General features: G+C 36.7%; 1 protein-coding gene across 3 annotated transcripts; it reads left to right on the top strand.

The window, feature by feature from the left end:
* Positions 1-2,771: 2,771 nt before the first annotated feature.
* Positions 2,772-82,253, top strand: BRDT (bromodomain testis associated). Of its 3 annotated transcripts, none has more exons than XM_059137733.1 (19): positions 2,772-3,091; positions 15,397-15,538; positions 15,699-15,938; positions 17,091-17,228; positions 18,632-18,746; positions 27,409-27,581; positions 28,109-28,462; positions 32,188-32,316; positions 33,784-33,972; positions 34,570-34,739; positions 34,816-35,108; positions 35,402-35,515; positions 35,649-35,792; positions 44,394-44,452; positions 47,526-47,697; positions 54,292-54,392; positions 71,679-71,884; positions 72,489-72,663; positions 81,747-82,253. In XM_059137733.1, exons 3-19 carry the CDS (start codon positions 15,750-15,752, stop codon positions 81,813-81,815), a joined length of 2,790 nt encoding a protein of 929 aa, XP_058993716.1. In that variant the 5' UTR covers positions 2,772-3,091; positions 15,397-15,538; positions 15,699-15,749; the 3' UTR covers positions 81,816-82,253. The 3 variants fall into 3 exon arrangements, with proteins under 3 accessions (XP_058993716.1, XP_058993718.1, XP_058993717.1); XM_059137735.1 differs by lacking the exon at positions 2,772-3,091 and adding an exon at positions 3,104-3,318; XM_059137734.1 differs by lacking the exon at positions 2,772-3,091 and adding an exon at positions 5,015-5,105.
* Positions 82,254-105,786: the final 23,533 nt, after the last annotated feature.

Below are 105,786 nucleotides of genomic sequence, written 5' to 3' on the forward strand. Positions count from 1 at the left end.
TTTCAAATGTCTCATGAAGACATTTCCCCAGATTTTCCTCCTGTTCTCTGTAAGAATTATTTGAAACTAATTTCACTCTTCTAACTTCCTTCCTGCCCTTCTCTCCCATCTTCAGCTTAGACCGAATTTGGAGCTGTATAATAAACTCCCTATTCAAAATCACTAACCAGATATTTTAAAGGCACCCTGAATTCATTATGTTCAAAACTGAAGTCATGATCTTCCCCCTCCCTCAAACTTGCTCCCCTCCAATTTCCTTTCCAGTAAATGGTGCCTTCCTCCAAATACTCAACCCAGAAACACCTTATCATCTTTACATCCAATCTAACAGCAAATCTTCAGGAGTCTACTTTCCAAATAAACTCATTCTCCATATTCTCCATTTTAGAATTTTTTTTTAAGATTTTATTTATTTATTTGACAGAGAGAGATCACAAGCAGGCAGAGAGGCAGGCAGAGAGAGAGAGGGGGGGAAGCAGGCTCCCCGCTGAGCAGAGAGCCCGATGCGGGGCTCAATCCCAGGACCCTGGGATCATGACCTGAGCCGAAGGCAGCGGCTTAACCCACTGAACCACCCAGGTGCCCCATATTCTCCATTTTATAACCATTCTATTAAATTCTTTAAAAGCTCAAGTCTATTTTTGTCACTCTCCCCCTCCCTAACCACCCATGCCCTTAATTCAAATTTGATTTGCCAATCTTTAAAACCTGGCAGGATCAAAGGATAATGTTCTCAATGACAATACACTTTGAAGGTTTTTGATACTTCCTTCCCATTCACGATTCTTATAGTGTAGTGGGGAAAATAGACATGAAATATGTGCCTGGCTATATAATTGCAGTTGTAATAGGTGTTATGTAATTATAACAGGAGTGTAGGATAAGGAAGACCAATCTAGTGGAGGCCGCCTTGATGGAAAGACTTTGAAAAGGTGAGACCTTGTGTGTGAGAAGGGGGTATAGAGAAGAGGTGGTTATAGGAGCCCTGAAGGGCAGAGAGAGGAAGGGAGGGTAGGTGTGGGGTGGAATGATGGGGTTATCAGAAGAGGTAAAAGGACAGTGTGGCGGGAGATGTGGGCACTATTGGAGGAATGGTTGGAGCTGAATATAGATAATCCAAGTAGAACCTTGTAGCTCAACTTAAGGGGTTTGATCTTTATCTTAAGAACAACAGAAAGTAATTGAAAGGTTTTAAGGGTGTTAACATGATGAGATTTAGCTTTCTAAAAGATCACCAGAGCTTCTCTGTGGAGTATGCAGTTCTCCCTAACATTGGTTCTCAGGACTAGGACAGCCAAAAAGTTGACAGCTGAACAAGATTTGCACTGAGTCATTCCTGGCTTTTATTTTCTTTGACTTCCCTTGAGCCTTTCACAGTGTGAGTGTCACACCCTATGTCTGTAACTAGATCACACCCTAGTTCCTTTCTTTTTCCTGCCTAATAAGATTTTAAACAAAAACAGGAACACAAACATCAAATCTAACCAACCTGTACACTATGGCATTGCCTCTTCCATACAGTCCTTGATTATTTGGTTACCTGGAAGTAAAGGCCTTCTAGTCCTTCCTCTGACAAACTAAGCCATTTTCTGGGTTTTAAGTAAGGAGAGTCTTTCCAATGCAAACCTGCCTGCCGCTCCATTTATTTGTATGACCTGTAGCAGCACTGCTTGGTGAGCTCTCCAACTCTCACATAAAAGCGACAAAATAAAGACATGCCAAATTGTTCATGGCCCCCAGATTTTTGCTTCAAGAAACTGTAGATTTTTTTTTTGTCTTTTTAAAAAAGATTTTATTCATTTATTTGATAGAGATCGCAAGTAGGCAGAGAGGCAGGCAGAAAGGGAGGGGGGAAGCAGGGTCCCCACCGAGGAGAGAGCACCATGCGGGGCTCCATCCCAGGACCCTGGGATCATGACCTGAGCCGAAGTCCCAGGCTTTAACCCACTGAGTCAGTCACCCAGGTGCCCCGACAGGTTGGTTTTTAATGGGTTTCCCAGAGCAGTTCCCCCACCTATCCTTCCTCCCATTCATCCATCTAGGAATGACTTTTTAGAAACATTGTTTGCTACTGGATCCAAAAGGCGACTTTAGTGCTAAATACATTCTTCTAATACATACCCACTAATAAAGAGGCAGTCGCCAAGACTCTCAAAAATCCTAAATCACTCTCCACGCAGCTGTGAAAATGCTGTTAAGTGCCATTTTAAACCAAGTGGGGTCCAACCTCAGCTGCTATCTAACACTGAGCATTCACTACATCAAGAAATGGGAGCTTTGGGGCGAACTGGAGATGAAGGATGAGAACGGTGCAAGCCCAAACTTACGAACCCCCTCAAACAACATAAGGCTAATTCATTTCATCGTTTTAAAAAAAATTATTTATTTATTTATTTATTTGACAGACAGAGATCACAAGTAGGCAGAGAGAGAGAGGAGGAAGCAGGCTCCCTGTCGAGCAGAGAGCCTGATGCGAGGCTCGATCCCAGGACCCTGAGATCATGACCGGAGCCGAAGGCAGAGGCTTAACCCACTGAGCCACCCAGGCGCCCCCATTTCATCGTTTTAATGGTAAACTCCTTGTGGGTGGCGTTCCCACCGCTAAACCCCAAGCTCTCCGCATCGTACCTGGACTTCTGCAAAGGCTCAACAACAGGGAACTCCCCCGGGGAAAGACCTTCCCGCCCGCCCAGGCTTGCGCACGCCGCTCGCCGGTGGCCGGCTCACGGCATGGCCACGTGACACGCTCAGGCCAATGGGCGGGCTGCCCGCCGCGGGGCTCGCATAAAGGCGCCTGTGGCTGCCCGCTAGCGGCTGCCGCCATTAGGACGAGAGCTGCCTGCGACGGTCGGTGAACGACTGCTGCCTCAACCCCCTTCATCTGGTGCAAGCTGGCGGGGACGATCAGATAAGGCCCTTTTCACCCAACGCGACACAGCGTCTGCGTGGACTACTGCTGTAGGATCGGGGCCCTCGGTGCGACGCTGAGCGAGGAGGAACCGTTTTTTCCCTCTTCTCCCCTCCCCCATCAACACCGTGCGACCGGCGAGGCCGTTGGGGAGGCCATCCCCGTGCGAGCGTTGCTGCCCAGGTGAGCTGCCCGTTCCTTTCCCTTGGCTGAAAACTGCGAGCTTGTTGCCCCAATGGATGCTTTTGAAATTTTTGCTCTTTTCTCTTAAATGCTTGGGATTTTTTTTGCAAGGAGAGTGGGGCGAGGACATGAGGTTCCAGTGATACAACTGCCTACTCCCCATCTTGGAAAACGCTCGTCGTTTTTGTGGTTCTCTTGGTCTTAGGATTGGTGGATGTGTATGTACGGTATGTTTGGGGAATGCAAGAGAAAGTACGGGGCTTTAGCTGTAGCTGGCATTTTTGTTTTTTTCTTGGTATCCTGATTTGGGACAGGGACATTCCCACCCTTGATTTATTTCTTTCTTTAGCTAACATTATTAAGCTCTTGGAACATGCCTAACTTTCTGCTGGGTGCTGCAGAACCTGGGCCTGTACTCAAGCTAGTGGTTTACATTAAGAATTCAGATGAAGTTTTGGGGCGCCTGATTGGCTTAGTGGGTTAAGGCCTCTGCCTTCGGCTCGGGTCATGATCCCAGGGTCCTGGGTTCAAGCCCCACATCAGGCTCTCTGCCAGGTAGGGAGCCTGCTTCCTCTTCTCTCTCTCTCTCTCTCTCTCTCTCTCTCTCTCTGCCTGCCTCTCTGCCTACTCGCGATCTCTGTCTGTCAAGTAGCTGAATAAAATCTTAAAAAAAAAAAATTCAGATGAAGTTTCTACATGGTGCTTTGGGACCCATGGGAAGGACCTAGGTGGGGTGGAAGGCGGTGAGGGAGGCTTCTGGGGTGGAGGCGATAACTGAGCTGGGTCTAGAAAGACAAATAGAAGTTAGTCTGGGGGCACGGGGGTGGCTCAGTGGGTTAAAGCCTCTGCCTTCGGCTCAGGTCATGATCTCAGGGTCTTGGGATCTAGCCCCGCATAGGGCTCTCTGCTCAGCGGGGAGCCTGCTTCTCTCTCTCTCTGCCTGCCTCTCTGCCTACTTGTGATCTCTGTCTGTCAAATTGATAAATAAAATCTTAAAAAAAAAAAAAAAAAGAAGTTAGTCTGAAGAGTGTTGGGAGGAGCCCTGGTAATCAAGAGAAAATTTTAAAAAGCACAGACATGTGTAAGCACAAAGTAGGGTGGGATAGTGAAGAACTGCAAATTTTTTAGTGTGGCTGGCAGAATGTTGGAAATTGGAATAGTAGCTACCTTTAAGTCTAATGAGAGGGAAGAGGTTTATATGTGTGTGTATCGTGAACAGAAGTGGGTTGAACAGTGCCATTGTAATTAGTAAACAAAAATCAAAATGTCACCATTGTATCAGTTGAGGCGGGAGTAACAAGTGATTGAACTACAAAAAAAAGTGGTTTGGGGGTTAGAAAATAGGAATACACTAAGTATTCAGAAAATGTAAATTAAAAAAAAAAGATTTTATGTATTTATTTGACAGACGGAGGTCACAAGTAGGCAGAGAGGCAGGCAGATAGGCACATAGAGAGGAGGAAGCAGGTTCTCTGTGGAGCAGAGAGCCCGATGTGGGGCTCGATCCCAGAACCCTGGGATCATGACCTGAGCTGAAGGCAGAGGCTTAACCCACTGAGCCACCCAGGCGCCCCCAGAAAATGTAAATTTATACTCCATAGTCAGAGAGTCTGTTGATGGAGTTAAAGAAAAAAGCAAGGGAAGACCCCTGAGAGATATTAATGGATTAGCAGATGAGATTATGACGGCACTATCTTCTGGATTTCCAATCTGATTCTCTTCCCTTAGCACCCTGTTCCTATCTCTGTCAAAGCAGTAACTATATGCATCCTCTTGTAATTACCTATTAGTCTATATAAAGAGATTGTACCCCCCCAACTCCTAGTTCAGTGCTTGGCACCATTGTAGGTGCTTTATCAGTATGTAATAAATGAACAAATAGAATCTGGGGGAAAAAGCGGTATCCTGGAAACCAGAAAAGAGTTTCAAGAGAGTCTTGATGGTCTAATGATAGATGTTGCTGAGAGGTCAAGTGAAATAAGACTCAAAAGAATCCATTTAACAGCTAAATATGGTAAGTATTAGCCTTAGTGTACGGGGACTTTCAGAGGAATGGCAGGGGAAAAGTTGAGTGTGAGGTGGGATGTAAAGACAGTGTCATTTTTTGGCATGCTCCGGCGTGAGGTACAGAAGAGAGAAGATTGAGGCTACAAGGAGACAAGAGGATCAAGAGAAATTTTTAAGGAGCCTTGAGAAAGTGTATATGGAGGGTAAGCTAGTATGAAATGTTGACAATATAGGCAGGAGATATGAAGGACTTTTGTTATCTCCTTATCTAGAATACCTAGGAGAAGAGTTTTACACAGTGAGGGCCTCCCATTCTTAGACTGAAGGGAGGAGTAGACGAGAAGTTTGAATCACTGTGAAGAATATACATTTTCAAAAAATTATCTGTTTGACTTTAAGTGAGGCCTGATTTTATTTTGAAGAAACCATTTTCTCCCTTGAATTGGATGGACATAGCTAATTTGATGATGCAGGATTTGGAGTCAGTATTTGAGCTCACATCCTGTGGATTGCTTTTTTAACCTTTCTGAGCACTAAAACAATCTGGTGTTCAGAATCCATACTTTTTTTTTTTAAGATTTTATTTATTTACTTGAGAGAGAGACAGTGAGAGAGAGCATGAACGAGGAGAAGGTCAGAGAGAGAAGCAGACTCCCCGTGGAGTTGGGAGCCCGATGCGGGACTCGATCCCAGGACTCCAGGATCATGACCTGAGCCGAAGGCAGTCTTCCAACCAACTGAGCCACCCAGGCGTCCCACTTTTTTTTTTTTTTTTAAGATTTTATATATTTATTGGGAGGGGGATAGGGGCAAAGGGGAAAGCAGACTCCCTACTGAGCAGGGAGTCTAGAGGAGGGCTTGGTCCCAGGACCCTGAGATCACGACCTAAGCCAAAGTCAGAGCCTAAGTCAGATGCTTAACCAACTGAGCTGCGCAGGTGCCCCCAGAATCCAAACTCTTTGTGTAATATCTACTTAAATTGAGCCAGAGTGTCACCATATAGCAGAATAACTCATTCTCTCCCATTTATTAAAATCATGGAAAGTATTTTTAAACAATCTTCATTCAAAACCTCAAAATTCAACTCTATTTAAATTCACCTCTATCTAAAAGGAACTTCTAGGTTCTAGATATGTTAATTTATATTTTTGGTTCTTTATCAACTCAAGTTTCCTTGAGACCTCAGAATATGGGGCAACACAATTTAATACTTGCACCAATGAGTTAATAATAATTAAGGAATTATGTAAACTTTCTTCTTTTTTTTTTTTTGCGAACTCAAGAAATTGGTTGGTCCTGGTGTTTTTGGAAGGGTGAAATTTTGCCAAAGAGATCAGACTTCCTGATATGTCTTCATGTGCGTTGAATTAAAGATGAAAAGTGTTTTTGCTTGTTGTGTACATTTTAGGAAACCTTTGGTTTATAAGTATTTGTCAGGGATGACTGGAATATTCACAACCATTTCAAAGACTTTTTCTTTCTTAGACGTTTAAATTTTTACTCTTGTACACTGTTGGTAGGGCTGTAAATTAGAATAACCTATGGACAGCAATTACACATGTACTGACATTTAAAAGCATTGTCCCAGAAATTGTTGTGTGTTTTTTTTGACCCAGAAATTGTTAAGAAAAATTTATCCAATAGGCCTGCCCCCCCCCCATATATATATATATATATATATATATATATGGGGGGGGCAGGCCCCTCCATGTGTGTGTGTATATATATACACACACATATATATGCACACAATAGATATTGGCTATATGCAATGATGTATTTATGAGGATAGTCTTAGCAACATTGTATTAATATCTGTATGTCCACATTCAAATGATGACATACTAGTCAGCCATTAAAAATAGAGGGGGCTGCCCTGGGACAATTTCTAATATGAATTAAGTGTAAAAAACACTAAAAGATACACAAGAAATTGCTAACAAAAAAGAGGGGTCCTAGTTGGCTAGGGGAAAAGAATGGGAAAGGAAGGGTGCCTGGGTGGCTCAGTCAGTTAAGCATTCCACTCTTGGTTTTAGCTCAGGTCGTGCTCTCAGGGCCATGGGATCCAGGCACATGTTAGGCTCCAAACTGGGCGTGGAGCCTGCTTAAAATTTTCTCTGTCTCCTTTTCCCTTGCATCTCTATTTAAAAAAATAAATAAAATCTTAAAAAAAAAAGAATGAGAAAGGAAACTTTCCTTATTGTATACCATTCATACTACATGGATATTAAAATTCAAATATACTTAATTTTTATTGTCTTTAAATAACAACTTTAAGAACTTGTCAGCTTTAAGAAGACAACTTCAAGAATTTTTCCAGAAATCAAAATATTATTTTATAATGAACTATTTAGTGGGCAAAACACGTTTGATTTTTAGTCACTTTGCTCATGGAACCATAGAATGATGACATGGTGATGCTAATTATGTGATTATTTTATTCAAGGTAAACCAGAACTTTTCCTAATTTATGGTACATTGTCTTTGAGCAATTGTAAGTGGTGGTTATATAATATTGAATTCTTATCGACATTAGACTTATTTCATCTTCCCATGCTATTTTTCTTTGTAGAAATGTACCCACGGGCAAAAAGTACATGAAAGCAAAAGTAACAATAAAATGATGACTCACCATAAACATTGAAAACAACAGTGGGCTTTCATAGAGACAGAATAGGCTACAAGTTATGTATATTTGTCTGTATACTTGTAACTCCATAGTTTAATCATGGAGTGTAAGTCAATGAAGTAACCACTCCACTTAAATAAATGACAAAGTGTGGCACCTTTGAGCTGATTATGACCCACCATTATGTCAACTAAGGAGAAAATCTTTTGAGGGGTGTGTTACTGAACTACTATGCTGGCATTTTCAGTTTTCTATTATTAACATTTTCTAATAAATAAGATCAAGAGTTAAGATTAATGGAAGAAAGGCTTTAGAGAAAGTAAAATAGTGGCAACTAATGTAGAAATTTGCCAAGTATAAAAAGCCACATAAACTGCTTTTTAAAAAATTCTTTAAATAAGAAACAGAAAATTTCACTGAACAGAAAGACTGGGGTAATTACACAGAATATTTTTTAAAGGGGACAATTCCTAGTCCTCTTGCTGAACTAGAGAGCTTCACCTTGCACTAGAAGCCAGGGCCTCTAGCCAAAGAATGCAGGGCATACTCCTTATATCATTACCAGATTATCAAATATTAACTTTTTTTTTTTGCCCAATGATAATTATCATTGTTAAAAAGTTAAAAAATTAACTTTTTCCATTTTTGCTCTTATTCATGGTTAAGTCTATCTACAGCTCTCAATAACAATGTGCCGTAAGTTTATTGCTTAAAATTCTTAACATACAGAAAAAAATACAAAGAAGACCTATATATCTACCAACAGTTGTCAGTATTTTGCCATGTTTGCTTTTTTGTATATAGGCTTTTCTCCTAAACCATTTGAAACTTGTTTTATAGGTGTCGCTATTGACATCCAATTTTTTGAGCATCCATTTAAACATCTTTTTCTTGCATAACCACCATACTATTCTCAGACCTATCATAATGTATTCTTACACCTGTCAAGGTGAACAATTCCCTAAATTTCCCTGGTTGTCCAAAAACGTCTTTATTTTTTTTAAAGATTTTATTTATTTATTTGACAGAGATCACAAGTAGGCAGAGAGGCAAGCAGAGAGAGAGAGAGGGAAGCAGGCTCCCTGCTGAGCAGAGAGCCCGATATGGGACTCCATCCCAGGACCCTGAGATCATGACCTGAGCTGAAGGCAGCAGCTTAACCCATTGAGCCACCCAGGCACCCCCAAAAACGTCTTTAATAGCTGATCTCAAACCAAGATTTGATCCAGGATGATAAATTGAGTTCAGTTATATCTTAATTCAGAGCAGTTATTCCACAGTTTCTTTGACAGTCTTTTTATAAAAGATAAACCATTTGTCTTGTTTTATCTTTTTTTTTTTTTTTACTTGTTTTAGGTCATTTGTCTTCTAGGCTATTATATATTCTACATTTGTCTGTTTTCTTATGCTTTTGTTTAATTTTTCCTAGCACTGTCCCACAGAACTGCATCACTACAGTGATGGCAGTGTCCCATGCCAGTATTCAATAGCTATTGAGCATCTGAAATATGGATGAGTTTTTGATTTTGGTAATTTTGGTTAGTTTAAATAGTTCTGTGTGGCTATAGCTTGTCTCTTTTTGGACAGTGAAGCTCTAGCCCTTTAATTTTCTGTTATATGAAAGTTAAATGTAACCACTTGTTACATATTTTTGGCCAAAAGCCTTTATGGGTTCTGTGTATATTGCATTTTGTTTTATCAGGAGACATATAGTCTTTCACCCCAATATATGCTATTTTATTTTATTTTTTTCAAAGGTTTTATGTATTTGAGAGAACAAGAGAGTGAGAGCGTGCATGCATGGGGTGGGAACAGAAGGAACAGGAACAAGCAGACTGTGCTGAGCACAGAGCCTGTCTAGGGCCTCAGATCATGACCAGAACCTAAATCAAGAATCAGATGCTGAACTGACTGAGCCATCCAGGCTTCCTTTTATTTATTTATTTTCTTAGATTTTTAAAAAAATTTGTTATTTGAGAGAAAGGAAGGGTGTGAGCATAAGCAGGGGGTGGGGCAGAGGGAGAGGCAGACTCTGCTAGGCAGAGAGCCTGATGCGCAGGGCTCGATCCCAGGACCCTGAGATCATGACCTGAGCTGAACGCAGACCCTTAACGGACTGAGCCACCCAAGCACACCGTTCTATTTTATTTTTAAATAATCTTGACCCATCTTGAGGCTTGAACTCACAACACTTGTTACTCCACTAACTGAGCCAACCAAGCACTTCCCAATACGTACTGTTTTAAGTTTTTACTAGTTAGTATTATCTTATAGGTACTACAAAAATCTAATTTTGGGATTTGACTAATTTTGTGCAGGTGTTTGATCAAAGTACCAAAGCAAGAAAACAATGACAAGTGGGGTTGAAATATAAGGGGCATATGAGGAAGTTATATGAATAGCTAAGGATATAATGGGTATAAAGGAGGAGAACAACCTTAAGAGTTGTTAGCCATTTTAAATACTACAGAGAAGTCTGGGAAGATAATTGAGGAAGACAGTGAGGGCTTTGGAATATTTCAGAGTGTTCGTTATCTTTAGAAAAGCAGTTTCAGAAGGGAGTTAGAGAAACCAGATGGATGTATTTGACCTTTAAAAAATTTTTTTGCACCCAGTGGTTGGTTAGTGGTTTTTTATATTAATAAGCATGTAGCGGGAAAGGTGTTTTAGAATCTTAAGCAGACCTTTGTGCTGAGCACAGAACCTGACACAGGGCTCTATCTTATGACCTGAGATCATGACCTGAGTGGAAAACAAGAGTCAGATGTCAACTACACCAGCCAGGCACCCCTAAGTACTTATTTTTTTTTTAGAGCAATTTTAGGTTCACTGCAAAATTGGGAGAAAGATACAAATTTCCCATATACCTACCGACTCCCATACATGCTACCTCTCCCCCATCATCAACAGCTCCCACCAGCGTGGTACATTTGTTACAGCAGAGGAACCAACAGTGATACCTCATTATCACCCAAAGACCTTAGTTTGCATTAGGGTTCATTCTTGGTGTTGTACGTACTAAAGGTTTGGGCAAATATTAATGGTATGTGTCCGTCATTATGATATAACACAATCTTTTCACTCCCCTAAAAATCCTCTGTGCTCCATCTTTTTATTCCTTCTCCCTACCTCTTGGCAACCATTGACCTTTTTACAGTCTCCTTATAGTTTTGCCTTTTCCAGAATGTCATATGGTTAGAATTATACGGTATGTAGATTTTTCAGATTGGCTTCTTTTGCCTAGTATGCATTTAAGATTCCTCCATGTCTTTTCATGGCTTGATGGTTGATTTCTTTTTAGCGCTGAATAATACTCAATGTTGTTCCAGTTTATCCATCCCACTACTGAAAGACATCTTGGTTGTTTCCAAGTGTTGGCAGTGTTTGAATAAAGCTGCTATAAATATCTGTGTGCAGGTTTTTTTGTGGAAAAGTGTTTTTAAGGAAAAAACTTAAGACACTGACTAGAGCATATCTGTGGATAGAGATATCTGCATAAATTAATTACAAAAAATTTAAGTGTAGAAAATGTGGTCTTAAGAGCAGGAAATATAATTATGGATTGTATAATCTTTAGAGGAAAGCCTTCCTAATACAGAAACCTACAATAATGGAAATAAAGGCATAACTAATAAAATAATAAGATTCTGGAAAAGGGGAAAGATATTCATGGAAAAGAAAGAAGGCACTTAAATATAGAATAGGAAATAAGCTAATGGAAGTTAATTTTTAAATGGTTTCTGTTGTAAACTGAGATCCTCTGCAAAAAGGGTATAGTGGAATTGAGGTTTTGATGAGGTTTGGAAATGCATTTTTTTAAATTGATAGACATTAAGTCATTCATTCATTTCTTTTAAGGCAAATTCCTGAGCAATGGGACCTAATTTAAAAGTAAAAAATTCTTTTTTAAAAGATCTTATTTATTTGTCAGAGAAAGAGAGCACAAGCAGTTGGAACCATAGGCAGAATCAGAGGCAGGCTCCCTGCTGAGCAAGGAGCCTGATGTGTGACTCCATCCCAGAACCCTGGAATTATGACCTGAGCTGAAGGCAGACACTTAATCAACTGAGCCACACAGGTGTCCCTACAAGTAAAACATTCTTGATTGCTCTCCCGGTTTCTCCCTATATAAAAAATAGTCACATCTGCTGGATCTCTAACATAAAACTGAATTTGAACACTTTAATTCAGCTTATGTAGGCTCTGTCCTAAGCATTAGTCAGACAAGACCTCAATCTGTTGTAGGTCAGTACCCACAAGGTCCCTGCTGACATTGAGTTTACATTCTGGGAACTGGGGGAGGGAGGGTTGGGAGACAGTAAATAAGTAGACAAACATGGTAGTGGTGAAGCAGAGTAATAGCAGATGGATTAGCATTGGGGAGGAGGGGAAAGAATGCTTACTTAAAAGGAGGTTGTGAAGGAAAAGCATGGAGAAGATACTTGAAACACACAACAAAGGTTTTGTATTCAGACTATATGAAGAGCTAGAAATAAGGTAATAGCAGACAACACAATAGAAAAATGGGTAGGACCATTCAACAGGTGATTGGCAAAGAAGATATTCATGGGGCCAATAGACATTAAAAGGTGTTTCATATCATGAATCCTCAGAGAAATACAAATAAAATCTTGAGATCACATTTTACATTCACCAGAATGGCTGAAATGGAACACACTGATAATACCAAATATTGACAAGGACGTGGAGTAAGTAGGATTCTCCAAGCTCTGTTGTGTATATAAATTGATATATTTTGGAAAACTGGTATCTACCAAAGTTGGACATACATATAAGTTATATGATCCAACAGTTTCACTTCTGGGTTTATATTCAACATAATGCATGCACATATTCACTGCAAGCATGTTCATGGCAGCATTATTGGTCAAACACTGGAAATAACCCCAAAGTCCCAAGAGGAATGGATAGATTGTGATATAATTCAACCATAGAATAAAATACAGCAGTGAAGCTGAACAAAACATAGTTAAATCTCACAAACATAATACTGGTACAAGGCCAGTGTAATACATAGTAAAAACAGTGTAGTACTAAGTAAAAACTATTTATGTAAAGGTCAAAAACCGGCACAGTTGAAAGGGGTAGAATTCATCATAGTGGTTATCTTTGTGAAGGAGGGAGGGTATAGTGATTAGGACACTCCAAAGATAGGCTAAATAAATACAGAACAGAACCAGTTTTAGTTGCAACACTAGAGTATCTCCTTTGTTCTTGATGACGTTAAGAGTTCTAGTTCATGTTTGAATAACATGAGAAGAGGGTAAGGAAGTACAATAAATTATAATATTGATAATCACCTCCAAGTTAATTCATTTTAGTGTGGTTCTTAATCCTGGCTACACATCACAAGCACCAGGAGAATTTAAAAAGCAGATTTGTAAGCCTTATCACCAAGAATTGGGGCCTGGGCTTGGTATTTTTTAAATGATCCACAGTACCTCACACCATTAGTGTGCTTACTGTTAAACAACAACAAAAAAAGTGTGAAGATGTGGTGAGACTGGAACTCTGTTGATGGGAATGTAAAATGTTGCAGGTGCTATGGCAAACAGTACTGGGATTCTAAAAAAAATTACTGTATAATCCACCAGTTCTCAGTTCTGCACTTCTGGGGTATATCTATAAGAGTTGTAGGTAGGGTCTTGAAGAGATATTTATACATCCATGTTTATAGCACTGTTCACAATAGCGAGAGAGGTGGAAGTTAACCAAGTGTCCATTGATGAAAAAGTACGGTATATTTGTATAGTGAAATATTAAACCTTACAAAATGAAGGAAATTTTGACATATGTTACAATATAGATTAATTTTGAGGACATTATGCTATGATAAACCAGGCACAAAAATACAACTGTATGATCCTACTATTATACCCAAAGTAGTTAAATTCATAGAAATGGGATAGAATGGTGGTTGTCAGGAGCTTGGAGGAGGCAAGAATGAGGAGGAGGTTTTCTGTTTCTTTTAGAATTTTAATTATTTGACAGAGATCACAAGTAGGCAGTGGGGGGTGGGGAGTAGGCTTCTTGCTGAGCAGAAAGACTGACGGGGGGCTCGATCCCAGGACCCTGAGATCATGACCTGAGCCAAAGGCAGTGGCTTAACCCACTGAGCCACCCAGGTGCCCCAAGAATGAGGAGTTATTTAGCAGGTATAAAGTTTCAGTTTTACAAGATGAAAAAGTTATAGATTAGTTGCTCAAAAATGATTATATTAATCATTTATATTTATAAATATATAAATATAAAATATTTATATTATATTTATATATAATAAATGATTATATATTGAATGACACACGTAAAAATGGTTAAGATGATAGGGGCACCTGGGTGGCTTGGCTGATTGTGTCTGACTCTATCTCAGCTCAGGTCTTGATCTCAGGCTTGTGAGTTCAAGCCTGGAGTTGGGCTCCATGTTGGGTATTCAGCCTACTGAAAAAAAAAAAAGTTACGATGGTAAATTTTGTGTATTTTACCATAATTTATAAATTTTTTTTTTTAGATTTTATTTATTTATTTGACAGAGAGAGATCACAAGTAGGCAGAGAGGCAGGCAGAGAGAGAGAGAGGAGGAAGCAGGCTCCCTGCTGAGCAGAGAGCCCGATGTGGGACTCGATCCCAGGACCCTGAGATCATGACCTGAGCCGAAGGCAGCGGCTTAACCCACTGAGCCACCCAGGCGCCCCAATTTTACCATAATTTAAAAAAAAAAGATTTTATTTATTTGAGAGAGAGTATGAGGGAGTGGGAGAAGCAGACTCCCCACTGAGCAGAGACACCCCCCGCCAATGCGGGGATTGATCCCATGATCCTGAGATCCGTGACCTGAGCCGAGGTAACCACTTAACCAACTGAGCCACCCATGTGCCCCTACCATAATTTTTAAAGAAAGATTCAAAACTGTCTAATATGCAGTTGAGAACTAACGCTGCTTTAATGGAAACAAAGATCACACTGGCTGAATATAATACTGTTCTAAAAAAATGGACAGCTTAAAAAAAAAAAAGGACAATTTGGGGGCTCCTGGGTGGCTCAGTGGGTTAAAGCCTCTGCCTTCGGCTCAGGTCATGATCCCAGGGTACTGGGATTGAGCCCCACATCGGGCTCTCTGCTCAGCAGGGAGCCTGCTTCCTCCTCTCTCTGCCTGCCTCTCCGCCTACTTGTGATCTGTGTCTGTCAAATAAATAAAAAAATGGACAATTTGTTTAGTAATTGCCCTTTTCATTTTGCTGAGATACTTGGTGTAGTACCTTTGCTGCTCTTTTGTCCTTTAATGCTGTTTAGGAATGTTAGATACCATCTTTCCAAAATACAGTTTTATTATTTTTTTTAATTTTAGATGTAGTAATATGTACATAATAGTAACATTTTAATATGTGTCGTGTTTCTAGTATTAGGTTTTAAAGTAAATCACTTTAGGGGTGCCTGCCTGGCTCAGTCAGTAGAGCATGTGACTCTCGATCTCAGGGTCGAGAGTTCAAGCCCTACATTTTGGGTAAAGCCTCCTAAGTAAACAAATAAATCCCTTTATTTAAATTATACAGAAAAATCCTCTATTTTGCATTTCTTTTTTCATTGAATTAATGTAATACATACATACCACGGTTATGTTTAACATTTCCTGTTACTTCTTTTTTACCAGAAACTTACAGCATTTTCCTGCTAAGACCTCAATTTGTGTTTTGGAAAGCCAGAAGAAATACCATGAAAGTTTGAAATACCTTAAATCATCCAGAACTAAGGCATACATAATGAAACAACTCTTAGTACTTATACAGAAAGAGGTTCGTATTTGTTTACAAATGTATTCATGACTTGGCTTTTTTGTTGTCTTAATCATAATGTGATATAAAACATAATATTACTCATTAACACTTTTTAGTTCCTATAGAAACAATTTTAAATGTTGTTTGAATGTAACTCAGTTTTACTTTTGTGTTTAAGGACATGTATTTATAGGCAACATTGTAATATCAGGATTTGATCCCATTGACAATGTCTCTGTCAAGTCGACAAACAGCTCTAGTTAACCCTCCACCACCAGAATATATAAATACTAAAAAAAATGGGCGATTGACAAATCAACTTCAGTATCTACAAAAAGTTGTCTTGAAGGCTTTATGGAAGCACAGTTTTTCCTGGCCTTTTCAGCAGCCTGTGGATGCTGTGAAACTAAAGTTGCCAGTAAGTATATCTTATGATTATGTTGCTTATAAAAGAGAAAAACACTGTGAATCTCTGAAAGAAAGAAAGAAACTAGTCTTTTTTTTAAAAAAATATTTATTTATTTATTTGACAGAGAAAGAGATCACAAGTAGGCATAGAAGCAGGCAGAGAGAGAGGGGGAAGCTGGTTCCCCACTGAGTAGAGAACCTGATGCGGGGCTCAATCCCAGGACCCTGGGATCATGACCTGAGCCGAAGGCAGAGGTTTTAACCCACTGAGCCACCCAGGCGCCCCATAAACTAGTCTTTAATATTATAAAATATATTTAATTTAATGATATATTCTGTACCACTGAAGAATTTTCCAGTGAGTAATTTTCCTAAACAACAAAGCTCATTTTTCGGAGCATTGAAATTCTTATTTTAACAGTTTGGTAAATTATAGTACGTGTTTTCTTGTTAGAGAATGTGTTACCTGACTTTTTTTTTCTTTAAGTTTTATCTATTTACTTTAGAGGGAATGTGTGTATGTGAGCAGGAGAAGAGGGCGAGGCTCCAGCAGGCTCTGTCCTGAGCCTGGAGTCTGGTATGGGGCTCCATCCCCTGACCCCAAGGTCATGACCTGAGCCAAAACCAAGAGTCAAATGCCCAACCAGCTGAACCATCCAGGCACCCCTCACTTGTCTTTTTGGTAGAAGGTTGTCATGAATATCAGCTTCTTCATGAAGTTTTTCTTGACACTTACTTCTTGGTAGACTTAGGTTCATCAAATACAGAATTCAACTTTAAGCCTTCTCTTTGGTATTTTCAGCCATCTGATAACAGAATAGTTAAGTAATTTGTTGCATGGTAAACCATGGCACTGGGATTATATTATGGATCTGTCAGATTCCATAAATTCTAGGTTTTTCTTCATGCCCTTCACTTTTTATTTTCCAGGATAATTTTATTCTTACATTCTTGTTTTTGTGATTCTTTGTTATTTTTTTCTCTGGAAAAAAAAATGCCCTGGCAGTCAGCTGTCTCAGTATAAAATTTTTTGTTTCTAAATTATGGATTTTTAAAGGTAATCTAGTTACAAGTGTATAACCTCTTAAATCTACTTGTGTACCAGTAGTTGTAGTGAATTTGTTCTTACTACTAACATTTAGAATTTCTTCTTAAAAACTAGGATTATTACACCATTATAAAGACCCCAATGGATTTAAATACAATTAAGAAGCGCTTAGAACATAAATATTATGTGAAGGCTTCAGAATGTATAGCAGACTTCAACATAATGTTCTCAAATTGTTATTTATACAACAAGGTATGTTGTATAAATTTATGTTATACTTGGTAATTCTTTGCTTTTATAGAAGATGTGTATAGAATGTGTGCTGATTTCAGATTTCAGGTCTTGATTTGGGATATTTTACAGACTTTTTAAGGATAATGTTTATTATCCTTAAATAATAAAGAATAGTGTTTAAGGATAATGTTTATTTTTTACTGGATTTCATAATTTTCATGTATCTATTTATTTAGACTATTTCCCATAATTTTGCCTAAATAACTGTAATGGTTCATTATGTTTTAAAAAATGAAATACCAATGATAGTTTGTTTCTCTAAGTATCATTTCAAAATGTTCTCTACCATACTTCTGCCATTTTAATTATAAATGGTAAACTTTACTATATACTAATCTTGGTTAAATGTTCATGGTATGAATGCAGACAAATTACATATATCTAAACTTCATGACAAGTTAAAGATGAGACCCATTCTCTGTTACATACCAGTAGTAGTATTTGCATTTGTGTTAATGAACTGACTTGTCTGATAATATATGTGGGCATTTGACCTTAGTCCCCACTTTAGCTCTCATCCTATAAAACTGGATTTGTGTATTCATTTTTTTCTCTCTAGAGTATTCCTGTTTCCCAGAGTACTGCATTCTTTTTAAGCTGTTCTGTATCTAAAAATTTTAAAACTTAAATCCCATTTATTCAAAATCACTGGTAATGCTATAGTGTAATAGAAATTTTGGTTCCCAAACTCTCAGTGCCATCTTAAATCTAAGAATCTTAACCAACATGATTTTTTAAAAAGTAACAATTTCAAGTGTCCTTTTACATTTAATATTTTAAAACGAAGTTCAGTAATTTTCCTTAAGTGCCTAACTTCAAAGTAAGTGTTCAAAGTAAGAACCTGCTTTAGGCTTTTGCTTTGTAATCTAACTTAGTTTTTTTTAAATCAGTAGCAAATAAAGCAAGCCAAAGACTTCTATGTGGAGAGTTAAGATTTAAAAATTGGGAAAAAAAAGATTTAAAAACTTAATTAGCTCTACAGTGTCGTTTTATCACTTAATTAATTGAAAACTGCATCACATCAAGTCAAATAATGTACTTTTCATAGCCATGAACATGTTTTGTTTTAACTTATATGTGAGGTAGAAATTTTAATTTCTAAAACCTTTTTGTATTAGTAGGATTGGGTTAGATTGTAACACTCTAGTACTCAGAAAGGCTACCTTGGTTATTTTTAGAAGTTAAAAGGGTAGAATGTTAGAATTTAAAATATGAGCTGATACACCATTTTCTGCACTTAATTTAGAAGCAATAAATAATATTTAATAATATCTGAGAGTACTGTGTCACTGCCTTCTCTAAGGTAGGCTGAATTGTTGAAATTTGGTACAGTGACCATATTGTGTTTATATATTTTCTAGCCTGGAGATGACATTGTTCTTATGGCACAAGCTCTAGAGAAGTTGTTTAGGCAGAAATTATCTCAGATGCCACAAGAAGAACAAGTTGTGGGTGGTAAGGAAAGAATAAAGAAAGGTAAGGCAGAAGAGGTTTATGTTTTCTTACTTTCTCTGTCTTTTGTATTAAATATGAATGTGTGTGTGTGTGTGTGTGTGTGTGTGTGTAAATATAATGACTAGAACTAAATAATAAATCCCCTAAAGGGGATAGATGTTCAGAAGTCCTTCCATATCCTGGGGTACCTGTGTGGCACAGTCAGTTAAGGATCTTATTCTTGGTTTTGTGTCAGGTGGTGATCTTTGGGTCATGGAAATGAGCCCTGCACCAGGCTCTGCATGGAATCTGCTTGGGACTGTCTTTCCCTCTCCTCTGCTCCCTGCCCTGTATGCATGTGTGCTTTCTCTCTTTCTCTCTCAAAATAAATGAATCTTTAAAAGAAAAAAAAAAGAAGTCCTTCTAAATCCTATTGTATTGGTATAAAATGTCTATTTAAACAGTAAGGCAGACTTTGAAAGCAAAGATGTATCATGCAAGGTTAGGGAATATTGTTTTGATTATGGCCTTGGAGCCCGAGATTTCCTGTAGTATAGTGCCATTCACATAGTAGGCATCCAGTAAATTTATTAGTATTTTTAGTGACTCTTGTATCTGTGCTGTGATAATAAGATAGTGAAAATTGTCAATGTTTTCTTGTATGAAAAGATCCCATAGCTAAGAATGAAATGTTAATGTTGGGTCTGAATGTTCTCCTTTTTTCTAACTCTTAATTAAAAACAAAACAAAACAAAAAAAACTTTAGAGAGGAACATTTTACAGCTAATAATTATAGTATTTAAATACAGAGTTAAAAAATTAATCTTTTTTTTTTTTTATTAAATCTTTTTTTTTTTTTTTTTTTAAAGATTTTATTTATTTATTTATCAGAGAGAGAGCGAGCGAAAGCGAGCACAGGCAGACAGAGTGGAAGGCAGAGTCAGAGGGAGAAGCAGGCTCCCTGCGGAGCAAGGAGCCCGATGCGGGACTCGATCCCAGGACCCTGAGATCATGACCTGAGCCGAAGGCAGCGGCTTAACCAACTGAGCCACCCAGGCGTCCCTAAAAAATTAATCTTAAGTAATCAAATGGATATATTGTAGAGGTTAACCAAGGTTGTCATAGATGAAATGTTGGTTTATGTTTGGATCGCTGATGGTGTACATTTTAGATAAATTCCTTAATTATTCCATGTTAGTTTCCTAATGTATAATGTTAGGAAAATATTTCACTTTTGTGGTTGTAAATGTTTATAAAGTAAACATTGTTCACTTTATAAATTACTTTATAAAATTGTTAAGTGGTTGGAATATAAAAGACTTACACACTATAAAGGTAGTTTGTATCAGTAATTTGTGCTTTTTTTTTCCTTGTTGGTAGGTATTTAAGATGGGTCATGACTTTTTTTTTTATTTAAAGATTTTATTTATTTATTTGACAGAGAGAGATCACAAGTAGGCAGAGAGGCAGGCAGAGAGGGAGGAAGGGAAGCAGGCTCCCCGCTGAGCAGAGAGCCCGATGTGGAACTTGATCCCACGACCCTGAGATCATGACCCGAGCCGAAGGCAGCGGCTCAACCCACTGAGCCACCCAGGCGCCCAAGATGGGCCATGACTTAAAGCTTTACTCAATCATGCGAGATATTCACTGTCTTATTAGAGTTCTTATTTTATTTTTACCTTTGGAAAAGCTTGATCTTAGGTCTGACAATATAAGGCCTAGTGTTTTGAAAGAAGATTAAAATAAGCCCTTACTAGGTAGATAATGAAAAGATCAGTTTGCTATTTAAATTGTTAAAGCAAAGATTATTGCTGACCTAAAATAGTATCTCTAGCTAGGTAAAAATTACCTTTTAGAATGCTTCCCTTAAAAAAAGAAACACTTTAATATATTCTTAATGTTTAAGTTGTAGCTACTTGTTTCAGATGCTCAAATTACTGTTAAGAGCTTAAATTTCCCTCAGACAAAAATTCTTTGACTTTTCCTCTCAATATGTATTTGGATGTTTGTTACTTATAATGCATATATTATGGGGTTACGAGATGTGTAACCACTCTACCTCTCAAGTTCAATTTACATTTTAGTTAGAAATAAAACTTAAGGGGCTGCTGGGTGGCTCATTTGGTTGAGTGGCTGACTTTTAATTTGGGCTCGAATCATGCTCTCAGAGTCCTGGGATTGAGCCCGTGTCAGGGTTTGTGCTTGGTGGAGAGTCTGCCTCAGTTTTTCCTGTCTCCACCCCCTGCTTTCTTGCTCTATCTCTCTCTCTAAAATGAATGGATAGATCTTCAAAAAATAAATAAATGAAACTTTTAAAAAACAATAAGATAATGCATTATAATAAATGTCAGATGATATTACACATAGTACATGCTATGGTTCAAGAAAGTAAGAAGTTGATTCAGGCTGGTAAAGCTGGGTAAGGCTTTAGTGGTGATAGAACTTGAGTTTGGCCTTGAAGGATTGATAGGATTTAGCTTTGGAGTAAAGATCTAGGTTTCCAAATAACTTTCTGGGAATGTTCTACTGCCAGTGTCATGGCATTTTTATGCACAGTGGTAGGGAAACTCATATAACAGTAGCTAGTCTAAATAATGGCAAAGAAAAACTTTAAATTTAGTACATTAAATTGAATTGGTGTTGATTTATTGATTGACGAAATTAGTTGAGTAACTTTGAGGTGCTACAATACAGTTCTAGTTCTTGGGATATATCAATAAATGAAACAAACATTTGCCATCTTGGAGTTTACGTTCTAGTAGAAATAGAGGCAAACAACATGAGGGGTTCTGAGTGGGCCTCATTGAGAACTCAAGATATGGACAAAAAAGAACCTTCCAGGAAGAGGGATCAGCTAGAGCAAAGGTCTATAACAGGATCCTTTACTCTTATGTCACTTTGGGCCATGCCTTCAAGACCTGGATCTTTCCTCTTCATCTTGTCAAGGATTTTATTCTTTTGGTTTTCCTCTTTGTTTTGTACATCATTAATCTCTCCTTTGTAGAGTTAGTCTCATTACTCTATAAATATGCTCTAGTGTCTTATTTTTAAAGTTTATCTTTTACATGTCATTTTCCCACTACTGTCCCATTTTTTTGTTTTTCTCTTATATATTCATGAAATTCACTTCAGTGTAGGTTCTAGCCTCACTGAATCACCAAGAAGATTCTTACCACACTACTTAAGAAATTCTTGTCATTTGGGATCTCTTACAGATCTGAATGTGGCAAAATTTAAGTAATATTTTTCTATTCTCACTTTACTTCACCTCTGTCAGTATTTGCCTTAGAAGGCTGTTATCCCTTTTCTTTTTTTTCATTGATTAAAGAATATACATTTTATTATTCATAAATCCAAAAATAGAATATTTGTTACCTTATTACAGTTTGGAATTTTTTTCTCACCAAATCAAATTTTATTTGGTCAAGGCAGGCACTGGTAAGTAGATATTTATCATAATGGTGGCAATTACTGTGTTCACCCTTTTAAAATTTAAATTCAATTAATTAGCATATGGTATATTATTAGTTTTAGAGGTAGAGTTCAGTGATTGATAAGAATACCCGGTGCTCCATTACATCACATGCCCTCCCCAGTGTCCATCACACAGTTACCCCACCGACCCCTACTCCTAGCAACCCTAAATTTGTTTCCTGTGATTAGGAGTCTCATGGTTGTCTCCCTCTCCGATTTTGTCTTGTTTTATTTTTTCCTCTCTTCCTCTATGATCCTCTGCATTCTCAAATTCCACATAGGAGTGGAGGTTGTATGATAATTGTCTTTCTCTGATTGACTTATTTTGCTTAGCATAATACCCTCTAGTTCCAACCACACTGTTGCAAATTGCAAGATTTCATATTTTTTTTTTTGGATGGTTGTGTATATTCCATGGCATACGTATTCCACATCTTCTCTAGCCATTCATCTATTGATAGACATCTGGGCTCTTTCCATAGTTTGGCTATTGTGGACATTGCTGCTATCTACATTGGGGTGTAGGTGCCCCTTTGAATTACCACATTTGTGTATTTGGGGTAAATACCCGGTAGGCTACCCGATAGGGTAGCTCTATTTTCAACTTTTTGAGGAACCTCCATACTATTCTAGAGCGCCAGCTTGCATTCCCACCAACAGTGTAAGAGGGTTCCCCTTTTTACATATCCTCGCCAACATCTGTCATTTCCTGACTTGTTAATTTTAGCCATTCTGCCTGGTGTGAGGTGGTATCTCATTGTGGGTTTTTTTTTTAAATTTTTAAATTTTTTATAAACATATAATATATTTTTATCCCTAGAGGTACAGGTCTGTGAATCGCCAGGTTTACACACTTCACAGCACTCACCAAAGCACATACCCTCCCCAATGTCAATAACCCCACCCCCCTTCTCCCAACCCCCCTTCCCCCAACAACCCTCCGTTTGTTTTGTGAGATTAAGGGTCACTTATGGTTTGTCTCCCTCCCAATCCCATCTTGTTTCATTTATTCTTCTCCTACCCACTTAAGCCCCCATGTTGCATCACCACTTCCTCATATCAGGGAGATCATATGATAGTTGTCTTTCTCCGCTTGACTTACTTCGCTAAGCATGATACGCTCTAGTTCCATCCACGTTGTCGCAAATGGCAAGATTTCATTTCTTTTGATGGCTGCATAGTATTCCATTGTGTATATATACCACATCTTCTTTATCCATTCATCTGTAGATGGACATCTAGGTTCTTTCCATAGTTTGGCTATTGTGGACATTGTTGCTATAAACCTTCGGGTGCACGTGCCCCTTCGGATCACTACGTTTGTATCTTTAGGGTAAATACCCAGTAGTGCAATTGCCGGGTCATAGGGCAGTTGTATTTTCAACATTTTGAGGGACCTCCATGCTGCTTTCCAGAGTGGTTGCACCAGCTTGCATTCCCACCAATAGTGTAGGAGGGTTCCCCTTTCTCCGCATCCTCAGCAGTATCTGTCATATCCTGACTTGTTAATTTTAGCCTTTCTGTCTCATTGTGGTTTTAATTTGTATTTCCCTGATGCTGAATGATGTTGACATTTTTTCATGTGTCTGTTGGTTATTTGTATATCTTTAGAGAAATGCCTGTTCATGTTTTCTGCCCATTTCTTGATTGGATTATTTTTTGGGTGTTATTTGGGTATAGATTTTTGGATACTAGCCCTTTCTCTGATATGTCATTTATAAATATCTTCTCCCATTCTGTTGGTTGTCTTTGGGTTTGCCATCTGTTTTCTATGCCAAAGATTGTATCTTGATGAAGTCCCAATAGTTCATTTTTGTTTTTGTTTCCCTTGCTGCCTCTGGAGATGTGTCTAGCAAGAAATTGCTGCAGCTGAGATCGAAGAGGTTGCTGCCTCTGTTCTCGTCTAGGATTTTGATGGATTCCTATCTCACATTTAGGTCTTTCATCCATTTTGAGTTTACTTTTTGTGTATGGTGTAAGAAATTGGTCCAGTTTCATTCTTCTGCATGTGACTGTCCAATTTTCCCAACTCCATTGGTTGAAGAGACTCTTTTTTCCAGTGGACATTCTTTCCTGCTTTGTCAAAGATTAGTTGACCATAGAGTCGAGGGCCACTTCTGGGTTCTCAATTCTGTTCCATTGATCTGTGTTTTTGTGCCAGCATAATACCATCTTGATGATTACAGTTTGTAATAGAGCTTGAAGTCTAGAATTATGATGCCACCAGCTTTGGTTTTCTTTTTTACATTCCTTTGGCTATTCAGGGTCTTTTCTGATTCCATACAAATATTAGGATATTTGTTCCAGTGCTGTGAAAAATGTTGGTAGTATTTTGGTACAGATTGCATTGAATATATAGATCACTCTACATAGTGTAGACATTTTAACAATACTTGTTCTTCCAATCCATAAGCATGGAAGTTTTTCCCTTTCTTTGTGTCTCCCTCAATTTTCTTTGATGAGTGTTCTATAGTTTCTATAGTTCAGATCCTTTACCTCTTTTGGTTAGATTTATTCCTAGGTATCTTACGATTTTTGGTGCAATTGTAAATGGGATTGACTCCTTTATTTTTCTTTCTTCTGTTTCATTGTTAGTGATAGAAATGCAACTGATTTCTGTGTATTGATTTTATATCCTGCCACTTTGCTGAATGCCTGTGTGAGTTCTAACAATTTTGGGGTGCAGTATTTTTAGTTTTCCACATAGAGTATCATTTCATCTGTGAAGAGTGAGAGTTTGACTGCTTATTTGCTAATTTGGATGCCTTTTATTTGTGTTGGCTGATTGTTGAGGTTAGGACTTCTAGTACTGTGTTGAACAACAGTGGTGATAGTGGACATTCCTGCTGTGTTCCTGACCTTGGGTAAAGAGAACAGTATTTACCGTGGGCTCTTTATATATGACTTTTATGGTATTAAGGTATGTTCCCTCTATACCCCCTATCCCTACACTGAGAATAGTTTTAATCGAGAAAGGATGTTGTACTTTGTTAAATGCTTTTTCTCATATTGAGAGGATAGTGTGTTTTTTGTTTTTGTTTTTGTTTTAGATTTTATTTATGTATTTGACAGAGAGATCGATAGCACAAGTAGGCAGAGCAGCAGACAGAGGGATTGGGAGAAGCAGGCTCCACTGAGCAGGGAGCCTGATGTGGGGCTTGATCCCAGGACCCTGGGATCATGACCTGAGCCAAAGGCAGATGTTTAACTGACTGAGCCACCCAGGCGCCCAGGATCATGTGGTTCTTGTCCTTTCTTTTGTTAATGTAGTTAGTGTATCACAATTATTGATTGATTTGCAGATTTTGAACCACCCTTGCAGCCTGTGAATAAATCCCATTTGGTCAAGGTGAATAATCCTTGTAATGTACTCTTCCTTGAAATGCCTTTATTCTTGGTGCACACTCTAATTTTGTGAGTTTACTTCCCACTGTGTAGTCCTCTTAGCATTATACTTTTCTATTAAACCTCTAAAATATTGGAGGTTTTTTTTCAAGGCTTGATATTAGATAATTCTTTTTCTAAATTCCATCTGTGTGCTGTTAATTCCCCAATTATATCTCTAATACAGCCACTGAACAGTTCCACTTAGATGTCTTATACAGATGTTAACATTAACTGGCTCACAGTTAAACACTGATGTTCCTCAGATTATTCTGTGTAGCTGAAATGGTACTAATACACAGTTATTCAAGCTAGAATAGTAGAAGTTGTCCTTTATTCCTTCCTTTTTCTCTCACTCTTTTTCACATTCTGTTCATTAATAAGTCATTTGTATTCAACCCTCAATTTGTTTTTGCAATTATCCTTGTTCACACTACCATCGTCTTATTCCCTGTGATCCTGATTCTTCTATGTGGTCTATTGTCTACACAATAACAAAGGCGGTATTTTAAAAATAAACTAGAATACATCATTAGCTTGCATAAAGCCTCTCTTTAGTTTCTCATGTTAAAATGAAGTCTGAATTCCTACTGTGGCCCTTTGTGATCTGGTATTTGCCAATTCTCCATTCTCATCTTGAGCAGCTTTCTCCTCAGTCACTGAAGTTTTCCCTACTGATTGTCTTGAAATACATTTTTACTGCCATCCCATTCTCTGACTGGTTATTTCTTAAATTCACAGTAAAATCTTAATTGGTTCCTCTTCAGAGAGGCCTGCTGGCTTATCTTCTTCATAGTAGGTCTCTGTCTTAATTTAGTCAGCACCCCATTTATTTCCATTTTGGCGCTCAACATCACTTGTAATCAATTTGATTTTTTTTCTGTTTCTTACACTAGAGAATGTGCTCACCAAGGACAGAAACTGTGTCTGTCTTGTTCATTGTTGTGCCCTAGCACCTAGAAAGGTGGCCTGATACATAGTGGCATGCAATATATGTTCATGGGGTCCTTTTAAGTTCTAAATACTGTATTATGTCCAAGATATATTGTAGAGATTGAAACAAAGTTCCCTTCCCCTCACAGAGCTTTTTGTTCTAGTTCACAAATTTGGTAAAATTTAGTAAATGTACGTATTCCTCATTATACTTAGCTGTTTAGCTCCTGAGCTCAAAGAGCCACAGTTGGGATATCAAAAGATATGAGGTTATCTCAGTTTATTTGGTTCCTAAGTTTTAATTTGTGGATAATGAGAACTCAGTGATTGAGGAATACAAGTCCTGTCTTAAAATATATTGTAACCTTTTTGGTTCCTGAGTTTGTTAAGAATTCGAAGAGTCAAGGATACCTATATGTTGTACATCAAATGTGATAATATCAGGGAAAAAGTAAGAATAAGAGAACAAGAAAGTAGTGGGGTTCAGAAGAGAGTTGTTTTACATAGGATGGCCTGAGAATGTAACATTTCTGTAAAGACATAAAGGGAATTTGGAATGAGCCATGAGGCTATCTCCTTCCTGGCAGAGAGAATAGTCTGCTTATGCTTACCAGATTTGAGGCTTTGTGGCAGACCAGTAGGCTGAAGTGATAGGAAGTGAGGTTGGGAGGGGGGAGTGCATGTAGGTAGAGAGATCATGCGGGTCCTTACAAAGCATTGTAGGTTTGAGGTCTCCAATATTATATCTAAATTGCTCTGACAGGTGTTAGCAAGTATGTGGGGGAGAGTTTCAAAGGGGAATTGGGAGTGTATTGTGTTTATATTGCTAAAAAGCTGAACTACATGAATTAGAATACAAAGAAAAATAGTTTATGTTTTACTCACATATTGACTCTTGTTCACACTTTACTAGGCATTCAACATAATGTGACAGTTCCTTCTGTTAAAGAAAAACAATCCCCCACAGCACTAGAACAAGTATTTAAGCCACAAGTGATTCCCTCTGTATTTCCTGAGACATCAGTTTCTCCTTCAAACATGGCACAAGGTACTCCATTCAACTCGACCTCACAAACAGTGGCCCAAGTAAGTTCACTATAGCTTTAAAATGTTTCCATGTAAGGAGTTGTGATGACTAAACCTTTTAAGTTGATGTGAAAATCTGTCTTCAGCTTACTGCAGCCAGTTTTTTTGTCTGTTACATTTTATAACAAGAGACCTAGGATGTGAACCAAATTTTAGAGATTTCTTGTAGGATTTGTACTGGTTTACTATATTTTTAGTGTTACTATCAGTTGCCCACCTATCCATTCTGTGTGTTATGTAATTTCTTTTGGGTTGATAATTTAAAATTGTATACCATAGCTGATTTCAGGTATTCAGAAACTTGTTTTTTGTATAACCATGACTTATTTTTCCATATATCTTTCATTTAGGTTTACACAAGACAATTCTTTGAATATTAGGAAGAAAATACTTGAACTATTTGCTTATAAAAGAGAAATTAAGCTTCACTAATATTTAACATAGGGAAGACTTGGTGCTCTTAATTTTGAAAACTTGCTCTGAATGCCCACTTAATTGTAATTTTTGTTGTTGTTGAACTGTTCCAGGTTACAAGGGGTGTGAAGAGGAAAGCAGATACCACAACTCCTACAGCTTCAGTAGTTAAAGCAAGTGGTGAATCTTCCCCAACACTTGCAGAAAAGAAATCATTGAAAATGCCACCTATAAAAGAGAATGTGCTGAAGACTGTTTTGCCAGATTCTCAGCAACAGTGTAAAGTTGTAAAGAATGTTAAAGTGACCGAACAGTTAAGGCACTGTAGTGAGATTCTTAAAGAAATGCTTGCAAAGAAACACTTGTCCTATGCATGGCCCTTTTATAACCCTGTTGATGTTAATGCTTTGGGGCTCCATAACTACTATGATATTGTGAAAAATCCAATGGATCTTGGAACTATTAAGGTAAATGTTGTCTTAGTAGAAGAAACTTCTTTTCTTGATCATAAAAGTACTCTTGTTCAGTGTAAAAAATTGTTTTAATTCAGGAAAAGATAAAGAAGAAAATTAAAATCATTAGTAGGTCATATCACCTGGAATGAATCATGGGAAAAATCTTAAACATCTTTCTTTTTCTTGTTTTATTCTATTGTTCTTGCCACAATGTTTGAGTTGCAGTATGTAATATTACTTTGTACCCTGAATTTTCACATACTGTGTTGTAGACATTTTCTCATTATATATTCAAGGTTATATTTTTAATAATTGCATGATTCTGATGTAATTTTGGGGAGGGGAATAAGGCACTGATATAGTTTCCAATCCCTCTCTGCATTTTTGGGGGCGATGTCTACTGCCTTTGTCAGGTTTTTTTAATTACTATTTTTTAAAATTTGATTTTTAAGTAAAGTCTACCCCCAGCATGGGGCGCAAACTCATGAACCCAAGATGAAGAGTCACACGCTTTACCAACTGAATCAGCCAGGCACCCCTTAATTTTTAATTGAGGTATAGTTGACATACAATTTTATGTGATTAAGGTGTACAGCACAATGATTTGACAGTTCTATACTTTGTTTAGTACTCACCTTGAAAGTGTAGTTACCATCCATTACTGTAACAATGTTATTACAATATTGTTGATTATATTCCCTATTCTATACTATTCATCCCCATGGCTTATTTTGTGAGTAGAAGTTTTGTACCTCTTAATCCCCTTTGCCTATTTCATTCATCCCCTCTTTCCACCTTGCAATCATCAGTTTGTTCTCAGTACTTATGAGACTGTTTCTGTATATGTGTGTGTTGCTTTGTTTTTTAGATTCCACATACAAGTGTGATGATAATGGTATTTGTCTTCCTCTGTCTTATTTCACTTAGCATAAATATCCTCTGGGTCAATCCACATTATTGCAGATAACAAGATCTTATACCATTTTTTATGGCTGAGTAATATTTTGTGTGTGTGTGTGTGTGTGTGTGTGTGTGTGTGATCTTCTTTATCCATTCATCTATTGGACTCTGAGGTTGCTTCAATACCTTGGCTATTTTAAATAATACTGCAATAAACAGAGGTACATATATATTTTTGTTGAATTAGTGTTTTTGTTTTCTTAAATGAATTATTTATATATCTTGGATATTAACCCCATATCAGGTACATAATTCACATATCTCTTCTGTTCAGTTGTTTGCCTTTTTGTTTTATGATATTCTTCACTGTGCAAAAGCTTTTTTGTCTGATAGACTTTATTTTTGCTTTTGTTTCCCTGGCCTGAGTAGACATCCAGAAAAATGTTACTAAAACTAAAAATGTTGCCCATGTTCAAGAGATTACTACTTATATTTTCTTCTAGTTTTATGGCTTTTATGTTTTATTTAGGTCTTTAATCCATTTTGAATTTATTTTTATGTATAGTATAGGAAGGTGTTTCAGTTTTCATTCTTCTGCACTTAACTCTAGTTTTTGCAGCAACATTTGAAGAGACTTGTCTGTTCTCCATTGTACATTCTTGCCTCCTTTGTCAGAGGTTAATTGACCATATAAGTGTTGGTTTATTTCTTTCTGTCCTGTTCTGCTGATACGTGAGTCTGGTTTTGTGCCAGTACCTCCCTGTTTTGATTACTGTAGATTTGTAATATATCTTGAAATCTGGGATTGCAATACCTCTAGTTAAGTTTTTCTTTTTAGATTTTTAAATTTTTTTTATAAACATACAATGTATTATTATCCCCAAATCTAGTTATGTTCTTAAGGTTGCTTTGGCAATTCACGCTCTTTGTGGTTCCTTAAAATTTTTAGGATTATTTATTCTAGGTCTGTGAGTACTTCTGTTGGCATTTTCATAGGGATTGCATGAAATCTGTAGATTGCTTTGGGTGGTATGACGTTTTAACTATTCTTCCAGTTCATAAGCATAGTTTGTCTTTCCATTTATGTCTTCACTTTCTTTCATGAGTGTCTTATAATTTTCAGAGTACAGGTCTTGTACCCTTTGGTTAGATTCATTTCTAGGTTTGTTTGTGTTTTTGCTTTTTGATGCAATTATAAATGGGATTGTTTTTCTTAATTATTTTTTCTACTACTTTCTTATTAGTATGTAGATGTGGCATATTTCTATATATTAATTTCACATCCTGCAACTTTACTGAATTCATTTATTCTAACAGCTGTTTGGTAGAGTTTTTTGGTTTTTCTATATACAGTGTCATCTCATCTATAAATAGTGACAGTTTTACTTTTCCCCACCACTTTGGGTGCCTTTTACTTATTTTTCTTGTCTGATTGCTGCAGCTAGGATTTTTAGTACTATGTTGAGTAAAAGTGATGAGAGTGGACATCCCTGGTCTTGGTCTTAGAAGAAAAGCTTTCAGTTTTTCACCATTGAATATTGTATTAGCTGTGGTTTTTCATATATGGCCTTTATTATATTGAGGTATGTTTGATTTAAACCCACACTGTTGAGAGTTTTATCACGAACAGATTTGAGTTTTGTCATATTTTTTCTACATTTATTGAGATGACCATATGGCTTTTACCCTTCATTTTATTCATGTATTATATCCCATTGATTGATTTGTAGATATTGAATCATCCTTGCATTCCTGGGATAAATCCCACTTGTTTATAATGGAAGAGTTTTGCTAATATTTTGTGAGGATTTTTGCATCTATGTTCATCAGGGGTATTGGCCTGTAATTTATTTTTAATAGTGTCTTTATTGTTTTATCATCAGGGTGATGCTGGCCTCATAGAAGGAATTTGGAACTTTTTATTCCATTTCTATTTTTTTGAATATTTTGAGGAAGTTAGGTGTTAACTCTTTAAATGTTTGGTAGGATTCCCTTGTGAAGCCATGTGGTCCCAACTTCTGTTTCTTGGGAGTTTTTGATTACTGATTCAATTCCATTATGAGTAATTGGTCTGTTCAGATTTTCTATTTCAGCATGACTTAGTCTCAGAAGATTGTGTGTTTCCGGGAATTTATCCATTTCTTCTAGGTTATCTTAATTTGTTCTCTCTCTTTTTTTTTTTTTTGTAATAGTCTTTTATCCTTTGTATTTCTTAGGATTGGTTGTTTCTTCTCTTTCATTTCTGAGTCCTCTTTTTTTGATGTGTCTGGGTAAAGGTTTATCAGTTTTGTCTTATTTTTTTCAAAGGATTGGCTCTTACTTTCATTTGTCTTTGTTGTTGTTTTTTTAGTCTCTTCATTTCTGTTCTGATGTTAGTATTTCTTTCCTTTTACCAATTTTGTTCATTTTAAATGTCTTTCATTTTGAGGAAATTTTTAATAAAAATCTTTCATTTAAATGTTCAAGGTTGGTTTGAGGAATTTATCTTTTCATTGCTTTCCTAGGATCATATTTGTCTAAGATTGTCTAGAAATGCACTATTTTCCTGCTTTTGTGATTATGTTTGTCTTCTTTTCTTTTTTTTTTAATACTTGGAATAGCAATCTTCCTTACCTCTACTTGTCAAAATTCATTGGATATTTTCAAGGTCAAAAAGACAAAGCAAATACAGCAGGATTTTAACATTTGTCAAATTTGGAGGGTGGGTGTCTGTTTTGGGTATTACCTGTGTTGTTCTGTATGTTTCAACTATTTCATAATATAAATAATTAATGTAAACGCTCAAATGATTATTGGACTGTGTTGTTTATGAATCCTGTAATTTTTCCTTAATTTAGGGGAAAATGGACAACCAAGAATATAAAGATGCATATGAATTTGCTGCAGATGTTAGATTAATGTTCATGAATTGCTACAGATACAATCCTCCAGATCATGAAGTAGTAACAATGGCAAGAATGCTCCAGGTAAGTTGATGGGTGTGCTCTGAAAGTGAGTTTTCTCTGAACATAGTTTGGAAATTTTATTTTGGGATTTCTTTAAAAGATTTTATTTACTTGAGAAAGCAAAAGTGAGAGAGATCACAGAAGGAGAGGGAGAAGCAGACCCTCTACCAAGTAGAGAGCTCGTTGCAGGGCTTGATCCCAGGACCCTGAGATCATGACCTGAGCCGAAGGCAGACACTTTAACTGGCTGAGCCACCCAGGTGCCCCTCGTTTAGAAATTTAAGAGAACCATAAGTCAATAAAGCATGCCCCACTTCCCAAATATAAAGCACAATTTATTAAGTAAATTGACTCTTAAAATGGGGTTGTTTTTTAAGGTGTAGTACCCATTAGTAATAAATCTTTTAAGGAGACTGCATTATACATAGAGGGTATGGGGGAAATATTAGTGAAGAGGGGATGGTAGATAGCTTGAGATAGGATTGACTAGAACCCATGTTCCCCTGAAGGTAAAGCTCTAGGACTTTGGGTGGAATGCAGTGGAGTTGGAGTTAGTGGAATGATGAATCAACCATAGGACAGGAGCTCCTTGAAAGAAGGTCCTCTCTACAGCTTAAGAGGTCTATCTTATGTAGTGAAAAAAGTACCATCTGTACCCCAATGTTTATAGCAGCAATGGCCACGGTTGCCAAACTGTGTTAAGAACCAAGATGCCCTTCAATGGACGAATAGATAAGGAAGATGTGGTCCATATACACTATGGAGTATTATGCCTCCATCAGAAAGGATGAATACCCAACTTTTGTAGCAACATGGACGGGACTGGAAGAGATTATGCTGAGTGAAATAAGTCAAGCAGAGAGAGTCAATTATCACATGGTTTCACTTATTTGTGGAGCATAACAAATAGCATGGAGGACATGGGGAGTTAGAGAGAAGAAGGGAGTTGGGGGAAATTGGAAGAGGAGGTGAACCAGGAGAGACTGTGGACTCTGAAAAACAATCTGAGGTGTTTGAAGTGGTGGGGGGTGGGTGTGGGAGGTTGGGGGAACCAGGTGGTGGGTATTAGAGAGGGCATGGAGCACTGGGTGTGGTGCAAAAATAATGAATACTGTTGGGCTGGAAATAAATAAAAAATTTAAAAAAGATGTCTATCTTATATGGGAGAGAGGAGAAAAGTTTCAAGGTTCGCAGGCAAGGAAGCATGAGTCTTATGTTACTTCTTTGGCTAACTGTCCCCCCCCCCCCGAACGTTTTACAGAGATAAAATGGAAATATAACACTGTATACATTTAAAGTATATAATAGAATGATTTTATGTATATACTATGCAATGATTATTCGAAGGAAAAATAGAATTATCATCAAAATACGACATTTGCTGAAGGGTGTTACTGCTGTATTACGTTGGAAATACAGAAAATATAGTCTAAATATAGTGTAATTATAAGTATAAATATAAAAATATAGTTTAATTTTTTATTATAGGATGTTTTTGAAATGCATTTTGCAAAAATCCCAGATGAACCTGTGGGGAGTATGCCTGTCTGCTACATAAGAACAGACACCACAAAAATCCTTGGTAGAGAAAGCAGTAGTGAAGCTTCCTCTGAAGGTAACTCTTCTGGGGATTCTGAAGATGAACGAGTTCAGCGTCTTGCAAAGCTTCAGGAGCAGGTAGTTGATTGTATTGATGAAAGTTTTTGTATTTTTATGAGCTGTTGTTGCAGATCTATTATAACATCTTTTTTGTAGATTAAAAGCTGTTACATTTAGATCACTTAGGAGCTATGACTGTTTACTTCCTGCCACGTTTGTAATGTTTAGTAGTCTTACACAAAGATCTATGTATCTTAAAATTCTGTTACCTTTCTAACCACAAGGAATTTATACTCATTGAAATAATTTACATTACATAATCCAAGATATTTGATGGAGTAGTTTTTGTTCAGTATTGCTACCTTTTGTGATACAATGTTAACCTCCTAGCTCAAGCCTGAAAGAAAACAAAGTTGAGATTACCTAGAAATGTTCATTTTCATGGTCTGTTTTTAGTTGAATATCTTAGTTTATGGGTTGAGCACGGAATAGTATTTCTGATTTAATGTATACCCTTCAAAATGATGAATTTGTGGAATGAAATTAGAGCTTGAAGGAAATCTAGTATGAAATGAATTTCAAAAGGATAGGGTAGGGTTGACTTTTGAGTGCCTTCATTTTTTTTCCTAATGTGTTTAGAGCCATGAATGTTGAAAGAATTTTTTTCTTTATTAGCTGAAAGCTGTTCATCAACAGCTACAGGTTCTCTCCCAAGTACCTTTCCGTAAGCTAAAGAAAAGGAATAAGTCTAAAAGGGAAAAGAAGAAAGAAAAGGCTAATAACAGAGATGAAAATCCAAGAAAAAAGTTTAATCAAGTGAAATTAAAGGAGAAGTCCAAAAGCAAGTAAGTATCTTTTATAATGCCTTATTCATATAGTAGTATTATTTAACATATTTGACTAAATTTAGTTTTTGTTTAGTCAGCCAAAGAAGAGGAAACAACAGGTGTTTGCTCTGAAACCTGAAGATGAGGATAATGCTAAGCCTATGAACTATGATGAGAAAAGGCAGTTAAGCTTGGATATAAACAAACTCCCTGGAGATAAACTTGGGCGAGTAGTTCACATAATACAATCAAGAGAGCCTTCTCTGAGAAATTCCAACCCTGATGAGATAGAGATAGACTTTGAAACACTGAAAGCATCAACACTGAGAGAACTGGAAAAGTACGTTGTGGCATGTCTAAGAAGAAAAAGACTGATAAAACCTCAGGGTATGTATTTCTATCAGTAGAAAGCCGACTGGTATTTGTGTTAGTTTTTTTTTTTTTTAATTTTATTTATTTGACAGAGAGAGATCACAAGTAGGCAGAGAGGCAGGCAGAGAGAGAGAGAGAGAGAGAGGAGGAAGCAGGCTCCCTGCTGAGCAGAGAGCCCGATGCGGGACTCGATCCCAGGACCCTGAGATCATGACCTGAGCGAAGGCAGCGGCTTAACCCACTGAGAGCCATCCAGGCACCCTGTGTTAGTTTTTGATAAGACGTTTTTTCCCTCTTAAATCACATAGGTAAGAAAATAACGAAGTCCAAAGAAGAATTTCATTCACAGAAAAAACAGGAGTTGGAAAAGCGGTTACTAGATGTCAACAATCAGTTAAATTCAAGAAAATGTCAAGCAAAACGTAGGTGGCAGTTTTTTATGTATTTGTTTTTAAAAAGGGAACAGGTTTCTTTCTTCCTTTTTTTTTTTTTTTCCAAGTGTTCGTGTAATTATTTGATTCTGCTGGCATTGTAATGTGTTTCCCTGTTTTGTAGCTGAGAAAACCCAGTCATCCAAGGCTGTTGGAAGCGGTTCCCGATTGAGTGAAAGCAGCAGCAGCAGCACTAGCAGCTCATCGGAGACTGAAAGCAGCAGCAGTGATTCAAGCTCCTCGGGCAGCAGCAGTGATTCCGAATCAGGTTAGCTGTCCCCTTAAGTGTACCTCTGTTTGTGGGAACATCCGTTTCTTGTATTATTGAGACTTATATTTTTAAGAAATGTTTGTCATTTACCCAGAACCTATGGTTTGGATGCCACAGTTATTATTTAATTACATGTTGACATTCTTACTATTTTCTTTAAAAGAGATACTGTGTAAAAAGGAAACTTCATATTATTTGTATAAGACTTACAGGTTTGTAATGCTGAAAAGAAATTTACTAAAGGTGGGAGATAGTTTCTTAGTATATAATACCACATCTTAATTCGAGAAAATAACAAATAATAAAATTCCGATCTTCACTTCTTTTATAAAATAAAGGCTTATTTGAGGACATCTTTCACTTTACTCTGCGTGATATATCAGACCACTCAAATGTTGCACAGTATGTCCTGTTGTGACAGTATATTCTTAATTGAATAAGCACTTTGGATTGTCATCCCAGAAAATGTTTAAAGCAGAATTTTATTCACTTTTGCATTTTCACTAATAGATATTCCATTTATAGAAAAACGTATTTCAAATTGAGATTTTCAGTTACGCTAAAGTATCATATTACCCTCGTAGTTTCTCATCAACTGTATCAAGCTTAATTCAGTCATGTTTTCTTTGTGCTCTTTCATTGATGGTTGTGTAGTTGAGAAGTAATCACTGCCCCAAGAATACTGACTTGGCAGGGGCATCCCATTATTGTCCACCGAAAGGTACATTCAGAATATAGGGCACTTTTGCGCCTAAAATTTTGCTTTATTTTAAATGAGTTTGTTTTGTTTTATTTGTCATGAGATTTAGTTCGCTTTTTAAAAAAATATCCTCCACACAATAGTGTCACATCAGGGATTCTTAACCATTTGTAAGAATGTCCCTCTTATTTCAGTCTGGTAGTAAGGGTCTGCTGGCTTGCAGTACATTCTGTTTCATTTTTGGTTTGTTTTAGTTTGCATTGATGTGGTGCTGATTGCTGCGTTTTGTTTTTACATTTCTAAAGTATATAGTGGTAAACGTTTTTGTTAGAATAAAAAATTTTTACTTTTGTTGAAATTTGTCATGGTAAATTTTTAAATTATTTTTGGGCTCTGACTATACATTATTTCCTTATATTTGACTTTAAAGCATAAAATAATGCTGGAAAAGTTTGTAATTAGTGTTTGTAATTTCATCTAATAAAGCATTTGTGGCCTAATAAGTTAGAGCACTTTGTCTTTCATTTGTAGGATAAAACTGAGTTATCCAATTATATGTTGGCTACTGATAAATAAATGCCTTGAGAACTAGTGGAAAAGTACTATATACAGAGTGCTTCAGTAAAGGTATTCAAAAATACCTTAATTTTAATTTGAATTAGTAATTTCTGATAATAGTCTTCTAATACATTGCTTAAAGGAACGATGTTCATCATCCACTATGTGTGCTTAAAGTGGTGTAATATGTATGTTTTCCTAACTTTCTAGTGGAGTATCTTGGCCTCAAAGTTATAGTTATTTTTTTTAACAACTTTGTGTTGAATTTTTATTTTATGACTGATTTTTTTAATGTCATCTTTTTCAATAATGGACTGTTTTTGAAAACACTGTTAAAATCTAAGCAACACATTCTTAAATTTCAGCTTACATTATGGATAATATATAGGTTTGTGACACTAAGGTCAGTTTGTCCTCTAACAATGGTACTAGTTATCATTTTTCTTTGAAATTTTTGTTTTTATAAATGTTGAACCTATATACTTGATTTAAGAAACACTATACGTACAATGCGCAATTATAAATTGCAAACATGGTGCCTACCTTAAATGATCATTCAGTTCTGTTTTTTTGTTTTGTTGTTGTTTATTTTGTTTAGCAAAGTAAATTAGTAAGTGAAGCAATAGGACCTTTGTCCTAAGTATTAACTTTAATTGTATGCATTAAAATACTGTAAGGCTCTTAATTTTTAGTGTGTAACCTAAGAAAAATTCTCTGTATTTTCACCAGTACTTGGTTTTTTTTTTTTTTTAAGATTTTATTTATTTATTTGACAGAGAGAGATCACAAGTAGGCAGAGAGGCAGGCAAAGAGAGAGGGGAGGAAGCAGGCTCCCTGTGGAGCAGAGAGCCCGATGCAGGGCTTGATCCCAGGACTCTGGCCCGGGATCATGACCTGAGCTGAAGGCAGATGCTTTAACCCACTGAGCCACCCGGGCGCCCCTTAAGAACATTTTTTATTTGAACAACAGAAACCCTAAATAAAAGGACTGTAAATTATGAAAAATAATTTGCAGACCATATCAATAGCAATACTGAAGTAAAAATAAGTAAAGCATCTACAGTTCTTAATTATGTACGTGACAGTCTCAAGGAGCAGATGACAAATCCCAAGTATGTATAAGTCTCAGGTTGGAGGGAAATGGAATTACTGAGAAAATAACAATTTGTGAAAATTAGGAATAGTAGCAAAAAATCTGTTATATAAGTAAAAATTAACTGAAAATATGCAGACGATTTTGTAGGTTTAGAGTTTATTATGATTTTCCCAGAACTGAAACTTGGAATATCTTTATTACCATAATTCTGGTTAATAAGGCTTTTGATTATTTAAGATAGGTGATAAGAATATAAGTTCAATTCTTCAAAATGTTAATAGAGGAAATTTTTCTGAAAGCTTTTGTGAGAAATTCTTTCCTGATAGAAGATTATTGATCTTTTTTTTTTTTTTTTTTTAAAGATTTTTTTTATTTATTTATTTAACAGAGAGAAATCACAAGTAGATGGAGAGGCAGGCAGAGAGAGAGAGAGAGGGAAGCAGGCTCCCTGCTGAGCAGAGAGCCCGATGCGGGGCTCGATCCCAGGACCCTGAGATCAGACCTGAGCCGAAGGCAGCGGCTTAACCCACTGAGCCACCCAGGCGTCCCAGAAGATTATTGATCTTTAGCAATTTTTTCTTAATCTGTTTTTTAATGACTGCCTTTTGGAATTTTTATAGCAGCTTGATTGTATGCAGTTTTCTTTTTTTTTTTAATTGTATGCAGTTTTCTTAACCAAGTCATAATCTTTTGTGATTTTGGTTATCAGGGACAGAGCTCTACATTAACTTTTCTTAATTCCCCAATATTATTGACTCATTTTTCTTCATTTATCCTCTATTATGAGTTGGTCTATCTTTACTCCAGTAGCATTCTGTTCAGATGTGTGAAGTGGGTGTGCAAAATGTTTGAAAGGTAACATCTGTGAAAAACATTTACGTGTCATAAATTGCGTTACAGTTGTTTATTCTACATTATTTTTATTTATTTATTTACTTAAAAAAAGATTTTATTTATTTATTTACAGACAAAGATCACAAGTAGGCAGAGAGGCAGGCAGAGAGAGAGAGGAAGAAGCAGGCTCCCTGCCAAGTGGAGAGCCCGATGCAGGACTCGATCCCAGGACCCTGAGATCATGACCCAAGCCAAAGGCAGAGGCTTAACATACTGAGCCACCTAGGCGCCCTATTCTACATTATTTAAATGGTTATCGTCTATGTATTCTCAAACCTTATTTTATATACTTTGAAAAATATGGACTCAATTCTCCTTTATTAAATAAGATTAATTAAATGGCAGAGATTTGATTTCCATGGAAAGTTTGATTTAAAAATTCTTTAACATTTCAAGCAAGATATTAAATCCATTCCAAGAATAGAGTTGGAATGAAATCCTCAAATCTTTGAAAAATATAAATGAGCTATCTGTGGGGTAGAAGCAGTACTTGATTGCAGATGTGTTGTAAATTGGTTTTATAATTTAAATTATTTTCTTGACTAGCAACAGTATATGGAAGTTGTCATGTGAAGATTAGTCAAGAATATTTATTAAATATTGGTATAAATATAAAACCTTTCTAAACTATTTCTCATAACCATCAAAATATCAAATGTCAGATCAAAGATGTTAATGAGGTTTGATAATAAAATGAATTCCAGATGCTTATCTCCTGTGTTAGCTGGCCTCTGCTAGTGTATACACATAACCTGTTGGGAGTTTTCTAATGTTCAACAACTTTGGCTATCTTGAGTGTTATAATAGGGATGAATATAATAATTAATAGATTCAATCTTGTGGTGAATATTACTGAGAAACAAATGGGAACAGCTCATAGGTAGTAGTGCTTTTGATAGAAATCTTGTGGGAAATAACTTTAGGAACTAAGTGTAAGCTCAAATACTCAATTAGTGTAGAATATTTTTCAGGAATGTTTAAAATTTCAATTGTTTACTACTTACACACAAGGGAAACTCAGTGGTTACAGCATCAATTCTTTATCTTATTAGACAAAGCGAATTTGTCACTTTGTTAAATTTTTTGCTTTCGTTGGCTTCAGGCATTTTCAGAGAATGAAATCTATGAAATTCTCTCTCTGTTTTTCTTTTCTTTTTTTTAAGCTTACTTAGTCATGGGTGACTTACAAACAGGAATAAAACAACCTCTCTTTTTAGTTATCTACAACCTAGGTTTTCTGTGGAAGTGACAAGGATATGATTTTTTTTCATGCAATAGAAGAAGGACAAAAAGGACTTGCTTCAAGTCTGGATTTTGTTTTACTTCTTTAGGAGGGGGATGGTTTAGTGAATGTAGGAAGTGTGAAATGACAGTTTGGGAATTATCTTTGCCATTTAAGAAAAGTGATCAGTTTATCATGAAATTTTTATATACATATATTTTTATCCCCAGATAAAAATATATGTATATAAAAAATATATGTTTATCATGAAATTTTTAAAACTTTATGACTTTTCTAATCAATTAAAGTGTTTTCAAATCAAAAGCACCAGAAAAATTCAAAGACCCAAGCTTGACTGAAAACTTATATATATATTGAGGTCCATACTTGATCCTTTGAGTCTTCCAAATTAGTGATGATACTTGTCTTGTGCATTTAAATATTTTCTGTTAAAAATGGATCTTCCTGAATAAGCAGTCTGTCTAGAATAGTGTTTTCTCAGTACATTAGAATCACCTGTAAAACTTTTTTAAAATAGTGTTCAAACCTGAAATGAATAGAGAATGGGGGCAGGTATATGTGATGGTAGAAGTATCTCAGGTGACTTAATGTGCTGCCACATTTGAGAACCAGAGGTCTACAGTTTTTTTGCTTTGTTTCCACTTTTTAACTCTAATTATAATGACTTTGGTAAAAGGAACAGCAGTTTATAATTGGGTTGTTCTGGAGCACCTGGGTGGCTTACTCGTTTAAGTGTTACGCCTTTGGTTCTGGCCATGATCCCAGGGTCCTGGAATCGAGCCCCTCGGGGAATGTGCTGCTCTCTCTCCCTCTACTCCCTTCTCCACCCCCCGCAACTCATGGTCTCTCTCTCTCTGCTCGCTTTCTCACACTCTCTCAGATAAATAAAATCTTTAAAAAAATAATTGAATAGTTCTTCTATATTAAAATAAGTACCAAACTCTTCAATGAAAATTGCCAAGCGGTCTTTAAAGGAATCAAAACTTTTTAGTTCAAAAACAAATTGCTGATGTTTTTTTTAAAGATTTTATTTATTTGACAGAGATCACAAGTAGGCAGAGAGGCAGGCAGAGAGAGAGGGGAAAGCAGGCTCCCTGCCAAACAGAGAGCCTGATTCAGGGTTCAATCTCAGGACCCTGAGATCATGACCTGAGCAGAAGGCAGAGGCTTGACCCACTGAGCCACCCAGGTGCCCCTTGATTTTTTTTTTTTCAAGATTTTATTTATTTATTTGACAGAGAGAAATCACAAGTAGATGGAGAGGCAGGCAGAGAGAGAGAGGGAAGCAGGCTCTCTGCTGAGCAGAAAGCCCGATGCGGGACTCGATCCCAGGACTCTGAGATCATGACCTGAGCCGAAGGCAGCGGCTTAACCCACTGAGCCACCCAGGCGCCCTATTTTTTTTTTAATCAATAGAACACATCTCTGGTGATAAGTTTGGGCAAATCATTTAATGTCTCTGGACATTCAGTAGCGGAACCCAGGAGTGACTTCCAATTACCTATCTAAACCCTGTACTATGTAACAGAAGTGTGATTTATTTTTCTAATTTTAAAAATTTTCATTAATTTTTTCTGCATATATTATATGGTAAAACATTCTTGGTTTTACACCGTAGTATTACATTCATATTCAATGTATTAAAATTTTTAGCCCATACTATCTTGCTGATAATATTTGCTATCTCAAGCATTTATCTCAGTGCTTTGATGGGTATTAAACCAATTGTTGAAGCAAATGTTTGATTCCAGCTCTTCTTTTTTTTTTTAACTAAATGATTAAATTTTTTCCCCTTAAGTTTAAAATGAAAACTTTCCAAGCCAAGTTTTATATTGAGGTTTAAGGAAAGATGTGAAAGTAGAACATATTACATAACATGCATAATATGTGTTCGTTTAGTAGTTCACATTTATTATCTGATTCAGTCTTCTTAAGGTGTAGGTATGCATTTCATCACAGTTCCCTGGAGAATTAGTTGACAGTATATGTGTTACCACTATATTGTTCAATTTCATTAATATTTTCAAGACCTGGGGCTTCTTCACTGATTGAAATGATGTCTTAAGCTTGGTAGTGAAAATGTGTATGTTGTTCTTTTAATTGCAAAGTCCAGGAACTCATAAATAAACAGAAATAAACAATTTTACTTCACTACATTCCAAAAAGTCAAGTATGTAAGAGTAGAATGAGAAACAAAATGCTGAGTCTTACTCTGTCGTTATTCATCTATCCATAGTCTGTAAGACTTTTATGAAACATACTATATTGGGTGGTTTTGACTTTTTTTATTGCAGTATAATTGACATCAATAATCTATTAGCTTCAGGTGTTTAACGTAGTATTCAGCATTTGTATACATTACAAAATAATAACTACAATAAGTCTATAGTCACTATTCTGGTTTTTTCATTTAAAAATTCTTTGATGCCTTTTGTAGTGTCTTCAGACTTGGAGATGCTAATTTTTAAAATTCTGAGCTTTATATATCAAACTAAATAATGCCCTTGAATTTTTTAGTAGAACACTAATGTGGTATGTCATATTTTACTTTAAGTTCATACTTAAGAATTTATGTAAATCATAGAATAATGTAGTTTAGCTGCATATTTGAATAGTTAAGATGTATAGATGTGCATATAGTATATGACCATATTAATGAAGTCTGTTTTTTTTGTTCGAAGCCGAAACCATAATTTATCCCCTAAATGTGAAAGCTCCTTGGATCTATAGCCTCAGTCTTTGCTCTCTGTATTCTTCCCCTCCACCTAACCTCCAACACTTAAATAATACTTAGAGGAGTGACATTAAGATGGTTCTCGTCATTTCAAATACTTGAATTCTTTAAATTAAAGCACTTAATTGAGTGGCATTTAGCAGTTTTAACAATGTCCAGCATCAAACATTTTAGGAGAGGAAAGAACAGTAACACATCCAGTGGAAACTGATGGCATTTCAGGAGACAGAAGGTAATTATTAAAATTAGAATGTTTTAAGTTTGAATAAGATTTTGTGTTAACCAGCTGTGGTGCCCTAGAGCCCAAGGCAAATAATGCTTAGGTGGCTCATGGATGCTTACCTGGAAAGCTGGGTCAAGGCATTAACTGCTGGTTCGGTGCTTTACCTCATTGACCTAGGCTTATGATTGGGGAGGAAAGCACCAGAATCAATTGTAAGATAAAGAGGAACCTATGAGTACTGCTTCAGAGATTTCTTTTTGTATCTATCCTCCCACCAATGTCCCCTGTAAAGGTATTTCTAAAGGTAAAGAAGGTAGTATAAAAACCATTTGTTGGGGCGCCTGGGTGGCTCAGTGGTTAAGCCGCTGCCTTCGGCTCAGGTCATGATCTCAGGGTCCTGGGATCGAGTCCCGCATCGGGCTCTCTGCTCGGCAGGGAGCCTGCTTCCTCCTCTCTCTCTCTGCCTGCCTCTCTACCTACTTGTGATTTCTCTCTGTCAAATAAATAAATAAAATCTTTAAAAAAAAAAAAAAAAAAAAAAAAAAAAACATTTGTTGCTACATAATTGAGGCTGCCAAATAGCTAGAGAGTAAATAAAGGATTATTTGGGGTCTTTCCTAGAGTGGTCTTAGAGGAGATTTTTTGCCATGAAATCAAATAGATTCACTTTTCATAAAAGACTCAGTCAGATCAGTGACATACCCTTCTCTTATAGTAAATTCTTAATTACTTAATTAAGTCCCTTATGGCTATATTTATGGCTGCTTGATAAAAAGGTTTTACTGTAATTCATCCGACTTATTTAAAACCTTATCTGTGTTATAACTTGTTCCTTTTTAAACTATTTTTCAAACTCTTTACTATGCTATTCTTTTTGCCTAAATAATCCAATTTGAAATTTGTGAGTGGGTATTTCTTCCATTATGTGGAAAAGAAAATATCCCTTTCAAAAAAGTGTTCTTTTAGAATTTTGACTGGTTCAAAGGTCAAAAACCTGGTTAACTATAAGAATTTCTTGATTTAAGAGGTTGCTATTAAAGGTATTTTCTTGAAATGACCATTTTATTTCTAATATGAAAATAATTTATAATTTAAATGGTAAGTTTTAAAGCTGGTAAATATTGAAATATTTCTTTATATACATTTGCAGAAATGTTTCCTAAATTTACTGGAGTAAAACAGAACGATTCTCCTAAAGAACAAGTAAAGGTAAGTTAATTCTTCCATTTTTTACCTTAGAATTTTAAAATGTATGCTGGGACTCACTGGTATAGTAGTAAATTCTTTAAAATTTGTTTTGAATTTGGGTGCCTGGGTGGCTTAGTTGGGTAGGCATCTGCCTTCATATCAGGTCATGATCCCAGAGTTCCAGGATCAAGCCCTCTACCCCTGCTCTTCAGGGAGTCTGCTTCTCCCTCTCCCTCTGCTTCTCTCCCTGCTTGTGCTCTCTTGCTCACTCTCTCAAATGAATAAATAAAATCTTTAAAAAAAATTTCATCCTGAAGAAAATACAATATAAGAAATAGTTGGCTACCTTTTTCTAATAAGGTATAACTATTCTATAAATCAGACAGATTGGTAGAACAAATTATAGAAGTTTAGAATTAATCATGAGAGTCTAAATACAGAGGGAAGGCCTTGCTTTTCCTATATGTACACAATAGGATATAGGGTGTGTACAGTAAGGTGGAATTTTAAGAGTAGTAGGAAAATGGTAGTTAGGGTTTAAGATAAAGCTTTTAATTAGGAGCTATTTTTATTACATGTATGGTTAGTAAATGACCTGCTTTGAAAAGGATAGAAGTAATTTTATCTGTTACTAATTCAGGTTATCATTTTCATTAAATTTTTAATCCTTTGTACCCCTCTCAAGTATAGAATTACAGATATATACCTTTATTTATTATAAATTATTTAACCTCACATATCTAGGTTAGGAATATACAACATAAATACCTGTCTTGAGGGAGCTCTCAGTTGTGAGAAGAAATAAAATCACATGGATAAGAGGTTGAATAATTAGTGCTATAATCTCTATTCATAATTTATTGAGAAAATGAAGAGGAACATACATACCACCTGAAGGAAGGAGCGCTTACTATGGGTTTTAAACTACAGGGAAAAGGAAGAAATGGTTAATACGTTGACATAAATTAAGGACTTATTTTTTCTTTTAATCTAGTTTTATTTAGCAAGTGCTTGATGGGTGGATGGTATACTGTGTAAGAAACAATATCTGATAAATGTGCCAAGTCATAGTGGCAGAAAAAATGCTGTACTGAGAAGAAAAAAAGGATTGCTAAGCAGTGTCTATCAGGAGCTGAGATTTATACCCAAGCTTTGTTTTGAGAAACAGGATGAACACACTAGGGTATACTTTCTGTCCATACAACACACACATGTGTTTATGTGTGTGTCCACATACTTTCAATATTTCTTAAAATCACTTAAAATTCTATACAAATGTATAAAATGTTGGCCAATTAAGTTCAACAGGAGATATACTTTTGTATGTATTTATCAACATATACATATATATCTATTAACATCTGAACTCTAATAACTTTACTGTCACTAAATGTTAACATAATCAAAAATAAAACCATTTTCTGATGGAGCCATAATATTCCATTATATATATGGACCATATCTTCTTTATCCATTCATCACAGTTTGGCGATTGTGGCCATTGCTGCTATGAATATTGGGGTACAGATGGCCCTCCTTTTTCACGAGGACTTTAAACAGAGGTAGTAGCCTGAAGAGAGGCAAAAAAGCACAAGAGGTGTTCAGGGAAATATGGCGATATAGGGTAAATACAACAGGGAAATACACCAGGGAGGGCTTTGAATACTTAGGTGAAGTGGTAACTAATATGGTAGGCAAGAGTGAGTTCTTGAAGGCTTTTGAGTAGGAACAAAATACAGATAGTCTATTGCCATAGGTATTAGAGGAATCAAAATTATATTAATGAATTTTGAAAGCATTCTTCATACATAGCATATAGAATGCTGCATAATAATCTGTTTGTAGCCAGAATTTTTTCAGTGTCCCTCTTTGAGGAACAAAGCACCCTTTGATAATAAAAGGATTTTTTTTTAGGAATATGAATAAATACATATATTTGTGTGTTTCAAAAGCTGGTTTTGTTTTGTTTTGCTGATTTAAACCTCAGCATTTGACTTTAAGTTTTGGGCTTGGGTCTGTATTATGGTTGGGATAAACATTCTTATGGCATTAGTTTTATTCAAGCTAGCGTGGATAGGTATTCATATACTTGCCTTATCTACTCATTCACCCTAACTCCTTTGTTAGACGGAAGAGAAAGATTCTTAGTCTCGGTATTATCTATAACTTAAAGCGTAGTAGGTAAGGTACCTGGGCTTTGGTACTATAACTTAGCTTGCAGCTGAACAGATGTAAGATTCTTGGTAAGTTGCTTTTATTATATCTAAGTCCTATTGCAGACTGTAAATGGGGAGGATAGTTACACCAAACTCATGAGATTATTGTGAGAATTGAAGAGCTATATAAAGGGTTTAGCCTGTTGCCTCACATATTATAAGCATTTAAAAAATGTTAGCTGTTACACTACAATTTTTAGTAGTAAATTGATGAGAATTTGTTGATAGTCTTACAGATAAACTATCATATGATTTTTACCCACCCTTCCCATTATGTCTATAATTAAGTAACAAAAATGGGGTAAAAGAAAGCGGATTAGTCTCTAGATTTTTTTTTAAAGATTTTATTTATTCATTTGACAGAGAAAGAGATCACAAGTAGGCAGAGAGAGAAAGGGAGGGAAGCAGGCTCCCTCCTGAGCAGAGAGCCCAACGTGGGGCTTGATCCCAGGACCTTGAGATCATGACCAGAGCTGAAGGCAGAGGCTTAACCCACTGAGCTACCCGGGTGCCCCAGTCTCTAGATTTGGTTTAAAAGCTCAGTTTTTGTTTTCCATAGCTCACAGGAAAACATTGGGAAATAAGCAGCACTATTTAATAAATGCTTAAGTTTATTTGTATTACTAACTAAGATTATAAGCTTCAACTAACTCTACTTAGAACTATAGATGGCCAAGTCATTTAATCTTTCCACACCTTGGTTTTCTCATCTATAAGAATGGGATAATTAATACCTTCTAAGTTTGTATGACTTAAGTAACATCATTTTTTGAAGCTAGAATTATTTCTCCTCTAGTGTTTTTATTTTTTTTTTTTAGTTAAACCTCTTGTGTAGTTAAAACTCTGAAAGACAATTTTATTTATCTTTCTCTTAACAGATACCATCTTCTGCGCAAGATAAAGCATCTGCAAAAACTACGCTTGTTTGTCAGACCTCATACTCATGTGAAACACTACCAAATCACCACCAGTTAGCATTTAATCATCAAGAAGTAGAAAATGTACAGAGTGTGAAAAACATTTCACCTTTACAAAATCTGCCTCCCTCAGGTAAAAACCTATCTGGTAAATAATAAATTCCAGGTTAGAAATAATCACTGAAGCACAATGTTAGAAATTATCTGCTTTATACCTAAAGGTACTGAATACATTTGGTTTTTTAAAAAATTTTATTTAAATTCAATTGGCCAACATATCATTAGTTTGAGATAATTCATCAGTTGCATGTAACACCCAGTGCTCATCACATCATGTGCCCTCCTTAATATCCATTATCTAATTATCCCATCCCTCCACCTACTTCCCCTCCAGCAACCCTGTTTGTTTCCTGTAGTTAAGAGTCTCTCATGGTTTGTCACCCTCTGATTACTTCCCATCCATTACATTTGAATAAGAAAATTTACATGTGCAGTTCACACTCAACTTACGTTCAGGTAGGATATATATATTGGCATAGGCCATATATGAAAACCTGTCACTGCCAGAGTCCATACTCCTATGTTCTGAGCAGATTTCCATGCCTATTTGAGTTGGAAAGGTAGGATGGAATATGGAAAAGGTAGAGATTTTATAGGTAGAGAAATTAAGTTACATACATGAGAAATAGTTTATAGCTAATGAAACATGGGCTAGAAATACTTGCCTGGCAGTGGTTCCCATTTACCAAAACATCTTCCAAATCTGGCTAAATTTTTATATTGTTTGATTCATTGGACTCAATATCCTGTCTGTTAGTCTTGTCAGAAGTGAAGGTATTGCCTATCTCATCCTGATTTTCCTGCTGCTGTATGGCACAAAGGATAATTCTCTGATACTGATGAGCCAAGCCTAGGAGTGCCTGAATCTTGCAGTACTATTCAGGTCTAGCCCAGAGACAGGTGTGACTATTCCTTATCCATTTCTCCTTCCGTCTAGGCTGCTCACTGGTTTGTATTTGGCCTTCCAATGACAGGGGTTTCTCCAAAGCAGAAGAAGTTTCTAAATTGTTTTACTATAGCACAGATTAGGAGGAACAGAGACATTTTGTCCTCCTTTATTGCTTCCATTGATAGTTCCCTACTGTTCTGTGTTAGGTATTCCATATTGTATTTAACTCAAGTTTTAGCTCTTCCCAAAGTAACACTGGAGGGCATCCCAAGAATAAAAATAAATGAAGATCCAGAATATGAAATATTTACATCTGTCCTTTTTGGAAAAAGATTTTCAAATTATGCAGGAGGATAACTGAAGATGTTGTAATTTTAGGTCAATAATTACCTTGAATGCAGGTGTTCCATTTGGGTTTTTATTTTGTATACAAATAGCTTCAAACGGGAGCATAACAAATTAGATTTTATATTAGGAAGTTATTACTGCTTAACTGTGAAGGGGCAAATTAAGATGAAGATGCTCTGGTGTAGTTGGGATCAAGTAAGGAAGCTGAGTGCTGTAGTCTAGGAAGGAAATTATGAGGACCATAAATAAGGCAGTAAGTATGGAAAGGATGTGGATAAATTAGAAAAATATTTTTGTGGTGCAGTTGATAGGATTTGTTAGAATGAATGTCTCACCAGGCATCCAGTAGTTGGACTGCCATTAAGTGGTGGTGCTCACTTTGGACATGTTTGAGGTACTAGAGTATCTAATTGGAAATACGCAACTATAAATAGATTTCTAGAACTAATGTGGTATAATGAGAACTGTAATTTAGGAATCACTGGTATATAGAAGCTACTTGAACAGACAATGAATGAAAACACCTAGGAAGATGTATAGAGCAGGAAGAGAAAGGTCAAGGGCAAAATTCTAGGAAATAAAACTTCCACAGTAAAAATAGAAAAAGTTAAAAGATGATGTCATCAAATCACACAGGTATAAAAAAGTACCACAAGAGTATATTGGAGTGCATTAAAGTAAGATGAGGAGTGAGGAGAGAGGTTTAAAATTAGCAGTGTGAGACTTTTTGGTTTTGCAAAAGGTTTTTTAGTGGTCATTGTGATTGGGGTAGAAGCCAGATTTTTGTAAGTTGAGAAGTAATGGAATCTGAATGTAAATGACTCTTTCAAGAAGTTTGTTGGTGGAGAAGATAGCTGTGGCTTTAACAGGAAGATAGTTTTAATTTTTGTTTTTGGGGCTTTGTTTTGTTTTGTGGGTATTTGTGTGGGGGGGATGGTGGGGTTTTTTTTGGTAAGGGGGGAGACTTTTTCATTATGTTTTGCGTTTTTGAATCAGAGAGATTTGGACATTTTTAAAGGTTGATCATGAGAGCCAGGGTAGAGAAAGGTGTTGTTTTCATTAAGAGTAAGTTCGTAGAAGATTGGTAGGGGTAGCCCTGAAGAAGAACTAGACCGTAGAAAACAAAGAATGCAGTCAAGATGTTCTTTTGTTCCTATTTTAAGAAAACATCCTAGAACATCCTATCTGTGAAAAGTCAGGCTTTCAATATCTAAGTCTTCAGTTGGGGTAAGCTTACTGTATTACTTAAATTTTGATTTATGTGTGATTGTGAGTAAAAGGAATTTGTGTGAATATTGTATAAAAGGAATGCATGGTTGATGCCAGAGTGGCTGTTCTATTGCATTTACCAAAATTTTTCAGAACCGAGTGGTTTGCATTTGCCAACTGTAGGTGGCACTATGCCCAAGGGAAACTGCAAATGTGTATAAGCTAACATGTATATAGAAGCTTACTTTTCTGGAGTTTAATCTTGATGGAAATAAATTTTTAGTTAAATCTTTATTTTTTTCACTTACATTTTCTTAATAAAAAAGTTTGGCAAAATGCTAGTACATAAAAGCTTCAAGAAATTGATCACGTGTTACCAGTTTTTTCAAAACAACTGCCATCATCTCTGCATGAACTGGAAAATGCCCATGTTTTTTTCCTTACAATAAATTGAAGTTTTAAGTTATAGAGGATTACTAGCTTTATCCTTATAACTTACCCATTTCCCAAATTCGTCTCTAGCTTATAAATCTTCCCTTAATGATATTAAGAATTCTTTAAAAACAAATATTTATGCTGTCATATAATTATGAATATGGAAAATGAAAAGGTAAATCAAAGAGTTTGCCAGCTAGTAGGAGAAATAAACAACTGGTATAGAAAAAAATAATGTTCCCTAAAAGAAATTAAAATTTAAAGAGGTGAGGAAGGCAAAATTACCTGATCTCTTTGGCAGATGTGTATTTTACAGATTAATTATCATTTGAGCTGGATATTGAAGGAAGAAGTAAGACTTATCTATGTATATCTAGGACTGAAAGGCATTTTGGATGGAGGAAACAACATGCATGAAGGTATTTAGGCAATCAATAATTGGATGTGATTAAAGCTTTGGTTGGATAAAGAGGAATATGGGGGAATGAATTTGGAAAGGTAGACCAGGTTCAGATCATAAGGAACCTTGATATCTACAGACTTTGGACTTAATGGTAACGGTATAGTCATTGGGGAGCCAGTGAAGGTTTTGTTTTTGTTTGTTTTTGTTTTGAGCAAAAGTTGTGCTTCAAGGTAATTAATCTGCCAATATTATATAGGCCAGTTGGAAGAATGGGCCATAAGGCCCAGAGAAAGAAGAGACCAGTTGGGTTTTTGCAGTAGTAGGGAAAAAAAATGAAATAATGGGAAGAAAAAAAAGTGAAAGGTTGAAAAAAATTACAGGTGTAGAATGAGCAGGTCTGCAAAAGATAAATATATGCTAGATTTTAATAACAAAGTATAAGCTTCAGTGGCTCAGAGAATATGGGCTAGATACTGGTACAGGTTGAAAAACTAAGTCTGTGGAAAGAGAAGTTCTGTGGTGTTTTGCAGTACCAAAGGGTCATCCCCATAAGAATGTTTTTCAGAGAGTTGGACTCTTGACATACTTGGCAGGCTTCTGTGACACTATTTTCTTCATCATTCCATCTCTTTGAGTGTTCCTTACAAGTATCCACCTGTTTTAAAATGCTGATAATACTCTGGGTTATATCATTAAGCCTTTATCTTATTTATATCAGAGTATTCCAGCCATGTTCCAAAGCCTAGGTTTACTAAGCTCGTAGTGATCCCCTAAACTTATAGCAGTAGGCGTGGAACAGCCTTCCCATTTACCCAGGTCTGCCATACATTGATTATTTTCTACTTATTATAACATGTAATGGGAGGCAGTGAGCTCTACATTCTGCCTGAGTGATCTTGGCGTCTGTGACTTCTAGTCTCATTTTTACAAATCAAGCATCCAGGCTTCATACATATTTTTATTTATTTATTTATTTATTTTAGATTTTATTTATTTGACAGAGAGAGAGAGAGAGAGAGAGAGAGATCACAAATAGGCAGAGAGTGGGGGAAGCAGGCTCCCTGCTGAGCAGAGAGACTGATGCGGGGCTCGATCCCAGGACCCTGAGATCATGACCTGAGATGAAGACAGACGCTTTAACCCACTGAGCCACCCAGGTGCCCCAGGCTTCATACATATTTATACAACTCTAATGAACCTCTTTTCTTTTTTTTTTCTTTTTTCTTTTTTTTTTTTTTAAAAAGGATTTTATTTATTTATTTGACAGACAGAGATCACAAGTAGGCAGAGAGGAAGGTAGAGAGAGAGGAGGGAAGCAGGCTCCCTACTGAGCAGAGAGCCCGATGTGGGTCTCGATCCCACGACCCTGAGATCATGACCTGAGCCGAAGGCAGAGGCTTTAACCCATTGAGCCACCCAGGTACCCCGAACCTCTTTTCTTAAACATCACATAGGCATGTCAAACATAGCATGCCCAAACTGAATTTCCCTATTTTAATCCCCACATTTTCCTCTTTTTTTTTTTTTTTTTTTTGCTTTAGAGTAAAACGTTATTGTTTTATTACCTACCAACAGGACTGGCCTCCATGCCACAGTGGACATTGGGCTCAGGGTATGTGTAGGCTGTGAGGAGGAGGTGATGACTAGGAGGCTGCTTTGAAGGAAAGGAGTGGTCTGGCAGCCAGGCTCAAGAGCCCCTCAGCTTCACTTCCACCAATGGTTAGACCTTGTAAAGTAGTCATGGCAGGCTGTGGCTGTGCCACCAGTAAGATGAAGAAATTCCAGGAAATGTAGCTGCCCATCAAAGTTGAGGTTCAGTTTTTTCATCATGCAGTGACACCAGGATCCTTCTGGTTCTTTGTGAAGGCAGCCAGTTCTGTATTCATGAAGGTTAGCAACTCTGTCTTAGAGAGTGCAGTTGTTACCCTCCTATCCAGCTCACTTCTGGAAAATAGTAATCCAACAGATAGTGCACTGCTCAGTCTCAGTAGGCCTGGACATTTTGCCATGTGTACATGGAGCAGGCACAGAGCCTGTGACTAGGTGGCAGCCATGCTATTCCTCTTTAACTCTTGGTAATAACACTGCCACCACTTATCTCAGCCAACTGAGAGTCGGTTAGAATTTACTTCTGCTGACATACATGCTCTTTTTACTTCTTACAATAATCTTAAATAATATCTCGCCTTAAGCACAAAAGGTATGTAGTTGTAAACTTAAAGCTTAACTTCCTATTTTTTCCATTCCTTGTTGAACTGAGAAAATATAGGCATATTGGGCTATGTAGGGACATGCAGATTTAATCTTTGTTCTGTCATTCTTGCCTCTATTGTAACTTTTTTCTCACCCTTCTGTGCTCACTCCTATCCCTTGATGTTCCTCTCTTCTTCAAGCCTCAACTTCAACTAGTAGGATTTGGCCAGAGAATCAGTCAAGGGATTGATGAGTAGTAGAAGCTTAAATGTAAGTTCCTACAGTATGTAAGTGCCTAGATTTCTGTGAACTTGAATCATTTAATAAAGATAGCTGCGTACTTTTCATTTGTCTACTTTGTCCTTTTACTTCTTGTGAGGGCCTTTAGAAAAGTATTAGGGAGAACTAAAAGAGAAATGACCCAAGTAAGTTCATGCATCAGAATGTCCTTGGTTGCATATGACAGAAAAGTCTGTTCAAGATGGCTTGAACAATAGGAAGTTATTTCATTCGCATTTATAATCACTAGTCCAAAAGTAGGTTATTTAGGCATGGTTGAACAAGGCGTAAGTTCGTTTTCTATAATTATATTTATCAATAATAAATGAAATATTTGTATGAAAGTTTAACAGCTAATAGGATTTCATAGTTTGTTCTCTTCACCCGAATCAAGCCAACCTTTTGCATTTTATACTCTTCTCCTCACTAGCTATTCTAGATATTTAGTGTCTTAGTTCTTCCATTCTTTGTGTTTTGTTTTCAATTTCAGCAAGAATTATCTTTTACTATGAGCCCTGTATTGGCTTAGGCCTGCTCTTTCCTAAATGACTCACTGGTGTTGGGGTAACCTAATGAAAACCCATCTCTGGAGTGACAGTCAGTTTGCGCACTAGAGGACTGCTGTACCATGGGGACTGGTGGAACACATTTTGGTGGGCGAGCCACAGTGTCAGTTATCCTTAATGTAGACAGAGCAAGAGGACATAAATTTCAAGTGAAAAATGTTTATTTTACAGTATAACAGTTCATCAACTAAGAATATTCCAAAGTTAAAACCACATGAAAAATTAATCATTTTGTTTTCCTAGTCTCTGGCCTGGGGGTGGGGTCAGGAAGGGAAAGAAAGTCAAATTATGGACAAACAAAATGAAGTTTCTTGATTATACTGTTCTAAAAATGTGTGCATCTAGGTGATTCTGAACAGCATTTGAACGGCCTAACTGTGATGCATCAGTGTGGTGATAATGACACAGCGATGTTAGAATCTGAATGTCAGGTATCCGTGCAGAAGGTAAGAGTAATGTTATTTTTTCCCCCACAGATCTTGAAGGGATTAAAAACCGAACATGGAGGTGGCACAAGGGGTATTTTCAGACTTAACTTGAATGAGATTTTGGATCTCTAGGCCCATTTAATTTAAAAAAAGTATTTTTTGGTGTATTTTTTTAAAGTTACTTGTGAATAACACCTTCCTTCTCCCTTCTACCGGAAGTTCTCACACTTGTGTTTAATGTAAGTTCTGTAATGCTGGTGTGTGCTAGCTATCCTAATGTTAAAGCATGTCCTAAAGCTGTCTTTTAGAATCTGTTATGGGGGATTTCCTAATGGAATCTTTTGTGCACTTACTCTCAAACTACACATCAGTCATTCTTTCAACAAATATTATAGACATTTGGGATGCTTTAGATACATATCAGGTGTTCTTCTAGGCATTTGAGTCATTCTCAGAAACTTACTATGAGGGAAATGTTTATATATCCTCTTTTCCCTCCCTCCTTTCCTCCCTTCCATTTTTCATCTCTTCCTTTCCTTTATTTTTTACTTGCAAGGACGTCAGAGGGCAATTTTTATTATTTCTAAGTATTTGCCCACACTTAGGAATGTCTAACATTTCACCATATGGAGCATACTGATTTAGTCCTTGTGTTTTCTTAGTATTTATAATTTTCTTAGATAATTTTGTGCTAATAATTATTATCATCAAAGATTATGTTGAATTTGGGTGTTCTGTTAAATAAGAATCATTTTTAAAAGTGCCTTTCCTGGGGCACCTGGGTGGCTCGGTTGGTTAAGCATCTGCCTTCCGCTCAGGTCATGATTGCGGGGTTATGATATCGAGCCCCACATTGGGCTCCCTGCTCAGTGAGGAGTCTGCTCCTCTGCTCCGCAGCTGTGCTCTTGCGTGCACTCTTCTATCTCTCTCTCAAATAAATAAAATCTATTTTTTTTTTATAAAAGTGCCTTTTCTGATATCCAAAGTTAATTTTTTGTTTTACTCGTCTTTTTTTTAATAACAGAAGTGTTGCCCATCCCCTTTACAATGGAAAGTGCCACAGAATTTCTTAAATATTTGGCTTACCTATAATCTTTGTTTCTAACTTAACACAACTGTTTATAATTTTGACTGACCCAAAATAAAGTTTGAAAACAATAAGGAAATTTCCAAAAGGGCAAAATAAGCAGCAAAGCATGTAATGTATGTCATACTGTTGTAGTTTGTGCCATAGGTAAAAGTGACATGTCTTCTTTGTTTATTTCTAATGCCTAGCATGTAGCAGAAACTGAACTGTTGAAATGAAAGCTTAAGAAGGAGTAAGATTATGTGGCTTGTTCTCTTCGGAGCAAACTGTTTCCATTCTTTATTCCCCAGCAGTGTTACCTCCTATTGAGAAGAGAGGTTATAGAGTATCAGTGCTAGAAGAGATTTTTGAGTATTAATCTGTGTGCCTAAACTATAGCTCAGGTGGTTCAAGCATCTTAGTGTCAAATAAGAGCTGGGACTAAAACAAATTTCAACAAACATTGAATCCCTGGTCTTTTTACATTCTTCTCTCACTTCACCCTCAGGAAAAGATCTCTCTTATTACCAACAATAACTCATCTCTGTTCTTAATTCTCTTGTATTCAGCAGATTTATTATGGAGGTCTCCTGCCATCTCTGTGGTCTCTATTACTCCTTTTTTGTTGTATTTTCCTACTACCTGTTTACATTTTAAACCAGGGTTTCTCTTGTTTAACACTGTTAACATTTTGGGCTTGGATAAGTCTGTGTCAGCGGCAGGGCTGTGCGTTATAAAATGCTGGAACCTTAACTTCTCCCCCACTGGATGCTAGCAGCACCCTTTCTCCCACCCCCATGGGACAACCTAAAGCATCTACTTACACTGCCATGTGTCTTTCCTGGGCTGAGGGGAATCACCCCCAAGTGAGAACCAGTGCCTTAGTTTTGCCTTGCATCTAGCTGCTCTTCTGTCCCTGTTGTTTGCCCTATTAGAGGAACCAGTGACCTCTAAAATTGTTGCATCCTTCCCAAAGTCTTCATAGGGTAAGAAACCAGGATGTTCTACTTCTTTATCTGATTGAACATCCGGTATGGTGATTTCAGTTTTAGTGTCTCTGCAGATGACTCAAATATATATTTCTAGTCCTGACCTCCTATACTTTTTAAATGTTTTTGATGACTTCTCAGTGTCCTGCAGCCAAGGAGTTGCTATATTCTTTTGAGTTTCACTTCCAATATGTCTCCTTTTCTATTTCCACCTCACAAACTAGTGAAGTGGAAATAGAATATTCACCACTTTTAATATTTATAACTGGTTTGACTTGAGACCCTCCTTATTCTAATCCATTCTACTTTAAGCATTATGTTCCTCTTGGATGTGTTCCTCTGATTTTACTCATCTGTATGAAAACACCACTGGTTTCTAACTTTGACTACAGAATGAACATTAAACACCTTTGTGATACTGAGCTAGCTTTTCACTCCTCTAACAAGATGCCTTATAACTTATTGCAACTGAACTGTTCTTTTCTCCCTAAATATTTATTTTATATCTTTAATTATATGCATACTTTGATGAGGAATACTTGCCATTCTCATCTCCACCTTTCTAGTTTTCCTGTTCTTTGTGATACCTGAAAAACTGTCCTGTACTCCAAACTCACATATGAAGTTTATTGCTTTAGTATCAGCCAAAACTTCATTGAAATTTAGTAAAAATTTTAGGCACAAAGCTAGAAATCAATTTTCATCCTTCCTTTATTCCCTGTTTAATATAATGCCAGGTTTTACCATGGTTGCCTCAAACCTCTATCTGAAGATGAGATGCTTTTTTTAAATTTATTTGACAGATAGAGATCACAAGTAGGCAGAGAGGCAGTCAGAGAGAGAGGGAAGCAGGCTCCCTGCTGAGCAGAGAGCCCAATGTGGGGCTTGATCCCAGGACCCTGAGATCATGACCTGAGCCGAAAGCAGAGGCTTTAACCCACTAAGCCACCCAGGCGCCCCTGAAGATGAGATGCTTTAAATGACCAAGTAGTCATAAGAATTCTGCAACTGGCATTTAGCCTGTTCCGTGAGTAAGAACAGAATAGATTTTATTGGCAGCAAATGGCAAACACTTCCGAAGGACATCTAGGTGACCACTGGTGATGTCTGACTCCTTTTATTTCTTTGGGACAGAAGTTAAAGTCCCATGAATATATCTAGTCACACATTTCCTTATGCTTTATCTTGGGACCCTTGACAATTTTCTCCCTAGTATTTCATGGAAAAATATGAAAAGAGCAATTAAGCATACTTACTATGGAGAAAATTATAAAAAAATAAATTTCAACAGAGGATGTTTAGGTATTATATAATGCTCTTCTTCCCTTACACAGTAGGCAGGTTAACTCTTTTTTTTTAAATTGAGATATAACAAACATGAAGTGTTAGTTTTCAGATGTACACTGTAGTGATTCATTATTTGTGTATAATAATTCAATATTTGTAATGTGAAATGATCACAGTAAGTCTAGTGTCACACAGTTACAAATTGTTTTTCTTGTGATGCAGACTTTTAAGGTCTATTCTCTTAACAATTTTCAAATATAATCTAGGTTATTAACTGTTAGTCACCATGCTGTATATTACATCTACTGAACTTAGTTATTTTATAGCTGGAAGTTTGTACCTTTTTTTTAAAAAGATTATATTTATTTATTTGACAGAGAGAGATCACAAGTAGGCAGAGAGGCAGGCAGAGAGAGAGAGGAAACTGGCTCCCTGCCGAGCAGAGAGCCCGATGTGGGGCTCAATCCCAGGACCCTGAGATCATGACCTGAGCTGAGGGCAGAGGCCTAATCCACTGAGCCACCCAGGCATCCCAGAAGTTTGTACCTTTTGACCCCCTTCATCCAATTTCCCCACTCCTCACCACACTTCTCTGGCAGCCACAAATCTGTTCTGAGTTTGGTTTCATTTTTTTTGTTTAGATTCCACGTATAAGTGGAATCATACATTATTTATTTTTCTGCTTTATTTCACTTAGCATAATGCCCCCCAAATCAACCCATGTTGTTACAAATGGCAAGATTTCCTTCTTTTTTATGGTTATTTTTAATTTAATTTTTTGAGGAACTTCTATACTGTTTTCAGTAGTAGCCATATTGGTTTATATGCCCATCAACAGTATGCAAGGATTCCCTTTGCTCTACATCCTCACCAGTACTTGTTATCTCTTATATTCTTGATGATAACCATTCTAACAGGTGTGAAATGATACCTCATTGCGGTTTTGAAATGCATTTTTCTGGTGGCTAGTGATGTTTAGCACCTTTTCATGGACCTGTTGTCCATTTGTATATTTTCTTTGGAAAAATGTTCAGATCTTCTGCCTGTTTTTTAAATGGATTGTTTGAGTATTTTGTTATTGAGTTTTAGGAGTTCTTTATGTATTTTGGATATTAACCTGTTATCACATACATGATTTGCAAACATTTTCTCCAGTAGCTGACCTTTTTTGTTGGTTTCCTTTGCTGTACAGAGCATGGAACTGTCCAGTTTTCCCAAGCACCATTTATTGAAGAGACTATCCTTTGCTCATTCTATACTCCTCACTCCTTTGTTGTATATTAATGGACCAAATTTGTGTGATTTTATTTCTGGGCTCTGTTCTGTTCAAGTGATCTGTGTATCTTTTTTTATGTAAATACCATACTATTGTGATTACGATAGCTTTGTAATATAGTTTGAAATTAGGAAGCATGATGCTAATTTTGTTCTTTTTCAAGATTTCTTTGGCCCTTTGAGGTCTTTTGTGGTTCCATACAGATTTTAATATTGTTCAGTTTCTGTGAAAAATGCCTTTGTAATTTTGATAGGACTTCATTGACTCTGTAGATTGCCTTGGGTACATTTTAACAATACTCTTTCTTTGAATCCATGTGCATGGAATATTTTCTCATTTATTTGTGTCTTCAGTTTCTTTTACCAGTTTCTTTCACAAGTCTTAGAGTTTTCAGTGTATAGGTCTTTCATGCCCTTAGTTTATTATTCCTAGTTATTTTGTCCTTTTTGATGTAGTTATAAATGTAATTGTATTTTTAATGTCTTTTTCTGATAGTTTGTCATCAGTGTATGAAAACAGCATGAATTTTTGTATAATGATTTTGTAACTAGCAAATCTACTGAATTTAATAGTTCTAATAGGGTTTTATTCTTGTTGAGCCTATAGGGTTCTGTATACTATCATGTAATCTGCAAATACTGACAGTTTTACTTATGATTTGAGTGCCTTTTATATGTTTTTCCTGCTAAATTGCTCTTGCTAGACTTATAATACTGTGTTAATAGAATTGGCAAGTGTGGGCATCCTTATTTTGTTCTTGATATTAGAGGAAAAGCTTTCTTCTTTTCACTGTTGAGTATGTTATTAGCTGTGGTTCTTGTCATATAAAGCTTTTTTGTATGAGACACCTTACCTCTCTGCCCACTTTGTTGAGACTTTTTATTATCTCAACAGCTGTTGATACACCTGGGAAGCATAGTCAGTTAAGCATCTGACTCCTAGGTTTGGCTCAGGTTGTGATCTCAGGGTCATGGGATCGAGCCCCCACATTGGCCTCTGTGCTTGGCTTGGAGTCTGCTTGGGTTTCTCTCTCCCTCTGCTCCTCCCCCCTTTCAAATAAATAAATTTTGTCATATGCTGATACAGAATATATCAGTTGAGGTAATCCTATGATTCTTCTTCATTTTGTTATTGTGGTATATCATACTGATTGGTGGATGTTGAACCATCCTTGCATTGCTGGAGTAAATCCTACTTGATTGTGGTATATGATTCCTTTAATGTATTGTTGAATTGGGTTTGCTAATTTTTTTTGAGGACTATTTATATCTGTTCATCAAGGATATTGGTCTATATAATTTCCTTATGTTCTTACCTGGTTTTGGTATCAGGGTAATCCTGGCTATAAAATGAATTTGGGGGGCGCCTGGGTGGCTCAGTAGGTTAAAGCCTCTGCCTTTGGCTCAGGTCATGATTTCAGGGTTGTGGGATCAAGCCTCATATTGGCTCCCTGCTCAGCAGTGAGCCTGCTTCCTCCTCTCTCTCTGCCTGCCTCTCTGCCTACCTGTGATCTCTATCTGTCAAATAAATAAATAAAATCTTTGAAAAAGAAGAAAAAATATTAAAATGAATTTGGAAGAGTCCCCCTCCTATTTTGGGGGAGAAGAGTTTTCTGAGAAGGACTGGTATTCTTTAAATGTGAAGCCATCTGTTCTTGGATTTTTTGTTTAGAGGCTTTTGGTTACTGACTTTTTGTCCTCACTAGAAATCAGTTTGTTAAAGCTTTCTGTTTCATTACCATTCAGTCTTGAAAGACATGTATGTTTCTGGGAATTTATCCATTTCTTCCAGGTTCATTTCCTTGACTTATAATGGTTCATTTAGTCTCTTATGTTTGTATTTCTGTGGTATCAGTTTAATATTTTTCATTTGATTCTATTTGAATCTTCTTTTTCTTCGTGAATCTAACTCAAGTTTTGTCTATTTTTTTTGTCTTTTCAAAAAATAAGCTTTTAGTTTAATTAATCTTTTCTCTTGTGTTTTAAAACTATTTCTGCCCTGGTCTTTGTTATTTCCTTCCTTTTACTAACTTTGGGCTTTGTTCTTTTTCTAGTTCCTTGAGGTGTACAAAGTTAGGTTATGTGAAATCTTTCTTGTTTCATGATGTTATCACTGTAAACTTCCCTATTGAACGGCTTTTACTATATCCCATACAATTTGCTAGTAGTATTTCACTTTCATTTGTTTCAAGATGTTTATTGTTTTTTAAGTTTCTTTCTTGAGCCACTGGTTGTTCAATAGCAGCATGTTGTTTAATCTCCATATTTGTGAATTTTCCAGTTTTATTCTTGTAATTGATTTCTAGTTTCATATTATTGTGGTCAGCAATAATGCTTGATATAATTTCAGTCTTCTTACATATATTCAGACTTGTTTTGTGGCATAACACATGATCTGTACTGGAGAATGTGGCCGTTTAACTCTTAGAAGGGCCTTCTAGACTTGCATTGTATAGTGTCCAGTATGGTAGCCACTAACCACATATGATTATTGAGCCCTTGAAATGTGGCTTGTGCAACTGAGGAACTGAGATTTAAGCCTTCTTTTTTAATTAATTTAAATTTAAAACTGATAGTTCAGTTTTTGGAAAACATATGTTTGGAATAATAGTTTGATTGTGCATATCCACTTTTTCAACTATACATTTTATGAAATGTGATTGTAAATCTTTGTCAAAGATTAATCATTGGTTTCTTTCTCTGTTCTGTATTCTGTTCCATTGATTGATATGTCTGTTTTTGTGCCAGTACCATACTGGTTTGATTGCTATAGCTTAATAAGTGTATCTTGAAACCTGGGATTGTGATACTCCCAGTTTGATTCTTCTTTTCCAAGATTGCTTTGGTTATTTGAGGTCTTTCTGGTTCCATACAGATTTTTAAAATATTTTATTCATTTATTTGAGAGGGAAAGGGAGAACATGAGTGGGGTGAGGGGTGGAGGGAGAAGCTGAATTCCTGCTGAGCAGGAAGCTCAATGTGGGGCTTGATCCTGGGACTCCAGGATCATGACCTGAGCTAAAGTCAGATACTTAACTGACTGAGCCACCCATGGTTGAGCACCCATGGTTCCATAGAAATTTTAGGATTATTTGTTCTAGCTTTGTGAAAATTTATTTATATTTGAAATTGATTGCATTAAATCTATACATTGTCTTGGGTAGTGTGGACATTTAAACAATATTTGTCCTTCCAATCCATGAGCATGAAATACCTTCTATTTGTTTGTGTCATCTTCAGTTTCTTTTATCAGTATTTTATACTTCTCAGTAGAGGTCTTTCACCTCCTTGGTTAAGTTTATTCCTAAGATGTCTACTATTTTTGGTGCAATTGTAAATGGGATTGTTTTCTTAGTTTCTCTTTCTGCTACTGCAGTATTAGTGTATAGAAATGTGATGGAATTCTGTATATTGATTTTTTTTTTTTTTGGTATACTGATTTTATTGTACCCTGTGCTTTACTGAATTCATTTATCAGTTCTAGTAGTTTTTTTGGTGAAGTACTTAGGGTTTTCTAAATATAGTATCATGTCATCTGCAAATAGTGAAAGTTTTACTTCCTTACCAATGGCAGTGCCTTTTATTTCTTTTTGTCTGGTTTTTTTTTTTAAGATTTTATTTATTTATTTGAAAGAGAAAATGAGAGAGAGAGAGATAGCATGAGAATGGGGAGAATTAAAGGGTGAAGTAGACTTCCCTCTGAGCAGGGAGCCTGATGCAGGACTTGATCCTGGGTCTCCAGGATCATGACCTGAGCTGAAGGCAGTTGCTTAACCAACTGAGCCACCCACACACCCTCTCTTGTCTGGTTGTTAAAACTTTTTTTTAGTTGGACTTTCCAACTATGTTGAATAAAAATAATGAGAAGGGGCATCCTTGTCTTTTTCCCGATCTTAGGGGAAAAGTTGCTATCTCACTTATTTCTGCTTCAATCTTTATCATTTCCTTCCTTCTGCTGACTTTAGGCTTTGTTTGGAGTTATCATTCTAGCTTCCTTAGGTGTAAGTTTAGGTTGTCAGTTTGAGATTTCTTGTGCATCTTGAAGTAGGCCAGTATTGTTAAAAACTTCCCTCTTGGCATCCCAAAGATTTTGGACCATTGTGTTTTTATTTTCATTTGCCCCTACACATGTTTTGGTTTCCTCTTTGATCTCTTGGTTGAAAAATTCATTGTTCAGTAGCATGATATTTAACCTCCATATATTTGTGTTCTTTCTAGATTTATTCTTGTGGTTGACTGCTAATTTCATAATGTTGTGGTTGGGAAAGATGTGACATGACTTTGATCTTTTTGAATTTGTCAAGATTTATTCTGTGGCCTAACATGTGATCCACTCTCCATACTGGAGAGTGCTGTGTTTCCACTTGAAAAGAATATGTATTCTGCTGGTTTAGGATAGCATGTTCTGACTGTATCTTTTGGTTCCATCTGATCCCGTGTGTCATTCAAAGCCACTGTTTCCTCTTGATTTTCCATCTTGATAATATATCATCAATGTAAGTCAGGTGTTGAAGTCCTCTACTATATTATATTGCTATTAATTACTTCCTTTGTGTTTGTTATTAGCTGCTTTATGTATTTGGGTGCTCCTATCTTGGGTGCATAGATAGGTACAACTGTTAGATCTTCTTATTATGTCTCTTGTTTCAGTCTTTGTTTTAAGGTCTGTTTTATCCACCCATAACCAGGAAGGAAATTGAAGCAGTAATCAAAAAATCTCCCAACAAACAAGAGCCCAGGGCCAGATGGCTTCCCAGGGGAAATCTACCAAACATTTAAAATCATGTTTGTGGGGTGCCTGTGTGGCTTAGTGTGTTAAAGCCTCTCCCTTCAGCTCAGTTCATGATCCCAGGATCCTGGGATTTAGCCCCGCATCAGGATCTCTGCTCAGCAGGGATCCTGCTTCCTCCTCTCTCTCTGCCTGCCTCTCTGCCTACTTGTGATCTCTGTCTGTCAAATAAATAAATAAAATCTTAAAATCATGTTTGTTTGTTTTTAAGATTTTATTTATTTATTTATTTGACAGAGAGTGAGAGAGACATTGAGAGAGGGAACACAAATAGGAGAAATGGGTGAGGGAGAAGCAGAGTTCCCACGGAGTTGGGAGCTTGACATGGGGCTAATCCCGGAACCCTGGGATCATGACCCAACCTGAAGGCAGATGCTCAATGACTGAGCCACCCAGGCACCCCTCTACCAATACTTAAAGAAGAATTAATGCATATTCTTATGAAACTGTTCCAAAAAACCAAAATGGAAGGGAAGCTTCCAGACTCATTCTCTGAGGCCAGCATTATCTTGATTCCAAAATCAGACAAAGACCTCACCAGAAAGGAAAATTACAGACCAATATCCCTGATGAACATGGATGCCAAAATTCTTAGCAAAATACTAGCCAGTAGGATCCAACAGCACATTAAAAGGATTATTCACCATGACCAAGTGGGATTTATTCCTGGGCTGCAAGGTTGGTTCAATAACTGCAAATCAATCAATGTGATAATACTACTTGATAAAAGAAAGGATAAGAGCTATATGATAGTCTCAGGAGATGGAGAAAAAACATTTGACAAAGTACAACACATCCTTTCTTGATTAAAACTTTTCACATTGTAAGGATAGAGGGTACATACCTCAATATAATAAAAGCCATCTATGAAAAACTTCCAGCAAATATCATTGTCACTGAGGAAAAACTGACAGCTTTTACCCTAAGGTCAAGAACATGGCAGGTATCTCCACTATCACCACTGCTGTTCAACATAGTACTAATGATGAATAATATGTTGGCTAAATGAACATAAAACAAGATTATAATAAAAAAGATTTTAAGGGGCACCTGGGTGGCTCAGTGGGTTGGGGCCCCTGCCTTCGGCTTGGGTCATGATCCCAGGGTCCTGGGATTGGGCCCCGTATCCGGCTTTCTGCTCAGCAGGGAGCCTGCTTCCCAGCCCCCCTCTCTGGCTGCCTCTCTGCCTACTTGTGATCTCTGCCTGTCAAGTAAATGGATGAATCTTTAAAAAAAAAAGATTTTAAAAATCACATACACAAAAAATGTCTATGCTACCTAGAGCAATCTATTCACTCAAAATGATCCCTGTCAAAATACCATTAGCTTTCGTCATAGAACTAGGGCAAATAATCATAAAATTTGTATGGAACCAGAAAAGACCCTGAATAGCTAAAGGAACATTGGAAAAAAAAAAAAGAAAGAAAGCCGGAGGCATCACAATTCTAGACTTCAAGCTCTATTACAAGGCTGTAATCATTAAGACAGTATGGTACTGGCCCCAAATAGACACATTCATCAGTGGAACAGAATAGAGAACTCAGAAAAGGACCCTCAACTCCATAGTCAACTAATCTTCGACAAAGCAGGAAAGAATATCCAATGGAAAAAAGACCATTTCTTCAACAAATGGTGTTGGGAAAATTAGACAGCCACATGCAGAAGAATGAAGCTGGACCATTTCCTGACACCATACACAAAAGCAGACTCAAAATGGATGAAAGACCTCAGTGTGAGACAGGAATCCAAATCCTAGAGGAGAACACAGGCAGCAACCTCTTGGACTTAAGCTATAGCAATTTCTTGCTAAATACATCTCCAAAGGCAAGGGAAGCAAAAACGAAAATGAACTATTGGGATTTCATCAAGATCAAAAGCTTCTGCACAGCAAAGGAAACAGTCAACAAAACCAAAAGACAACTGACAGAATGGGAAAAGATACACGCAAATGACATATCAAATAAAGGGCTAGTATCAAAAATCTGTGAAGAACTTATCAAACTCAACACCCAAAGAACGAATAATCTAATCAAGAAATGGGCAGAGGACATGAACAGACATTTCTGCAAAGAAGACATCCAGATGGTCAACAGACACATAAGAAAGCGCTCAACATCACTTGGCATCAGGGAAATATAAATCAAAGCCACAGCGAGATACCATCTCACACCAGTCAGAATGGCTAAAATTAACCAGTCAGGAAATGACAGATGTTGGCAAGGATGCAGAGAAAGGGGAACATTTCTACATGCTGGTGGGAATGCAAGCTGGTGCAGTCACTCAGGAAAACAGTATGGAGGTTCCTCAAAATTTGAAAATAGAACTACCTTACAACCCAGCAATCACTCTATGGGGTATTTACCCTAGAAATACAAATGTAGTGATCCAAAGGGGCACATGCCCCCGAATGTTTATAGCAGCAATGTCCACAATAGCCAAACTATGGACAGAACATAGATCCATCAACAGATAAATAGATGAAGAAGATGTGGTAAACACACACACACACACACACGAATATTATATAGCCATCAAAAATTGAAATCTTACCATTTGCAACAACACGGTTGGAATTAGAGGGTATTATGCTAACTAAGCAAAATAATTCAATCAGAGAAAGACTGTTATCATAGGATATAACTGATGTTTGAAATTTGAGAAACAAGAGAGAGGAGCATAGGGGAAGAGAGGAGAAAAGAGGAAAAAATAAAATAAGACGAAACCAGAGAAGGAGACAAACCTGTAAGGATGCTTGGTCTCAGGAAACAAACTGAGGGCTACTGGAGTGGGAGGGTGTAGGGTTGAGGGTAGCTGAATGATGTATGTTGAGGGAGCAGTATCTGTTGGTGAGTGCTATGCATTATGAAGGACTTATGAATCACAGACCTGTACCCCTGAAACAAAGAATTCATTGTATGTTAATTAAAAAAAATTAAAAACTAAAAAAGGGGGCATTACAGGGTAGACATTTAATGAAATAATTGTAGCTTTAACAGGTATATTCTTTAGTACAATGGATTTTTTTCACAATGAAAATGTGTGGCAGTAAAGAACACAGTGACTAATGACTATAATTTGAGGTCACTAATTGCTATGTTTTCATGACCAACAGGTTTGTTTTTTTTTTTAGTTTTTATTTATTTATTTGACAGAGATCACAAGTAGGCAGAGAGGCAGGCAGAGAGAGAGAGAGGAGGAAGCAGGCTCCCCACAGAGCAGAGAGCCCAATGCAGGGCTTGGTCCCAGGACCCTGAGATTATGACCTGAGCCTAAAGCAGAGGCTTTAACCCACTGAGCCACCCAGGTGTCCCTGACCAACAGTTTTACCAACCATTACTTTTGTACCGTGAGGGCAAATGTCAACACAGGGAAAATGGTGTGAATAATGTTTCAGTATTATTATGGAAAGTGTTTTGATCTTGTGGACTCCCTACAAATATCTGAGGACCTTCAAAGATCCATGGATAACATTTTGGGAACCACTTCTGTATAGGAATCTATTAAAATAAATATACCACACTAAATTAAAAAAAAAATAAAAAGAATAAAGTCTGTTTTGTCCAATACAAGCGTTGCTCTCGTGGTTTTCCTTTCTCTTCCATTCACATGGTAAATGTTTTTCCATCCATTCACTTTGAATCTGCATGTGTCGTTAGTATGAAATGAGTCTCTCAGAGACAGCATATTGGTGAGCCTTGCTCCTTTATCCATTCCATCACCGTTTGTCTTTTGATTGGAGTGTTTAGTCCATTTTCGTTCAAAGTAATTATTGGTAGGTATGGACTTACTGCCATTTTGTTGGTTGATTATGGTTATTTTTGTAGGTCTTCCCTGTTGCTGATTTCTTATTCTTCCCTGTTCCTGATTTTTTTCCTGTTCTCTTCTCATACAGTTTTTTTGCTTTATTTAGTGATAGGCTTGGATTCTCTTCGCTTCTCTCTCTCTCTCTCTCTCTCTCTCTCTTTTTTTTTTTTTTTTTTTTTTTTTTTTTTTGGCGTATCTATTACTGGGGTTTTTAGTTTTTGGTTACTATTAGGTTTGTATGTAATATCTTATGCATATAGCAGTCTGTATTAACTTGATGGTCCTTTAGGTTGGACCTATTCCTTGCTACTGTACACCCTACCCCCATTAAGTTTTAGGTATGTGGTATCATACCTTACATTCTTTTATTTTGTGAATCCCGTGACTAATTTTTGTGACTATACTTAATTTTACTGCTTTTTTGTTTCCTATTTTTCTTACTCCTAATTACGGTCTTTCTTCCACTCAAAGAGTCCTCTTTAATATTTCTCACAGGGCTGGTTTAGTGGTAATGAATTCTTTTAACTTTGGGGAAGTCTTTCTCCTTTTCTGAATGATAGGCTTTCTTGCTAGAGTATTCTTGATTACAGATTCTTTTTTTCTTCAGCATGTTGAATGTATCATGCCTCTTTTTTCTTGACTGTACAGTTTCTGCTGAAAAATTAGCTGATAACCTTATGGGGCTTTCCCTTAAATGTTTTCTTTTCTTCTGAAGCTTTTAAAACTATAGTTTGCAATTTTAATGACTATGTGTCGGGGTGCCTGAATGGCTCAGTAGCTAAGCATCTGTATTCAGCTCAGGTCATGATCCCAGGGTCCTGGGATCAAGCCTGGCATCAGGCTCCCTGCTCCACGGGAAGCCTGCTTCTCCCTCTCCCACTCCCCCGCTTGTGTTCCCTCTCTCACTCTGTCACACACCTCTCTCTCTCTCTCTAAGTCTCTGATGAAAAAATAAATAATTAATATATAAAATCTTCCCAAAAATAAAATAATTACTATGTGTCTTGGGGTGGACCTTCTTGGATTGATTTTGCTGGGGCTTCTCTGTGCCTCCTGGATCTGGATTTCTGTTTCCTTTCCCAGATTTGGGAAGTTTACAGTTATTATTTCTTCAAATAAATTTTCTCTCCCCTTTTCTGTCTCTCTTCTTTCTGGGATTCGTATAATGTGAATATTATTATGCTTGATGTGTTGCTGAGTTCCTTAAGTCTTGTTTCATCTTTTATTATAATTACTACTACCACTACTATTATTACTAGTTTCTCTCCTTTTCAGCTTGATTGTTTTCCATTACTGTACCCTCCAGTTTGCTGATCTGTTCTTGTGCTTCCCCAGCCTACTATTTATTCCATCTGGTGATTTTTAATTTCACTTACTGAGTTCCTGTTCTCTGGTGTGTTCCTGTGTGTGTATGTGTTTTCCATCTCTCTCTCTTTTTTTTTTTAATGGTTTCACTGAGGTCTTTCACTCTTGTCTGAAATCCAGTGAGTATCTTTATGACCAACACTTAAATTCTCTTCTAGACATACTACTTACCCGTTTCATTTTAGGTCTCTGGCTATGAGTTTGTCCTGTTCTTTCATTTGGGACGTATTCCTCTTCTCATTTTGTTTAATTCTCTGTCTGTTTCTTTGTGTTACAAAAGTCACCTACATCTACACTTGAAAGTAATGGGCTTTTGAAAAAGAGGTCATGTAGTACCCTTCCTGCAGTGCAGTGTTTCCTGTTTAACAGAACCTGGCACTTCAGGCATGTCTTCTGTGTATGTCATGTGTGCCCTACTGTTGTCACTAAGCCACTTTTGCCTTCAGCCTACTTATGTGCAATGGCTCATTTCCTGTTGTAGGCAAGATTTGGTTCCAGTTTTGTTAGTGAGCCAGTCTTCAGTTGCTTTGGGTTTAAGTTGAGTCAGACCAGGCATTTGCCACAGAGGCAGTAGCAGAGAACTGCTGAGTGCAGTGCTTTCCCTGTGTTTTGTCCTGACAAGCTTTAATCAGTGATTGGGTCCTGGAGCTAGCCTAGATGTCTGGCCCCAGCCCATGGCTGGGGCTGCAGTTGGACTGCTGTGTATGTTTATCTCTCCCCAGAGTAGTGGTCACTTTGGAGTGGTACTAGTCTCTGTCAGGGCTGCTTGCACATTGCCGGGCTTGTGGCATCACTTTAGATGGTCTTAAGGGCATATTGGAGGGTGTAAGTACACAGGAGAATGCAGGGTAGGGCATGGTGCCAGCAAGAGCCACCTCAGTTCACTGGGCTGGGATCAAAGCAAGCTGGGTTTTAGGGTCCAGGTTTGCAGAAGCATGGAGGCAGAGCAAGTGGTGTTAGCAGGTTATGTGGAGAGTGTTGTGATCATGCTGGTTCCAGGTGTCTAAGCTGGGGGTAAAGGGAGGGAAATGGTACCGACCAACTCCTTTGTTCCTGGAGAAGTCTGTCATTGATTTCTGCCCCTATAACTCAGGTCCACTGTACACTCTGAGATAAGTAAACAAATCTCCCTCTTTTATATATATATATATATGCACACACCCCAGAGTTTTCATATTGTTGTTTCTATTGCTGACCTCCACAGTGTTGTTTGTTGTGCTCTCTGTAAGGACTTAGACTACCCTCCCAGTTCTCTGACAGAGCCCTCTGAGTTTTAAAGTTCCAAGTGTTAAAGACCTGCTGATTGTAAGAACTTAGGAGATTCTGCTTCTCTGGTTCGAAAGCCAAATATTATGGTGGTTCATCTTCCTGGTGCGTCGGGTCTGTTTCATTCTCATGCCCATGCTCAGTATCCCTCCCTCCCATAGACAGTCCCACAGAAAGTGCAGTGGGTCTCTTTAGCTTCCCACCACCTCTTGCCCTTCCTACCCTGCCTCTTCTCTATATTTAGCTGTGTAGATTCTGTTCTGCCTGTCTTGGGTCATTTTCTGGGTTATTTACATCGATATGTGTGATATTTGTATCCAAGGGGCAAGGTTTTTATCCAAGGAGTTTAGGATTCTCCTACTCTGCCTTCCAGATATAATCCCTGTACTGGAAAATTTTATTTTTTGTTAATTTTATTTTATTTTTTAGATTTATCTATTTACTTGAGAGAGAGAGAGCAGTGTGCATATGAGCAGGGGGTATGGGGCCCAGGGAGAGAGACTCCCTCAAGCAGACTCCCTGCTGAGCTGGAGCCCAGCTCAGGACTCAATCCCACAACCCTGAGGTCATGACCTGAGCTGAAATCAAGAGCCGGACACTCAACCAACCAAGCCACCCAGGCACCCCTATTCTGGAAAATTTTAAACTACACTTCTCTTGGGTTGCATGGATCTAGATCATGATAGAACTCATTTAAGAACAGTGGTCACGGTCAGTTAATTTTTTAAGAAAGGAAAGAAGAAAGTATGTCAGAGGATTCCCAGCAAATGGCATTCCCATACCACTCTTATGGCATCATCTTTCTTTGCATCTTATTAATAATTTGTATATTTGGTTTATTTTTTGTATGGGACCATAAATATCTTTTTTTTACATGACTGACTTAGTGTTTACTTAGTTTTATATTCCTTGTAGATTCTCACTTAAACTGTTGGGTCCACTTATCATAAGCTAGCTTTTCCAATACAGTACAGTACTGTAAATGTATTTTCTCTTCACTACAATTTTCTCAGTAACGTTTTCTTTACTCTAGCCTAATTTATTGTAAGAATACAGTATATAAATACTTACAGTATAGAAAAGATGTGTTAATTGACTGCTGATGTTATTGGTTAAGCCCTCCAGTCAACAGGCAGCTATTAGTAGTTTTTTCAGGAAGTCAGAAGTTATACACGGACTTTTGACTATGTAAGTGTCAGCAACTGCAAATCCACATGTTGTTCAATAGTCAACTGTGTATGTACATTAAATTGAAATAATTGGTAAGCATGCTATTTTAATTTGGTCTTAGATGAATGAGTTCAGCTTATCTATACATTTCCAGTATTTTTCATAATTTGATAAAATTACATGAAGGCCTTTGGAATCTTAATTTGATCTATTACTATATCAAAGAATACTGTTTTCCTTCCATAATGTGGTTGACATCTGTAGACGCAAACTAAATCAGATATTTGTTTTAGGATATAAAGATAAAGAATGCAGACTCTTGGAAAAGTTTAGGCAAACCAGTCAAAACATCCGGTATACTGAAATCCTCAGACGAGCTCTTCAACCAGTTTAGAAAAGCAGCAATAGAAAAAGAAGTAAAAGCTCGAACACAGGAACTAATACGGAAACATCTGGAACAGAATACCAAGGAAACAAAAATATTTCAAGAAAATCAGAGGTCTGTAATTTACTGTATTAAAGGAGGCTGGGAGATAGTCTTTTTTTTTTTTTTCATTTATTTCCTTTTATTTATTCAAATATTCGTTCATGTCTGCTTGCATTGACAATGTGTAGCAGTCTCCATCCCTTACGGTAGACATGTAATTTTAAATATATTTCTTTTTTGTCAAGTGATCATGATTTATCTATTTAGTAGAACACAAAGCAAATTATAATTGCAGAAAGTACAATTTTATTGATTTTTTTAACTGACAAGTAGTATCTACTTTGAGGATGAGAGAAATTCAAGTGATTAAGCTATTTATAACAAGATACTAATATAGCTAAATCATAATGATACTATTTTCCAGAAATATCTTATTTCCATTCTGTGTGAAAGAACATAGTAGTATACCTTGGTTAGTTCCCATAACTTTCTCTTTGCTAATGTAGATTGCCTTTGCACAATTTGACATCAAAAGTCAAACTTTAAAATGACATCATAACATATGAAAAGGGGATCTAAAACACTGCTTTATATTTATAATTTAATTAATATATCTTTTGTAATGAAAACTTTTAAGGAGCTTGAAACCTACTTTGAGCTATACTTTTTCTTTAAGGGACCTTGGCTTCACTCAAGAATCTTTTTCAAATAAGACACAAAACCAGTACCTTGGAGAAGAACAGAAGGAACATCAGCAGTCTTCAGAAGCTCAAGATAAATACAAACTCTGGCTCCTCAAAGACCGTAATTTAGCAAGGGAGAAAGAGCAAGAGCGGAGGAGGAGAGAAGCAGTAAGTAAATATTAGTTTACTAAATCTAACTAAGGAACGATTTAACAGAGCAGTATCTTCTACAGGTTCAAAGACAAATTCAGAGTGGTTTTCATAGACTGTGAATTTACATCTTTAGTGAGGATCAAGTTCTAAAATCAGAACCTAAAATAAAAATTTCATAGTCAGAGAGTGTAATCATAGAGTATGGTCATGGAGTTACTAGACTATGTAGGTCCAACTACTAGTTCTGCCATTTCCTAGACTTGTGGGTTTTGGCAATTTATTTAACCTCTCTGTGCCTCAATTTCCTTGTCTGTAAAGTGGGAATAATACCTGTTGTGAAGACAGAATGAATTTACATGTAGTAGTAAGCACATAGGAACATTCCTGGCATAGAGATAGAGTGGTTTATCACTTACTGTTATTAATTCTTGAAAAATCCGTAAACTATTGGTAAATTGTGGCTAAAAGTTACACCATATATCCCAAGGTCAGTGTTCTAGTTGAACACTAGATGAAGTAGTTGACTTGCATTGTAAGTCCGTTATATCTCTCTCTTCTTTATAAAATTTTATTTAGTTAGTTCAGACAGACAGGAAGAGCATGAGTTGGGGAGAGGGGCAGAGAAAGAAGTATGCTTACAGCTGAGTAGGGAGCCCAATGTGGGGTTTGATCCCAGGACCCTGGGATCATGACCTGAGCTGAAGGCAGACACTTAACCAACTGAGCTACCCAGGTGCCCCTAAGTCTGTTATACCTTAATAAAATTGGAGAGGGTAGGGACGCCTGGGTGGCTCAGTTGGTTAAGCAGCTGCCTTCGGCTCAGGTCATGATCCCAGGGTCCTGGGATCGAGTTCCACATCGGGCTCCTTGCTCGGCAGGGAGCCTGCTTCTCCCTCTGCCTCTGCCTGCCTCTTTGTCTGCCTGTGCTCGCTTGCTCTCTCTCCCTCTGTCTCTTACAAATAAATAAATAAAATCTTTAAAAAAAAAAATAAAAATAAAATTGGAGAGGGAAAAAAAAAACCCGACATGTTTAAGAGTCTTAATACACAGAGGGCGCCTGGGTGGCTCAGTGGGTTAAGCCGCTGCCTTCGGCTCAGGTCATGATCTCAGAGTCCTGGGATCGAGTCCCGCATGGGGCTCTCTGCTTGGCAGGGAGCCTGCTTCCCTCTCTCTCTGCCTGCCTGTCTGCTTGTGATCTCTGTCAAATAAATAAATAAAATCTTTAAAAAAAAAAAAGAGTCTTAATACACAGAAAATAATGTTTAAACACTGGAATTAATTCCTTCTTTCATCCATGGATATTTAGAAGTATATAGTTTCCAAATATTTGGGAATTTTCTGGCTAGTAATTTTTGTTAGTGATTTCAATTCCACTGTAGTCCAAGAATGTATAACATCTTAAATTCATTAAGACTTTTTTAACGGTCCACATTATGGTCTACCTTGGTGAATATTCTCTGTACACATGAGGAGAATGTGAATTCTGCTGTTGAGTAAAGTATTAAACAGGCTAAGTTGGTTGATAGTGTTGTTCAAGACTCCTGTCTATATTCTTGCTGATGTTCTGCCAGCTTATTCTATCAAGTACTGAAAGGGGCATTGCCATCTATGATTAAATAGTTATAGAATTGTCTTTTTATCTTTGTAACTCTGTTTTATTTCATGTATTTTGAAGCTGTGTTGTTAGACACCTGAACATTTAGGATTTTTATGTCCTCTTGATTAATTAATCCCCTTTCCATTACAAAGTAATCTTGATTCTTGATGATACTATTTACTCAGAAATTTACTTGGAAACATATCCACTTCACCTTTTGTATGACTTATGTTGGTATGGTATAAAAAAATGTTTTTGTCCTTTTACTTTTAACTTGTGTTTTAATATGTATATATTTTTAAAGATTTATTTATTTATTTATTTGATAGAGAATGAGAGAGAGACCACAAGTAGGCAGAGAGGCAGGCAGGGAGAGGGAGAAGCAGGTTCCGCGCTGAGCAGAGCGCCTGATGCAGGCTCCATCCCAGGATCCCGAGATCATGACCTGAGCCGAAGTTAGAGGCTTAACCCACGGAGCCACCCAGGCACCCCTGTATTTTAATATTTAAAGTGAATTTCAGGGGTGCCTGGGTGGCTCCATGGGTTAAAGCCTCTGCCTTCGGCTTAGGTCATGATCCCAGGGTTCTAGGATAGAGCCCCACATGGGGCTCTCTGCTCAGCAGGGAGCCTGCTTCCTCCTCTCTCTCTGCCTGCCTCTCTGCCTACTTGTGATCTCCATCTGTCAAATGAATAAATAAAATCTTTTAAAAAAAAGTGAATTTCATGTAGGTAACATGTAGTGAGGTCTTGCTTTTTTTTTTTTTAATCCAACCTCTGCCTTTTATACAAGTGTTTAGATAGACCACATTCAATATGGTTATTGATAAGGTTAAGTTTGAGTGCAACGTCTTTTTATTTCTTTTGTTTGTCTGTTCTTGTTAGCTCTTTGTGCCCCTACATTCTTCTAATCATGTTCTTATGGTTCTGTGTTATTTGCTTCCTTGGCTTATTATCAGCAACACTCTGTTATTTGATGGTTGCTCTAGAGTTTATAGTATATACTTTAGCTTAACACAGTGTTCCTGTGAATAATGTTATACCACTTTGCATTTGGTAGAATAACCTTACAGCGATGTGTACTTCCATTTCTCCTCTCCCAGATTATATGCTAATGTTTAAGTAGTCAAATTATCTTTTTTTTTAACTTTATTTTTTCAGTGTTCCAAGATTCATTGTTTGTGCATCACACCTAGTGTTCCATGCAATACGTGCCCTCCTTAATACCCACCACCAGGCTCACCCAACCACCCATTCCCCTTCCCTCCAAAACCTTCAGTTTGTTTCTCAGAGTCCACAGTTCCTCATGGTTTGTCTCCCCCTCCGATTTCCCCTAACTCACGTCTCCTCTCCTTCTCCCAGTGTCCTCCATGTTATTCCTTATGCTCTACAAGTAAATGAAATCATAGGATAATTGACCTTTTCTGCTTGACTTACTTATACAGTCAGTATAATCTCTTTCTGTTTATACAGAAGTTGGGTATTCATCCTTTCTGATGGAGGCATAATACTCCATAGTATCCACATCTTCTTCATCCACTCATCTGTTGAAGGGCATCTTGGCTGTTTCCACAGTTTGGCGACTGTGGCCATTACTGCTATGAACATTGGGGTACAGATGGCCCTTCTTCTCACTACATCTGTATCTTTGGGGTAAATTCCCAGTAGTGCAATTGCAGGGTCATAGGGTAGTTCTATTTTTAATTTCTTAAGGAATCTCCACACTGTTTTCCAAAGTGGATGCACCAACTTGCATTCCCAGCAATAGTGTAAGAGGGTTCCCCTGTCTCCACATCCTCTCCAACACTTGTTAACTCTCTTGTTGATTTTGGCCATTCTAACTGGTGTAAGGTGGTATCTCAATGTGCTTTTGATTTGAATCTCCCTGATGGCTAGTGATGATGAACATTTTTTCATGTGTCTGTTAGCCGTTTGTATGTCTTCTTTGGAGAAGTGTCTGTTCATGTTCATGCTAAGGAAATGTTAAAAAAGAAAAAAAACTGGGGGCATCACGTTTCCTGATTTCAAACTTTACTACAAAGCTGTGATCACCAAGACAGCATGGTACTGGCACAAAAACATAGACCAGTGGAATAGAGTAGAGAGTCCAGAAATGGACCCACAATTCTATATAGGGTCAAATAATCTTTGACAAAGCAGGAAAAAATATAGAGTGGTAAAAAGACAGTGTCTTCAATAAATTGTTCTGGGAAAATTGGACAGCTATGTATAGAAGAATGAAGCTTGACTATGCTCTTACACCATACACAAAGATAAACTTGAAAAGGATAAAACACCTCAACGTGAGGCAGGAATCTTTCAAAATCCTAGAGAACATTGGCAGTAACCTCTACAACATCGGCCACAGCAACTTCTTTCAAGAGATGTCTCCAAAGGCAAAGGAAACAAAAGTGAAAATGAACTCTTGGGACTTCATCAAGATCAAAAGCTTCTGCACAGCAAAGGAAACAGTAGACAAAACAAAGAAGCAACCCACGGAATGGGAGAAGATACTTGTAAATGACACTACAGACAAGGGGCTGATATTCAAGATCTATAAATAACTCCTCAAACTCAACACTCAAAAAACAGATAATCACGTCAAAGTATCTTTTTAAAAATTTTAGGGATGCCTGGGTGTCTCAGTTGGTTAAGCATCTGCCTTCAGGTCATGATCGCAGGGTCTTGGGTTTGATCCCTGCATTAGGCACCCTACTCAGTGGGAAGTCTGCTTCTCTCTCTTCCTCTGCCCTTTCCCACTACTGTGCTCTCACCCCTCCCCCAAATAAATAAAGTCTTTTTAAAGAAGTTTTAAATAAGTTAAAATTGTAGATTTACCTATGTAGTTGTTCATTTCCAGTGCTCTTCATTCATTTAGATCCAGATTTCCAAACTGTATTAATTTTCCTTTCTCCTAAAGGACTTAACATTTCTAGTAGTGGGGTCAGTTGATGATAAATTGTTTCAAGTTTTGTATATCTGAAAATACCTCTCTTTGGCCCTTTTATATCAGTAATAAACTTTTAGAACATTTTAGATTCAAAGCAAAATTGAGCCCAAAATACAGTTCCCACGTATTCCTCCCCTGCCCCCTACCTATCAACACATAATCTTCCACACTATCAGCATCCCATGATCGGTGAACCAGTATTGCACTACATTGACACATCACTGTCAACCTTTCTATCAAGAAAAATCCATACCTTACTTTAGGGTTCACTCTTTGTGTTATGCTTTTTATGGGTTTGACAAATATGTAATGACACAGATCAGTCATTACAGTACCATCAGAATAATTACCTTTTCAAAAAGTCCCCTGTATATCTCCTACTAATCCCTTCTAAACACTCATCTGTTTATTATATCCATAGTTTTGCCTTTTCCAGAATGTCATAAATTGGAACCATACAATGTATAGCTGTTTCAGACTGGTTTCTTGCACTTTAGTAATATGCATTTAAGGCCCTGTGTGTCTTTTTGTAGTTTGATAGCTCATTTCTTTTTGGCTGAATAAATACTCCCAGTATGTGGCTGTATGACCATTTATCCATTCACCTATTGATAGACATCTGGTTGCATATAGCTTACAGCAATTACAGTGAACTGCTATAAACACACGTGTGCAGGCTTTTGTGTTTTAAACTTGCCTTTATTTTTTAAAATATTTTTTGCTGGATATATAATTCTAGATTGTTAATGTTTTTTTCTTTCAGTACTTTACAGATGTTCCTTCACTAGCTTCTTGCTTGCTGTTTCCAGTGAGAAATTTGGTATCATTGTATAACATGCCTTTCCTCTGGCTGCTTTTAACAGTTTTATTCATCACTGGGTTTTTTTTCTATTGCTTTTATACTTTGTTGGGCTTATTAGAAATGTGTGTTTATAGTGTCCATCAAACTTGGAAAATTTTGACCATTCTTTCTTCATATTTTTTCTTTTTCCTCTTTTCCTCCTTTGAGCACTTACTAGGCCTCTTGAAGTTTTCCCACATTCATGCTCTTTAAATTTTTTTTTAAAGATTTTATTTATTTATTTGACAGAGAGAAATCACAAGTAGATGGAGAGGCAGGCAGAGAGAGAGAGGGAAGCAGGCTCCCTGCTGCGCAGAAAGCCCGATGCGGGACTCGATCCCAGGACCCTGAGATCATGACCTGAGCTGAAGGCAGCGGCTTAACCCACTGAGCCACCCAGGCGCCCCAATGCTCTTTAAATTTAAACCAGTTTTTTTCTTTTCCTTCGGGGTGCCTGGGTGACTCGGTCGGTTTGGTGTCCAGCTCATGATTTCGGCTCAAGTCATGATCTAATGGGTTGTAGGATTAAGCCCTGTATTGGGCTCTGCAATGGGCAAGGAGTCTGCTTGGGATTTTCTCTCTCCTTCTCTCCCTCCCTCTTCTCACTCATGCTTGCTTTCTCTCTCAGATAACTAAATAAAACAATAAAACAATTTTTCTGCATTTCATTTTGCTTCAGTTCACTAATCTTGAATGTCTATCTGCTGTTAATTCTATCCAGTGTATTTTTCATCTAAGACCTTGTAACTGTCATCTCTAAAAGTTGAATTTGAGTCTTTTAAAAATATTTCTTGTATTTTTATTAAGCTTTTGAACAGACAAAATACAATTATCATAACCTATTTCAGTGGGCTTCTCTGATAATTCTGAGTGTCAGTTCCAGGTTGGTTTCAGTTGATTGATTGGTCTCTTTATAGAAATGTTTTTCTGCTTCTTTATATGGTAATCATTGATGCCCGATGTTGAGTTTTAACTTGCTGGGTGCTGGATATTTTTGTGATCCTGGGAAAGATGCAGGTATTCATAGGACATTCAGGAACGTAGTTTGAAAAGAAAAAAGCCATTGACTTTGGCTGTATATTGATTATCATACAAATGAATTTACTAAGGAATAATGTACAAAAGTTTTGTCAGCTTCTTATTTTATAATACTGAGGTAGAAATAAACTGTATTTGGCAGTGTTGTAACATGTGGTGTTTACAACAATGTGTTCTTACAGAACTTTCTACTATGAAATATTCTTTATCTGTGAAATCAAATATAATAGCAGCTAGCCACATATGGCTCTTGAGCACTTGAAATGTGGCCAATCCCACTTAAAAACTAAATTTTAAATTTTATTTAATTTAAATTAATTAAAGGTTTAAGTAATTTAAACATTTAACCTTTTTTGTGTTTTTTTAAGGAGCACATAATTTTTCATTAGTACTTAGCTAGGACTGTTTTCTCTAATGACTTATGAATTTTTCCTGTTGGTTCTCATAAGGGCCGAACTTCAGGTACCCATATGTGATTTCTCAGCAACTTAACTTGCTACCTAACAACCCAGTGAGGTAACCTAGTATAATTTCTAATATCCTAAGCACTTTTCTGGAACTTGTCTAGACCTGGAAGCCACCGAAATGTAACTAACACCACATCTGACAGATTTGATAACTAACAACCAGATCTTGGATCTACCTACTATTATTTTTGACATCCCAAACTCTTATGTTGATGCTAATTTACAGATACGTACTCAAAAAAAGACATCATAACTTGAAACCTAGCAGAGTTACCATGAATTCCCAGTTCCCTTGACCAAGTGTTTTATTTTAAATCTGAATGGTTGAGGTGTATATGTTAGGTTATGATGATAGCTGCAGTGTTAGTTAGGTAAATCATGGTATCAGAGGTTAGCTGGTGTAGAGAATAATTGTTCCATATCAGTAATTATTTCACACTGCAGATTTTAGTCAAGATGGAAGACAGTCTGAAGTAAAGTACTTTTAAAGTAAAAATAAGTTTCATTACATATTTTTATAATTTTGCAGTATGTCTGATACTTAACAGGAATATCACATGATATTTAGATGAGGACAGTGTATCCAACTCTCATATTGGAGGGTTAAAATAGAACTTTGGGGAACTCTGGGACAGACATATGGCAACCTAGGCATTAGGCATCCTAGGCATTAGGTAAGTAGCCTGGGTTATGATTTAATAGTTTATCCTTTTGTTTCTATGACATTTTAAAAGCAATGTTTATAGTTTATAAGAGTCACATGTAACTTTTCAATATCCCTTTGGTATATAAGCCATAATTTCAAATCATCTCCCACATAGCCAATGGGAATACTTCTCATCCAGGAAGTCAACCAGTTAGTTGCAGATTCACACATTTACCTATACTCTAGGCTGTTACTATTTACTGATGAAAAAAACAAAAGAACATTTTTTTTAAAAAGATTTTATTTATTTATTTGAAAGAGAGTGAGAGCAAGAGAGATCAGAGAGGAAGAGGCAGACTCTCTGCTCAGCAGAGAGCCTGATATGGGGCTGGATCCTAAGACCCTGAGATCATGACCTGAGCCAAAAACAGAGGCTTAACTGACTGAGCCACCTAGGTGCCCCAAGAAAGAAACATTTTTTTTAAAAATTTACTTGCTTAATTGGGGGAGGGAGTGGGCAGAGAGGGAGATGGAGAGAGAATTCCAAGCCAACTCCACATTCAGCATGGAACTCAAAGCAGGGCTCAGTCTCATAACCCTGAGATCATGACCTGAGGCTAAACCAAGAGTCAGATGCTTAACCAACTGTGCACCAGTCAGGTGCCCCAAAAAACATTTTTAAAAATTTAATAGTTGGTGTCATTTTGGATGCCATCACATGAACCTTTGAGAGAAGACTTGAGAATATAAGATACATTTATTTCCTTTGCCTTATTTATTTTAGATTTTATTTATTTATCTGAGAGAATAAGAGAGAGTGAGCAGGGGAGCAAGAAGGGCAGAAAGGGAGAAGCAGACACCTCACTGAGCAGGGTGCCCGACATGGGACTCGGTCCCAGGACCCTGAGATCATGACCCGAGCCAAAGGCAGATGACTTAAGCAACTGAACCACCCAGGCACCCCTATTTTCTTTGTTTTAGACTTTTATTTACTTTAGCTTATTTTCAATGGCTTTTTAGCATTTAATGAACACCATTGTACTGAGTATTATACATGCATTTTGGTTTGATTTTCATAAATACCTATATATAAAATAAACTTGGTTAAATAATTTGCTCTAGGTTACACAGTAAGTGGCAGAATCCAGGAAAGTCTGCATTTTAATGTTACATATTATAATTTCCTAAAATAGTTAGAGATACTGATCCACTCAGAAAATAATTTTATATGTCTAGTGCTATGTTGGTTGTAGAGATAAATGAAACAATATAATCTCAGTTCATGTCCTTGTTAATATTCTGTCAACACTGAGAGTTTTATCTCTTATATGGAGAAGTGAAACTTGTTCTTAGTGTTCTTGTAAGTTTTATTTATCACATGAACAAGAGTTTAACAAAAGTCAGTATTTGAACAGAAATAGAAAATTACATAAACTCATTATGTTAAATAGTGTTCATGTTGTATAATCTGTTCTAAATGTTGTGTAATCATTTTTATATAGTTCTAACAAAGGCATAAGTTTTTTTAAAGTAATAATGAATTTTCTTCCTTCTTTCTACAGATGGCTGGTACCATTGATATGACTCTTCAAAGTGACATTATGACAATGTTTGAAAACAACTTTGATTAAAACTTACTAACCATCAACTTAAAATGGATGATATAAAAGATTAAAATGCATATGGTAAATGATTGATTTCAAACACCAAGATACCAATCTTATATTGTATTTTGACTGCTCTAAAATGATTAAACAGTTTTCACATATATTTTTAATAGCTATATGTTCATTTTCTAAATGGTATAATTTGCAGGGAATTATATTTTGGATCCCTAAAAATTGAATAAATTCCCAGATGTTATTCATTTTATAAATAATTGTCTGCTATGTATTATAGGCCCTTTGTAAGCAGTGAAGATCTAAAAGAGATAGCCCCTTGTTTAAAAATGAAAAATATATAAAAGTGTAACAAAAACAGCCCCTGTTGAGTTTTTAACTTTTAAAACAAATGCCTCTCTGCCTTAAAATATTTAGGACCTCTAACAAATAATACTTGGGTTTTTTTGACCATTAGGCTACATAAAATTCTCTGCTGATCCTGTATCCAAAAGTTATATTGAAATTTGGTTTAAAGAGAATGTTACCTATGGTTTGGATAATGTTAAATTTGAGCAAAATAATAGCAATATTATGATGTAAGTTTCTATAGGAACTTATACAATTCTTATATGCATATGTGATACCAATGAATGTTTACATTTTTACTTAACTATGTAGTCTTTAAATGTGTAAATTATTTTTGTTTCATCATTCTCCAGTTGCAATTATGTATAAGTCATGTGTATCCACTTCATATATTTTAACGTTTTAGATTCTTGAAGGGTAACATGATTCAGGCCCCATTATGAAACCATCTAAAGTAAAAATTCAGAATGAGTGTGTATTATAGAGAGAAAGAGAAAAAGTTTCCTTGACTTCATTTGTTTTTATAATCAGTATAATTTTTTGAAATATCTAAACTACAGCCATTTAAAAAATATCATCTCTTGTGGCTAAAATGGTGGTGACACCTTCATGAAATATAGCTAGAATTAAAGTGGTAATCATACCCATTCAAGTATAGCTAATTTTTTTTAAAGATTTTATTTATTTATTTGAGAGAGGGAGAGAGAACACAAGCCAGGGGGTGAGACAGAGGGAGAAGTAGTCTCCCCACTGAGCAGGAAGCCCTATATGGGGCTTGATCCCAGGCTCCTGGGAGCATGACCTGACCCGAAGGCAGATGATAATAGACTGAGCCACCCAGGCACCTTTCGCCTGTAGATATTTTTAAGCAAGGAATTAGTATGCATATACTAAGTAGTTTGCATTGTTATTTTTCTAAAAGATCATTCATAGATTAGATCTATCTCTGTATATTCTAGCATATATATGAATATATATATATATATATATTTTAGGATGTACATAGTGGTTAGCTCTAGGTGATGGAATTACAGGGTGTTTGTGTTTTTCATTTAAGATATTTCAGTGTTTTCTGGTTTTTAATATTAGGTAATACTTTAAGATCTGTGGGAAATTTTGCATTTTGAAGAGAGAATGAAAATAGTAAAGATTTACTTCTGTCAAGTACACATTAAATCTTTCAATAGCTGCTTTTAAACAACTAATAAAACTGATGAATCAGTGAGCTTTGGCTACATCTGAAAAAAGAAAATTCAGTTTTATTAACATCTTCTTATATTAAAGAATAACGGCTTACTTAGGGTTTACCTAGTAACATTGGAGGAGCCCTGATAGAGAGCTGTGTTATGGTTATCACTGTTTTGTTTAACCAGCTTAACACTTTAACCTTCACTCGGTCAACAGACTTTTGATAGGTTAGTTGAAGTCAGTTTAGCAGAGAAAATATCAGTTTACATAACTCATCCTTCCTATAAATGCTTTTGTTCCTTATATTATGCTTAATTCCTATATCAAGTGTTGTGTTTTTTGTTTTGTTTTTTGGCTTTTCAGAACTTCTTATGGAGTTTACTTCTGTTAACTTTATGTATGAAATACGGCATGTAACTTATTTGCCTTCAACTCAAGTCTGCTTTTGTGAGGACCCTTTTTTTGTCCACATATCTCACTACTCTCCAACTTCTAAAACTTTTTCATGGTGTTTTCTTGGTTTCTTGATCAGTCATCAGAAACATTCCCTATATGACCAAACTTACTGTTTGTTTCCCGCTCCTTTTTTTTTTTGGTACTTGAGTTGTTCTGGAAATGTGGACCCTGGAGCAGCTTCCTCAGCATCCTCTGAGAATGTTTAGAAATGCAAATTCTCAAACTTCAGAATTACTTAATCAGAAACTGGTGTAGGATTCAGCAGTCTTTTTAGTCGAATACTCCTTCCAGGTGATTCTAATACACACTAAAATTTGAGAACCACTACTCTGATGGAACCTGGGCTCTCTGCTGTAGGTTCTCATTTAGTGCCTGTTTCTTCTCACTAGTGTTTCTCTTAACCTTTGGGGTGACACTTGCAGACTATCCTCTCCTCTACCCCCTACCTTCTTCCCTAAAACCCCAGCTTAGGGTTTTTCATGATCATAAGACCATACCACCCTTAGTCATTTACCATCCCTGGTTCACTCCTTATTCCCCAAAGATTTTAGCCTCTCACTGTTTCTAATTGACACCTCAGTCCCTTGAACTCTCCTAATGATCTTAATAGCTAATCAACTTTAGCCATTCCTTTGTCATTGCCAATAATTTAAATTTTTTCTTTAGTCTCAATTTCAGGCAAGCTTTTACTACTACCTATATTTTTCTAGCTTTCTCCAGATAATGGCTTTGACTCCAACAATCGTTAGACTTTGCTGTGACCTTACAGTCCATCAATCCTAGTACTTTTCACAGTACCTCTCCCCTTCATGGTTTTACTTCTTTCCTTATGCGGGTTTGTTGTGCGCTATTATTCATAACCACTCCCTTACATAGACCCTCAATCCCATTGTTCCTTTCTTTGTTGTATTCACTTGGCAAAACTCAAATCCTTATTAAATCTGCCTGCCTGCTCTGCACCCATGAAGCTGTTTGTGATTACAGAAACACATGCAACCATGATAACCAGCCTCACTTCAAATTCACGAACATAAACTCAAGTTAGCCGTAATGCTGCCCAGAAAGCTTACCTACCAAGGTAAAGATAGTAGGAAAGAGTTTTCTTTCCTTCCTATCCCAACTATTGAGATATCAAAACTTGTATAATATTCAGTCTCCTTTTAAAAGGATTTTATTTACTTATTCATGAGAGACAGACAGAGGGAGAAGCAGGCTCCCTGCTTAGCGTTGGAGCTTGACGCAGGGCTCCATCCCAGGACCCTGGGATCATGACCTGAGCTGAAGGAAGACTCTGAACCAACTGAGCCACCCAGGTGCCCCTATTTTTCATCTTTTCATGCTCATCCAAATATTGACATGTCAGGACTTTGAGGTGGTTGTTTTTACAAAAACACGATCCTTTATACATGTTACTTGGCAATTGAGTTTTTCTTAATGCATCAGGAGCATCTGTCTAGGTCTTTAGATGGATAGAGATGGATTCATTCATTCTTTTTTTTTTTTTTTTTTGCATTTTTTAAAATTTAAATTCAGTTAACTAATATATAGTGTATTATTGGTTTTGGAGATAGAGGTCAGTGATTCATCAGTTTTATATAATACCCAGTGCTCATTACATGATCTGTTCTCTTTTAAAAGGCTAAACAACATTCCTTAGAACAGACATATGTCATGATTTATATAATCCCCTGTTGATTCAGTTAATTCCAGTCTTTCTCTACTGAACAGTGCTGCAGTAAATATGCCGTGTATATAGCCTTACATAATTGTGCTATTTCTGAAGAGTAGAGCTACTCAAATGGGGTTGCTGGGTTAGAAGTTACAGTCAAAAGGAGTAGTTTTTATTTTAATAGGAGGTACCAAATGACTTTTCCAAAAAACATTAGATCAGGTCACATTCCTAGGAGTCCAAAAGCACCACTTTCCCATTATCCTCACCAGCATTGGATATTACTGCCTTCATTTTCTTTGTTAATCTAAATGAAAAGATTATAATCAGTTTTTTTGCTTTTTATCTACCAAACTTCAAATGGGTTGATCTTTTATCTGTTAGCTGTATAACTTGCCTAATAACCAATATCCTTTAGAAATTCTTTTGGTTTATAAGTTTGTACAAAACCCCTTTTTTAGATGGTTTGGAAACATTTTTTCACAATCTACTGTTTGTCTTTTGAGATTTATTGCCGTTTTTCCATTAAAATTTTGAATTTTATGTAGTCGTATGTCTGGATTTTCCTTTATAGTATCTGGCTATTCTACCTTGTTTTGGATTGTATCCCCATGTCAAGATGATAAAGCAGTCTTTATTTTGCACTTAAGATCCAGTTAATTAATTTTTACACTAAGATTCCAGATGGATTAAAGACATTTTTATATACAGTAAGAGATAAGGAACTGCTTTTTTTAATAAATGAACTCTCAGTTATGTTGCTACAATTTACTTACTGCTCCTCTGAATTGCAGTAGTTGTCATTCTATGAGAAATTCATAATCACTTTGTTCAATTTTAAAAAATTCAGTGAAATTAAACATTAGAATTTTGATTGGGATTAGATTAGAATTAAATTTAGAGACCTGCCAATTTTATTTCTAGTATTACAAGTAAAACCAACATGGGACCCATTTTTTAAGGCATTGCCATGCTTGGAGGCAGAAGCTCTCTTGGGAACATCTCTCCCATGCCCCCTCTGCACACATGCACACACATTAGTTGGGAGGAGAGCAGTAAGCGACAGATATTGGGGCTTTCTTGAGCTCAGATGCTAGGACCAGTGTTAACGTTAATTGCGCCATGGACCAGTATTGAAGAAGGTCTTCAAGAGGGTGAAATGGCCCCAGGTTGGCTAGAGGCGTACGCAGGATCACCACAAATTAAGGTCAAGAAATCAGCTATCAAAGATGAATGATAGGAAAAAAGCTGCAGTGAGTGAGATTAGCATAAACAATGAACAACACATAGAAATTACTCTTTTATCACCCTCTTCCCAGGACTGAAGTAGACTAGCTATTTGTAAAATGTTTAAATAAGACTTTTGGAGGAAAATGAGCAGATTTGGAAAAAGTGAGGCTTCAGGAGGGCAAGTGTTACACTAAAAAACTCAATGGATTAAAACAAACACAAGTAAAGAGAAAATCAATGAGCTATGTAACATTTACAAATAACTACTAGGACATTGCACAGACAAGGAGAAGGAAAAAAGATTGAGAGCAGGGATTTGCAGAATATACCCCACAGGTCAAATCCAGCTTGCTTGTTTTTAAATTATTTATTGGAAGACAAACGTGTTCTTATATACTGTGTATGGCTGTTAGGTGCCATTATAATGGCAGAGTTCAGTAGGGATAACTGTCTGTGTGACCCTCAAAGCCTAAAATAACTACTCTGTAATCTCTTACAAAGTGTGTCAATCCCTGACCCACCTGACCTAGGATGACCTAATCATAGTCTTTGGAAGCAACAAAGAGGAGACCATGATTGTGGTTTTCTTAAAAATGTAAAATGAATCCTTTATCCTTAAGTACAACTTATTAAGTAAGATAAAAAGAAATCCATACCTAAGACATTTTTCAGTGGCCTGAACAATACCATAAGCAAAGAGGATTTTGCAGTCAGAGAAATGGAGTTATCACCAAATAAATTTAAAAGAGTTAACCAGCAGCAGTGACCACCAGAAAGAGTGGAATTAAATCTTCAAAATTTTGACAGAAAAATAACTGTTGGCTTGAAATGTGGAGAAATTTTGGAGGGCTATGACTCCTCCAGTATTAAACATGCATGTGTTAATCGTGAAGTTTATTTTCTTACTGTGTATGTATATATAGCTTTTTTCTGCAGGATAATATCTCTTGATAATGCCCTTTTGGGCATAGTTGTCAATAACAATGTATGGCTGCTGCTGCTGCTTTTTTTTTTTTTTAAACAAAAAAATGTTCATAATGTTAGCATCTAGTTTTTTGTATTCTCTATGTCTGACTCATTTGTCATGGGAGAGCATGTGTTGATGAAAGTCTAAATGTGGTTAAATTTTTCTTCTGCGCGGGAAGGAAAAGCTATACATTTCACTGCTGGTTGCAGATTTCTTTCAGATTACATTCATTGGCTTGTATGTATACAATATGAAGAGTGATCTGAGGTAATTGTGCTGAACTTATGTTTATCCACTAGTCTTTGATTAAATAAAATTATCAGATTGGAATTCTATACTCAGAATTATTAAATTATTATAAGACTAATTATTAATTAGTGTTAATAATTAAAATATATTATAAAATTATTAAAATGAGGATGAAATAAATGAAAGTTTACCACAAAATGTTTTCCCCTAAAGGAAATGTATAAGGGGTATTCCATTTGGTAATATGGTAATTTGAGAGGCCCTATTCCTTCTAATAATTATGCCACCTGGAACACAGTCTCTAAAACTGATGGAGCACAGAAGATAGGATGACACTGGATGCTGTTAAGGGCCAGACTTGGAGCGAGACTTAAACTTCTCGTACTCTTATCCCTCTGGCCAGAACCCACTTGGTCATATACCTGACTGCAGGTCTGGAAAAATTCAGAGCAGCACGTGAATATTGGTAATTCTCCACCATACACAGGTATTTCACTTGAGAGGAAATTCATATAGCTAATAAATATAAAAAGATGCTCAACCTTGTGTAACAGATGATATGAGGCCATAGAAAATATCAATTTTTACCCAACAAATTAGCACAAATGATGTCGCATTATCCATTATTGGAGAGCATCAATGGGAACTCATATCCTGCTATGGGGGAGTGTAAGTAGATACTACCAGTTTATAACTAACAATAGAATCACTTTTTTTTTTTTAAGTACCTATGGAACATTCACCAAAATACTATATATCCTGGGTCATGAAACTAATTTAAAAGAATTGAAATTATATAGAGTATTTTTTTGTCATTAGTAGTATCAGATCACAAATAAATAATAGACAATAGGAAAGTCACTAAACAAATTAATATACTTAATAATTTGTGGATCAATAGGAAATTATATAAGAAAATTAAACACAGAAACGAATGACTTATCAACATACAACATACCGAAATGTGTGGAATGCTGCTGAAAGAGTACTGATAGAGAAATTCAGAAGTGTCAAGTGCTTGCATTAGAAACAACAAAAAGTCAAATCAATAATCTTAGTTTCTAACTAAACAACCTAAAACATATCCGAAACAGGACAAGAGCAGAGATTAATCAAATTGAAAAAGAAAATTGATGAAACAAAAAGCTGGTGGTTGAGGGAGGAAACATAGTCGTTGAGTTTTTTTCTTTGTTTTTTTTGCTTTTAAGTTTTATTTATAAATTTAAATAATTTAAATTATAAATTGTAATTCAAGGGAGACAAACCATATAAGACTCTTAATTGCAGGAAACAGGGTTGCTGGAAGGGGTGGGAGTGGGAGGGATGGGGTGACGGGGTGATGGATACTAGGGAGGGTATGTGCTTCGGTGAGCACTGTGGATTGTGTAAGACTGATGAATCACAGATCTGTACCCCTGAAACAAATAATACATTATGTGTTAAAAAATTATAATTCATAATTTAGAAGCTCCTGAAAAAGAAATCCAAGCCCATATGATTTCACTGGAGGATAATACCAAACATTCAAAGGATTAACACTAATTTAAGACAGTCTCTTCCAGAAAATCTATTCTGTCTTCCAGAACTTGGTCTATCCTGTAATTCTTGTCAACAGAACATTTTTTAAAAGATTTTAGTTTCAAGTAATCTCTACACCCAATGTGGGCTTGAACTTGCAACCTCAAGATCAAGAGTTACATGCTCTACTGACTGAGCTGGCCAGCCACACTACAACAGGACAAATTTTATCAGTAGGAAGAAGGAACACTTCCCAACTCATTTTAAAAGGCCAGTATTACCCTGATAACTAGAACCAAAGAAATTAGAAAAAAAAAAAAAACACCAAAAAACTACAGGCCAGTATCTCCTAATGAATTTAGACACAAAAATCTTCAACAAATAGTAGCAAACTAAATCCCACAATGTATGAAATTAATTATATACCGTGACTAAGTGATTTATTCCCAGTATCCAAAGCTGTTTCAACATTGGAAAATTAATCAGTGTAATTCAAAATCCAACCCACATTCATGATAAAAAAAAAAAAAACCACCTCAGTAAGTTTTTCAGGGAAATTACTTCAGTTTGATATGGAGCATCCTACATTAAGGAGCATGGCAAGGATATCCACTCTCACCATTCTTACTCAACATAATACTAGAAATTCCACCCAACGCCTCTGTGTGGCTCAGTGGGTTAAGTATCTGACTCTTGATTTTGAATCAGGTCACGATCTCAGGATTGTGAGATCAAGCCCTGGGTTGAGCTCTGTTCTGGGCACAGAGCCTCCTTTAGATTCTCTCCCCACTCTTTCCCCTACCTCTCTATCTCTCTCCTTCTCTAAAAAAAAATAATAAAATTGGGCGCCTGGGTGATTCAGTCAATTAACCATCTGTCTTCCGCTCAGATCATGATCCCACAGTCCTGGGATGGAGTCCTGCATGGGGCTCCCAGATCAACGAGGAAACTCTTTTCCCTCTCCCTCTGCCACTCACCCCACTTGTGCTCTCTTGCACACATTCTGTCAAGTAAATTAATAAAAAACTAAATAAGTAAATAAAAGTAAATGGCAACAGGATTTCACCATAGGCTATGGCCTTTATTTTTTTGTTTTAAACTAATTTTTAAGCAGTTTCTGAATCAATTTAGCTTTCAGGAATAGCTGCTGAATTTTTGCACATGATTTTCTACATAGAAAATCCCAAGAAATCTACAAAAAAAAAAAAAAAACCCTTACAATTAATAAATGATTTAGGCAAGGTCACAGGATACAGTATCAACATACAAAAATCAACCTGATCTCTATTCTGATCTCTATTACTAATAAGCATATGGCAACTTAGAAGATTACATATATAATCATTTCAAAGAATATGAAATACTTAGGTAAATGTTGAACATATGTTCATATATACAGGATCTATATGCTGAAAATTATAAAATGCTTATGGAAGAGGTAGAGAAGAAAGACTGACATAGGCATATTGCATGCATAGATTGGAGGACTCAACATAAGAAAGATTCAGTTCTCCTCAAACTTATCTGGTTTAACACACATCCTATCAAAATCCCAGGAAAAATTTTCACAAACATAGGCTTATTCTAAAACTTAGACTGAATGGCAAAGGCATTAGAATTAAACAATACTGACAAAAAACAAAGTGAGAAGAATCATTCTGTATGATAAGACTTACTATAAAGCTACAATAATCAAGAAAATGTATTCGTGAAGCAGTAGACCCTGGACTAAAGAACTCAGAAAAAGACCCCCACAAGTAGCTGATGTGATTTTTGACAAAGGTGCAGTTCAGTGGAGAAAGGACAGCCTGTTTGACAAATGGTGCTGGAGCATCCATAAGCAAAAAAAAAAAAAAAAAAAAAAAATCTCAACTTAAATCTTACATCTTATCCAAAAATTAACTCAAAATTGGTCATGGGTTTATTTATTTATTTTTAAAGGGTCATGGGTTTAGAAGTAACATATAAAACTATGAAACTTTTAGAAAAAAAAGATAAAAATCTTTAGATTGTGTGATTAGGCAGAAAGGCTTTAGACTTGATACCAAAAGTTTGATCCAAAAATGAAAAGACTAATAAGTTGGACCTCATCAAAATTAAGACTTTTGCTCTGTGAAAAGGTAAACTACAGATTAGGAAAATACTTGCCAACCACATATCTGACATGAAAGAGCATATGAGAATCTATTAAAAACTCTCAAAACTCAACAAAGAAAAAATTTAATTAGATGGGCAAAAATATGAACAAAATTTACCAAAGAGGATATACATATGGCAAGCACACATATAGAAACATTTTCACCATTGCTAGTAGCCATCAGTAACATATAAATTTAAACCATAATGAGATATCAGTACACACCTATCAGGAAGGTTTAAAGCAAAAAATAGTGACTCTACAAAATGCCGGCAAGGGTGCAGAGAAACTGGATCATTCATACATTTCCGGTGAGAATGTGAAATGGTATTCATCCACATAAGAAATCAGTTGTCACTTCTTGGGGCACCTGGTTGGCTCAGTGGGTTAATAAGCTGCTGCTTTCGACTCAGGTCATGATTTCAGGGTCCTGGGATCAATTCCCACATTGGGCTCTCTGCTCAGCAGGGAGCCTGCTTCCCTCTCTCTCTCTCTGCCTGCCTCTCTGCCTACTTGTGATCTCTCTCCGTCAAATAAAAAAATGAAAAATCTTAAAAAAAAAAAAGTAATCAGTTGTCACTTCTTACAAACAAAACATACAAAGCCATATGACCCAGGCATGCCTGGGTGGCTCATTTGATTAAATGTCTGCCTTTGGCTTAGGTCATGATCCTGGGGTCCTGGGATCAAGCCTTGTATCAGGCTCCTTGCTTAGCAAGGAGTCTGCTTCTCCCTCTTCCTCTGCTACTCCCCCTCCACTCATGCTCTCTCTCACTTGCTCTTGCTCTCTCTCAAATAAATAAAATCTTTTAAAAAATTAAAATAAAAAATAAAAATGAAGCCATATGACCCAGTAATTGTACTACTGGACATTTATCCCAGATACATGAAAACTTACAGTTACACAAAAACCTATACACAATTGTTCATAGCAACTTTATTTTTACTAGCCAAAAACTCAAACAACTTAGATGCCATTCAATAGGTGAATGGTTAACAAATTATAGTATATACATAATTTGAAATACTAATCAGCAAAAATGAATGAACTGTTGATACTTGCAATAACTTGAATTTCTAGGGAATTATGCTTTGTGAAAAAAACTAAGTCCAAACATTACCTACTTTATGGTCTCACTTACATAACATTTTTGAAGTGACAAAATTTTAGAAATGAAGAACAAATTAGTGGTACCAGGGGTGAGGGACAAGCTATGACTGTGGTTATAAAAGGACAACATAAGACATCCCTTTAGTTATGGAGCTGTTCTGTATACTTGACTTTGGTGGTGGGTACACAAAGCTACATATATAACAAAATTATAAAGTGTGATGGACACTAAAGTATACACAGTTTCTCTATTTCTCATGCCTGTGTATAAATTTCCGATCATCTCATTTAAAATTTCAATTTGAAAATGGGAATACTCAAAATTTTTAAATGCACAAAATTTATTTTGGTAATCATTCCACAATCTATATACATATATCAAATCATTATGTCATACAGCTAAAACTAATACAATGATATATGTCAATTACATCCAGTTTTTATTTTTACTTTTTTAAATTATTTTTTTTAATTACTTATTTGACAGAGAGAGAGATCACAAGTAAGCCAGAAAGGCAGGCAGAAAGAGAGGGAGAAGCAGGCTTCCCGCTGAGCAGAGAGCCCCATCCAGGACTCGATCACAGGACCCTGAGATCATAACCCAAGTCGAAGGCAGAGGCTTAACCCACTGAGCCACTCAGTTGCCCTGCATCCAGTTTTTAAAAATCAGGAAATTTGGGCTTCCACTTGGGATTTAGAAAGCTGGAAAAGCATTTCTCCCACCACTATAACAAACACAAAAGCCAGAAAGTCTTTAAATTCACATTTCTTAAATTAATCTGAAGGCTGAGATTGCAGGGTAACCAAAACCTGAAATTTAAGGTAAGACGAATGCATCAAAGGAGAGACAGGACATAAGTACTGGTTTACCTGAGGCAGATGTCTCCAAATGCTATACAATCCAGTAACAAAAACACAATCAAACAAAATTATCTAAAAATAACAAATTCCTAAAGACTGGCTATGGGCTAGTTGAGAATATGGAACCCCTGACAGCACAAGAGCAATTTGCCGCAACGTGCAGATTCTTCTTCTCTGCAGAACTCATTAGGACTTAGAAGAAGATGAGGTTCTGAGAAAGCTAGCCTCCTGGATGCAGGCCTGGAAGAGAATAGCACCAGATATAGGAAAAGCATAAAGGCTTCTCCAGATCCTTCTTCCCTGTCTTCCTTAAGGAATATAAGCCTGAAGCTTTCTGGTTGAGGAAGAACAAACTCTGTCACCTATCTAGGGCACTGATGAAGACCTATTGCAGCTGGTGGGTGGAGGGGAGAGTGGGTGGGCAGAGAAAACAGAAATAAACCCTCTACTGTAGGACAGGGGCAGGAAATACATCATGGATCCAGACAATTAGAGAGTCCCTGTCACTGGGTACAGGAAAAGATCATTGGGAAGATCCCACCCTGATATCCAATATACCCCAATATCCTGATATCCTTAGCACCTGTCTGCGAGGCTGAATCAGACACCAGAGAATGCCCCTCTACCCCCTGCCCTTCCTACCTCCAGGGTAATAAGCATTCAGTAATGAAAGCAGTCTACTGCTATCAGAATAGCAAAAGCATGGAGAGAGACCATCTCTGTATTACTTATCACTAAGCATAAATGAAGACTTAAAGATAAGCATGTAGCAAAACAAACAAAAGCTGGAAAGAATTTATTGTCAGCAGACCTATTCTAAAAGAAGCTTAAAGGAAGTTCTCTGGTGGAAGAAATATGACACCAGACAGAGACGTGTACCTATATAATGAATGAAGAATGCTGAGAATGGCATAAATAGAGGTAATATCAAATTCATTTTATCTTATTTATAAATGCCCCAAAATATAACTGTCTAAAGCAAAAATAGCATTGATAGATCTGAAAGAAAGAAAGAAAGACAAAGAAAGAGAAAGAAAGAGAAATCCATCATTACAGAAAGATTTTAACATTCTTCTCTCAGTAGTTGATAGAACAAGTAGACAGAAAATCCGTAAGGTTCCTAACAGTCCTGGACAGCATTGCCAAAAAATTTATTAATTAACATTTATACTGCACTCCAGATAACAACTTTTCAAATGCAGTTGGAACATTCACCAAAATAGATCATATTCAGAGACATAGAGCAAATCTTGATAAATTTAAAAGAACAGGTAATTTTAAAGGTAAACTCTTGGAACATACCATATTTAAGCTAGAAATTAACAAGAAAAATGTACCGGTAAAATTGTCCAAAATATTTGGAAATTAAGCCATAAATTCAATGACTTAAATGAAATGCATAAAATTCTTAAGAGACACAAACTGGCAAAAGATCGCCTGGATAGTCCTATAACTTGTAAATAGATTGAATTATATTACATCTTATTTTTAAAAATATTTTATTTATTATTTGTCAGAGAGAGAGAGAGAGTATGCACAAGCAGGGGGAGAAGTAGACAGAGGGAAAAGAGGCTTCCCACTGAGCAAGGGGCCCAATACTGACTCGATCCCAGGACCATGGGATCATCACCTGAGCTAAAGGCATCCATTTAACCTGCTGAGCCACCCAGGTGTCCCTGATCGAATTATATATTAAAACCTTAAAAAAAAAAAAAAGAATTAAAAAAACAACTTGAGATCTAAATGGCTCTTTTTTGTTTTTTTTTAAGAATTCTACCAAACACTTAAGGAAGAAATAATATCAACTTTATATAAATTCCTCCAAAATGTATAAGAAGATAAGAAATACAGATGCAAAAATCATCAACCAAATATTAATAATTTGATTTCAGCAATATATAAAAAAATATAGTACTTCATGGGGTGCCTGGGTGGCTTAGTGGTTTAAAGCCTCTGCCTTCAGCTCGAATCATGATCTCAGGGTCCTGGGATTGAGCCCCGCATTGAGCTCTCTGCTCAGCAGGAGCCTGCTTCTTCCTCTCTCTCTGCCTGACTCTCTGCCTACTTATGATCTCTCTCTCTCTCTGTCAAATAAATTTTTAAAAATCTTTAAAAAATATATATAGTACTTCATGACCAAGTAGGGTTTAATCTGGGAATGGAATGTTGGTTCAACATCCAAAAAACTTTATATGTAGAGACTCTTAAATATAGGAAACAAATTGAAGGTTGCTGGAGGGGAGGTTGGTGGGGTGATGGGGTAACTGTGTGGTGGACATTAAGGAGGGCACTTGATGTAATGAGCACTGGGTATTATATGCAACTGATGAATCACTAAATTCTACCTCTAAATAATAATACACTGTATGTTAATTAAATTGAATTTAAATAAAAAATGAACAGTTTATATGTAATTACATTAAAGGTTAAAGAGGAAAAACATTATCTCAAGAAAAGCAAATGCCCTTTGACAAAATTCAACCTCAATTTATTAAAAAAAAATCTCAGGAGCGCCTGGGTGGCTCAGTGGGTTAAAGCCCCTGCCTTTGGCTCAGGTCATGATCCCAGGGTTCTGGTATCGAGCCTCACATTGGGCTCTCTCCTCAGCGGGGAGCCTGCTTCTTCCTCTCTCTCTGCCTGCCTATATGCCTACTTGTGATTTCTGTCAAATAAATAATAAATAAAATCTTTAAAAAAAAAATCTCAGAAACTAGAAATAGAAAAGAACTTCCTCAACATGATAAATGGCATCTTTAGCTAATACTGTGCTTAATGTTGAAAGACTGAATGCCTTCCCATGAAGATCAGAAATAAGGTAAAAATGTCCATTCTCACTACTCTATTCATTATTGTACTGGAGGTCCTAGCCAGTGCAATACAGCAAGAAAAAGAAATAAAAAGGTCAGAGTCAAGGTGGCGGGGAAGTAGCAGGCTGAGACAACATCAGGTAGCAGGAGATCAGCTAGATAGCTTATCAAACCACTGTGGACACCTACAAATCCAACAGGAGATTGAAGAGAAGAAGAGCAATAATTCTAGAAATAGAAAATTCGCCACTTTCTGAAAGATAGGACCTGTAGAGAAGTGAATCCAAAGCGACGGGAAGATAGACTGCGGGGGGGAGGGGCCAGTTCCTGGCAATCGGTGGAACAGTGGAGCACAAAAGCAGGACTTTTAAAAGTCTGATCCACTGAAGGCCATCGCTCTAGAGGCTAAACCGGGGTGAAGTCCACGCGGGGTCAGCGTGGCCCCAGGTCCTGCAGGGTCACAGAAGGATGGGGGTGTCTGAGTGTCGCAGAGCTCGCAAGTATTAGAGCAGGAAAGCCTGCTACAGAGACAGAGCTGAGAAATGAGCTCTCAACCCGGGGTTATCTTGAACCCATCACAGGCTGGGTGAGCTCAGAGTGCAGCCGGAGGCCAGGGAGATGGGAGTGAATGAGTGCTTTTCTCCAAGTGCGGCCAGAGACCAGGAAGACAGGAGTGATTGAGCACTTTTCTCTGAGGGTGCACTGAGGAGTGGAGCCCTGAGCTCTTGGCTCCTCTGGGCTGGAGATTGGGAGGCTGCCATTTTCATTCCTGACCTCTGGAACTCTACGGAAAACATTCAGGGAACAAAAGCTCCCGAAGTAGAACCCGATCGCATTACTTAGTCTGGACCCTGGTAAGGGCGCTGCAATTCCGCCTTGGGCAAAGACACTTGAGAATCACTACAACAGGCTCCTCCCCCAGAAAATCAACAGGAAATCCAGCCAAGACCATGTTCACTTACCAAGGAGAACAGCGGAATTCCAGAGAAGGAGAAAGCAAAGCATGGAATTAATGGCTTTCTCCCCATGATTCTTCAGTCTCGCAGTTAATTAATTTTATTTTATTTTATTTTTTATTCTTCTGCTAAATTTTTTTAAACTTTTACCCTTTCCTCTTTTAACATTTTTTACTAGTTTATATTAACAATACCTTTCATTAAAAAAATATCTTTTTTGAAACTTCATTATTATAGTCATATTTTATCCTTCATTGTATCTAATTTTATTTTTTGTATACACATAGGGTTTTTTCTTCTAAAAAATGTTGGGTACAACTTCTTCTAATAGATCAAAATATACCCTAAATCTAGCTCTGGGCTTGTTCTAGTCTCCAGCCCGAGCAAATTCTCTCTGCTTTCTTTCTCTTTGTTCTCCCAACCAACTTACTTTATCAACTCCTTTTTTAGAAAATTAAAAAAAATTCTTTTTCATCTTTATAGGCATATTCCATCCCTTCATTGTGTTTACCCTTATATATGTTTTTCATTCTTTAAAATTTGGGGAGGTAGTTTCTTCTAAGAGATCAAAATACTCCCAAAATTAAGTGGGTGACCCTGTTCTAGTCACCAGTCTAATATTTATATATGTATATATATATATATCTTTTTTATATTTTTTTCTTTGTTTTATTTTTTAACTTTTTTTTTTCTGAACTTCTTTTTATCCCCTTTCTCCCCTCCACTATTTAGCATCTCTTCTGATTTGGTTAAAACACAGTTTCCTGGGGTCTTTGCCACCCTTTTAGCATTTTATTTGATCCTTCATATATTCCTATCTGGACAAAATGACAAGGCAGAAAAAATCACCACAAAAAACAAAAAACAAACAAACAAACAAAAAACCACCAAGAGGCAGCACTGAAGGCTAGGGACCTAATCAATACGGACATTGGTAATATCTCAGATCTAGAGTTCAGAATGACGATTCTCAAGGTTCTAACTGGGCTCAAAAAAGGCATGGAAGATATAGAGAAACCCTCTCTGGAGAGATAAAAGCTCTTTCTGGAGAAATAAAAGAACTAAAATCTAACCAAGTTGAAATTAAAAAGGCTATTAATGAGGTGCAATAAAAAATGGAGGCTCTTACTGCTAGGATAAATGAGGCAGAAGAAGAATTAGTGATATAGAAGACCAAATGACAGAGAATAAAGAAGCTAAGCAAAATAGAGACAAACAAATTCTGGACCACGAGGGGAGAGATAAGTGACACCATAAGACGAAACAGCATTAGAATAATTGGGATTCCAGAAGAAGAAGAAAGACAGAGGGGAGCAGAAGGTATATTGGAGAGATTATTGTAAAGAATTTCCCTAATACGGCAAAGGGAACAAGCATCAAAATCCAGGAGGTGCAGAGAGCCCCCCTCAAAATCAACAAGAATAGGTCCACTCCCCGTCACCTAATAGTAAAATTTACAAGTCTTAGTGACAAAGAGAAAATCCTGAAAGCAGCCCGGGAAAAGAAGTCTGTAGCATACAATGGTAAAAATATTGGATTGGCAGCGGACTTATCCACAGAGACCTGGCAGGCCAGAAAGAACTGCATGGTATATTCAGAGCACTAAATGAGAAAAACATGCAGCCAAGAGTATGATATCCAGCTAGGCTATCATTGAAAAAAGAAGGAGAGATAAAAAGTTTCCAGGACAAACAAAAGCTGAAAGAATTTGCAAACACCAAACCAGCTTTACAGGAAATATTGAAAGGGGTCCTCTAAGCAAAGAGAGAGCCTAAAAGTAGTAGATCAGAAAGGAACAGAGACAATATACAGCAACAGTCACCTTACAGGCAATACAATGGCACTAAATTCATGTCTCCCAATAGTTACCCTGAATGTAAATGGGCTAAATGCCCCAATCAAAAGACACAGGGTATCAGAATGGGTAAAAAAACAAAACCCATCAATATGCTACCTACAAGAAATTCATTTTAGACCTGAAGACACCTCCAGATTTAAAGTGAGGGGGGTGGAAAACAATTTATCATGCTAATGGACATCAAAAGAAAGCTGGGGTGGCACTCCTTATATCAGATCAATTAGATTTTAAGCCAAAGACTATAATAAGAGATGAGGAAGGACACTATACCATACTCAAAGGGTCTGTCCAACAAGAAGATCTAACAATTTTAAATATCTATGCCCCTATCATCGGCAGCATCCAACTATATAAACCAATTAATAACATAATCAAAGAAACACATCAACAATAACACAATAATAACAGGGGACTTTAACACTCTCCTCACTGAAATGGACAGATCATCCAAGCAAAAGATCAACAAGGAAATAAAGGCCTTAAATGACACACTGGACCAGAAGGACATCACAGATATATTCAGAACATTCCATCCCAAAACAACAGAATACACATTCTTCTCTAGTGCACATGAACATTCTCCAGAATAGATCACATCCTGGCTCATAAATCAGGTCTCAACTGATATCAAAAGATTGGGATCATTCCCTGCATATTTTCAGATGACAATGCTCTGAAGCTAGAACTCAATCAAAAGAGGAAATTTGGAAAGAACCCAAATACATGGAGACTAAACAGCATCCTTCTAAAGAATAAATGGGTCAACCAAGAAATTAAAGAAGAGTTGAAAAAATTCATGAAAACAAATGATAATGAAAACACAACGGTTTAAAATCTGTGGGATACAGCAAAGGCAGTCCTAGGAGGAAAATATATAGCAATACAAGCCTTTCTCAAGAAACAAGAAAGGTCTCAAATACACAACCTAACCCTACACCTAAAGGAACTGGAGAAAGAACAACAAAGAAAGCCTAAACCCAGCAGGAGAAGAGAAATCATAAAGATCAGAGCATGAATCAATGAAATAGAAACCAAAAAAACAATAGAACAAGTCAACAAAGCTAGGAGCTGGCTTTTTGAAAGAATTAAGAACATTGATAAACCCCTGGCCAGACTTACCAAAAAGAAAAGAGAAAGGACCCAAATTAATACAATCATGAATGAAAGAGGAGAGATCACAATCAACACCAAAGAAATATGAACAATTATAAGAACATACTATGAGCAACTCTACACCAACAAATTTGACAATCTGGAAGAAATGGATGCATTCCTAGAGACATATAAACTACCACAACTGAACCAGGAAGAAATAGAAAACCTGAATGACCCATAACTAGTAAAGGGATTGAAACAGCCATCAAAAATCTCCAAGCAAACAAAAGCCTAGGGCCAGACGGCTTCCCAGGGGAATTCTTCCAAACATTTAAAGAAGAACTAATTCTTTTTTTCCTGAAACTGATCCAAAAAATAGAAATGGAAGGAAAACTTCCAAACTCATTTTATGAGGCCAGCATCACCTTGATCCCAAAACCAGACAAGGTTCCCTTCAAAAAAGATAATTACAGACCAATATCCTTGATGAACACAGATGCGAAAATTCTCACCAAAATACTAGCCAGTAGGATCTAACAGTACATTAAAAGGATTATTCACCACGACCAAGTGGGATTTATTCCAGGGCTGCAAGTTTGGTTCAACATCTGCAAATCAATCAATGTGTTACAATACATTACTAAAAGAAAGAGCAAGAACCAAATGATACTCTCAATAGATGCTGAAAAAGCATTTGACAAAGTATAGCATCCCTTCCTGATCAAAACTCTTCAAAGTGTAGGGATAGAGGGCACATACCTCAATATCATCAAAGCCATCTATGAAAAACCCACTGCAAATATCATTCTCAATAGAGAAAAAAAAGAAAGCTTTTCTGCTAAGGTCAGGAACATGAGAGAGATGTTCATTGTCACCACTGCTATTCAACATAGTACTAGAAGTCCTAGACTCAGCAAGCAGACAACAAAAAGAAATTAAAGGCATCCAAAGTGGCAAAGAAGAAGTCAAACTATCACTCTTTGCAGATGATATGATACTATATGTGGAAAACCCAAAAGACTCCACTCCAAAACTGCTAGAACTTATACAGGAATTCAGTAAAGTGTCAGGATATAAAATCAATGCACAGAAATCAGTTGCATTTCTTTACACCAATAACAAGACAGAAGAAAGAGAAATTAAGGAGTCCATTCAATTTACAATTGCACCCCAAACCATAAGATACCTAAGAATAAACCTAACCAAAGAGGCAAAGAATTTATTCTCAGAAAACTATAAAGTACTTATGAAAGAAATTGAGGAAGACACAAAGAAATGAAAAAATGTTCCATTCTCCTGGATTGGAAGAACAAATACTGTGAAAATGTCTATGCTACCTAAAGCAATATACACATTTAATGCAATCCCTATCAAAATCCCATCCACTTTTTTCAAATAAATGGAACAAATAATTCTAAAATTTGTATGGAACCAGAAAAGACCTCGAATAGCCAAAGGAATATTGAAAAAGAAAGCCAAAGTTGGTGGCATCACAATTCTGGACTTCAAGCTCTATTACAAAGCTTTCATCATCAAGACAGTATGATACTGGCACAAAAACAGACACAGATCAATGGAACAGAATAGAGAGCCCAGAAATAGACCTTCAACTCTATGGTCAACTAATCTTCAACAAAGCAGGAAAGAATGTCCAATTGAAAAAAGACAGCCTCTTCAAAAAATGGTGCTGGGAAAGTTGGACAGCCACATGCAGAAAAATGAAATTGGACCATTTCCCTACACCACACATGAAAATAGACTCAAAATGGATGAAGGACCTCAATGTAAGAAAGGAATCCATCAAAATCCTTGAGGAGAACACAGGCAGCAACCTCTTTGACCTCAGCCGCAGCAACTTCTTCCTACGAATATTGCCAAAGGCAAGGGAAGCAAGGGCAAAAATGAACTATTGGGATTTCATCAAAATCAAAAGCTTTTGCACAGCAAAGGAAACATTTAACAAAACCAAAAGACAGCTGAGAGAATGGGAGAAGATATTTGCAAATGACATATCAGATAAAGGGCTAGTATCTAAAATCTATAAAGAGCATAGCAAACTCAACACCCAAAGAACAAATAATCCAATCAAGAAATGAGCAGAGGACATTAACAGACATCTCGGCAAAGAAGACATCCAGATGGCCAACAGACACATGAAAAAATGCTCCACATCACTCAGCATCAGGGAAATACAAATCAAAACCACAATAAGATACCACCTCATACCAGTCAGAATGGCAAAAATTAACAAGTCAGGAAATGACAGGTGCTGGCAAGGATGCAGAGAAAGGGGAACCCTCCTACACTGTTCATGGGAATGCAAGCTGGTGCAACCACTCTGGAAAACAGCATGGATGTTCCTCAAAAAGTTGAAAATAGAACTACCTTATGACCCAACAATTGCACTACTGGGTATTTACCCTAAAGATACAAATGCAGTGATCCAAAGGGGCACGTGCACCCGAATGTTTATAGCAGCAATGTCCACAATAGCCAAACTATGGAAAGAACCTAGATGTCCATCAACAGATGAATGATAAAGAAGAGGTGGTATATATATACAATGGAATACTATGCAGCCATCAAAAGAAATGAAATCTTGCCATTTGCAACAATGTGGATGGAACTAGAGGGTATTATGCTTAGTGAAATAAGTCAATCAGAGAAAGACAATTATCATATGATCTCCCTGATATGAAGAAGTGGAGATGGGGGCTTGGGGGGTAGAAAAAGATTAAATGAAACGAGATGGGATGGGGAGGGAGACAAACCATCAGAGACTCTTAATCTCCAAAACAAACTGAGGGTTGCTGGGGGGAGAGGGGTCGGGAGAAGGTAGTGGGGTTATGGACATTGGGGAGAGTATGTGCTATTGTGAGCACTGTGAAGTGTATAAACCTGGCAATTCACAGACCTGTACCCCTGGGGCTAAAAATACAGTATATGTTTATTAAAAAAAATAACATTAATTTTAAAAAAGATTTTAAAGGGGCACCTGGGTGGCTCAGTGGGTTAAGCCGCTGCCTTCGGCTCAGGTCATGATCTCAGGGTCCTGGGATCGAGTCCCACCTCGGGCTCTCTGCTCAGCGGGGAGCCTGCTTCCTCCTCTCTCTCTCTCTGCCTACTTGTGATCTCTCTCTCTGTCAAATAAATAAATAAATAATTTTAAAGATTTTAAAAAAAGAATTAAAAGGAAAATATGTAGGCAGGAAGAATAAAACTTTCTCTATTCACAGATGACATATGGTTATTATCCATATAAAAAATCCCAAAGACTCAAAAAGCTACTAGAACTAATTAGTGAGCTTATCAATGTCTCAGTGTCCAAGACAAAAAAACAAAAATCATGTTTATTTGTACTAGTAATAAGCAACTGGGGATTTTAAAAAGTAGTATTTATAATAACATATAAAAAAGAAATACTTAGGTCTAAATTTTATAAAATATATGCTATATTAGTATGTTTTAAGCAATCAAAAACTAATGAAAGTAATTAAAGAAGAGCTAAATAAATGGAGTGATCTATCACGTTCATGGGTTGAACATAATATTGTTAAAACATCAGTTTTCTCCAAAATGATTAATTTTTGCCTAAGATGACAAACTAATGCTAATTTTTTTTGATAATGCAAGTAAGAAGAATAGCCAAAACAATTTTTATAAAGAAGAACATAATTTAAGGACTCATACTATCTGAATTCTAGATCTAGTATACTACTTTCAAAAGTCATAACAAGTGTGGTGTTGAAAAAAATATAGTCGTACAGATCAATGAAACAGACTAGAGGCTTAGATATAGTCCCACATGTCAAATGATTTTCAGCAAAGGTACAAAGGCAGTTCAAGAAAGAAAGAATATTACTTTCAACAAACGGTGCCAAAACAATTATATATCCACAGGCAAAACATAAATGTTAGCCCATACTTTGTACCCTATACAAAAATTAACTCAAAATAGATCATAGACTTTGTTCCTACAAAAATTAAAAATAGAATTACCATATGATCCAGTAACTCCACTACCAGGTATTTACCCAAAGAATACAAAACACTAATTCAAAAAGATATATGCACCCATATGCTTATTGCAACATTATTTACAATAGCCAAATTATGGAAACAGTCCAAATGTCCATCCATAGCTGAATGGATAAAGATGTGATACACACACACACATGCACAAAATATTACTCTGCCATAAAATAGAATGAAACTCTAGCATTTGCAACAACATGGATGGATCTAGAGGGTATAATGCTAAGCAAATATTTTAGTCAGAGAAAGACAGATACCATATGATTCCACTCACATGTGGAATTTAAGAAACAAAACAAATGAACAAATAGGGGTGCCTGGGTGGCTCAATGGGTTAACCCTCTGCCTTCAGCTCAGGTAATGATCTCAGGGTCCCCGGATCGATTCCCGAATCAGGCTCCCTGTTCAGCAGGGAGCCTGCTTCCCCCTCTCTCTCTGCCTGCCTCTCTGCCTACTTGTGATCTCTGTCTGTCAAATAAATAAAATCTTAAAAACAAAAACAAAAAAACCAAATGAAAAAATAAAAAAAGAGACTCTTAGCTATAGAGAAGAAACTGATGGTTACCAGAAGGGAGGTGGTTGGGGGATGGATTAAATAGGTGATGGAGATTAAGAGCACACAGGTCCTGATGAGCACTGAGTAATGTACAGAATTGTTGAATCACTATATTGTACAGCTGAAACTAATATAAAACTGTATGTTAACTATACTGGAATTAAAATGTTCAAAATAATAAATAAAATAAAACGGGGTAATTGAAGAAAAATGGTTCGTAGACCTAGATATAAAAAATAAAAACATAAAACGTCTGGAAGAAAACATAGGGGAAAAAATCCTGCTGACCTGGACTTATGCAAAGATTTCTTACATTAAAGACCAAAAGTACCATCCATATCATCAAAATTAAGAAACATTTGGGGACCACCTGGTTCAGTGGGTAGAGCATGTGACTCTTGATCTAGGGGTTATGAGTTCAAACCCCACATTGGGGTATCTCCCAGAGGCTTCTCCCTCTGCCCTTCACCGTGCTTGTGCTCTCTCTTGCTCTTTCTCAAATTAATAAATAAAATATTTAAATAGTAGGAAAACAACACAATTTTTAAAAAATGTGTAAAAGTTTTTAACAGACACTTTGCCAAAGAAGAATATACTTGATGGCATTCAAGTACATAAAGATGCCCACACATTATTAGTCACTAGGGAAATGTAAATTAAAATCTCGACGAAATACTACACACCTCAGAATTGCCAAAATTAAAAAAATTTTCTTGACAATACCAAGTTCTTCCAAGAGTCTAACCTAACCTTAACTCTCACACCTAGCTGGTATGAGTTCAAATTGTACAGCCATTTTGGAAGTCAGTTTGGCAGTTTCTCATAAATTTAAGTGCACACTACCACCAGGCCCAACGATCCCACTTCTAAGTACTGACTCAGGTGAAAGGAAAACTTACGTTCACAAAAAAACTTCCCACGAGCGTTTATAGTGGCTTTATT

Source organism: Mustela lutreola, chromosome 10 (genome assembly GCF_030435805.1).
Source record: "Mustela lutreola isolate mMusLut2 chromosome 10, mMusLut2.pri, whole genome shotgun sequence".
NCBI lineage: Eukaryota > Metazoa > Chordata > Mammalia > Carnivora > Mustelidae > Mustela > Mustela lutreola.

Excerpts from the sequence above, each read along its gene's own strand:
- BRDT (XM_059137733.1), top strand. The coding sequence starts at position 15,750 with ATGTCTCTGTCAAGTCGACAAACAGCTCTAGTTAACCCTCCACCACCA. Across the intron at positions 35,516-35,648 it reads AAGAAAATGTCAAGCAAAAC|CTGAGAAAACCCAGTCATCC; the intron begins GTAGGTGGCAGT and ends CCTGTTTTGTAG. Across the intron at positions 47,698-54,291 it reads ACAAAATCTGCCTCCCTCAG|GTGATTCTGAACAGCATTTG; the intron begins GTAAAAACCTAT and ends GTGTGCATCTAG.